The sequence below is a fragment of the Uranotaenia lowii genome, chromosome 3, assembly GCF_029784155.1.
Source record: "Uranotaenia lowii strain MFRU-FL chromosome 3, ASM2978415v1, whole genome shotgun sequence".
Taxonomy (NCBI): domain Eukaryota; kingdom Metazoa; phylum Arthropoda; class Insecta; order Diptera; family Culicidae; genus Uranotaenia; species Uranotaenia lowii.
In genome coordinates, this window is record NC_073693.1 from 152,142,338 (window position 1) to 152,286,516 (window position 144,179).

At 36.1% G+C, this 144,179-nt stretch overlaps 11 protein-coding genes and 2 long non-coding RNA genes across 13 annotated transcripts; 8 read left to right on the forward strand and 5 right to left on the reverse strand.

Moving 5' to 3' along the window:
• The first annotated feature begins 11,383 nt into the window (after nucleotides 1-11,383).
• LOC129754087 (uncharacterized) lies at nucleotides 11,384-19,249 on the forward strand. The gene is made up of 3 exons (XM_055749955.1): nucleotides 11,384-11,518; nucleotides 18,145-18,601; nucleotides 18,667-19,249. Exons 1-3 carry the CDS (start codon nucleotides 11,510-11,512, stop codon nucleotides 18,915-18,917), a joined length of 717 nt encoding a protein of 238 aa, XP_055605930.1. The 5' UTR covers nucleotides 11,384-11,509; the 3' UTR covers nucleotides 18,918-19,249.
• Nucleotides 19,250-28,588: 9,339 nt separating this feature from the next.
• On the forward strand, nucleotides 28,589-29,549 carry LOC129754108 (uncharacterized). Its single transcript, XR_008738968.1, has 3 exons — nucleotides 28,589-28,697; nucleotides 28,772-29,033; nucleotides 29,458-29,549. It is a non-coding gene; the product is annotated as an uncharacterized LOC129754108 (long non-coding RNA).
• An 18,367-nt stretch (nucleotides 29,550-47,916) lies between these two features.
• On the forward strand, nucleotides 47,917-48,623 carry LOC129754097 (cuticle protein 19-like). The gene is made up of 2 exons (XM_055749965.1): nucleotides 47,917-48,054; nucleotides 48,162-48,623. The coding sequence occupies exons 1-2, from the start codon at nucleotides 48,046-48,048 to the stop codon at nucleotides 48,504-48,506; spliced, it is 354 nt and encodes a 117-aa protein (XP_055605940.1). The 5' UTR covers nucleotides 47,917-48,045; the 3' UTR covers nucleotides 48,507-48,623.
• A 14,134-nt stretch (nucleotides 48,624-62,757) lies between these two features.
• LOC129752735 (uncharacterized) lies at nucleotides 62,758-65,297 on the reverse strand. Its single transcript, XM_055748504.1, has 3 exons — nucleotides 65,245-65,297; nucleotides 63,293-64,969; nucleotides 62,758-63,244 (listed from the first exon to the last, which is right to left on the reverse strand). The coding sequence occupies exons 1-3, from the start codon at nucleotides 65,295-65,297 to the stop codon at nucleotides 62,758-62,760; spliced, it is 2,217 nt and encodes a 738-aa protein (XP_055604479.1).
• A 1,893-nt stretch (nucleotides 65,298-67,190) lies between these two features.
• Nucleotides 67,191-67,798, reverse strand: LOC129754102 (cuticle protein 19-like). Its single transcript, XM_055749969.1, has 2 exons — nucleotides 67,656-67,798; nucleotides 67,191-67,562 (listed from the first exon to the last, which is right to left on the reverse strand). The coding sequence occupies exons 1-2, from the start codon at nucleotides 67,662-67,664 to the stop codon at nucleotides 67,260-67,262; spliced, it is 312 nt and encodes a 103-aa protein (XP_055605944.1). The 5' UTR covers nucleotides 67,665-67,798; the 3' UTR covers nucleotides 67,191-67,259.
• Nucleotides 67,799-68,253: 455 nt separating this feature from the next.
• On the forward strand, nucleotides 68,254-68,782 carry LOC129754103 (cuticle protein 19-like). Its single transcript, XM_055749971.1, has 2 exons — nucleotides 68,254-68,301; nucleotides 68,367-68,782. The coding sequence occupies exons 1-2, from the start codon at nucleotides 68,293-68,295 to the stop codon at nucleotides 68,667-68,669; spliced, it is 312 nt and encodes a 103-aa protein (XP_055605946.1). The 5' UTR covers nucleotides 68,254-68,292; the 3' UTR covers nucleotides 68,670-68,782.
• A 2,669-nt stretch (nucleotides 68,783-71,451) lies between these two features.
• LOC129754107 (uncharacterized) lies at nucleotides 71,452-72,053 on the reverse strand. Its single transcript, XR_008738967.1, has 3 exons — nucleotides 71,921-72,053; nucleotides 71,661-71,877; nucleotides 71,452-71,579 (listed from the first exon to the last, which is right to left on the reverse strand). It is a non-coding gene; the product is annotated as an uncharacterized LOC129754107 (long non-coding RNA).
• A 14,391-nt stretch (nucleotides 72,054-86,444) lies between these two features.
• Nucleotides 86,445-87,260, forward strand: LOC129754095 (cuticle protein 8-like). Its single transcript, XM_055749963.1, has 2 exons — nucleotides 86,445-86,523; nucleotides 86,617-87,260. The coding sequence occupies exons 1-2, from the start codon at nucleotides 86,515-86,517 to the stop codon at nucleotides 87,001-87,003; spliced, it is 396 nt and encodes a 131-aa protein (XP_055605938.1). The 5' UTR covers nucleotides 86,445-86,514; the 3' UTR covers nucleotides 87,004-87,260.
• An 18,799-nt stretch (nucleotides 87,261-106,059) lies between these two features.
• On the reverse strand, nucleotides 106,060-107,015 carry LOC129754098 (cuticle protein 19-like). Its single transcript, XM_055749966.1, has 2 exons — nucleotides 106,870-107,015; nucleotides 106,060-106,609 (listed from the first exon to the last, which is right to left on the reverse strand). The coding sequence occupies exons 1-2, from the start codon at nucleotides 106,876-106,878 to the stop codon at nucleotides 106,268-106,270; spliced, it is 351 nt and encodes a 116-aa protein (XP_055605941.1). The 5' UTR covers nucleotides 106,879-107,015; the 3' UTR covers nucleotides 106,060-106,267.
• Nucleotides 107,016-118,068: 11,053 nt separating this feature from the next.
• On the forward strand, nucleotides 118,069-118,934 carry LOC129754100 (adult-specific cuticular protein ACP-20-like). The gene is made up of 2 exons (XM_055749967.1): nucleotides 118,069-118,183; nucleotides 118,307-118,934. The coding sequence occupies exons 1-2, from the start codon at nucleotides 118,175-118,177 to the stop codon at nucleotides 118,646-118,648; spliced, it is 351 nt and encodes a 116-aa protein (XP_055605942.1). The 5' UTR covers nucleotides 118,069-118,174; the 3' UTR covers nucleotides 118,649-118,934.
• Nucleotides 118,935-130,362: 11,428 nt separating this feature from the next.
• LOC129752736 (larval/pupal rigid cuticle protein 66-like) lies at nucleotides 130,363-130,956 on the forward strand. Its single transcript, XM_055748505.1, has 2 exons — nucleotides 130,363-130,407; nucleotides 130,465-130,956. Exons 1-2 carry the CDS (start codon nucleotides 130,399-130,401, stop codon nucleotides 130,954-130,956), a joined length of 501 nt encoding a protein of 166 aa, XP_055604480.1. The 5' UTR covers nucleotides 130,363-130,398.
• Nucleotides 130,957-142,174: 11,218 nt separating this feature from the next.
• On the reverse strand, nucleotides 142,175-142,522 carry LOC129752737 (cuticle protein 19-like). The gene is made up of 2 exons (XM_055748506.1): nucleotides 142,514-142,522; nucleotides 142,175-142,456 (listed from the first exon to the last, which is right to left on the reverse strand). The coding sequence occupies exons 1-2, from the start codon at nucleotides 142,520-142,522 to the stop codon at nucleotides 142,175-142,177; spliced, it is 291 nt and encodes a 96-aa protein (XP_055604481.1).
• A 635-nt stretch (nucleotides 142,523-143,157) lies between these two features.
• On the forward strand, nucleotides 143,158-143,753 carry LOC129754096 (cuticle protein 19-like). The gene is made up of 2 exons (XM_055749964.1): nucleotides 143,158-143,223; nucleotides 143,289-143,753. The coding sequence occupies exons 1-2, from the start codon at nucleotides 143,215-143,217 to the stop codon at nucleotides 143,649-143,651; spliced, it is 372 nt and encodes a 123-aa protein (XP_055605939.1). The 5' UTR covers nucleotides 143,158-143,214; the 3' UTR covers nucleotides 143,652-143,753.
• Nucleotides 143,754-144,179: the final 426 nt, after the last annotated feature.

Sequence of the window (144,179 nt, forward strand, 5' to 3'; positions counted from 1 at the left end):
AGGAAACTGGTGGACCATGGCAAGAGTTTCACCATTCATCTGTGTTCTATGCTACAAAGTCTCCTCGGGCCAACAATCTCTGCTGCTGCTAATGAAACCCAATCAAAGCCGGCAAGCCAATAAACCCGCCAATTAGAAATTGCCACAGTTCTGGCTCATTTGAGCGATGTAACTAAGCAGCTGACTTATTGCGGCTATGCATCGGTGTGCAGTGCATCTATCAACTCAATCGAGAATCGATGTATGAGTCCGGCTTAGTAACGGATAGCTAGTTCCGTTCTGATGTATGAGTATTGGGTCTAATTTCCTCCTAGGTATTTCTGGAGGCGCTTAGCTGCGTGGATCTATTTTCCGGCTTTAAACGGATGACTTTATGCATTAGGCTCGGAAAATATGAAAAAATTGAGACTGTATTCAGCAACATTAATCAAATAGTTATAGGTTCATAGTTCATAGTATCCAATACGTCACCTTATCCTTGTCATAGGCGTGTAATAATTTATGTAAAAGTGACAATATTTTTTATACTTACCACAGAGAACAGACGTACAAGCTCGAACAAAAAATCGTCAAAAAAGTGTGTAAAATTTCAAATGCTATCACCCAAAAAATACGTTGGAAATTGACTACAAACAGTGCCATCTATTGCGCCGTTCAAAAGTTACAAATCAACTTTAAAGTGCCCAGTTTTCAAAAAGGTGTAATCGTATATGAACTCACAAAAAATGAATCCAATGTTTCAGTAAAATGGACGGCTTTAATGTATTGCCAAATAAATTAAAACAGAGTTACTTTTAACTGGGCGAAATTTCACTTTCTTTATTTTTGCACTACTATGACAGTTAAGATAACTAACAGCTTCGGTTAAGTTTACGCACTTCTTGAACAGTAATTTATGTAAGAAAATGCATCACCTATGTCCAGTCAAATACAAGAACATTCTTGGCGATCAGTCTTGTCCAGCAGTGTTGATTCTAGGCATTTCAAAGTGGGTTACTTCCACATATCACTTTAGCATCCAGCTGTTTAAAACTATGTATTTCTAACAAATTTGAAGGAAAAAGATAATATCTAACTCTTATGATTTTTTTTTCATGCAACATGGTGAACGTTTGTTCATCAAGTTTCGAACGAAACTTCAACAGCGATTTTCTTGAAGCATGCTAAGCAGCACATACGACCTATAAAAAACTGACTGAAACTTAGTCAGCTTTGTATTGACAGTTCTCTTTGGTGTGTTTGGAGACATCTGGTGGCCCAGCCAAAAGACAAAAATTGGTTCAAAAAGGGTGTTGGGATTTTTACACAACTTTCGTGGGCTAGCTTGTATGTCTGTTCTCTGTGTACTTACTTCAATCAAACAATGAACTGCGTAATCTTAACAAAGACTCGTATTTAACGACTCGAAACAGTTTTGAAGAGTGACGTTCAGACTACCCCATTCCCTTCTGGCTGGATATTGAAAAAGTCAATAATAATGCTTTAAAATTCATTTTAAATTCGGCATGAACAGCATCCTAATAATCATAAGTTCATAGGTTAAAAAAATAAATAAAAATGCTTTGTTCGGTGGATCATTTAACTCGCCAGATCAACTTTCGAGGCACTTTTTGGTCATTTTTGTATGACCATTTATTGTTGGCACTATCACTTTAAACCAACTACACTGACAAAATTAACTAGCAAAATTGCAAGCGCTCCGATTTATATTTGATGATAGACAATGTAGTAGTGAGTGCCCGTCTTGACCCATCTTGGGAGGCTCATTTTGCCCCATATTGGTGAGTTATTTAAAAAACCGGGTTCAACACTAAAGAAAAAATCTTCATTTCAATCAATGAAAACTTTGACGATCATTCATGTTCTCGGTGGCAGATTTAAGATCATAAAAAAGTATTTTCTGGGATTCGAGAATTTTTTTTTTTTTGCTTACATTCGATTCTGAGAACTTAGTTGATTTTTTAAATATATTTCCGCGTTTTTGTAGAAGAGATAGCAGTTTTATGGTAAAACAGATACTGTAAGAACCACAGAAGATTATCATGAAAATAATAATATATGAAAATATGAACTTCTATAGAAAAGAGGGGTGCCCATATAACCCGCATACTCGTTATTCTCTCATTAACTTTTATCAAGGTGAAATTCCTACATCCAGATAGGAGGTTGCTAAAATGCCATGCCGATCGGAGCTATCTATATGCCTGAAATGTCCTGTAAAGTGTACTGTGCCTAAGATGATATGATTGAAAAAAATACTACTGGTATGAAGACACGAGTTCCCGTGCGAACTTTGATTTCGATACATCGAGGGATTCATTTAGAAGAAAAATTTGAATACCGTCAAACGGGGCATCATGCAACAGCAGGGTTGGATACAACATTTGTATATCACATCACTTATTCAATTTTTAATTTAATATAAATGTTGATCGATCTCATCACTATTGGTCACCCTGAATGAATACGAAATAAAATTTCTCTTTTAGTTTCGGACGTCCTACAAGAAACAAGTTTCTATTCTTATCCGTGAAGGTCCTGAACAAAACAAATGTAATAGAATTATCAATAACAATTTGATAACGACATAGCTTATCACATCGTGGGAGAGATTTTTTTAGGTTTATGATTCTTATGAAAAATTTGAAAAATCGAGCAAATGATGTACAAATTTTTACATTTTTCGATGCCTCAAAAAACTTAACCCAGTAAATATGGTGGATTGGCTTAATGATATCAGCTACCAACTATATATTGTTTTTAAATCTCATATTAATACTGTTGGTATTAAAATATTTTTCGGACAAACCCAAAACTTTTAAATAAATAAAAAAAAATTTGATGCGGTAAAATGCATCAGAATGCAGTTAAAATATTCACCGTTTAAATCTCGTTTCCATATGCTTGAAAATGATTGTTTTTCACTACGCGTTCATGGCGCGTTTGTTAATTTCATCCATAGAAACATACTTTTTAAGATTTCAGCTAGTAAGATTTTTTGAAGTATAATTTTACTCCTAAATGTATGCAGCACCTTATGCTTTTTTTAACATTTTTGATAGAAAATATGTAAAATTTAATTCGAACAAAACCGAAAATTACTGAAATTGGCGCATTATGCTATAGGACATCACAAATATACCAAAACTATAAATTTTCAAATGTTTTTATTTGATTATCATTGAAAACAAAGTTTGTTGCAACTTACCCCCTTTTTCTTAGTAGGGTGAAAATCGCTAGTTTTTGTAAATTTAAAAATAACTGATGAAACCAATAATTTTTATGAAAACGTCAATTTGATGTCTCATCAGCCTAAAAACTTTTGATGTACAAGCGGTATGATTATCTAGGGATATTAAATTTTTAGAAACCCCCCGGTACCCATAAAATTTCATACAGTGTCTCAAATTAAGCAATTGTCAAATTCTTCGCTTTTTAAAGAAATTCTATCAATGCGACTATTTTTATATTAACTTTTTATAAACATTTTTAAAGCATCATTTCGTTTACTTGAGGAATTGTGTTTTTAATGACTAATAGGACTTTAAAAGTTATTTGTATCTATATCCATATAAAAAGCAATTTCGGTGGGTTTGTTTGTTTGTTTGACCTCTACAGGCTCAGCCGTCTTAAGAGCTAGAGAGCTGAAATTTGGCATGGATACTCATCTGGACCATTAATGATAAAAATGTTTTCAGATTTTCGGATAAACCCTTCTGAAAGGGATCGTCCACACAAGATAAATATTGTTTATGCGATATTGACGTTATTTTTTGTTGGATTGTGGTGAAATGTTGGAATTGAATTTAAGGTGGGGGGTCGGCAAAAGGGGTCGTCCATACACACTTTTACTTGTGTTTGCAATATTGACGTTGTTAAACATTAGATTATTTGTACAAATGGAATTTGTACATGGAAGTTTTGAGACTCGAGCAATTGATTGCAGGAGTCAAAATTTAGGTCAGGGACTGGCAAAAGGCGTCGTCCGTACAACACAAGTACGGTTTTAGTGATAATGTCGTCATTATACATCGGATTGAGATGAAAATCGACACACTTGAGTTTTCAGCTACGAGCAATCGATTTCACTACGGACAATTGATTTACATAAGTAGTCGAATTTTTGGGCAAGGGTCGGCGAAATGGGTCGTCCATAGTTGTTTTCACGGATTTTTTAGGGACAGACAATCGATTTCAACTGTCATATTTTGGATCGGAGGTTGGTAAAAGGGGTTGTCCATACTGATTGTTCACCCAGATAACCATTTGGTGGGTATTTCGAATATGCAACACAAATACATAAACGTGCAAATATATCTACGTGTAAACATATCGTATATAATGCAGCAAAACCAGTATATACGTATTATTTTGGAGGCCATATAGATACATTGGCACATATATTCTTGATTTGGATTGTATTGATTGTACGATTTGTCATGCGAATCATTGACGACTACCCTGTTTTTTTTTTTGGAATATACTATGACAATTTACATCATCATATATATGATTGAGGTTGTAATCGTGTAGGTCTTCGCTCAATATGCGATTAGGAATATCTTTATAAACGACATTTTTCGTAACAATATGGAAAGTTTGCGACTTATTTGGTCGTCTTCTGCGACTTGAGTGCAGGGCTCTCATTTTCCGTCAGTTGAATTTAAATAAGATTATTTCAAAGCGCTTTTTTGCTGTCAAATTAAAGTTTATATCGTACAATTTTTTTTTTTTTTTACTTTATTCCATTTAAAAAAAACCGAAGAAGTTTAAAAAAAACTGTTGACGGTCCTATACGGTGTTACAATTCCAGTGTTGTGTGTGTTTGCTTAAGCACTATGCTATCATTTTATTTTTAGATTTTCGAAGCTGCCTTTGAGGAGGAAGGGAGGGGTAGGAAGTAAAGGATTGGGTTCGATGGTGGGAGGTGGTATAAGGCTAGGGTTAGGATGCATTAAGGAGGATACTTTAAAAAATCCCACACCAGGTTGCACACGGTGTTGAAGACCATTTCCTGTCCTCTCCTCCCAAGAGCCCATAGTAAAGGCAAGATATACCGCGCTTGCCACGCGTTACTTCGGTAGGAGTACAATTTCTTGGGAGGTCCGTGCAGTATAAAGATTGTGATTTTGGTTTGAGAAGCACAGTAAAATCACACCCCTCCACTAGCCATACTATCTATGTACAGTATGGTTTCGTAAGAGTGGGTGGACCCTACTGTGCTGAGAGTCATTAATGTTTGACTGGTTAGTATTTGAATATAGGAACATTTTTACTTTATTCTTAAATACTGTAAAGCTAGGTGTACTTTTTATTTCGTTGGGTAACGAGTTGAATATGCTTATACCTTTGTTCACTACACTGTTTTGAGCAAATGAAGTTCGAAATCTTCTAGTAAGGAGATTAACATGAGCCGAACTTCTCGTGTAATGTGAACGAATTTCTGATGTAACTGTAATATCTAGTTGGTGTTTGATAATATTATTCAAAACTTTGTAGATATACAAACACAATTCGAGCATAATTAGCATATCTAAAGATAGCACTCTGGAATTGTAAAGCTGAAGGGTAGGATGTAGTATAGGAAGGTTTCTTATAATCTTTATGGCTTTATTTTGCAAGATACGGATAGGTTGCAAATTCATGCTAGCACTGCTACCCCATATGGAGTTCATATACGCAATATGAGGATGGATGAAAGCAAAGTATATATTCCAAGCAGTACTTTCAGTTATAATTGACCGTGTTTTTTTCAGCGCAAATAGGTACGGTGTTATTTTGGAGCAAACCTTTTTTGTTTGAATATTCCATTTCATATTTTCGTCTACATACAGACCTAAATATTTTACTGTATTAACTTGTTGCACTAGAGATCCTCGCACAGAGATCTGTAGGGTTTGGGTACTACCTCGGAGATTAAATAATATGAAGTTGGTTTTGTTCAGGTTCATTTCCATATGATTAGATAGGAAATAGTCGACTAATATTTCAAGATCATGTTCTATGCTTCGTTTTAATGTAACCAAATCTTCAGAATTATATAAGATTGTAGCATCATCAGCATAAAGCTGCAGTTTCCCTACTAGGGGCAATGTGAAAATGCTATTGATGTAAATGATAAACAACAATGGACCCAAAATGGATCCTTGAGGAACTCCGTGTTTGATAGTCTGTAGTGAACTGGTAATATTGTTAATCTTTACTGCTTGTTTTCGATTGTGTAGATAGGATTGCATAAAGAGCTGAGCATCTTCAGAAAAACCAATATCAGAGAGCTTTTTGACCAGTAACTTATGGTGAACAGAGTCAAAAGCTTTTTTAACATCTATAAATACACATGCTACAAATTTAGCTTTGTCTAATCCACTTGAGATTCCATCTACTAGGTTGATGGCAGCAGATAAGGTATTAGACTTCGGTACGAAACCATATTGATTGGGGTGAATAATATTATTTACGATACAGAAATCTTGTATCTGTGCATATAATATTTTCTCAAATGGTTTGGAAAACGCATTTAGTACTGATATCGGACGGTAATTGCCAAGAGCAGTTTTATCGGCCGATTTATAAACTGGTATTACTTTTGCAAGTTTCAAAACATCAGGGAAATTACTATTGATTATACAGTCATTTATAAGAGCCGTATACTTTGAAAGGTAGAGCCTTTTGAATTTTTTCATAAATTTCGTTGAAATTCTGTCTAAGCCAGTGGCTGCATTGTTATCAAGTTCATCAATGAAATTTGAAATACGGCTTTGCAGTACAGTAGAAAAATTAAATATAGGATGTAGAACGTTTCTGTCTAAGACAAATGATTCCGTTGGTTCGGGAATTGCATCACATACATCAAGGTAGTAATTATTAAAAGCATTAGCTACTTTTGTCTCATCTGAATCCAAATCGTTTTTGATAATGATTGTATGTTTTAATGTATCCTTTGTTCCTGATTTGTTGAAAACTAATTCGTTTATTTGTTGCCACAGCAGTTTAGGATTTTTCAAGTTATTCTGTATTTTAGAATCGTAGTAATGTTTTTTAGAGAGTTTAATTTTATTGCTCAACAAGTTTCGGATCTGTTTATATTCGGATTCAATCGTTCTATCGTTTTTTAGAGCATCGTACAATTTTCGCTTTTTTGAAATCAAACACAAGATTTCCTGTGTTATGTATGGTTTTTTAGTTTTATTTTTGTTTCTGATCGGTATTGTTTTTGTATTAAGTGCAACTACATTTCCATAATGATCAATGAAACGTTCAAAGTTTTCAACATAATCCACATTAAGATCCGAGTCAGATATATTTTCATACCTCATTATAGTTTTAACAGGTTGGCTAGGTTTTACGGTAGGTGTTTGTTGATTGACCGACAGAATGATGGTTTTATGGTCGGATAAGTCTGGATCTCTTTCAAGTAACGTAAAATGAAAGTTTAGCGAACACAGATCGGTTAAAACATAATCGATTACAGTAGAAATAGTATTGGAGACTCTTGTAGCATATTTTCGATCAATAGGGTTCAGAATCATAAATCCATTGCCCTGAACTGTGCTACAATAATTGAGTACCGTTGTATCATTATTGTCGAGAAGATTAATATTAAAATCTCCGAAAACTAAGCTTTTTGGGTGACTTTGAAGCAACAAATCAAGGTGGTCTAAATAGAGTTGAACACTTCTCCCAGGGTTATATGTTCCAAAAAGGTTGATTTTGTACTCTGGCAGGTTCACAATCAGAAAGTCTGATTCATATTCATGTTTCATATAAACAGTATGAGCATTCAAACGATCATTAATAAAAATTTTATTATTAGTCTGATTGCTGAATTTTTTCATCGTTCACATAGTTATTGTAGTACCTAGACTTGATCTCCTGACGATACGATCTGCAGCTCATGATGGTTCCTCGACGCTATCTGGAATATGTAAATTCAAAGGAATTTGCTTCAAAGGCATTAAACCAAAAGCAAATCGTATATTTCTACAACTAAAATCGTTTGAATCGTAGAACACGTCATCAATTATCTAAAAGTGGGCCAACATTTTGAAGACTCCTTAAATACGATTCCAATCATCGATGTCTCATTATCATAAACGATTTGTATTTTTCTACGATTGCCAGCAAATACGTTTTACAAACATCAGACATGTGAATTAATTTGCAAAGATATACGATTGCATGCACATTATTACGAATCAATGCAGTTATGCATAGCACGACAAAATCTGTCAATCACGGCTGATCATCGTATATCGGTCGTTTTACGTTTTTTTTGTGAAATTTCGTACACAAAGGTCGAGTTCAAATTACATAAATACGAGTCTCTCTTCTTGTCGTATTAAAATCATGCAATGCATTTAAATACGATAAAGAATATGCATGGGTCGCACATTGTAGGTGCAGATATACGAAAATGAGTTTAAATAACATTCTATATGATATAATCTGCAAAATAAAATACGACTTCTGGTTGTCTGGGCACTGTTTTTGCGATATTTTCGTGATTATACATCGCATTTTAATGAAAATATGCATATGAGAGTTTTACAGCATAGGCAATTGATTTCAGGTGTAAAATGTTGGACAAATAACCGGCAAAAAGGTGATCCATAACATTAATTCAATGTTTTTATAATAATTTCGTTATTATGTATCAGATTAAGACGAAAATTCATACATGAGAGTTGTGCAGGACGAGAAATCCATTAGATGTTAAAAATATAATTGCTTTATTATCCACGGGATGATGACGAAAATTTAAACACGGGGTTTAAAAACGGAATTTCGATTCCTTTTTTCGATTGGCTTTTATATTTTTTTAAAATAATTGTGTTACTTTACATCAGATCGAGATGAGAATTCATGCACGAGAGTTTTACAGCACGGACCAGTTTACCCTCTGAAAGCCACGTTTATTGTTGCGCTGAAAAATTTAGAGCAGCTTACATATAACAACTGTTGTTCCTCGAAAAACTGCAAAGAAGAGGAGAAGTTTTCGACATCATAAAGTGTGTACTTCAGTGCTTCTTCGGTTGTAGTTATTGCACAATTCAACAAATGTTTCGTAAATTTCGAAAAATATTACGACTGACTTATAGCTTTATTATCGAAAGTTTTTGGAAAAATTATTCACACAAATAGCTGAGATATTTCAAGTTAAGCAACATGGAAGAAGAATTCGAATTGTTAGATTATTATATTTTGAAAAAAATTGCGTAAGTTAAAAAAAGGATTTCCAAAAAAAAGCTTTTGTCAGTTTATTTCATGGCATTTGATCCAAATGAGATTTAGAATACGACGTCGATTAAGTGACCATCCCCAGTTGATAAGCAAGAAGCAGCTCCTTCGCGAGCATTCTGCATACCTTTGGCCAGAATTAGACTTGCTTGTAGTTCGTCAACGTTTTTGGTGTCCTGGCGTTAATTTCACTTTTAAAATATGTTCTCAGAAAAAAGTGTGGTACCATTTAATTCTGAGAACGAGGAGGACAGTTAATATCACCATGCTTTGAGACAGTGATTTTAACGGTAAGCACGCATAGTTTTCACAACTAAACGATCGTTTTTTATTTAAAGCACTAACATTTCAGCGCGTTCTTTTGGTCTGTATCGACTCATAGCTTAAATGGTATCGTAACTGGGAGAACATTGATTTTTTTTTTATTCATTTTCGAATATTTTGGAAAGGGTTGCTTTTTTAAACACTTTATAGTTTTAAATAACTAAAGCGAGGAGTAATGAAAAGCACTATATTCAAACGATAGCAGAATATTCAAACGACGTAAGTGGCTATAACTAAATTTTTGTTTCATCATTTAGTTTAGAAAACATTTTTCAGATATTTTAACTTAAGACTTAGTTAACGATGATTATCTGCACAAATTTCGTGTTAATCAAAGTTACCCTGATGATCAAAGTTTCCCCAGTTTAGGGTTCTTAATAACGTTTCGAAATTACTTTTATACGTCGAAATCGACTAAAACTGGTGGAGTTATTCGACTTTCAAATCAGTTTGGCATAAAAAAATTTGAACTCATCAAATTGAAACATAATTCACGAAATTGCTAATTTATTTCTATACCATTAAGAAAATTCCAACTAAATAAACACACATAGTTTTTTGAGTGCAGGAAGATGTTTTTAGATTATTAATTGTGAGATTAAAAATAGGTAGAAACTATAGCGATTATCAAAAAATAAAATATCTAAAAACAAGGGTTTGTTTTGTTTTTCAAACTTTTCTGTATATCTACTCTGATATCTATGATTTCTTACAGATCAAAGCCCAACTCATATGGGCTGTTCCTCATGAATTTTCAAGTATTTTTGGCAAATATGAGATCAACTGAACTAATCTCTGTTCTGCACAATGAGTTTTTGTGAGAAAAGTCCATTTTTCTTGAATATTTTACTACGAGAGTGCTAGCAAGCCAATATAAAACGATAATTTTAATGAAATATGCAAATAAAAATTATTGTATAGCTTATAGTTTAATTTCTGTAATTTTTAATTAAATATTTAGATTATTTCCATTTTTCCCATAGCAGGAAATACTCTTCGATGTTACATTTCTGAAATGAAACATCGATTATTTTCCTCCCCTAAACATTCTTCGATCGTTGGGCGGCTACCCTTCAAGCCGTTTCTAACGTGGACGCCATCACCCAAAGGGTGGATAATTGAGCTTTGCACTTCCGAAGGAAACATGGCTAATTTTAAATCGTTCAAGCCAATCGAATCGGACAAACGTCCACACCGATTGAATTCTTTGGCGATGTTTGTGAGTGATGAGGTTTTAAGCTGACCAGCTTAACTTGCGTGTATCTTTCTTGCAACCGGTAGTTTGGTGTCGTCCAACTCGATCTTCGCCATTGCACACCTGTATGTAAACTACCCCAAACCGAACCGGATGATTTAGCAGCTACAGTACAATATGTATGCGATTTGGTTTTGGTTCGGAAAATTCGCTCAGAAGGGGCGTTGGCTGCGTGTGGGTATTTGTTTTGAGAACCTCTCTTGGCTTCTAGTTTCTAGTAGTTAGGGTTTGGAGTGAAGTAGTTTATGAATAGTTGATCCGCCCGGCTAAATGTCCTCGGGGTCGCCAATGACGCGTTAAACAGAACAACATTATAACCACTTATATGTTCCTAGTTTACAAACAGCAGGTAAATATGAGAACAACCAGCAATAGTAAGTAGTTCTTCACGCACGATCTAAGCCAAAAACCTACTTTTGATGTGTATGGGTAAGATTTAAACTATCGATCGTCCTTTGTCTATATACCGACTATTTTAATTAACTAGAATTGCTTCGGATGGAAAACAAAATTTTGTAGCTTCTAGAATGGCTCGGTATAAAATCAAAGTCTTTAGTCCAGAACGGCATCAGAAGTCCATTTGCAATAACGCGACCAACAGCCATTCGGACGGAAACGTTCTTTTCAGTAAAGTGATTTGACCAATAGTTTCGTCACCAAAGAGTCAACAAAAGTGTACGAATAACGCACAACATGTTGAGAGTGAGTGAAAATTGTTTGTTTGTCACCTTAGAGGATAACCATTCATGATTTAGATCATCTTTGATAAGGACTGATACTATCAAGTGAATATGAAAGATTCAAAATCATTTTAGTGAAAGTTTCCATGAGTGCTGATGAAATGAACTTATCTGGAACCAACCGTTCCAAATGATGTGTGTGGAAAAATGTGTGAGACTGCCGGGAATAAGAGCTGAATTATTGGTTCGGTTCCAGAAACTCAAATTTATTTGAAGGATTCGTGGGGATCTTGGCCACATCGATATAAATATATACAAAGCTGTTTGTAAAATTCACACGAAAATGTAACGTGTTTAAGGAACAGTGCGATCTGAGACAGGAATTTAAGGACCGTCCGAGATTACATGATATTAACCATGTGATAAAAATAAATCAAGAATGAATGAAAACATCATATTTTAAATTATCTGATTCAAAAGGATATTTGCCGGTTAACGCCCAATTTTTGCATCGTATTTGAATGTGTAAATGTTATTTTTTTTTTGTATAATAGATTCAAACTATACTTTACTTAAATGTAGACGGAAAAATGGGGAGATTTGATCCAATTTTATTGTTTTTCTCATATGTAAAAATTTATAAAATTCCTGTTTTTGCACTTTCGGATAGCATGTTATTTCAATTTAATTTGCTCCATAAATTAAAACGATACTAATGTCCAAAGATAAATTTTTGTTATAATTTTTTCATGATTGGCAACATTTGAATGTCTGTATGTAAATAATCTACCATGGGTTTAATCCGTGCGCAGTTTCGCAAACGTATGCGCTGAATTGCATTTTTTAGATTATTATTTCAGCAAATCTGCAATGCAAACCACCACATACCCGACACCATGGCTTCGTGTGCTTTTTTTAAATGAATGTTTTTCGTGTTTGTGTATGTGTTATATGGAAGAATGAGTCAATCGTTTAGGCAGCCGTTTAAAAAATTAGTAACATTTACCACCACAGTCGCTGTTAATACATTTATATAAAAAAAAGAGATTATAATCAATGAATCGATCTTACCTTTGTAAAAGTCTTATCCTATTATCCATCTTACCTTCTTACAAATTTTACCTTCTTACCAATGCTTTCCAATCATCCAATCATTATATTCACTTATTGTTCGTTGGTTATCAAAATCTTAAACTTTTTTCACTAAATTTCAGAGATTCTCGAGTTTCGCCTTTTTTTGTTTTCGATTTCAGTTACACCTGCTGCAAGTTTCGCTCAATTGATCGGCCGTTTTTGTTTTGGACAGGGGGAAGGAAAATTAAAAGGGGAGGGAGACTGATATTTGCTGTATCGTTTTCTGTATCGTTTTTTTACTATTTGTCAAAAAGCCAGTAACTGTTGAAAAGATTTGTAATCCTTCAAATTTTAATTTTAGATGATCAGTTTCGTGTAGCGAGTCATGCAACTCAGTTGTTTAGGTGCTAAATTTAGATTAAGCTATATTTTAGAACAACCATTAATCAAACCATTTTTATTTATCAGTTTCCAAACTTTGACGAAATCTGAGCGACTCAATACGCCTGATAATGCAACAATTTGCCAGAGCAAAACAAAACCTAATTAAAACGTTGTTTTATGCAAAACAAGTGCTTTTCAGCATCAGTTTTATAAAAATCACTAAATAAGAAAGTAAAATTTTGAACCTTCGCACTGGTCGGTGGATGGATGAGAGAAATTTGACATTTGAAAGATTTTTTTCTTTTTTTATTCAGTCTTCCTCCCCCAGGTTTTGGTTTTGAAGTTTCGCCCATTGGTTCTACACGCAAAAACTAATTAGGCCGTTTTGTCACACACGGTAAACTCAGTTACGCCTTTTGGCCCTACACGAATAGAAAAATTAACCTCATTTTGAATAGGGATGACTTCACGTTTCAACGAAAATGCATCAACAGGAAGTTTCGATCAATTGAATTTCATAGATTTTTGAAAGTTTTGAGTAATTTTAAGATGAAACCGCGTTGATCAGGTAAAGTGCAACCGCGTCCATCCGGAATGACCGTTAACTCGATTTGTTTACATTTGGCAGTTTCGCCCTTTTGAAATTTTACGCTAGATTTAACAAAAGCTACACGAAGGTTTATTTATTACAATGAACAAATAAATACATGAAGCTTTTACCGCAGGTTAAAGATTATCTGTGTGGTTTAATATATTTAGTTTCCACCTTTACTGGTTGAACAAGCTACTTTCAATTTAGGCAACACACTCAATAATTTTTTTCTTGGTATTAAGGAAATTTGTCAATCGTTGTACAGCTTAGTACATGAATAAGGTTTTTATGCAGTATTTTAGATATTTCAACCGAGTTTCTTGTTGACTGTACTCTTGCAGGAATATTCATCAAGATCCAAAATAACAAGAATTAGAAAAATGTGACATCAACATTTAAAAATTCGTTTTGAATACGTTGTCTGTGCCCAATAGTTGCACAGGAAAATTTTATATCGTGCCCAATATTCATTTTTCCCGATAGTTGCACATCTTTAAAGCCTTCCAAAGGCTCAGCCACCAATGAAGAATGGAAAAATTTGGATACAAAATCACATATAACTTTAAGTTACCAATTTTAGACACTAGAATAGTACTTATCCTAGGTGGAATTTTTTTTACAAATTCACGAATTCCTGCCGTTGGGTTGGAACGAAAAAATGAGCTAGAAACATGAAATTTAGAGTTATTGAAATTCCATAAAACGTACTAAAAATAAATCTGATAAAAAAGTAGTCCCTTCATAGCTGAATCAGATTAAGTGTGCCTAGGGGTATTTTACCCTCTTAAAAGTGCAATCTGCCCTCTTTTCCACATTTTTCAACAAGTATAAAATTTATTTTATTTATTATTATTTAATATTAATCACAAAACTTCAATTTGAAGATACATGGTAAAAAAATATATTTAAAAAAAAATTTTAAAAAAAATTCAATGGGAGCTCAAAGTTAATGGATAAAATTTGCATAAAAAAGAAGGCTAAGAGGTATGTAAGAGATTGTTAGACGGTTTTACCCTGACTTGACTGAATATTTTGCAAAACAAATAAAATCAAATTGAGTTAATATTATTTGGTTTTTTGGCTCCAAAACGAAATTGTTAGAGGGAATTTAAGTCAAATAAACAAAGGTTATTTTTTGGAAGCTTGAAAACGGTTCAAAATCTGCTGATATGATTCGGTTAGAAAATATTGATTCAAATGTTTTTCTTCTTGTTTTTTGTTCAATAGTTCCAGGTTTTGGTTAAATTTTTGAGGATATTGCCGGATTTTGGATAGTAAATTTTGAAATCAAACGACCGGATTTCGTCAGGTTTGTCCAAACCGGATAGGTGCGGGATAAAATTTGACAATCTTACTATCACAATATCAAACATAAAAAAAATCAAATTTTTGAAAAATTTCTTCTAAGTGTCTTTGAACTAAAGTTAAATGATAGAAAATCAACGTTGTGTGCAAAAATTATAATAATGTTGAGTGGAAAAGCTCAGAAATGACTAAAACTATTAGGTGAACGTAAGTATCAACTTATTAGACGCGTTAAAAACATGACATATCAAAAGACAATTCGAGTTTTTATCAGTTTTATGATACCAATGAAAAATCACATCTTTTAAAGGGTATAAATAAGGCGGCCAGGTTGAAAACATATATGAGTGAATAACAGTGGAACAAGAGATGAACAAGCAGACCAATTACGGCACAATCCGAGATTTGCTTTAGTTCAGTATGGATCGTATTCTTTTTTTTTTTCAAAATCATAATTGTCCAACAAACGTTCCATAAAGAAAACGGCTACAAAAAATGTTTTGTTCTGACGTTAAACATTATTTGCCGTTGAAGAAATCTTAAGGAAATGGTCAACAAATAGCACAGAAAACACGCAAAAAATGCAAGAAGAGATTCAGGATTAATTTTGGATTGAAAGATGGCTGAATAATTGACAGTTTAAGTCATCTTGAGCAGCGATGGGGCAGGGGACAACGATTGGCAAGTCACCTTATTTTTTCCGATACCCAGACCAAAAAAGGAATGAAAATCAAGACGATTTTCATCCGTTCATCATGAGAATCGGTCCGAAATCGGATACTGTTTTGATCCAAAATCTCGTGAAAATGAAACACTTTTCGTACGACGCAAGACCTGCCAAGAAAAACTGACCGATTTCGAATTAAAAACAAACCGAATCGTAATGAAAACCTTTGTTTTTTGACAGTTAACGGTCCGATGGAATAATCGCTACCGATCTGGGTATAGATGGATTTGAATTTAATGATTTTTTTTATAATTTTTATCTTGACACTCTTGCTGACATCGAACCGTGTAAATTCATAAGTAAAATTGTAAGATATATGATTTGTGTCCAAAATTGATAAGACAATAGTAAAAACATTGCTTTCTCTGATTCGAAATTAGCATATGTATAGCATGAGCCGACTTCTCTGTAAAAGATTTATCAACCCCTACACTAGAGGCCATCGGACCTTTAAGCCAATCGATCGACTGATGATTTCTCTAAAAAATCTTAAAACCATGATAGTAATTCAACAGGAAAGTAAAAAAGTAGAAATTTAAATGAATCAATGCGTCATTTGTGCATGTAGCTATCACGTCCGTAAATTGTATGGATGATGATCCCTTTGGCAAAATTTTCTGAATTAGTTTATTTGATGATTTCCCTTTGGATTTTCATTCAATGTCTGTTAGACCAAATGTACTTTGTTTTAGGTTCTTCTGCCTTTCTTGTGTTCAACTAGCTGATCCGATGTGCTTTGCTACAGCTGGTAAAATTAATAAAATTTTTAAATCTCTTTGATAATAAATGTCAAAAGCAGGATAAAGAAGAAGCAATCCCTTAAAATGAGAGCTGCAACTTAAGTTTTGAACTGCAATACAAAGTAGATAAATTCTAAGTTTCTTAGAGTTTTTATTCTTTTTCATAAAAATTGATTTAAAATTTGTTTTTCTATCATTATTTTGTATGTAAAATTTAAACTTTGCCTTAATTAAAAGTATTTAATTCTACCAAAATATAATTTTTTCTTGTTTACTTTGTTCCTAAGCCGCCCGCCCTCCTGTCCCCCTCTCCCTCGGCCAATGTGTAGAGGGATCTTTGACTATCTGAGCAACAAATCTTTGCTCCAAAAGTTTTTTTTAAACCAATTTTTTTTTTGTTTTTCTTTTGAAAACTACTTGAAAAAAAAGCAAAGCCTCTCATTCCCTTCTCGCCCAACCCTCTAAAAAAGGATGAGTTTTCAAAAATAATATAAAAAATTCTCGCATCTGAATAACCTCTCATGCCAAATTTCGTTTCATATACTTGATAAGTTCGTGAGTATTCAAAAAATATACATATGTGAGACTCCCTCCTCCTTGCTTATCTTTCCACTAAAGGAAATGAGGGTACTAATAAAAACGAGGGACTCCAAAAAATTTCGTACACAAATATCCAACAAATATAATTTGCTCGATTAGTTCTGGAGTTAAGCTAAAATAAATTATAAGAGGCCCCTTTGCCTGTTACCTATATCCCTACTAGAAGAAGGAAGGATCTCCAAAATATTAAAAAAAACCATTCCTCGTTCCATTCCAAATTTGTTTTCATGTGTAATGGGCTCCATTGCTAAGTATATCCCTTATTTTCACCCTCCTTTGGAGGGAGAGAGGTGTACCAAATAATCAATAGAGATATTTCTTGTTCTCAGATACCCTTCCATGTCAAATTAAATTCCTTTTGGTTGATCAGTTTTCGAGATATACATAAATAAAACCTCTCTCTTCCAATCCTACCAATGGCAATGGAAGAGATTATAACCATAAAAACGTTTTTCGTACTCAAATACTCTACCATGCTAATTTTGTTTCCTTTCTATTGATCAGCGCTCGGGACCTGCAAAAAACTTTATTGGGGCCCTCTTCCCTCTTGCTATTCCTCCAAAAGAAAAAAAGGGGGGGGGGGCTGAAACAATTCCAAAACATTGCCTTTTTCAAAAATCCTCTAATATCAAATCTGGTTCCCTTTACTCGATTTGTTCTCGAGTTGCGCCAGAAGTTTAACCACTGGAAGGAGAGAGGGGTTTCAAACCATCCTGGATATATTTATCCAGACTTAAAGTCTGTCATATGCCAAATTAAATTTTATTTGGATAATTAGTTCTCTAGTTATTCAATCATGTTTTTTTTTGTTTATGAGACCTCTTCCCCCTTACAAAGAGAGGAACCTCTTTCTGGCTCAAATACACCCACCTGCCAAGTTTCATGCAAATCGGATTAGTAGTTTCCGAGTCAATAAAGACAGATGACAGAAATTCATTTTTATTGAATTAATTACTTTCGACTTTTTAACGGCCTGCGATTTTAATCAAACAACTATTTGAAATACTCGACGTTTCGACCGTTTTTTGTAATTTTTTTCAAAGAACTATTCTTTTAAAAGCCGAAAATAAGTTATTCAAAACATATTACCGGTCGGAAAAATTAATCAAACCATTCATTTGTAGTATATATTTAAATTTATGGAATTTTTGATTACTAACGAATATTAAACATATATTCTATTAGTAAACACTTAGATAATACTCGTTCTCCTTCCATTTTTCTAGTTTGTATCAGCTCTGGCCATTTTGGCATCGACCGTCAAAGCCAGCCCCATCGAACCTGCTCATTATTCGTATGTGGCCACTCATCAGCCATATTACCAGCCGCAGCAGCACGCATACCCGGAATACTACCCGGTCCAGGCCGTAGAGTCCTATCATCATCAACCGGAACCTCATCACTACGTCGCTCAGCTGCCTCAGAAGCAATACATCGAAGTCGACGCCCATGAACTAGCCGGGTTGGGTCACTACACTGGTCACAGCCAAGGCTACAGTGCCCTGTACGGTGGAGACAACCATGGCCATCTTTATCACGGAGGATCGTACAACGGAGGCTATGCCAACAAGTACAACGACTACTACGCCTATCCTAAGTACAAGTTCGAATACGGCGTCGATGACCCACACACCGGAGATCACAAGAAGCAGTGGGAATTCCGCGACGGTGATGTTGTCAAGGGTGAGAATAATCACTGATGCCCTCCAACTGAGTGCATAACTATCCAATGCTAATTTATTCCTCAGGTGGATACATGCTAAAGGAAGCCGACGGAACGACCCGTGTTGTTGAGTACACTGCCGATGACCATAACGGTTTCAACGCAGTGGTTAAGAAGATCGGTCATGCTTATCATCCGGAACCTCACCATGCCCCACAACACTACTCGCAGAACAACGGATACGGATACCTTGGTAATTACGCTGGAGCTTATGCCAGCGGTGATTACTATGGCAAGGGTGCCACCAGCTATACCAAGGTCTGGAAGCAGCATTAAGGAAGACCACCGAATAGGAAGACCCACCCCCTACTGGATCATCGGATACTCGAGATAAACGTTTCTGTGTAGCTTACTATTTATTTATTCATCCCTCCCCCCTTACCGCAAACAGTCATTAAGCAGATTTCGAAGGTGGCGAAAAGTTTTAGTCAAATCTTCTCTTCACTGAGATCGACGAAGTTGAATATATACGAGCCAGATGTCGCTGATTCTCGATACAATAGCTTCGGAACCACTCAATCAACAGGTTACGATGGATTGTAGAGTTAAATCAGGCCTAAGCTCCCAATAAAAAGCAAAGTAAATAAATGGATCTGTGATAAGCAAAACTGGATTTTATCTTCTTATTTAAACCTATTCTTATTGTTTCCAATTATCTCTGAGTGCGTAGGTAGCGAAGTTACGCCTTTTTCAGCCTGAATAGAACTACGTGTGTAAATTATTTCAGTCATCAATTTCATCTGGATAGCTCAGAACAAATTGATCTTATCCCTAAATTCTCCCCGATATGATCGTTAGGGAAAGACGATACCGCTTTTATTTGGTACTTCCTCTCTTTACATATGTGCCATTGTGATTGGCCAATCGTTGCACAGCTAAGCACATTATGTTGGTTTTTATGCTGCATTTTAGTCGTGTCAACAGAATTCACTCAAGTTTTTTATCGATTGTTATCACACAGGATTGATCAACAAGATCTAAAAGTTCAGGTGATAGAAAAAAGTGACCTAAGTCATTAAAAACAGCTTGTCTTTGCCCAATAGTGTCACAGGCAAAATTGATGTCATGTCTGATGTTGTACGATTTTTTCCAATAGTTGTAGGGGAGAGTGAGGTATCGTAAGCCACTTTTTTTTCTTGCCTCATAACTTCAACAGATATCATCAAACATACCAGTTTCAAATTTATTGCGTTCTTGGTAATAAAATTTTTCTTTTTAAGTATTCCATTTATTTTTTGAATTTTTTTTTTGTTCTCGTTATAATTGTTTTAAAAAAAGGTAATTTTTTGTGTGTTTTCAAAAATGTAGGGAATCGTGGGACACCCCATGAACGAAGTATTAAAACAACCAATAATGCTAGAAATTTTAATTTATTATCTTGATAATGTTATTTTTAAAGCTAATTCACTATTAGCTTAGCTTAGCTTAGTTGACTACTCATATCCACCTTAAATCATTGAACTTGAAGTGTTTAGATATGATCATCTCTTTTAAACTTCAAATAACATATTTGATTAGACTTTGTTAAACTTACGCACTTCAAGTTCTATAATCGCTGGCGTGGCTAAGCAGAACAAGTTCTACCTCGCCAATGGTTGCTACTCCGTGATTGATCGAGGTCATCAGCTTTGTGCAAGGGCCGAAAGAATGGTGCTTGGGACTAGCAGTTCATTCACAATGCACACAACGCATGCTCTCATTTTGAAAATGATCAATAACGGCGCCGGCCACGTCCTAGTAGTCAATGAGGAATGAAGGAAGGATTGTTAGTAGGATACTTTCTAGGATCAATCAACAACATTTTGCCTCTAAATATTCCAAAGACTTATTTTGAAACATTCAGAAAAAAAGGTAAGTCAATATCACCAACTATAGAAACCGTCTATACGTCAGCGAATCTATATTTAAATATCCAAGGAAAGGGTTGTGTTAGTAGAGGAAAGGTTATAGATCAGGATCCATTTTGGTGAATGGTGCGATCGAAATCTCGATCCTACACCTACCGATACACCTACTATGCTCCTAGATTTTTCCTAAGGAAACTCCTATTTCTATCTTTGAGGCAGTGATAAAAAGTTTAACAGTAAAGTAAAAAATATGTTTGAATTTTCTTTAAACTAACTTATTTCCCTATTTCTTGTTCCTAATACACTAATGTGTTTTCAAAAACGACCCTTTAGAGTAAAGATACATCTATCAAACTTCGAAGAATATCCATAAGGAGATATTTAAAGTATAAAAATGTTGTTGATGGAGGTCGGGAATCTACTTTCTGTTGTTTTTTTTTTTAAATTTTTTACTTATTATGTAGGTTGTGATAACTGAATAAGATCGATTTTGGAAACTCATCAGTGCAATTCTTCTCTTTGCCTCATATTGATTTTACGATTGCACGAAGAAAACAAACCAACCAAGAAAGTTGGTTATTAATAGCCAAGTGAGATATTCACTCAAGTAGCGAATTAAGGTTTACTTTTAACATCAGTAACAATATCAAAGGGGTATTGGGTGCTATTTTTTTAAGTTGGTCTTTTCGAAAATGTCAAGTTATGTAAGTCAAGATCTAGGAACAAAGTAATCAAGTTATTCTATGTCTTATTTCGACTTATGATTTACAATTTAGCTTTTGTTATTATTTTGAACATTTCAGCCCTCTTAGTGTTTTTATTTTATTTTTACACTTTACTATTTACACTTATGTCAAACTCATGTCTGTGAACGAAAATTCCAATTCCTTTACTTAAATTTATACTGTTGTTTCTGTTTAATGGTTCCTTGTTAAGGAATTTATTATATTTTATTTTTTTTATGAGAAAAATGCCTGTCCAGAATTTGATAGCAAAAATTCCTATTCAACAAACATGTTAGGTCAGAATTTTTTGGGGGAAATAAGTAGTCGATAACTATTCTTCATTTCTGTCACAATTTATAATCTTATACCTATGTGTAAATTTAAAATACTTTTCTTTAAGAGAAAATAGCTCTGGGACCGATGTATTATAATTATAAATAACTGTCATATAAAAAATCTAATACTTCTATTGAATTTTACTTCAAAACTCGCCCTTGAAAATATTAATTCTAATTTTGAAGCAACAATTTGTTATTGAAATTCTTGATCTAAATTTAACGATCGATTTTATAAATATTATTCCCCATTTCAATTAAATTTTTATATAAAATCTAGGTTGAAAACATAAAAATCTTGGTAAAGTTTGATAGAATAAATTGGTCTGCAAATTTTTCATATTTTTTCCCAACCAGTTACAAAACCAAACATAAAATCTGAATATGGATGTTTGTGTTGGTAATTATCGAAATATCCCTATTTAATTAATGTTTTTAATAAATATCGAAGAATGTTAAAATAATTAGTTTCGACCAACCCAGCAAACATAAAATCTCATTAGAAATGATAGCCGAAGTCGTAAACAACGTTACTGCGAATCGCAATTCCTAGCAAATGGGTGAACAATCGTAAAAATAGTTACTTGATTTATTTTATTTCCATAGTACACCGTCTCACGACATAACTTGACGAGCACAATTCCTCCAAAATCACTCGGTCCATGGCAATCGTTCTCCAATTTCTCTTGGTCTAACCACTCGTTGCGCCACTGCTTGTCTCGATTCTATCGGATTGGTAAAGAACACCTGTTTTGCAGGACAGTCGTCCGGCATCTCGCAACATGTACTGCCCAGCATATCCGGCAGCCTCTGGGTTCGCCAATGGTTACTTGAAATCGGATTAAATCGGATATGTTAAGAAGTCCGCCGTGTTTACAGATTCTGAAGACGATTCCGCTCAAATTGTTCTTCCGTGCGGGCTTCAACTGAAAAAACAGCCTTATTGTTCTTTCTGCAAACAGCAGTGCTACCTGATTGCTAAAAATCAGATATTTACTTACTTAATGGTCACGTGTCGATTTTTCGGTTCACAGGACTGTGCTAAGAAACCTCCACTGTTGACGATTCGGACCCAACGTCTTCACTTGGTCAAGTCAAGATTCTCGTCGACTGTTCGAATTTCGGTGGCTAGGCTTTGCCAGGCAGTTTTTGCGTCGTTACCGGATATGTGTACAACGTTTCACACCCGTATAACAATATGGATTTGATGTTTGGGTTTAAGTTTCGGATTTTTGTTCGTAGAGAGATCTGGCATGACCGCCAGATGTTTCGGAGACCCGTCTCATCTTCAGAGAATCAATAAATGAGTAATATGATCCACAGACCATTGCTTGAACATACTTCCATTTCAAGAGTAAAAGGGTTCAAATCTGGAGTGCTCGGAGGCCAAAGATCCTACGACCAAAACTTCACCAACTCCAGCCAGGTTTCGGACCGTTTCAACTTCATCTTGTTGGAAAACAACATTCTTGGGTTAACCGAAGTTTGTCCGAGTCCACGGAAGCACCTGGTTCTTCGAAATGTCCTTGTAGACTTCAGTATTAACTTTTTCTCTAGCTTTCATGAAACCAAGAAGCCTCTTCAAAACAATCGAATCTCCGAGATGCCGTGGTAATGGACGACGAAACCTACGTCAAAGCCGACTTCAAGCAGGATCCAGGATAGGAGTTTTATACGGCAAAAGGAAGGGGAAGGTAGCAGATATTTTCAAGCACATGAAACGGTCAAAAATCGCGAAGATATATCTGGTTTGGCAAGCCATCTGTACCTGTGGCTTGAAAAGCAGCATTTTCATAGCTTCCGGGACTGTCAACCAAGAAATTTACGTGAAAGAGTGTTTGAATAAACGTCTGCTGCCTTTCCTGAAGAAACAGGGTTGTTCCGTACTGTTTTGGCCAGATTTGGCATCTTGCCATTACGGTAAAAAGGCCATGGAGTAGTACACCGCCAACAACGTGCAGGTGGTTCCCAAGGACAAGAACCCTCCCAACACGCCAGAGCTCCGTCCAATTGAGAAATACTGGGCTATTGTCAAGTGGAACCTAAAGAAGACCAAAAAACTGCTAAGGACTAGCAGCAGTTCAAGGCAAACTGGCTTTCTGTGGTCAAGGACAAGGTGGCTGTACAAAATCTGATGGCAGGGGTTAATCGTAAGGCCCGGCAATTCGGATTTGGAAAAGCGGAAGCCTAACTGAATATTTTCCTGAATTTTATAGGAAAGAGTGGGGTATCGTGGGCCATGGGGAAACGTGGGCTACTTTTAATATCTCAGATGTCTGTTGAGATAACAATCTCAAACCAACTGTTATCGTCGTCGCTTTGAGTGAGCATGTATTCCTATATGTTGTTGACTGAAATACGCATCATAGGCTTCTTTTATTTATCAAGCTAAAAAAAAGTTAGAAAAATTTACTTACATAATTAAAAAAAACAGCCGCTAATTTCATCAATGGGGAACTTAAAGTGCATAACAAAATTATGCTCATACGCTTATGATCTTAGTTTTGTCATGATCTTTCACGTGGAAAAGGAATTTTTGATGAAACATCAATAAGTCACACAAACGCAACCAATTTGAAAATCATAGCTTGTGGGAATTCGTGGGCCACACATCGTGAATCACCTATATTTTTATGTTTTTATACACATTCAGAACTTAAAATATGTTTTACCTATCTGCAAAGTTTTCTTATGCCAAATGAACACTTATGAAAAATATTTTGTCCATCCTATATAAGAAATTTTGCCAAAACGTTCGCGAGCCAGGTTTTGGAATCTATGCGATCATACACAGCTCTCTTTTTTATTTCATCATCTGAAATTGCTTTAAAATAACGAAATGAATTAGGAAATCACAGTTTTGGGTCAACTAATAAACTTTGCAATAAATATAATAATGAATATAATATAATAAAGAATTGTAATAAAGAAGTTATGGAACAACGAAAAAAAGTGGCCCATGATTCCCCACTCTCCCATACTAATTAAACTTGAAAAAGAAATTTTATTTGATTTTTTAAATAAACGATTTCACCGATTTACACGCGTTTTTCCCTTGACCAAATTTTGACCGTATCACCCTGTATTACGATTGAATTTATTTTGTGGAATATTGTTGTCAAACAGAAAGATTAGAAGGTACTAAAGACTGTCCATTGAAGTCACACGTTTCTTAAGCGCCTACTGGAAAACTGATCACTCCAATGGAGAATGTGACCACAATTTTAATATCTTACTTATGAGACTATTTAACACTTAATGTTCAAAGGTATTTTTTCACTTATTAGAATGACCAAGATCTGTAAATCCTTTAATATTTATTAGTGATTTTAGTGACAATTCCCTACATTTCATTACCTAGCTCAAATGTTAAGTAGATAAATGGTTAGCAAATTTAAAGTCAACACTCTTAGTAATTCATCAGAAGTTGATTGGTCTAAATCGGTTCAGGAAATTGCAAGTTACAGCTGCTTGAGTTTGGTAGACCGATTTTTCTTCAATCTTGAGCGCTTAAATGATAAACAAACTTTCTCGTTGATTAAACACCCCCAATTCAAAAGCACATCTACAAGGAGAAGTTCGAAGTTTTTATAGAAATTCGAGCATTTACGGGTATTTTGTAACGGGTTTTTGCGGCTTGGCCGGGGGGGGGGGGGGGGGGGTGATCGGGGTGAGAAGTGAGGATACGCCTGAATAGAACTATTATACGTGTTGTTTATTTTAGCCATCGATTTCGTCTGGATGGTTCAGAAAAAATCGATCTTATTCCTAATACTTTCCTCAGTATGATTGTTAGTGAAAAACGATACAGTTTTAATTCGGTTTTTCACTCTTTACATAGTATATACAGTTTTTTTTAATATTTCGAAGTGAACCAGAAATGCAAAAGGAAAGGCTGAACACTTTCGAAAAGTTGATGAAAGTTCAGATGCTACGTTGACACAAAAAGTGAAATTTTTGACTTCTTCTACTCTCTCTATACACAAGCGTGGACTTAAACAAATTTTGGATATGAACATGACAATATTGGAAGTAGTGCATTTCCTAATTCATCGGAACATTTTAGAATTCATCAGTCTAAAAAACTTTGATTTAAACTCATCCATGATTTTTGCAGAATTTTTAAAAACGTTTACATCAGAAAATTTGAAGTTTTAGGAATGTATGCGAAAAATCTTCAACTCAAACGTCAAATCCGTATTGTTGTACGGGTGTGAAACGTGGTGCACATATGCGGTGACGACGCGAAAACTGCAAGTATTTGTAAACCGCTGCCTGCGGAATATCATCCGCGCTTGGTGGCCTGGCAACTGGATCTCGAATGAGGAACTACATCCCCGGTGTCATCAAAGGGCGCTAGAAATCGAGATTCGGGAACGTAAGTGGAGATGGATTGGGAACACGCTGGGAAGAGATGAAAACGAGATTTGCAGAGAGGCGCTTGACTGGAATCCAGATGGGCATCGAGAGAGGCAGGCCCAAAAGTTCGTGGCGGCGTAGTCTAGCCGCTGAAATCCGCACAGTTGACGAGAACTTTGGCTGGCAGCAAGTGAATACGCTGGCTCCGGATCGCCAACAGTGGAGATCTTTTATCTCAGCCCTATGCGTTGGTCAATCGGCGCAGGACCCTTAGGTCGGTAGGTAAGATACTGGAAGCTATCCATTTTTTACACTTGTTCAAACTTTACTTGTCAAATTTTAGGTTTCCATCGCAAAATTTGGCGATATTAGGTAAAAAAAAAAACCTTCCAGTTTGCTCGGAGGCCAAAGATCCTGCGGCCAAAACCTCATGTTCCAGCCAGGTATCGGTCCGTTTCAATGTATGGCAAGAGCTTCATCTTGTTGGAAAACAACATTCTCGGGTTAACCGAAATTTGCCCGAATCCACGGAAGCACCTGGTTCTTCAAAATGTCCTAGAAGACTTCAGTATTAACTTTTTCTCCAGCTTCTATGGAACCAAGAAGCATCTTCAAAACGTCCAAAACCACGACTTCAACGGGATTCTGGGTAATAAACTTGAATTTCACATTCTCTGGAACATTCTTAGCTTTTATGTCGAAATCGAAAAAGTTTCATGAACAAGATGATGAGCAGCCTCTCCTTAAGCATAGACAGCAATTGCTTTGAGAGCTCAAGTCTCAATGCTTTAATTCGTTCTGTTACCAAATGGCGCTTTGCTCTTGCCTGTGATAATGCTTTTAAGTGATCTTTGATCAATATGGAAGAATAAGAGCGCCGATCATGGCTTTCCACTATCCGGTTCCCATGGACATGGTCCAACAAGTAGATAATGTTTCAAGCGGTAAACAGTCGCTAGAGGGCATGCTGCAACCACCGAAATTTGCTTGGGAGATTTCTGGTAGAGAAGCTCACATCACACTATTTCATTCGTGTACACTGAACCAAATCGGGCGATTAAATATACAGTGTGTTCCTTTTAACTTATATTATTTGAGGTTAAATTCTTTTTACAGTAAAAAATGATACAATATATCAAAAAGCATATTACATTTCATTGAATGATAAATGATTTTTATGCAAAATTCAAATTGATTAAAATCAATAAATTATCTTTTGTTTGTTAAAAAAAATACTTATAGATTTTATATGCAGGCTTTGAATATAAAATGCATTGAACCGAAATGCGTTTGTTTATTTTACCAAATTCCATCAATGATAAATTTTAACAGAATTTCCAATAGAATAAATCTATCGACTTGTTTGGTACCTAATTAAGATATTTTCGTCTTTCAAAATGTCGGAAATGGCCGCGGTTGTAATAAAATTTAATTTAGACGGAAATCAAACTAGTATGTACAAGATTGGCATTGGAAAGTGATGACACTGGTTCTAATGGTGAGTTTCGTATTTGGTTTTGAATTTTAATATAAACTATGCTTAATCAAAACAAAAATAATATTTTTCAGGAGGTGGAAAAAACGCTCCAGGCTGCAGCTCAAGAATTACGGCAGTAAAAGTTAACCCGTGCCTCCGGTACCTCTATTTAGGATGAAGGACAACAGCGCGATCCTATACGGTAATCTGGAGTCTAGACGAGGCACATTTGCCGGATGAGCAACTTTCCATCGCATCCTTGCTCTGTTCTGTATCAGACCAATTCTGATCCCAACTTCAAGGATCGCCCATTGAATGGGTTCATGGCCGGAATAGCAAATACATCGAGGACGACACATGCTTAAATGGTAACAATGTTTTTTTTTCCTATCAGTTTTTTAAAACAAAATTCATTTCTTCCAGAATCAATTTTGGACGAAGGGCAAATGTTATATACCAGGCGGTGCTATTCCCGAGCAATCCTCAGCCAAAGAGCTCCCCAGGTGAACTTAGTTAAGGGAACCCTCGAAAAAATCGCCGGCCACGAAGAGCTCCTTCCGGATGGGGTTCAAAAATTCAAACATCAACAAGCTGGATCCAAAAGAAGAAACTCCGACTGGGCAGAATCGATCGCATCTTTAAAAACCCAGAAATGGTGCCGTTGTTTAGAAATATGTAAATTATCCCGTTCCTAGCAAGTGGCTGCTGCTCAGCTCCCAAGCAATCGTTCCACATATCTGATGGTGCATTTGCCCACCATTCGGGAGGACCACGCAAATTACATCAACGAGTTGTCAACTTCTGGACATTCCGATTGTTATACGGCTGCAAAATCTGCATGCTACTGACGGCAGCCAGGTTTGCGTGAAAATGGCATTTTAAAGAGCGGATAGTAAGGGTTTGAGCTCCAGCTATGCAAATCCGTGACAATTCAAACTTGGTTTCCTTTGCTCTTTTTTCTCCGTTTCCGCTGTTCAACAAATGTCAGCAATCGTTGAAGGAAACTCGCATCTGACACAGATAAGTCAAACAAACTTATTTTTGTTGAACCGCGTGGAAAAGAAAATTTTTTGAATACCATGACCGAGACCAACGGAAAGAATACTCTGAGGGAAAGAAGTCATATTTTTGGCCGTCTGTCTAGGGAAAATTTTCGAAGGGCTCGACTAGTCGACTGTGCGGACCTGAATGGCAGAGCTGTGATAGTAAGGGAGTACTATTGCCACCGCTCAAAGACGCTCGGGTCATATTGAGGAAAAGCACTTCGAAGAAGTTCGGACGCAAGAGAATGGAAATAGTTCAGGCGATGAGTGGTGGGTCACAGAAATATAATTAATTCATCAAAATCAAAATTATGTACAAAACATTCTTTCCAATTTTCGTTTAGGTATTCGTTGGATATGTCCCGTGATATAAATCAAGTCATCGGTCGAGTCATTCGACACAACAATGATGGTTAACATCATTAAGGACTAAAGATGCATATTACCCTTCACTAAGGACAAGTAGTTTATGCAGTTCCGCCGCAGTTCATCCCTCCAGTATTTTGTTGCTCGAACTGATTTTCTTGATGTGTCCCAAAAAAATGAAAGTAACAGTATTTGACATAGGCTGGATCAGCCTCCAGCAGGCGTTAATGATAAGTGCAGGTGAGCTATCCTTTATAATAATCCTTTGAAAACATTTAAAAGTGTTACCTTTAAAGAATCATCAACATTTCTGTCTCGAAGTAGATATTTTTAATGATGCCAGGAATTTGAGTTTATTAAAATCTTTGAGATTTTCAAACTAATGCTATCAGAAAAAAATTGTAACATTTTTACTTCTTTGTCAAGCTCAATTGCTCTCGGATTGTTTGATTCAATTTGTTTCCAGAATTACACATAGAAGTATTGAAGATATACTTGATGATTTTTTATTTGAATAATATGAAATATTCTATAATCATTATCATCATTTCCCATTTGTTTTTATTCCACACTAAATTTTCGTACACAAGTTTGTTATATTGATTGAATTATGACTTGTGTGTTAATAAAAAATAATTAGTTTTTTTTCTCAATTTATTTTCAGATAACAATCGTAAGGGTACTGTAGTCAGGTAGCATAAGAATATAATTTGTGAAATTTTATGTTTTTAGATAGAATTAAGAATAAAACTCGTGATGTAAAAATGTTCGACCTTGTATAGTATTGTATATTAATAAATCTCATTCAAATGTATTGAGATTAATCTCAATGCAAAAAACACTTATTTATGAGAAATAAACATTTTAAATTCATTGAAATACTCGATTCATTTTATTCCGTTCACTAGACATTATTTATCACCATATTTCATAATGGAATATATTAAAACGATTCTTTTTAACTTTCATTAGAACTTCCGATAAAATCAATCGGAAATAATGATCACATCATTGCATGCCAATCTTTAAAAAGTATTGGATTTTCCTTTAGTGCAAAAACACTAAAATTTCCGATAATGCTTATAGCCCGATTTTGTTCAGTGTAGGGGGAATCTGTATAAACGCACAGCGGGATAAGATGGCCGTTATTTCTCAAAAAAATGCAAATATGCAAATGAAATATGTCTGAGTGGAATTAATTTGTGTTGAACTGGTAGGTATCATTCTCACCGTCATCCGTGATAAACATTTCAACTTCTGCTTTTGTACTGCCCCCAAAATCACCAAAGTCTCCAATCTGAGCCTGAGCAATAACTTACAAAATAAGGTCAGTGGGTAGAGTTCCTGATAGTTACACATATTAATTTTCATCTTAAATAACTACCCATACGTTCCTTACGACCATACTGTTGAAGCAATCTAAATATATGTTTCCAACGAAAGACAGATATCGTTAACAGATTAATCCTCCCAATCGCAATCCGATGCTGGTTGTGCAAACCACATTCGTTGAACATACTCCTCTGTGCTAATTGCCACTTGTAATTATCATGTAAACTTAATCATTCTGCCTAGATTGTAACGAACGACAAAGTCCGCACCTGATGTAGGCAGATAATCACCTTCAGAGCGATGTCACTCCACGAAAGTAAGACATAAAACGCAGGAGGGAGCAAAAAAACCCATTCCAATGATAACGAAAATGTTGTTCGCAATTCTCACCAGGTAGCACGCATATAAATATCTCGCGTTAACATAACAAACAGGTCTTGTTTTTAGCAGCGCCGACATTGTGTTGGGTTTGGGGTCTGGGAAAAACGGAAAATCTGCTCGATGTCTGCAAGCAGGGGCTATTATCTCTCCCTTCAAATTTGGTCCGAAGAGCGCAATCGGCCAAGCAGGGGGACGACGGAGAGGTTTCACATGATTGTATATCAATAAACAGCATCGCCCAACTTGGCACACGTAAAATTACCGCCCTTCCTTTTTTTTTGCCTTACTCCTTCTGCGTGTGAATGTGGATTTAGTCAATCACCCACCACTTATCTCGACGAGCAACTGACTGCCGCGTGCTGTGTGATGTGATTACAGGTGTTCATTGAATAACAAGCGTTCAGAAGCTGCCGCGCTGCCTTCGGGGTGGCCTATGGGCTGTTCGTTTGAGAGTGTCGAACGAAATTGGATACCGAAAATTGGAGGACTTACTGATGCCTGGATCGATTTGATGAATATAAATCATGGATCATCTTAAATCTAGACACACTGTTTATTATACCTTGCGCTCCTAGTTGTCGGATCTGGAATGTTTCGACGGAACTTTGTTTTGGAATGTTTTTTTCTATCAGTGCTGAAAATTTCATTACGATTCGTTTTGTTTCAAAAGAGTTACACGTGATTAAAGCCGCGAGACGAAATTTATTTTTAGTCACCTACGTCAAAAACCCGACTTAGTCGTGTTCAAAAGTCGCGAAATCGTTGAAAATTGTCAAATCGACCGTGTGCAGCGTTCTCAAACGATTCCGTGAGATACATACTATCGATCGGCAGGTTCCTACCAAGCGTCATAGTGGACCTCAGGATCGGAAACTGCATTTGAAAGTGTTGAGAACGATCAAGGCAAACCCAAGGCAGTCGGACTATGACATCGCCAAGGACTTCAATGCCGACCGGTGCACCGTCAGAAGAATTCATCTGGGCGAAGAAATACGATCTTACCGGGCCAGTTAGCAACCAAACCGAACATTGAAGCAGAATATAGAAGCCAAAGGACGTTCTCGAAAGTTATACAACAAGGTTCTAATGAAGTACGACGGATGCATCCTCAAGACTACACAACGTATTCTTCCTTTCATTAAATCTCACAAAGGACCAGTAAATTTTTGGCCAGATTTTTCAATCTGCCACTACAACAAAGTGTCCTCAGCCTTCATTGGAATCGGACGTACTTTCACGCGCTCCAATACCTTAAAGGCTATTGTTTTGATGTGTAAGAAGATTACAAGTGTTTTGTGCGCGGGATGAGTCCTTCTCCCGGAGCTCATCCGGATAGGACTGCGGTACGCTAGTTATGGAACCTGTACTGCATCCAAAGATGACATCTTGCGACAACGGAGAGAACTAAATTCTCACGACTGGGCTTGGAGATTTAGTGGCGCACATTGCGTTGTTTACTTTTGCCTTCCGTAATAAATATAAGTTTATACAATTATATGCTGGCGTTTCGATTGGTACTCCTTATTGGTGACCCCGACGATAGGAATTCAACGGAGGAATCGATACACCACACAGTGGGCAACATAACCTGAATTCTACACATAAAATCCACTGCCGAGGCGCCCAAAGCTCAACGATGACGGATAATCAGCGCCTGAAAGACGAAATCATCCGGCTGCAAGCAGAGCTCCAGGCAGCACAAGCATCTACTTCACAAACGCCGCCAGTCAGCGCGATTAATCGAGTTGGAATCAAAATCGGCCTTTTCTGGAAACGCGATCCAGCTCTTTGGTTCGCCCAAGCGGAAGCTCAGTTTACTTTAGCTGGCATCATCCAGGAAGACACCAGGTATTTCCATGTTCTATCAGCAATTGATTCGGAGATACTTGCGTGCTGCTCGGATATAATCCGGGACCCGCCGGCAGTTGATAAATACACCACCGTCAAGGAAAGGATCCTTAAGGAGTACAACGTCAGCGAGCAAAATAGATACAAAGAAAAAGAATACAGCAGCTCCTAAGAGGATGTGAATTAGGCGACCGCAAGCCATCTCAGCTACTCCGGGAAATGCGAGATCTAGCCAGAAACTTCATTACGGGCAAAAAAATTCTGAAGTCCCTATGGCTACAACAGCTTCCGGAAACAACACAAGCCGTGCTCAAAATTTCCGAGGAAACTCTGCAGCTGTCACAACTATCTGAACAGGCGGATTAGCTTGCAGACATCGCGAAAACTCGTTATACATTTTCTGCAGCCATCGACGAAAGTAGGAGCAGCCAATCTGAGTTGTCAGAGCTGCGTGAACAAATTTCGGCATTATCAATGGAAATTTCGGCTTTACGTCACGACCGCAGCAGATCTCGTACCACAAATTTCAGCAACCAGCGAAACTCCCGAAGTAACTCCGGTGATCATAGCTATTGTTTTTATCATCGAAGGTTCGGTCCAAATGCTAGAAGCTGTCGCCAGCCCTGTCAGTTTCAATCAAAAAACTAGTACAGCTGCAACCGACGCACAGTGGTCCAATTCTCAAAAAAGCTGGCAAAAAGTCTGTTTTCAACAATTTTTGCTCTGAAACCTTTCAAAATTGTTCAATAATCATAATTTCACAAAAATTATTTTCATATTTTCTCGTAAATTTCATTTTTATTGAAAGGATTAGAATAATTTAATTTATTTTAATATCTCAGTAAGTAAATTCTTATATTAAAATTTTCCAACAGATTGCTGCAAAATCTATCACATCCTAGAAAGGTTAATTGAATCTAAAATTATATCAAATTACAATACATATTAAATTAAATCAATACAGATTGACCTGACAACGCTCTAGTACCGATCACTTTTTTTTTATTTTTCTTTAATTAACGAGTCCAAATAGAAATTTGATGGTAGATGAGAATTGTTCAACACTTTCGCCACTACTGATCCAAATTTTGAAATTGAGGTTTGTAGGCTTTTTTTCTAAAATGATGATTTATTATATCAATGGTTGTTTTAACACAAAACACGTAATTTACATTTTAAACGAGAAATGCAAACTTTTTGCTTCATATTTTTTAAATTTTTTAATTTAACATTTAATATTTATTTTTAAATTTATTTCATATTTCATATTTTTAAAATAATACCATAAAAGTTTCTAACAATTTTTAAAGTTACAATTGGTTCTCATGAATATTGAACAGCAAAAAAGGTTTTATGATTTGAACCATAATCAGAAGAATATTTGAGAAACAGTAATTAGATTATGTTTTGGGAGTTTTCTTAATAGTAAAAATGTCACAGAAATTCATACTGATAGTGCTTCAAAATATGAAAAGGATGTTTTATGAATGGATTTTTGAGAAAAATCAACCTAGAGATCCAATTAAATATCAATTTAGTTCGTGATCCGGGAGGTTATTGGCTTAGAAGTCAAATTTGATGAAAAAAAGTGGTTCAACTCTTTGACGTCGTTCTCCAAAAAAGGCAAAAAAGGCAGCCCAATTTGCCATATTTTGTAGCCCAGAAATGTGGGAATCTATTCAACGTAAAATTAGAGTGGAGTTATGTGGAGTTTTTTTTAAATCTCTAGTTGAAGTTAAAAAATTCAAAATATTTATCGTATTTTGTAACTAAATTCCATATACAAAATTTCAACTTTATTCCAAATCACAAATTTTAATTAGATTAAGTGTAAAATATGCCTAACAAAAAAATAAAAATAATTGCAAAGCAATGTATATTCGCGATTTGAATATCTATTCGTTTTTCAATGTAAACAAATCTTTGCGAATTTTTCAAAAAATATTCAATCTTTTCTAAGCGATTCTTCGAGAACTCCGAAACGGGAAAATTTAAGACTATCATTTTCATGGTTTCATTTAGCTTGAAATTGCCGGAACACGGTGAAATATTTGAATAGATAATTACGAGCGCTTCAAAAATCGACTTTCTGCCAGCTTTTCTGGGGTTTGGACCACTGTGCGACGGTGGGCGAATGCAGCAGTTTTAATCAATCCCGCTTTATCATCCACGATCCAGCAACAAACTACAGATTTCTGGTCGACACTGGCGCAGATCTGTCCGTTCTGCCGTGCTTGCTAAGTCAAAAGGCAAAACCATCTACAGGCCTGAATTTGTACGCTGCCAACGGCTCCCGCATCTCAACGTACGGCACCGAAATCTACAAGCCAACTTTCGGGTTGCGTAGAGATTTTCCCTGGCGATTTACCATAGCTGACGTCACGTCACCTATTCTAGGCGCAGATTTTTTAAAGTTCTACGACCTGATGATGGATTTACGAGGTGAGTGCTTAGTCGATAAAAAAACAAATTTAAAAGCACACGGACAAGTTAATTTAATTCTAGACGGAGTGTTCGGCCTGAAAACCTTTAACTGTAGCGATAATTTTGGCGGTTTATTAAGCGAGTTTTCCGACGTCACAAGACCACGTCTGCCTAATCAAGAAGTCCGACACAGCGTCAAACACACCATCCATGTCAAAGGCCCTCCATGTCATGCCAAATTTCGGAGACTTCCTTTGCATAAGCTGGAGGCGCTGCGTAAAGATCTAAAGCTCTTCATGGAACTAGGATACATTCGACCATCAAAAAGCCCGTATTCTAGTCCAGTACATCTAGCACAAAAGACCTTGCAGAATGGTAATGTGAAATTTAGATTAGTAGGTGATTATAAAAATCTAAATGACTCTACGTTAAGCGATCGGTACCCTCTGCCACATATTTATGACATTTGTCAAACTCTTCGCAGTAAAAACATATTCTCTGTTATCGACTTAGAGCGAGCATATTACCAGATCCCGATGCACGAAAACGATGTCGAGAAAACAGCAATAATCACGCCGCTAGGTCTATATGAGTTTCTCCTGATGCCACCTGGGCTTAAGAATTCAGGTCAAACCTTTCAACGATTCATCAACAACATTTTCTTCGATTTGCCATTTGTAGTTGGATATCTGGATGACTTACTCATCGCGTCTTCATCCATGGACGGGCACAAAGATCATCTGAGGCAAGTCTTTCAAAAGTTGAGGGAAAATGGACTTCAAATTAATGCTAACAAATGTCAACTTGGCAAGCAAGAGGTGCGATTTGTGGGACAGTTTATTACGAAAGAGGGATGCAAAACCGTTCCAGAAAAAGTTTCTGCTGTCGCAGACTTCCCTAGACCGAACAAAGTGCAAGAGCTGAGACGTTTTCTCGCTTTAACTAATTACTACCGTCGCTTTCTCCCACATGCAACCGAAACTCAATTACCCTTGCGAAAGCTGATACCGTCAAACAAGAAGAATGACAAGACACCGATTGCATGGACGGAAGAAGCTGAAAAAGCATTCCGCGAGTGTAAAAATTCCCTCATAGAAGCTACTGCCTTAGATTATTACGACTCTGAAGCCCAGCTTTCATTGATGATAGATGCATCCGATTTGGCAGAAGGCGCAGTTTTGCAACAACTTTCTCATGATACATGGAAACCGCTTGGATATTTTTCTGTCAAATTCAGCGAACGAGAATATTCGACTTACGATAGGGAATAACTGGCAACATACCTTGGTGTGAAGCATTTCAAGGATGAGATAGAAGGGCGCAATCTGATAATTTTCACCGATCATAAGCCACTTACGTTTGCTTTTAAACAGGATCCGAACAAGCCAACACCGCGCCAGCAGAGGCTTCTTAACTACGTCAGCGAATACACTACTGAAATCCTACATGTTGCCGGGGCTGACAATATTCCTGCAGACGTCTTTTCTAGAATCGAAGCAGTTTGTATACCACCGAACATCGATTATTGCGACTTCGCGATACAGCAAGAACAGGACCAACAATTACAAGCTTGGCAGAAGTCTAATCCTGATATTCGAAAATTACGAAATCCTCGATTAGGGATAGAGCTTCTTTGCCAATTTCAAGGCGGTAAGTCAAGAGTTTGTGTTCCTCAATCCTACCAAAAAATTATTTTCGATCTAATTCACGGAGTAGCCCATTCTGGAATCAAGGAAACACAAGTGCAGATTCTAAAAAATTACGTTTGGCCTGGAGTTAACAAAGATATCTCGAAATGGGTACGCGCTTGCGAAGAGTCAAGGAATATCTAAATAAGGTAGTGTCGAGAGCCATATTGTATTTTTTTTGTGACGTCACAAAAACGATTGTATCGAAAATTTATGTGAGGATGGTAGGAATTTCAAAGAAGAACACGTTTTAAAACGAAATCGGATTCCAATTTCATTTCTATTTTGTTGTAGGGCCTCTCTTTGATTATGTCATGGAGTTTTTTGGTCCTTTGAAGATTGCATCATGGTTTTTTTCTTAATTTATTATTGAATGCAATGTCGCCTTGAAGCTAAAACGTACAAAAATGAAGAAAATATCAACTTCAAAAAGGTCTAGCTGGTAGATATTGAGTGTTCAACTGATTGTCATGATTTTAATCCAACCTGTTTACCATATACAATTCTTATGTAGAACAATTAACATTAATTCATGATTGTTAACTCAGTTTACTAAAATGCCAATAAAAGATTCTGTTATTGTATAAAAAATTGTGTTTTGATCACTTTATTGTAATGAGGAGCTTAAAATGCACTGACTTGAACATTTTCATGGAAGACTTGAAACTAATTTTAAAGTTTTGCAAATTTCAGTGGTGAAAATCCACCATTTTTTTAGAACTTCGATGATCTATTTTATAGAAAAATTATTTGAAAATGAAACTTTTTTTGTACCCATCTTGAAGAACAAGAATCCTTCTACAATAGCATGTTTTCAGTGGAAAATTTCCTGCAGATTCTTCGAATTATCATCGAAAAAGAAAATTTTCCAAGTAAATTAACAGATTTTTCGTGATTGTGACGTCTCAGTCTGTACCAATACTAGAGCAGGGCTGCCTTTTCACTACCTTCTTTAAATATTCCTTGGCGAAGAGTGTCAAAAGAACAAGGTTACTAGATACATACCAAATCGCAACCAGCCAAAATACAACTTCCCGACGAAAGGTTCGAGCACGTCCACATAGACATCGTAGGTCCTTTGCCAATTTCGAACGGAATGCGCTACATCCTTACCATGATCGATCGCTTCAGTAGATGGCCAGAAGCTGTAGCTATGCCCGATATAACAGCCGAAACCGTAGCTAGAGTATTTGTAGAAACCTGGGTGGCCAGATTTGGAACTCCTGAGATATTGACTTCGGATCAAGAAAGACAATTCGAATCACAGCTCATGAAAGAATTGTTCCTTCTATTAGGATTAGAACGAATACATACAACGCCGTACCATCCCCAAGCCAATGGCTTAATCGAATGTCGTTTCCACGTCCTGTTTCTAATAACGATACAAAGCGACACGTGTTTGTTCCTAAAGACTTGGACAGCTGCTCACACGTGTACTTAAGGACCGACCGAGTAAAAGCAGCTCTGGAACCTCCCTTCACAGGACCCTACGAAGTTGTCTCACGAAACGACAAGACAATCACCATCAACATCAAGGGCAAACCCTCTACGGTATCAGTCAACCGTGTCAAACCAGCATACTGTATGCGTGATTTGGAGCGCCTGGCTGATCGAATAACTAGAAGCGGACGTCACGTTCGGTTTCAGGTCAAGGATCTTTCTAGGAAGGGGGGGTGATGCGGTACGCTAGTTATGGAACCTGTACTGCGGTGGTTTTCAAACTTTTTTCATTCACCGCCCCCATTTGCTAAATTTTCGAGCTCAACGCCCCCCCTGAGTGTTTTTTTGAAAAAATTAATTAAAGAATGCTAATTGGCATCGTTGCAAAACCATAAGCTTTTGATTTTTTTTAGAAGTATAATTTGAAACGTTCAATAAAGTACATTGAAAAAAATTTATAATTGACATGAGAAGACCGAAAATCCAACGCATAACCATCAAATGTAGCAAGACCAAACTCAATATTCATTCAAAATCTATTCTCTTCTATTCTATTTTGGTTTATTAATAGAGGATTTTAACCAGCTTGGTCATTCTTCCTCTCATTCAAAATCATATTGCTTTAAACCCCAAGACTAAAATTTGAAAATGATAAATTTTCCAAGACCAATACTTAGCATAATTGTGATAATTTTACTATGCTTACCATTAAAAACAAATAAAAACAAATCTCATAACAAACCGCCAATCTTAATTTTGGTAAACAGATTCTTTACTAGTTAAATTTGCCTTTTGTTATGCACAAAATATTTACTATCAATTCGATAAAAGCATAAAAAATGCATTGTTTTTTTTATATATAATAAATTTGAAATTTTTATTTATGACAATTGTAGACTAAACTTGAATACTGTTTCTTTCTCGAGTATACATAGGTTCCAACAACTTAATTCCGACAATTTAGTGAAAATTGAATAACTTTTGATGTTTAATCATGAAAAATTATCGAATTTTATTTTATTATCAATTGAATTAAAACCAACGAATCAGAACTATAATTAAAAGTTCATTCGGCTTGTTTACAATCTTCTTTATCATTTCAAAAATTTATGATCAAATCTGGAACGCCTTTAACACAGATTCTATTCGGAAGATTTGTCAATTATTAAAGACAATACATTTTGAATATTTTTAGGCTTTGACATCCAAATTTTTTTTATTTTATTACAATCTACAAAATAATCTTACAAAACCTGATCAATAAATCTGTCACAATTAAAAAAAATCTGTCCGTGATTGCTAGTTACAGAGAGAAAAACTTCTCAGTACTGCAAGTTTACAGATGTTTTCCTAATCTGGTTATAATTAGGTTTTCAGAGTTATTCAAAATCGTTTAATTGCTGGGCCTTGAACGTACTCGTTGTCATTTCAATTCTAAGTTGTTACGTTATTTGTAAAAATGTGAATTTGAAAATGAACTCACCGCCCCTCTGAGCCCTTCCAACGCACCCCAAATTTAAAAGTTGAGCTCACCGCCCTCCTAGAAGCTCTCAACGCCCCCAAGGGGGCGGTAGGGACCACTTTGAAAACCACTGCTGTACTGCATCCAAAGATGACATCTTGCGACAACGGAGAGAACTAAATTCTCACGACTGGGCTTGGAGATTTAGTGGCGCACATTGCGTTGTTTACTTTTGCCTTCCGTAATAAATATAAGTTTATACAATTATATGCTGGCGTTTCGATTGGTACTCCTTAGGACCATTCCGGAGTGGATGGATCCTCAAGGGATACATGGAAGGTTATACTACATGTTCCTTAAAGCCAAAAAAGGTTTTGAGCTACCAAAAAATCCGTTCGTCATTGCAAGGTCGATCGAGCAGTACGCGGGACAAATAGAAAGTACATTGTGAAGAGTAAAGAATGATACGTCTTAAAAATTCGCAGCAAGGATCACGCCCGGAAAATTTTCACCATGACTACACCAATCGATGGCACGCAAATCGAATTAGGTCGCCATCCGGAATTAAGCAGCCGAAAATTTGTGGTACGATGCCACGAGGTCGCAGGTATGTCTGAGGAAGAACTTCTGAAAGAGCTGTCGCCGCAAAAAAATATACATGTGAAAAGGATAATGAAAAAAACATCTTCTGGACTGTCACGTCTTTACTATCCCCAACCATTAATATGTCGTCATTGTTCGAAGTATGGAAATCCGAAAACAAATGTTTGACAGAAAAGGTGTGCATAGTTTGCTCTAGTATCCACAGTAGCGAAACATGTACGACCAAATCCAAGTTTTGCGCTAACTGCAAAGGAAACCATTCTCCGCTCGACAGAAACTGCCCAGTATACACGTATGAGACTGCTGTTCTGAAAGTCAAAACCGAAAAGAACATAACACTGGAAGCCGCTCGTAGATTAGTAGAAACGCACCACCAAAGTATCACCAGCTATGCAGAAATTGTAAAGAACCACAACGAAGTATTCATGCAGCAGAAGAAGAAACAGCAACCGAAAAAGTACATCGCACCGACCGAACCAAAGCAACAGAAGGACCAACAACAGCAACAACAAATCCAAAAACGAAATCATCACTCGACCGAAAGCATCACACCAACTACAACAGTACACTTGATTGTTTCACCGCCCCGCAAGAGATCAACCCCTCAAACTTCGCCAATCGCCTCTGACCAATATCAAAACGATACACTTATCAATTCCGAGACTCGGAAATTGATCAAAGCAACAAATCGTGTTCCTTCCCCAAGCCCTTCCTCCTCATCCCAAAACCTACTCCAACCTCCCCTTAATTCTAAAATGAAATTTGACCCTCGGCACAAGAATACTTGTAAAAAGTGAATTGCCTTAATAAATTTTAGTATAAAAAAAAACTACAACAAAAAGATACTGCAGTGGTATCGGGACAACGGGGTGGATTTTGTCGAAAAGGACATAAACCCACCTAACTGCCCTCAATTTCGCCCTATCGAAAATTGTTGGCAATTGTCAAGCAGAAGATGAAGGAGAATGGTAGGACGACTCGGGATGCAATATAAAGGGTGATACGGTAAAAATTTGGTCAAGAGAAAACGCGTGTAAATCGGTGAAATCGTTTGTTTAAAAAATCAAATTAAATTTATTTTTCAAGTTTAATTAGTACTAGCTGACCCGTTGTGCTTTGCTACACCTTCCGAAAATAAATGTAATTTGTAAAAAAATATTCAAGTTTAGATTTTAGAGAGCATTTGGTTCATACTTCAGAACCAACAACTTTGAAATGAGAGCTGCAGCTGCAGTTCTGAATTGCAATTCAAATATGGTATATATTATTTACTGAAACTTGATCTATAAACTCGTGTATCAAGATCTGAAATTTGTACTCTGTACCCAAAAAAAACGTTTTGAAATATGCTTCCTTCTTTGAAAAGCTCTTTATTTTAAATTTACATAGGAGCTCCCCCTTCTTTTCCAATTTTGTCCCCCACCGCTTGAAGAAAGTACGCTGATTTATTTGACTGGAGTTTACATAAATTTCCAATTGAAAGAAAAAGATTCGCATATTGGAATTTATTGCAAATTTTACTTTATGGAATAGAATTTTTAAAACCGATGAATAGCGTGAATCGAGACAGTTTTTTGAGTATATTCCTAATATTCTGTATTATGAGCACTTCCAGCTCCTGATAAGCTTTAGATGGGGTATTTTTTGGAGATGAAAAAATAAGCTAAAGAAATTTAAAAAAAAAACAATGAAAAAGATTTTTAATAATCATTTTCAAACAGCTTTTTTCACCATCCTCGCCTAAGAAGCAGTTTGAATATCTATCCTTTTTGCGCCAAAATTATGTTAAAAAATGTTTCGCCATATTCCAAACTCGTGAACATGAGACATTATAGCTTGAAGTTTTCCCAAACAGCACTTATCATGGTTATGAAAACTATATTAAATTAGTTATGTTTTTAATACAGTGCAAATTCTCTTTTTTCTAAAATAAATTTACTACGGCAAAAAATATAAATATTTAAAAAAATATCAGTTGCATCACTAAATAAGTTCTCAGCGTTTTTATTATTTTCTATTTGAAAGTCAAATATTCAAAAATGTTGGCAAAAACTAATTTCTAAGTTTACATTTGTCCCGTATATTGGGGCAAGTGTCAATGCTAAGCTTATTTTCAGATGCGTCAGAGTAATGGCTTTAAAATGGATTTAATACGTTTTCCTGTTTTTTGTGCTATCAAATTTCACTGATATATCTGCAGTATTCCTGTAGTATAAATTTATGTTTATTACTCCACTTTTAACGAATGCTGTTCAAAAAGAATGACCTTCATTAACAAAGACATTTAAGAATTTTCAATATCCGCTTCGGTTTTAACATTCGGAATACCCCTTCTGGTCTTTCCAACTTATTGAATCATTTTGAAGATGAATTTCTTAAAAGTTCGACGTCTGCCCTTGCCCCACCGTGTAAGTTGACAGGAGGGAATATTGTTTTTAACACTTTAAGGGTATACAAAAATTTCTTGAATATCAGTTCTAAAGTCTCGCTTTTCAAAAACGTAGCGGATCAAAAGTCTCTTTTATGCAGCCATGTAACACAAAAACACTTTTCATGTTAAGTACGTACTTGAATTTGTATGTAAGCAAAAAGTGCGATAGGTTTTCAGAGTTATTTAAAATAAAAAGCTCCCATTTTCATGTCTAAATTCGTTTCAGTTGTTAATTTGGGCCGAAGTAACAATTTCTAGAAGAAATTATAACTTTTTATTTTTAAACAGAAAAAGTTGAACGTTTGAACATGTTCTAATGTTCCTAGAATGAAAAGTCGAATGCTACCTACATTAACACGAACTAAATATGGAAGTATTTTTGCAAATCTTTCAATTGGTTTTGATTCGATTGATAAAATACCAATTCGTGTCACATCTAGGCGTCATTTATTACCACGTGCAATTAAGCAAGAAAAAAAACACATCTAGGTTGCATATCGCCCCCACTTGCATAAGAAACATAGGTACTTGGTTGAGAAACAGGCGCCTTATTGTTAAATTTTTCCAGCGATCAATGAACAGTAGGTATGCTTTAGTTACTATCAACTTGCGACGACGACGTGTGCTTGACCATAGAGACGAAAAACAAACCCCTCACACAAAAGAAAATCTCTTAAAATGGATGCCATGGCTTTTCAATTTCAGATTTTGACAAAAAAAAATGTAGGCATATGTTGTATTCGATCGGCAAAATGTCAATCTGGGTCTCATCTAGGCGTCATCCATAACCATGTGCTGTAGAATTGAGCTAGGAATCAAGTAGAAAAAAAATCACATCAAGGCTTCATATCGCCACCCCTTGCATTGAAAATATTCTTGGTTGAGAAATACGCGCCAAAATATTCCCACTGATCAGTATGCTATGCCATGGTTACTATCCTTTTGCGACGCTGGCTCGACGCCTTGACCTTGGAGACGAAAAACAAACCGCCCAAAGGAAGAAAAAATTTCGAGAAAATGGATGTCATGACTTTAATTTGTTTCGAAAAACTACAAATTTTGTATGGAAGCCCCCCCTCTCTTAAGTCGGATGGAGTTTTGACTTTTACAGAAACCATCCCCGGCCTCAAAAACCCTCAGATGCCAATTTTGACGATGATCTGTTCAGTAGTTTCCGAGTCTATAGGGAACAGACAGACAGACAAACATTCATTTTTATATATATAGAATAAAATTCAGGAAAAGTATTCAGTTAGGCTTCCGCTTTTCCAAATCCGAATTGCCGGGCCTTACGCTTAACCCCTGTCATCAGATTTTGTACAGCCACCTTGTCCACCTTCTTCGCCGCAGAAAGCCAGTTTGCCCTGAACTGCTGTTCGTCCTTAGCAGTTTTTTTTTGGTCTTCTTTAGGTTCCACTTGACAATAGCCCAGTATTTCTCAATTGAGCAGAGCTCTGGCGTGTTGGGAGGGTTCTTGTCCTTGAGAATCACCTGCACGTTGTTGGCGGCGTACCACTTCATGGCCTTTTTACCGCAATGGCAAGATGCCAAATCCGGCCAAAACAGTACGGAACAACCGTGTTTCTTCAGGAAAGGCAGCAGACGTTTATTCAAACACTCTTTCACGTAAATTTCTTTGTTGACAGTCCCGGAAGCTATGAAAATTCTGCTTTGTAAGCCACAGCGTCTCAGCGGCTTCCGGTTTTCGATTTCCCCCCGATCCAGACTTCCTGGCTGTCGACAAACGTTCCCCAACACTTTAATTACATTTGTAACGGTTGATTTGGCAACTTTTTGCGATTTTGCCAGCTTTGCGTGCTAGCTTGGATTTTAGCGATGCGCGAGCAAAATTTTGATACGCTGCTCTTCTTCCTTGGACGGCATTTTGACAACTGAAGAGTGAATTCCAAAATCAAAATAGGAGCAACATTCTACACACACACACACACCTTCAAAATGAGGGGTGTTCAGGTTTTTTAAATGTAAAATTGAAAGAAATACGTCAAGTTGGTATTGACCAAATTTTGACCGTGTCGCCCTTTAAAGGACAAACAAACAAACAAATGGAAATTTCTTTAAGCTTAGATGCAATAAATAAACGTCTTCTGTTTTGAGAAATTATCTTTAATAGGTACGAGAATTTTATAGACTTCAAGAGTTTTACGAGTGATGTTGTACGAACAAGACGTTTTAACGTAAAAAAGCGTTTGAAGGAAAAATGACTTTCAAATTAACTTGTCAAATCGAGATATTGAAAAACTTAGAAAGAGTTGGATTGAGTTGAGGTTGAGGTCCATACTTTGAAAAATCAATATTACTTATTGATATAACTAGAGTTCGATGGAAAAAAAATACTTATTTAAATGTCAAAAGCTTTTGAACGCTACTTCAGTTTTCGCATTAACCTTCGTCGGGTGCGGTCGCATTTCCCTCGCTGGGCCGATTTCGTAAATGTTACGTGGAGAATGTGATGGATTTTAACCAGAATCGTGCGGAAAGGATTCGATATTGTTGAATTGTGAAAGCGACGTTAAATAAAAGTGATGAATTTGGTGTTTTGTCCACAATGAGATTTGCTAAAAGTTAATCTGTTGCAGCAAAGGAACCCTCGAAAAACTGGTTTTGATACTTGTGGAGGGGCTTTTAAATCTCAAAAAGTGATGTTATCTTGTTGAAAATGATTTTTCAGTGTGATGCGCTGATATATTTGTCTGCAAGGCGATGGTTTCAATGTTTATATCTGTTTTGAGTGTCTGCCAGTTGGCTTTTAATAAAATTTGGTGTTAAGATTTGTGCCTAGTGAAAATTGCCAAAGAATTATGGGGTGCATCATTTAGTTTTTCCTCCTCGACGTGTTAATGCATGAGCAAAATCCACCGGCTTGCTGCGATTGATCGCAATGAATTTTGGTGACAACTACTAAGAAGAAGTGTCCAATGTGGCGAAGAAGAAAGAGTATGTTATAAGCAGGGCTATGATTGATAAATGCGTGGGAGAGCGGGCTTTGAGCAAGTCTGGCCTAGCGCGCCTTAGCGGGGCCATTAAAAACTCTAATTAATCAAATAAAGTGATGATGTGCTACCTTGGTTTAAATATCAACTGAGCATAAAGGTCAGGTGGAAGATTGGTGCAAAAAAATTTATTTAGGGCGGGTGGAGTTAAAATACGGTTGCGTCGATAGAAGAATCAATCATAATTTTCAGTTCATTTTACCCTGGGTGAAGCTGAGTCTAGCTAGCTGATAGAAAACCGGTAAGGAAATTCCATATAGATATATACCATCCTTCTCTTACCCGTCGCTATTCCACGACTCATGTATGTATACATTTCCACAGGTGCTAGTGAGATGCTGATACCATAGGATTTTATACATAATTCAAATTTATTTCTCCTCTTCCTTTCCTCTAACCACTCTCTCGTAGTTTTCACTAATAGGTTAATTCATTCATATCAAGTAGGCGACGATTGTGCTTTCCAGATTGCTGCAACGCTGAGGGTCTACGTGCATGTTGTTCGGGTGACCCAAGACATGACTCAAATTTATCCAACAAAATGGGGGAACAGCTATACGTTGCCAAGGTTACGTGGCTAACTTACTATTACGGCAAAAGCATTTTAATTCATTCGCTCCTCGTCTTCCCCGTTTCTTTCGTCTGAGGGATGAATGAATCTCTGATTTGAAATATTTCTCCATTGAAATAATTCAAAACCGTAAAGTATTGCAACTGAGAACCAATTCTTAATTTTAGTCATTTCGTCTTATCATTTGAAAAAAAATACAAGAATTTAACCTTTATTTTTTCAAAAGGGATGGAACCAACAAAAAGTTTATAAATAGCTATCTCTAAGAGCCATTCCAATAATATTTTTCTTAAATATGGAGCATAACAATCATGTTTTTTATAAAACTTAAATTTATATGCTTTTCGCCCAATTGCAAAATAAAAAAAAACTATCCTGGAATGTAAAATTTGAACACTTGACGATTAATTCTAGACCATAATGGGCTTTTCAGGATACGGTGGCGAGTTTCGTGTCGTGGCCAGAAGGGCAACATGCGATGCGACTTAGATGACAATATGGTGCAACCATTACCTAATATGGAATAGGTTGTAAGTGTCAAAGGGAATAGTTTTTAAATTAATGTGTTGATGGAAATAAATATGGTTAAGGTGATTAAGGTCGGCTACAGCTAAAGGTAAGCTTAGTGTGTCTTGAGGTAAGTTGGGTATAAAGGTGAGATTATTCTGTTGTATAATTATTTCATTTATTGATAATATCATATATGAACGTTCAATCAGTTGCCAGCTGGGCAGGTATCTACACGCATGCGGAATACCTGTCGTAGATTCATAACACTGAGAATGTTACGAATTTTATACGGTTGCGAAACTGTTTGCTCGTTCTACAAATAAGACATACACATACACATACACGAAATACATTCATTACATGACAGTTCACACGAAGCCATGGTGTCGGGTATGTGGTAATTTGCATTGAAGATTGGCCGAACTTATAATCTAAAGAATGCAATTTAGCGCATACGTTGGCGAAACTGCGGTGAATCCGTGCACCCATGGTGGATTATCTACATACATACATACATACATACGAGAATTTTATAGACTTCAAAGTTCTCTGCTTTCAGAACATGTGTTCGCAATTATACTTATATCTGATTCGAGATCATGATTAGCAATAATAAGAACTTTCAAACGTTTTAGCTGCTCCAAATCTTTGAAATGTTTATTGGCACAAGTTTCACAAAGATAGTTTTTCCATATAGAATTGCAAAACATTGATTGCCGTTAAAGAGCTTTAGCAGCCAACACAGTGAGGGCATACGTATTGCTCAAAAAAGGCCATTAATTTTTTGACCACCCCTCATTGATTGGGTATCGATTACTTGGAGCAAAAAAGCAGCATTAAATTAATCAAGAATAAAAGCAATTAGCCGTTTTTCCCACCATTTGACGCGGCCCGGTATTGCACTGAACCATTTTTTCCACCAGTCAGTGAAACATTAATGCGTAGCGCCTCTCCGATCAATGGGAGGTACATTTACTGAATAGGAGCTTAGTGATCCAGCTAAGTTGAACTGTAACTGCAACAACGACACTGATCGCGTGCCATCAATCGAACGGAATGGCGGCAAAACGGTGGATTCCTCAAGGCCAGCACCAGGCAAAAAGTGTTGGAATCCCCGGTAGTCTCTTGTGACAAAGTATGTTAGATAGTATTTAGGTAGGTACCTACTAACTCCACGATACGAACAATAACTAAACGACGACGCGTCGGGGGGAGTAAGAGATCACATGGATGGAAAACCGAATCGATCTTGGCGCGTTTTGATTGTTCGGTTGATGGTTTGGTGGGATGAATGAAGGGAGGGTGGCTGGCTGGCTGGCTGGCTGAGGTCTTTCGTTGGGCCACCAATGTTGGGTGATCTCGGAATCGCTGGGTCTGGGAGTCTTCTTTCAGGAAAGTGAAGGCGCCAAATGTTGGTAGCTTAGCCATTCGAGATCGTTGTTGTCGCCGTATAAATATTCTACGGTAGTTTGTATACAGCGTCAGTTGGTTTGTAGCGCTCATTATAGCGGTTTGTGAAGTTCCAAGAATTTTAGTCTCAGGAGATCCAAAATGTTCAAGGTGCGTGCGTGGGTGCGATTGCGTGAATCAAACTTGAAGAAAACCCGTTCCATTTCGGAAAAGTGCAAAAGTTTAATGTGGTCTCTTGTTATTCCTTCCCCGTGTAGATAATTGCTTTGGTTGCCTGTTTGGCGGTTTTCGTTTCGGCCGAATACTATCTGGCTGATCACCACCACCACGATGATCACCACGTAGATTACCACGCTCATCCCAAGTACAAGTTCGAATACGGCGTCAAGGATGCCCACACGGGAGATCACAAGAGCCAGTGGGAACACCGGGATGGGGATATTGTGGTGGGAACTTACACCTTAGACGAGGCCGACGGAACTCATCGGATTGTGACCTACAACTCGGACGATCATCATGGATTCCAGGCTCACGTGCAGCGGGTGGGACATGCCCATCATCCGCACGGCGAGAGCTGGAGTAACATCGAACAGCATCACTAGGAAATGTTTTAAGTGTTATCATACTTATTCGAATCATTTGTTGTTAAGTGCGCCCAAGTGTGCGAAAATGCCAAAAAATTTTGCGAATAAAAGGTTCCTCGCGAGATGAAATTGAAATCCAACGGGTGTTTTTAATTTTTGATCCGTAGCAGCTTAAACATGCAGTCAAAGACAAAGTGTTTCAAGTTAAATACCAAATGGGTACAATGAACTGTTTTTTTAACGATAATATGGAATGTGCCATCCTTTCAAGTTTTGTGAGAGTTCGAATTACATCTTGTGCTAATCTGTATTATATTTTACAGTATGAGACAACGTCACCTAAGTCAAAACTCGACTAGTATTCTATGTAGTCTTAGATTAAATTAAATAGGCGCTAGAGAAGCATAAGATGTGGGTTTGAATAAAATTGGGCAAAAGTTCCAAGTATCAATTTAAGTTTTATGCCAACCATTACAGCTCATTGAAGAATATTTCCTAAAGCTACTTATAAAATTAGCTAAAGCGTATTCTATGCTTAAGCACAACTACTTTAAAGCAAACATATGGACTAGAGTGTCCATTTCCTAGCCATTTTCCCCTTCCCGGGAATCGGGAAATCTGATGGCCTGTTTCCTGGGAATTCCAGGGATCCCAGGAAATATTCAAAAACATGAAAAAATATGCACTTTGATTGATATAGCTTATCGAACCTTTCGTGTATACAAGCCCATAATTGGTTCAAAATGTAGATACTCTTTTTAATGTTTTTTAATAGAGTGTCCATTTCCCGGCCATTTTCTCGAACCCAGAAATCGGAAAATCTGGTGACTTGTTTCCCGGGAATTCCCGGGATCCCGGGAAATATTTAAAAACATGTAAAATGTATGCACTTCGATTGAAATATAGCTTCTCTTCGTACATACCAGCCCACAACTTGTTCAAAATGTCCTCTTCATAATGTTTTTTAAAATCATTTTTAATCAAATAAATCAAACTGTTCTCGGCAATGATAAATTAAAAACTGTCAAACAATCTATAAAATAGCCTGAATAAGTCAAACAAAGAATTTATTTTTGCAAATAGGGGTTAATATAAAAAATATCTTATCTACATATTTTCTCTTCATATGAAAAAAAAAACGATGTGTTCTCCGTTTTTAAGTTTTGAAATACATCTGGCTGTCAAAGCCAGAGGGAAACAAGTGCATAAATGTTACTTTCTAGAAAACACAATCAGCCTACCTGCAGCACAATTTTTCATATATTTATTGAAGGTTTGTGGGTTTTCGTTCAATGAAAACGGTGTGGAAATACATATGGATAATCTTTTGAAACTTATCTATTTGAATAAAAAAAGTTGCACCAAATGGCTGCAAAATGTCTACGACCACAGGAATTAGCATATTCTCAATGAGTTTGGTATGACTACATTTTCAAAAAGAACAATAAAAATGGTTCCAGAGAAATAATTACACACTTGTCGGGAATTCCCGGGAATAAAACTATGATTCCTGGGAATCGGGAATTCCCGAATTTTTGAAATTCCCCGGGGTTCCCGACCGGGAAATCCCTGGACGGACACTCTATTTTTTAAACTTATTTTTATTCAAAAAAATCAAAAAGTTTTCAACATTGATAAATTAAAAACAGTCAAACGAACTATCTTGAACAGGTCAAATGAAGAATTTATTCATGCAACTTGAGGTTTAAAAAAATTATCATTTTATATGTTTAATAAATCCAACTTTTTATCGTTTTGCAGAATACTTAACATAATTGTTCTTGATATGAAAAAAATAAATAAAATTAATTCTTCATTTTTAAAATTTAAAATTCATCTGACTTTCAAAACCAGACAATCTTCCTACCTGCTGCGCGATGTTTTGTAAATTTTTCGAAGTTTTATGGGTTTTGTTCAATGAAAACGGTGTGCAAATAAATTTAATTTTTTGAAACTTATCTATTTGAATAAAAGAATTGCATCATATGGCTCCAAAATGCCTATTGCCACAGGAATCGGCAAAATTCTCTCAATGGCGTTTGTATGGCTACATGTTTAAAAAGAACAATAAGAATGGTTCCAAAGGCAGTCAGGTTTTCTAGAAAAAAAATTTCATACATGTTGGGAATTCCCGGGAACGAAACTATGATTCCCGGGATTCGGGAATCTCCGAATTTTTAAAATTCCTGGGAATTTCCGACCGGGAAATCGCGGGACGACCACTCTAATATGGACTAGTTGGCCCTGTTCTGTTAAGGGGGCATCCATATATTACGTAACGCTCCTAGGGAGGGGGGGAGGGAGTAAGCCCTTTCGTTACGAATTGTGACATAGGGGAGGGGGGAAGGTATGCTCATCGTTACGTAACGATTTCTTCCTTAAAAATAACAGTTTCATCGCAGCTATTTTGATGTAATGCAATTTTAGCAGAATGATAAGCAAACCAGAATCAGCTGGAAACTGGATTGAAACCTTTCCTTTTTAAAGATTCTGAGACAGATTCCTTAAAATGTGTATTGAATATCTGTGAAGTAACCGTTGGAAAACCCAATATTGGGTATAATTATCCCCAAGAATTCAGTTAAACCTAAAGACGGAAATTTTACTATTCATTCTCAATTGATTTAAAAAATGCAATTTTGATTATTCCGACGAATATTACTAAGTGGAGTATATTTTGCGTACCTAGTTATGCTCTTTGAACAAAATAAAGTAAAAAAGGTGGATCATCAGTTAACAAGTACAGAGCAACTCGTAATAAGACATTCAATTTATTTAATCAGAGAATTATCATCAATGAGTACTAAGAAACGATTCTGATCGATATTAATTCCGTTTCATAGAACGTTAAAAAATTGAGGTTAAAATCATTTTTTGACCTTCTAAAATCAGAATTTAAAAACATGAGGAAATCGGTGGAGGAGGGGGAGGGGGGGGGGGTAGTTATCAGCGTTACGTAATTTTCATAGGGGGGTACGTCGAAGCGTTATAATTTGTGACATACGGGGGGGGAGGGGATCAAAAAAGTGCATTTTTTGCGTTACGTAATTTATGGATGCAGCCTAACGTCTTTGAAGCTTATTCTATAAGTTATAATAAGACTTCCCACAGAATAGAACCCTTCATAGCTCTCTTAAGACTACACACAGCTCTTTTAAAACTACTTCATGGAATCTGATAGGAATTTTACCGTGGGAGTTTTCTGTTCCGTGTTTTTTTTCTTGTGTTATCACTTACTCTCCCAAGCATTTGGTGATTGGTGATGATTGCATTGAAATTATTTTAAAAATATTTTCATTTTCGATTTCTATATATCTTAGCATGAACTTTTCTGCAACCTCAGATTTCTGGTGAAATATATACGAAACTAGCTGACCCGGTAAACTCCGTTTTACCTTTTACCTTTGACCTTTTACCTCAATCGTGAGTCAGTTTTTAAGAAAATAGTTTTAAAGTTGATCGAGTTGTGTCCCATTTCATGTTGATTTCATAAAAAGTGAGATTCTTGAAACTATTACACAAATCATCTCTGACCCAAAAAACCCTCGGATACTAAATTTTACTTCATTTCGATCGACCGTTTATACGTGATGGTGTTACAAAGAAAATGCCTCCTTTTTGCCTTTCTAACAGAAAGGTTTGGTTATCGGTCGATTTGAGAGATCATTAATTATGGGTCTTAGACATACCTTTATAGGTACCTATCGACTCAGCTCGACGAGTTCTGTTGATGTCCGTGGATTTGTATGTGCCATTTTAAAAATGTCTAGAACGTTTTTGCGAAACTGGGCTGCACAATTAAAATGATTTTAGTCTCAAAAGAATGCATTTTTTTTTCTACACAACCCTTTCAAAAACGGGAAAAAAACAAAATAGTTGAAACCGTTTTCTTTACCAAATACATATCATACTTATTATGGCATAAAAAAAAGTTGCTAGTGGCGCCTCGAAGCAGCAGCACCAGCAATCATTTATAAATTGAAGATAATCAAAATAAAAAAATAATATTTTTATTAACTCGAGAATTGAACCAAAACCCTTCAGATCCCAAGTTGCAAGCGCTATCCAATAAACCATCGGCACGCTTGATTGAAAGCGGCTCAAACTCAAATAGCTAAAAGGCATTACTAAGACGCACCGTGGTCTGGGCAGTTTCTCAGTCTGCTGGGGCAAATACGGCAACAGTGTTTATATCTTACACTTCTTGCTTTTCAATGCAGCAAATGGCGGATGGGCGTTTCCTTCAGAGTCCGCCATGCCTATAGACATTATAATTTCATTTATGAAATTATAGTGTCTAAAGCCATGCCGGGTGTCAACAAAATGCAGAGCCGTACAGGAAACTGCGTTGGGGGGGAATTTATATGAAGATCTTATGACCCTCGTTTTTTTTACTCGTGTTGAAGAATGAATTTATGTTTTTTTTTTCATTTCTACATACTCATACATAATTTAGATTCAATTTCAGATGCAGAATTCAGATTCAGTTTTCAAATTCAGGATACAGGTTTAGGAATCAGAATTCAGGATTCAAAATTCAGAATTCAAAATTCAGATTCAGAACTCATATTCAGATTCAGAATTTAGATTCAGAATTCAGATTCAGAATTCAGATTAAGAATTCAGATTCAGAATTCAGATTCAGAATTCAGATTCAGAATTCAGATTCAGAATTCAGATTCAGAATTCAGATTCAGAATTCAGATTCAGAATTCAGATTCAGAATTCAGATTCAGAATTCAGATTCAGAATTCAGATTCAGAATTCAGATTCAGAATTCAGATTCAGAATTCAGATTCAGAATTCAGATTCAGAATTCAGATTCAGAATTCAGATTCAGAATTCAGATTCAGAATTCAGATTCAGAATTCAGATTCAGAATTCAGATTCAGAATTCAGATTCAGAATTCAGATTCAGAATTCAGATTCAGAATTCAGATTCAGAATTCAGATTCAGAATTCAGATTCAGAATTCAGATTCAGAATTCAGATTCAGAATTCAGATTCGGAATTCAGATTCAGAATTCAGATTCAGAATTCAGATTCAGAATTCAGATTCAGAATTCAGATTCAGAATTCAGATTCAGATTCAGAATTCAGATTCAGAATTCAGATTCAGAATTCAGATTCAGAATTCAGATTCAGAATTCAGATTCAGAATTCAGATTCAGAATTCAGATTCAGAATTCAGATTCAGAATTCAGATTCAGAATTCAGAATCAGAATTCAGATTCAGAATTCAGATTCAGAATTCAGATTCAGAATTCAGAATCAGAATTCAGATTCAGAATTCAGATTCAGAATTTTTGTAAATTTATTTTCGGCATATCGGTGAAAAATTTAGATTCATGGAGAAAGAATATCAGAATTAAAAATTGATGAAGCTGGATGTTGCGAGGTAAAGTATGGTGTACGTTAATAAATTTTCCTTGCAAAAATGTTCTTTCGCTCTTTTCATCATCCGTAAAATTTCTCCTCACTTTATCAATTTTCAATTCTGGAATTGTTTCTCCAAGAATACCAATTTGCACAGTTTTTGATAAATTTGCGATGACTTAAAGATCATTACGCATGAAAACACGATTTTGTTTTGTGAAAACTTTTTTTCACAATTTTTCTGAAATTAAGTTTGCTGCATACTTTTAGGGGTAAAACCATACTATTAAAAGTTGTAAAATCCGAAATCATAAAAAAAAATTTGGATGAAAGAAATTTCAATGTTGAAAACCGTGTGATGCAAAACAATCAAAATGAGATTTACAAGATTAAGAATTCAGATTCAGAATTCAGATTCAGAATTCAGATTCAGAATTCAGATTCAGAATTCAGATTCAGAATTCAGATTCAGAATTCAGATTCAGAATTCAGATTCAGAATTCAGATTCAGAATTCAGATTCAGAATTCAGATTCAGAATTCAGATTCAGAATTCAGATTCAGAATTCAGATTCAGAATTCAGATTCAGAATTCAGATTCAGAATTCAGATCCAGAATTCAGATTCAGAATTCATATTCAGAATTCAGATTCAGAATTCAGATTCAGAATTCCGATTCAGAATTCAGATTCAGAATTCAGATTCAGAATTCAGATTCAGAATTCAGATTCAGAATTCAGATTCAGAATTCAGATTCAGAATTCAGATATGATGCTACAATGAAATGGGCAGAGAAAAATGGATTTTCAATTAATGCCAGGAAAAGTACGCTATTACACACATGTTCCGGTACCAAAGGTCGCCATCACTTTTTCAGAATGAAAATGCTCAAAGCAAACGGTGTGGAAATACCAAGGAAAAGAAGTACTCGAATATTAGGAATAAACATAAACCAAAATGGAAATGCCAATTCACACATCAAAACAGTTAAAGTTGATTGCGAAGCAAGGATTCGATTTCTTAAAGTTATTAGCAGATTTGGTAGTCGCGAAACTCTCTTAAAAATTGGATTTGCAACTGTAATAGCAAAATTATTTTATGGATGGGAATTTTTCGAGCCTCAAGAAATCCTCCAACTGAAAGCAACCTACAATAATATGCTAAGAACAGTATCAGGAGCTTTCTACACAACGCCAATAAAAGCTTTGTATGTAGAAAACGGAGTATTGCCATTCGAATTTCTCGCCGTGGAAAACTGGGCGAGAAAGGCCATCTGGATATCTGAAAGAGTCAACTACAATGAAAATTATATACTAAACAGAGCAAACTCCCTTCTTGAAAACCTCACCAACCACAAAATTCCCCCTATTCTAAAGCTCCACACAGAAAATGGTAAAGAATGGAAAAACGGCGCATTAAACATCGATTGGACCATTAAACGAGAATTTAAAACTGGAGGGAACAAAAAATTAGCTACATCACTTTTTGCAAATCTCAAAAACAATAAATACAATTCCATAACAGAATTGTTTACTGATGGTTCACTAGCCAATGGAAAAGTTGGTATTGGTATATTCAGTTCTATGGAGAGGAATATTTCAAAACAGTTACCAAACACGTTTTCTATATTCTCGGCGGAAGCAACAGCGATCAAATTGGCAATCCAGCAAGCAACCACACCTACAGTAATTTACACCGACTCGGCAAGTGTTTTAACAGCTCTTGAAAGCGGTGTGAAGCATCCAATAATTCAAAGCATTCAGAAACACAAATATTTGAAAAATGTTACGCTAGTATGGATTCCAAGTCACGTCGGCATCATTGGAAACGAGAAAGCGGATCAACTTGCCAATTTAGGACGAGATGAAGATATGCTATTGATGAACACGCCTAAAGCGGACGCGCTTAAATGGGTACGACATCAATTATGGAAAACACATGGAGTTAACTGGAGGAACGAACAGGATATCGCGTTAAGGGAAGTCAAATCGATAACGGGAAAATGGACTGACGTTGGAACAAGGAAGGAGCAGAAAATATTGACCAGGCTAAGAACTGGTCACACTATGATAACTCACCAACATATACTGGAAGGAAAAGAGACACCCATATGCTTAACTTGTGGAGTGATAATAACTGTGAAACATCTTCTTTTGGAATGCCGAAAATATTCAACAATAAGACAGAGTATATTACCGGAAGGAGGGCTAGAAGTGATACTGCAAAACAACAAAGAAAGTAAAGAAAAGCTGATAAGATTCCTAAAGATAAGTGAATTGTACAGTGAAATTTGATGAAAAATTGTAAAAATGTATTTTTGAAATCCGAGGGTGAAAACTTTAGGTTAATCCCTCTTTAAATAAACGATACAAAAAAAAAAAAAAAGAATTCAGATTCAGAATTCAGATTCAGAATTCAGATTCAGAATTCAGATTCAGAATTCAGATTCAGAATTTAGATTCAGAATTCAGATTCAGAATTCAGATTCAGAATTCAGATTCAGAATTCAGATTCAGAATTCAGATTCAGAATTCAGATTCAGAATTAAGATTCAGAATTCAGATTCAGAATTCAGAATTCAGATTCAGAATTCAGATTCAGAATTCAGATTCAGAACTCAGATTCAGAATTCAGATTCAGAATTCAGATTCAGAATTCAGATTCAGAATTCAGATTCAGAATTCAGATTCAGAATACAGATTTAGAATTCAAATTCAGAGTTCAGATTCAGAATTCAGATTGAGAATTCAGATTTAGAATTCTGATTAAGAATTTGGATTAAAGATCAACCTGGAATTTGAAATTGGAACTTATATTCAAATATTAGACTAAGTGTTGTAACTCAAAATTCAAACTTTAGAATCAGAATAAGATTTCAGATTTAGTTTACAGAATGAGATTAATCATTTAATAGTCATATTACTTTCCCCTCCTTTTGTGGGAATTTTTCCTCTATGCATGGTTGAGCTCTAAAAAAGGTATCATGCTAGGGCACGCGTCACGGCTATCCATCAATATTGTAGTTGGTTTTACTTATTCAGTAAAAAAAAAGCATAAAAAAACAGTAAGATTCGAACCGTGACCAGCAACGTGAAAGTTCTGGTTGCTACCACGGCACCATTTCAGCGTGTTATAAATCTTGGAAATTCTACTGTTTAAATACCATTCTTTCCATACATAAAATGAGCTCCTTACATACCAGTTCGCTTTTCCCCAAAAAAACGTATCAGGCATCATTTTTTTATATTGAGATTGGAATTTTTCGTGTTTGAATATCTGAAATCATACTTATATGATTCAGAGGGAAGGAATCTATCATGTATATTCTATATTATTTTATATATTTCCAAATATAATTTAAACTCTGTTAGAAAGGCTCCAATCCACTGTTAAGTGTATTAAATCGGGTTTTTATATCTAAAATAAAATAAGCGCGCCTCAAAGAGAATCAAGGTTGACCACATTTTAAGAATTTTTTCAATTATAAAATAATAATTTAAGTAACATATTAATTCGCTAAAATGATGCAATTTTTTTTGCCTTTAAATTCATTACCAATACAACAAAAAGTACCGCCAACATTGTTAAATTTGTCAAGTTTTTTGTATTGTAGTATTATTTCCAGCAATATGGTGTCAGTAACTTCGATTGAATCTCACAAACAACATGACGTTCAGTAAGGTAATATTGAAAATCTTAAGAAAGTTGTAAAACATTTTCAAAATGGTTTAAGTCAGTTAGAAAAATATTGAAATAAAACAATTTCTATAAACAGTTTTAAAATAGTTTTGAGAGACCTTAAATTACAGCTTCGTTTGACGTTTCTCTGAATGAAATACACGCTCATGATGGATTTATCCATTTTTGAGAAAGAGAAGTTTGTCGCAGTTAATGAGAACATTTCGATTAATTGCTTGACAAAAGGCATTCATGCAACTTTTTTTTTGGATTCCTTTTTACTTTGAGGATGGTCAATTATATTCAAATGAAAAGTAGGTTTTTTTTTTATCAAATAACCTCAGACTGGCAAAAGACTGTCAAAAACCTGGCCTCAAAGCTTAATAATAACCCACATATATGAGTATTTTAACCGAACGATGTTTTACATCGTCAAAAGGCGATTTGATGAAGCATAAAAAACGTGTAACAAACAATTATAGAAATTGTAAAACACATTGCCTGAATCGTGAATTCCTAAATTATTGTATTTTGAATATATTGTTAGATAAGTTACTGTTAAAAACTGTAAAAACAGCTGTATGCGAAATTTTTTATGCAAACAGTATGCTAACGGTTTAGGAAACGCTATTATTAATAGAATGCAGCTTGTCGAACTATAATCTATAATGGTTATTGTTGCAATTGGAAGCGGTAAAACAATTCTATAAAACGTGCTTCGTATGTCTTGCTTACGATAATCAGAACAGCTTCACGCTTAAAATAAATCGTAATTGTCAATGATCGGCCAATGACAGTGGTCTTCATTCTGACTATATCATCCGAAACTTAAGTTGAGGCAGATGAAAGCTTACTGCCTGATAATTTTATCCTTATCGAATCACAAAAAACGTTTATTCACAGTGTGCTTTTATTCGAACCCTAAGAATTGAGCAATTAATGATGTGGACTGATTTGCGGTTCTTTAAAAAACTGTATGCAGATGCAACAAAGTTGGATTTATTTATTTTTCAGATGAATTTAGCTGTGGAAATTTATATCATTTTAAGAGCCTTTTTTTATCAAAGCCATTATTGAAAATCATTTTAGAAAAGGTTATGCTATCTCAAAAAGAGAAAAAAGTTTAAGCGTGCATATGTTTTTCTCTTTTGTCGAATCATCTGTCACTTAGTTTTATCACGCCTACATCCAATGTTCCAATAAAACAGTTCTTCAAATTGGCTCAAACGCTAGTTTTTCAAGTGCATTGATTGCACTATTAAAACAGGTACCAAAGCCCTGATAAAAACAGGAAAGTATGTATTTTATTGAATCTTTAGGAATATTTTTGCAACTTTTTTACAACACTCTTAAGATTCAAATTTTAGAAAAAACTTTCAGGGGTCTTTTTTAAACACACGATAAATGAAGCATTTTCTATGTTACAAGAAAACCGTTTTGAAAATTGGATGCCATGGAATAGTCTTCATAAAACAATATTAAAACTCAAAAAAGCCAATTGGCTTAATCTGGGTTACTTGGGAAGTGGTCAGGGAAGCAAATCGAGCATATTTGATAATGATAACTGGTTTATCACTTGTTTAACACTTAGCTTTAAATATGAGAACGCGATGACTTCTCCTCCCTTTCCAATGCTGATCAAGATAACTCGTCCGAAATTATTTTCTCTCAGTCAGTTCTAGTTCTGAAAATATTCTCCGACAAAACTGGAAGCGATCGAAAAAACAAACGCACAGAGAGTGCTTTTTCAAGTTATTTACGTTCATTCTGACTCTCCGCGCTCTCAACTCCATGCTCCGTTACAAGAGACGATAAATTTAAATCGGAATGCACAACTTATCGAGAGCAAAATTGAAGTGGATAAGCGCTAGTATAGTGTTCTTGCAGATGAAAATCTCTCTCGTCGAGTTTGCTCTGCATGCCTTGTTGTGTTTGGGCGAGCAAAATAATATCGTCTGCCAGGTCAAGGTCGTTCAGTTGCTCCATGGTTGAAGGATTCCACGGCAATCCTCGGTTTGGTCTACAGTCAATCGATCCAGTCAAGATCTCATCCAGTACGATGAGAAAAAGCAGCGGTGACAAAATACATCCTTGTCTCACTCCAGCAGTTACCGGGATTGGTTCGGACAAGACACCGTCGTGCAAGACCTTGCACGAAAATGCCTCGTACTGTGCTTCGATGAGATGGACTAGTTTCTCTGGGACCCCTCGTCGTCTAAGAGCAGCCCAGATGTGTTCGTGGTTCAGTCGGTCAAATGCTTTTTCGAAATCAACGAACACCAGCAGAAGAGGGTCCTGGAATTCGTTGATTTGTTCCAGTATTATTCGTAGCGTTGTGATGTGGTCCACACATGATCATCCGGATCGGAATCCAGCTTGTTGCCGTTGGAGTTTAGCGTCGATTTTCTCCTGGATCCTGTTCAGGATCACTTTGCAGAGTACTTTGAGGGTTGTACAGATCAAAGTTATGCCGAGCTTGTTACCGCACTCTGTTAGGTCTCCTTTGTTTGGGACCTTTACGAGGATACCCTGCATCCAGTCGGCCGGGAATGTTGCAGTATCCCAAATGTCAGCGAAAAGACGGTGCAACATTTGTGCTGACAAGGCAGGGTCGGCTTTGAGCATTTCAGCAGGAATGCAATCGATTCCAGGCGCTTTGTTGGATTTCATTTCCTTGATTGCCGCTTCTATTTCAGCCAGCGTGGGCGCTTCCGAGTTGACGCCATTAATGCGACTTACTGTGGGCGCCTCGAGCTGCGGGTTCTGTTGGCCATTGCTATTTGTAACTCGGAAAAGTTGATCAAAATGCTCAGTCCAACGCTTGAGCTGATCTGTTCGATCTGTCAGCAGCTGACCTGCTCGGTTTTCCAGCGGCATTCTTGCATTAGTCCTTGCACCACTAAGGCGGCGAGAAATATCATATAATAATCGGATATCTCCAATGGCGGCGGCTCTTTCTCCCTCTTCGGCTAGGGAGTTTGTCCAGGCTCTCTTGTCTCGTCTACAAGCTCGTTTAACTGCCTTTTCCAGCTCCGCATATCGTAAGCGGGCGGCTGCTTTGGCTGACCCGGTACATGCCTGCTCAATTCCGACTTTCGCATTTCTCCGATCATCGATCATCCTCCAGGTTTCATCCGACATCCATTCACTTCGTCTTCCACAACTTTACCGAGAGTACCATGGCTCGTCGTGATAAAGGCATTCTTGATTCCACACCACTGTTCTTCGACTGTTCCGTCTGTCGGCAGTTCCGAGGCTCGGGATTCTAGCTGTTCAACGTATGCCCTTTTCACCTCTGGATTCTCCAACCGGCAGACGTCGTATCGACACCCGACTTTCTCCTCGCGCCGTTGGACACGCGCAACTCTCAGTCGTATCTCGCCAAGGACGAGGTGATGGTCGGATGCAATGTCGATAAACAATTTTTTCAATTTATTTCTTGAATTGTCATAATATCACCTTCAGTTTCTTCTCAGAAAATATTTCGATCTTAAAAATGATTTTTGAGATACACACATTTGTAACTGCCTCATTTTTAAATGAACTACGCTAGGGTGTTTGACCCATTTTGAATCTAGAGCCGACTTTGGACCAAAAATGCCAATATTTGAATAGGTTATTTAAACCGCTGGCATATATTAAAGATATGATCGCGCCAGCACTAAATTTTACCTCGGAAGTTCGGACTTTCTTCTTACGACAGATTTCCGACAAAGAACAATGAAGTACCATCAGCTACTTTTCTTTAAATTTGATTTAAATGCACAATACTCCTTAACAAAAAATAAATCTCCTTATCATATTTACAGAAATATTTAAAAAAGAAACAACTAGGTTCTCAAGTCACGGAAATATTATAGTTTTTAAGCACCGGAAAATGAGCTTTAATGATTGTTAAATCATCTTGATCTACAATGTACGCACTGCAACATGATGTTATTCCTCAAAGTTCACCCTCCTTAAATTTTTGCTTTTTCACTATAATGAATTTTAAAACGCGTTTTTACTTGACATTGATGACTCGGGGCGAACAGAGCACCATTGATCGGGGTACGACGAGCATTTTTTGCCGTAGAATTTAGCAACAAATTCAACTCGATGGAGCCAATAAAATAATACTGATAAAAATAAAAACAAGTAGTTTCAAGTTATGTTGTCAATATTGAATGCACATTTCAAAAACTGATTTCTCGTTAGCATTGCGCATCAAAATTAGGCTTTAACCCAGCCTCATTTTAGGGTTTTTTTTTTTCGAAAAAAATCTCAATAGTGTGCAATGACGAGAAAATGAAAGGAAAACAATGGAAAAATAATATTTCCAAATTTCGGGTATTTAGCAAAAATATTAATTGTTGCAAATGTGCAACAACATGAAACGGTCTTTTTGTTCTTTAAAATAAGAAATAAATGCTTACTCTTGTTTCTATTGCACTAGTCATAGTTTTATCATAAAAACTTCACAAATCTAGTGCCTGGACACAGTGAGAGTTGAGAATTTTAAGAACTTTTCCTTGGTATCAAATTTTAACTATGGACGTTCTTCTTAATAGGTCACAACACAGTTGTTCCCGATACGATTAGACAGCGTTCCGTTATTTTGAACAATTATTTTTTATTTTGAATTGTTAAAATTTTCCTGTAATATTTACATATTTACATATAAGCATGAACTTTTTAAATTAATAAGTGTGTGTGTTTTATATTTTAATTTGTTGTTATTTCTGTATTTTTGTGTACTTACGTTTAGTGTCTATGTATCGATTTATTCTTCTCCTTCCGGAAATTGAGCCCGTACGGTACAGTACAGAAATATGTTTGTGATTGCCTGTTGCTGCTATGGACTTTGTGTACTTTTCACTTTTTTCCACCGACTTGATAGCTTTTGTGCAAGTATACTGCCGAATTCAGTTTTAATCACTATACTCTCTACGTAAAATATCAAGTGTTGACCGATAACTGTACTGTAAATAATAATATATAAACTGCTCAAAAGAATTCTAGCTGTTTTGTTTACTTTTATGTTTCGTCTCGTATGTGTATGGAAATGAGTGCGTTCAATGAGTGTAATGTGTTAGATGTGTTCAATGAGATTTATTCAATAGGTGTGTTCAGTTTCTGGTTCGGATCACATTTTCAATGATGTTTGGTAACGGCGGTGCGTTCGCAGCTAGCGTAACACTCCCCCCCAGTACACGGGAACCTAGTTTCGTCGTACTTCACGTAGCACCGACGTCTAATACTGCTAGCCTAGCCACTGGTCGATCATATATGCTGAAGGCCGTCTTAACCGTTGCACTGCGTACTTGTCCATCTCTGTTGTGGACCTTGATAACACGTCCCTTGGGCCACACGTTTCGAGGAAGTTCTGGATCGGTAATCACGACTATGTCGCCCACTTTAATAGGTTTGACGGGATAGAACCACTTTGTGCGACGGGTTATCGTTGGTAGGTACTCGCGTAACCACCGCTTCCAGAAATAGTTTGCAATAAGCTGTGATGTTTTCCAGGTGTTCTTTAATAAAGCGGAACTGTCATCGTATGGTACAATAGGCTTGGAGCCGCTGGATGAACCCACCAAAAAGTGGTTAGGTGTTAATGCCTCGGTATCGGCGTTTTCAATAGGTAGATAGGTGAGGGGGCGTGAGTTGATTATGTGTTCAATTTCTAATAGTGCATTCCTTAAGACTTCGTCTGTCGGCAATCTGGGAAGATTCAAATTGTTTAGAATTTTTTTTACAGACTGCACTAGCCTTTCCCAGCTTCCTCCCATATGTGGGCTACAGGGTGGTAGAAATGACCATTTGATCTTAGATGACACAATCTCTTGGATAATTTTATCCTGGTCTAGTTTTCCCAGAGCTTCATTCAGTTCACGATTTGCACCTACAAAATTTGTTCCTCGGTCGCTGAAAATTTCTAGTGGAGCTCCCCGCCTGGCTATAAAATTCTGTAGTGCCATAATACAAGAGCTTGAAGTGAGCGTGTGAGCGATTTCAACATGGACTGCTCGTACGACTAGGCAGGTGATAAGTACTCCCCATCGCTTTTCAACTCGTCTGCCAACTACTACTTGAAGAGGTCCAAAATAGTCGATTCCACTGTAAGAGAATGGTCGACAATAAGCCGCCAGTCTAGCTGGTGGTAGATCAGCCATGAACGGTGGATTTGGTTTGGCCATAGCATTTTTACAGGTTTGACAGTTACGACGTACTTTGTCACAAACTCTTCGGAGCTTAGGGATATGATATAACTGACGAAGTTCATTCACGACAGTTTCGTGGTTGAGGTGATGATAGCGATTGTGGACGGAATTAACGATGAGTTCGGTTACTATGTGTTCTCTAGGTAACAGGATAGGATAAGCTGTGAAAGGATCGATGAATTCGCACGCTGTAATTCTACCACGCATACGGAGAAGTCCATTCTCATCGAGAAACGGCGAAAGTTTGTATAGTAGGCTCTTTTTTGGAAGAAGAGAGTTTTTATTCTGTGAGAGCAATTGGATTTCATGTGGGAACACTTCGAGCTGAACATGACGGTAGATGAAGTTCTCTGCTTTCAGCATTTCTGATTGTGTAACGATGCCAACTGAAAGCGGTAATTCTTTCAAGGTTTCCTTGATGTTTGCTATATAGCGAAGAACAAATGCTGCAAGTCGTACTAGCTTCCTCCTGTCTGATATGCCATAGTAGAACGGTGTGAGGAAAGGTTCATCTATGGAATGCACGTTCACCGATTGCACTTGTTCGTTGGTAGTAGGTTCAATACAAGAAGACTGCTCAGGCCATTCCTCTCGAAGTTTCCAGATAAATTCTGGACCTTTAAACCACCGGCTGCACGGAGAAAAATCTGGAATCTTCTGCCATTTGGTGGCTTCATCAGCTACATTCAACTTTGTCGGCACCCAATTCCACTCGTTGATGACAGAGCTTTCGAGTATCTCTCCCACTCTAGCGCCTACGTATTTGGTGTATTTCCTGTGGTCTGACCGGATCCAACAGAGGACGTCTCGAGAATCCGACCAAAAAAAGCGTTTCTTTATTTGCACTCGATGACTTGCTTCGATATCCTTGGCCAATCTCGTCCCAATAACTGCGGCTTGAAGCTCTAATCGTGGAATAGATAAGTATCGGAGCGGCGCAACTCGAGTTTTTGCAGCAACAAAGGCACATTCTATGACACCCTTTTCTGCGTATCTTATGTAAGAAACTGCTACGTATCCGTTCTCACTTGCATCGATGAAGGTGTGAAGTTGTACTTCGTTAGATTCGATTGATGATGAGGTTAAACTGCGGTAACATCTAGGAATAGCTATATCGCCTACGGAGTTCAAAACACTCAACCAGGTTTTCCACTTGTTATGATGATGATCGGAAACTGTGTCGTCCCAACCGATACCAGAACGCCAGATTTCCTGGAAGTAGAACCTTCAAGAACATCAGGAAGTTTGCCAGAAACCCTAGAGGATCGTAGATCATCATCAAAACTCGAAGCACTTCTCGTTTGGTAGGTACCTGCTCACCCGATAATAGTTCCAGGCTACAACGATGAGGTATTTTGAATGTAAAATTGTCTTTATCAGTATCCCACCACATGCCTAGGACCTTTTCCGTTGCGAGTTCGCTTGCTATGTTGAGGTTTTTCATGGAAAGATTTGATTCTCCTAAAGCGTTGACTACCGTTTTGGAGTTAGAAAGCCAACCTCGTATCTCGAACCCGCTGGTGTTCTCGCTCGTTAATCGGACGCTTTTTCATCGGACACGCTCAGAAATCGGTCGTTTCTGGTGGCTGAGTCCAGTTTTGTTCTTTAATTGGACGTTTGTTGAAATAATTCCAAAAAAATCATCGTTTTATTTTGAATATTTCTTGGACGCTTTCCTACGTAAATCGTTGAACTTTTCATGAATCGATCGATTTTTGTGATGCAGCTGTGTTATCGGACAGCACTGTGAATATCACATATTGTAGCTGTACATGTAGCTCTCAAAACTCATAATTATACTGTTCACGTTATTATTAACTAACAACATTTTTTTTTGTGAAAAAATAGTGATTCGGCCGAAATAATGCTACAATCTTTGGCAATCGGACATTTACGGTAGTCAGACGCACGGCTGAATGCAACGTTTCAATTATATCATCTTTCAACTAAAAAGGGAAACAATAACAACCGTTAGGCAAAAACCCTTGAGGAAGGCCACCAAAAATGGTCGAAACGTCAGGCATTTTAAAAAGAAAGTTGTTTGTTTGAAATCTAGGACCGAAAAATAGCCAAACAATAAAAAGCGATATTTGTGCCAAGTATAGTTGCGAAGGATTGAGTTACTTGACAATTCAAGGAAAACAGTTTAACGCCTGAGCTAATGTTAAGCTTCTTAGAAAAATGAATACACACAAAAAGGATCTCATTGAAACTTAATGTTTCTTTGAAGAGATCGAATTTACTTAACACTATGGCGTACATCGTGCAAGGATATGATGGCTAGCATCTTACAAACGCTAAAACCACCAGCCCACAGAAAGAGTACTCCGTTTGCCGTGACCGAGATTCGATCTCATAATCGCCGGCTTAGAAGATTTGAACGCTATTCTCTGAGCCAAGGTCGGTGGTGGTCTTCTTCTTCAATTTTGACAGAAATCGCTTTGATCGCTCAAGTCACAGTGCTTTAATTCTATCTTTTATCAAATGACACTTTGTTCTTGCCTTTGATGATGCATTCAAATCATCTTTGACCAATCGTTGCATGAACGTGAATTTCACTAAAAAAATGCATTTTTTTTCATTTTTGCTATCAGAAATTCACTTTATTAACAACATTGTTGATCATACGCAAAAATAATGTTCTGATGATCAATTGCAAATTTAATAACCTTTATTTTGCAAATCAAAATTTCGAATTAATGTTATGCTGTTCGAGATATTCAAATCATAACCCAAGAAGTTTTTTTTTAAATTATTCCAAAAAATAATATTTGGAGCATAACTCAAAAACTGTTCAAAAAGTGATATTCAGCTGTTCATGCTGTAAACAAGTGTTATAAGTTTGGCAACTTTTCGCAAACTAAAATTTAAGTATTAGAAAGCAATCAGCACATAGAAAAATGGTTTTCCTATAAATGCGAAAATTCATTTTGGATCACTATTTCAAAGAAAAAAAAATCAATCATCAACTTACATTTGTCAAACCTGTCATGACTGATATATCTACTCCTGAACATGTCAAGAATTTTACACCTAATGCATATAAAATTCACGTATGAGAATATTGATATTTGGACAAAACTTCAAGTTTTGGAAAAATTTGTCAAGTTAAACTGTTTGGAGAAGCAAATTATCAACAAGGTTGGAAAACTAAAGGCCCATAAACTTGCGAAAAACTGCAAGGCTTCATATGACTTTTCAAAAAGATCATGTCAGGGCCGAATTTTTTCAAGATCTGATTGACAAATGATAAAATGGAAAAAAATTTTCGCTGGCAATCAGTTCATAACAAATCATAGGAAAAATAATTTCGATACGCAACCCTTTCTCTATGAGAAGGACACTTTGTGAAATGAAAAACCCACTAAATCACCTAGAAACGCACTTCGGAAACACACCAGAGCTAACACGGATTACTCAACACTTGTTTCAACAAAAGATTCGTATTTCGAAATAAATTGTCCTATATTTTCAAAATTTGAGCTAGTTCTTTGGTTTGAGATCCGATCGGGTCCTTAGTAGTGTTGATGGATGTTGGCGTAACTTTCCCCGTGGGGGTGATGCGCATGGCCCTTGCGCTGAACGTGCGGCTGGAATCCGGTCTTGTGGTCCGAGCTGTAGTCCACAATTCGGTGCGTTCCATCGGCCTCGTCCAGCGTGTACTGGCCCTTGACGTGGTCCCCATCCCGGTGCTCCCACTGGCTCTTGTGATCGTGGGTGTGGTGATCCTTCACTCCATACTCGAACTTGTACTTGGGATGGCTGTGGTAATCATCAGCAATAGCAACCGCCAGCAAGCAGGCAACCAGGGCTAGCACCTGAAGGAAAATTCACGGAAAATTTAGTCCACTTTTGAAGTCCACTGAGTACTTATTATGTAACACTGATTTTGAACTATGCACTTCACATACCTTAAACATTTTGGATCTTTAGTTGATTAGAGAACGTAGTTCTAGTGAAAAGCTAAGACTTAACTGATGTCCACTCGGAGTGGCCGTAGAATATTTATACGAACCAACCTCGGAGCACTCTAACTGGCAACTAGTTTTCCCATTCTAGTAACCGGTATGACCACACGTTCGTTAGAAAATTTCACTCGGCCGACTATTTGTCAAGCCTAATAAAACGCAAGAAATCTATGTTGTATGCACATGTGTCGGCGTTAATACATGATTGATCATTGTCCGGTTGATCGTGGGGGAGATTTTCATTCGCCTTTTTCTTTTCGGTTCAGTTTTTGTTGAACCGGCCTGGCGCTAGAACAACGGAATGGTCAACGATCCGTGCATTTTTAACAAGTTTCCGCGGCGTCCGGCAAGGTTAGAATGGATAATCGATCAATGCTATGGAAATGGAAGTGCATGTAAACCTTCAATAAATCGATGTGGCACTTTTCATGTGAGAAATCGATCGCGTTGTTTACATAATTCCGCTAATTAAACTTTGTACGACAAGTTGATTGGTATAAATACCAAAACATGGTGCTGATGAAGATATCAGTTTCAGAACATTAATCGTTCTATCAACATAACCAAATACTCAATCAACATGTTTAAGGTAAGAGACTAATGAGAGATCCGTTATCAGCTCATGATTATCAATTATCAATTCTATCACAACAGGTTCTTGCCTTGTTCGCCTGTCTGGCTGTTGCTGTCTCGGCCTTTGACTACTACAGCCATCCTAGCTACAAGTATGAATATGGCGTAAAGGATCACCACACCCACGATCACAAGAGCCAGTGGGAACACCGCGAGGGAGACCACGTCAAGGGCCAGTACACTCTGGATGAAGCCGATGGAACTCACCGTGTCGTGGACTATCATTCGGACCATAAGGGAGGATTCCAGCCCCATGTTCAGCGCAAGGGACACGCCCACCATCCCCATGGAGAGAGCTGGGCCAACATCCATCAACACTACTGAAACCCGAACCGAAACCAGCTACCTACTAACTTATTGATAACCACCACAAAACGCGCCAGGTGTTCACAACTGACCAACCTCCTCAAATCCAAACCAAAGAGCCTAAGCTGAATTTATGTATGGAGAAATGAAATAAACTTGATTCTCGGTAATAAGCATAACGTAGCGCGTTTTCTTTCCCGCAGCCAGAGTTGATTCGTAATCAAAGCTCCTCTTGTTGTTTTGTTGACCCCCTCCCATCTTTTGCAAAAGATTTGCGACCCATGTGGTTTTGCAAACGGTATTTGATTTATTTTAGTGGTGCAGTTCGTTTCTTTATGTGTGCAGAATGAGTGCTCTTGTCTCCATACGTAATAATTAAACACTTAGTCGTTTAGCTCGGGACATGTTAAATGGGATCATTTAGGCCGTGTCATTTGTTACAGTTGTGAAATGCAAGAAACAAAATCGATGGAGAAGTATTTATAAGAAAATGAACGGTTAGAAAACGTCTGCTTAAGGAGGTAAAATACATTCAAATGTTTAGGTCATTCTTGGGCAGCCTCCAGATCTTGTTTTGCTTTCGAAACGGGAAAAACTTCGTACAATCGATAAAAACTGGAAACATTGATTCTTCATGGGATGAAATTGGTGAATGAAATCTTTGTTTGGAACGAGAGATTTTAATTGGTTCATATGAGTTCAAAGGTGGCAAACAGTGTTGCGAATGTCATTCAAAAGAAAGTCGGGATCGGGATAACATTTCTCAATGAAATTCGAAGAGATCTCATTAACATTGACAGTCATCCAAAAAAATGCTACACGACTGGAGAAAATGTTTTTCAGTTTTGCAATGACAGTCACTCAGAAAAATGTCATCGATTCTCGATATCATTTTTGACTTGTAACAGTAGACTGAGCCGATTAGAGGTCATTTTTTAATTTCTCAAACCCTGGGATCTAAAATGCTTCATTTTGGTCCAAAACTCATCCATAATTTTTTACAGATTTTTTAAGTAACGTTTACATGAGTAAATTTGAACTTTTAGGTTTGTATGGGAAAATTGAATATTTTGTACTGAAAAATCAACATACTTTTTGTTTCTTCTGTGGAACCGAGCCTGCTAATGGTTTATGTGTCAATTTATAAATTCCTTCAAGGAAATTTTCCGCTGAACAACTTTGTCGAATATCATAACTTCGTATCTCTTTGGACAAAAAGTTATTAGCTGATTAACAGGTGTATGTCTTTTTGGATTGATAAACCATGAATTCAATTGACCTCACTGCTTGTGCCCCACGAAATATGGCATGAAAAGTGGTCTTGCAATATTTTGCTGGGCACCCAGCAGTGGTGTCAATCGAATTTCTTGTTTATCAATGCCAAAAGACATACACCTGTTAAAGAGCTAATAACTTTTTTGTCCAAAAAGATACGAAGTTATGATATTCGACAAAGTTGTTCAGCGGAAAATTTCCTTGAAGGAATTTATAAATTGGCACATAAACCGTTACCAGGCTCGGTTCCACAAAAGATTAAAAAAAATGATGTTGATTTTTCAGTACAAAATATTAAATTTTCCCATACAAGCCTAAAGGCTAAAATTTACTCAAGTAAACGTTACTTAAAAAATCTGCAAAAAATCATGGATGAGTCTTGGACCAAAACGAAGCATTTAAGACCCCAGGGTTTGAGAAATTCAAAAATGGCCCCAAATCGACTCAGTCTATTGTAACAGTCGAAGATTCTGTTATTCCTTTGACTGCCAAAATAACATTTTTGAATTTTCAACTACGTGAATGTCATGAAACAATTTTAAAAAAAGGTTAAAATTTTGACGGTCAGGAAGTGTTGAGTATCAGATTGACTAAATATTTACTAGTATTTGCGTAACAGCATAGCAGCTCAAACTGAAATTGTATATTTTTCATTTCAAATAAGTTCACAATTGTTTTCATTTTTCTCATCACACTTACAATGTGCTAGTAATAATTTTTGCCTGCGATTTTGAACTTGACACTTCATAACGCCGTTTGTTCAATAAGTTTTCTTTGTTTTGATCTGTTTTGAAATTTAATCCTTATTATAGCAATTAATATTGGTTTTCTACTTTGATTCAAATCCATACTCATAATTAGATAGAGTAATTGGTTGAGAACCACTGTTTTTACAAGCTTTTCCCAGTATTCGATTGCGAGCTACACACGCTAGAAATCATTAAACCATTTGTGTTTCAAAAATAACCATTTTTGACCTTTTCCCGGGAAATGTCATTTTATGAGTTCTCCTTGAGAAGTCATAAAATGACTTTTCGGGGAGAAGTTCGAATATGGTTATTTTTTAAACATATGGGCGTTTAGCGGATAAGTAAGGAAATGGTTATTTTAAAACCGTAATTCAAAGAGCAATATTGCGGGATGGAACGTATTAAAAAACTATCGGCAAAATTAAGGAAACACGGTTTTCAAATATGTAGTTCATTTTATTTCTTGTATTGCTGTGCTAATGTATAGTATTTGCCATATAAATTTTATTCATAGGTAGATGATATTTGAGCACAAGAATTGAGCGGAAGCAGGAAAATTTAAAGGACTGCAACCTAGCATTAGGCTAAAACCAAGGCCGAAACATCAACAAAAGTGATTTCTCCCCACGATCCCTACCGAATTCAAATGAAAAACTAATCTAACCTCGGTGCCGGACATCGGCGGAAGTGGTAATTTCATATCCATATGCTTTGGAGACATTTTGTAGATCCGAAGACGGCCAAAATACCACTGTCTCCAGGCTGCTCGTTCACGAGGGGTTGAGTGGATAATTTATGACCGGCGGGTGATGTTTTCAATGCAGTCCGGCCCGGTCTAGCTCCATCAGGATGGTGAAAAAAACGGTCGAATATCTCGCAATTCCTCATCGCAATAATAGAAATTCTAAAACGAAAATTCTTCATCAGCCTTTTCTCCTTGGAAGTCTATACATTTAAAATTATTTAAAGAAATATTAGAACTTACCGGAAGTGTAGTCCGGATTATCTTTTTCGTGATATTTCACTTATCCAAATTGTGCGAAGGACCGCTTCCAGATGGTGCGAGGACGATGCTTTTACAACTTTCGTTCGCTGTGGGCTGTGGCTGAAGAAGATGATCCGGTAGCAAGCGGCTCCTTCAACTTGATGATGATTCTGGAGTTCCATTTTGGAATTTCAAAAGTGATCGTCTAATTGGTGTCCTGAAATTATTATTTATTGTTTAATGAATATTAAATTGATTACCTTTTGTCATTACCAACACAATCGATGTCTTCCGTAAATACAACGACCGATTTAATGGAGAACTCGATTAACTTCGACGGAATAAAAGATTTTCTTCAAAACGTGTTTGTCAGTCACATCAATTATTTCAAAATGGCTACGATAGAAACACAATATTTTTCAAACATTTTGTGGTTAATGTTCGAGAACTAATAAAATGGTTGAAATTTAAAAATGAAAAATTCTTGAAAAATAACCATGTTGGTAGTTTTTGGTTTAAAGCCATAAAATGGTTATTTTCTAATTCTAAATGGTTTAATCAAAACGAGCGTGCAAGTAAAATGAATATTTTCCCAGTACCTACGACTATATGTCCTGTTGCTCTTTTTGCTCTGCGATCCAACGGTTGCAGTGAATCAAATTGTCCCTGATTTTATCTCAAAAAAAGCGACAAAGTAGACGTGTGGTTTTGTCTTTATTCTCTCTCTGTGCGACAACCTTTTGTCTCTCCCGTATGTGTATCATGACAAAATGAAATAGGCAATCAAGAATTGTCGCGCCGTTCAGAAGAACATGACAAATTCTAATGTGAAATTGTCCTGAAATTTACAACTTGGGACAATCCGCTTCGCTTGTGTGGGTAATTTATCTGATTTCGTAATAATGGAAAACTATGTGACCAGATCATAAGCTATCTGAGAAGAGCTCTTGGCCTAAGTTTAAGGGAAACCATACTAGAAGTAGTACAGGGACACTAGGTCGAGGTCGTGGCCAATCTGTCCGGTTCCGGAACGAAATATATCAAAGATATCAGATTGAAACTTGCAACATATTGATAGAAAGCTCTTGACCTCTTCATAAGCGGAATCGATAGGAGAAGTGATTTGGGGACACTGGGTTGTGCCCATGGCCAAGCTGTCCGGTTCCGGAACGAAATATGTCAAAGTTATCGGATTGAAACTTGCGACATATTGATGGAAAGCCTTGGCCTCTTCATGAAATGAATCGATAGGAGAAGTGATTCGGGGACACTTGGTCGTGGCCAAGGCCAATCTGTCTGGTTCCGGAACGAAATATATCAAAGTTGTCGGATCGAGACTTGCGACATATCGATAGAAAGCTCTTGGCCTCTCCTATCGATTCTTTTCATAAAGAGGCCAAGAGCTTTCTATCAATATGTCGCAAGTCCCGATCCGATAACTTTGACATATTTCGTTCCGGAACCGGCCAGATTGGCCATGGCCCCGATCCAGTGTCCTCAAATCGCTTCTCCTAGCGACTTCCTTCATGTTGAGGCCAAGAGCTTTCTATCAATATACAGTAGTTTTTCGATTTTATCACGGTCAAAAAAAATTTCACCGTGAATATGGCGAAACCGTGAATTTGGCGAAACTAAAAATTAAAGTGGAAAAAAGTATTTTTACTGTCTTTTATCAATAATTTATAATGTTTTCAGTATTGGAAACGTTTTGTATCAATAAATGTGGATCATACGATGTAATAATCAAAAATAAATAAACTCAAAAAACTAATTTCAGATAAAATTATTCTTCTCTTTAGCAATTATAAGATTTTTTCTTGAAATAAAACCCTATGCAATACTCATTTAATAAAATCAAGTAAGTTATTTAATTTTTGAAGAAATTTAACAGTCGTTATCTTTTATTTCGGTTTTAAAAAAGAGTTCAAAGAGAAATTCATCAAAAAATTTTCTTCTTCAAATTTCAATATTTTAATCTTTACACCTTTGATTAACTAAAAAGTTTACCTTTGTGAAAAATATTTTCAAATTTGCTCAATTTAGACTTTTATAGTGTTTTTCTCGAAATAAGCTTTATGCGGGTAGATAATCCTTTGTTTTTCATATGCAGAAAAAGCAGAAATTTCAGTCCTTTTTACATATTTAAGTCAATGTTAGCAGAATTTCATTTTGATCTTCCAATATTATCTATTCAGACAATACTAAAGGCTGTCCAATCAGGATTTCGCATGTCGTCTTTTCAAATAAACAAATTCAACAAAGAAATCAGAGAAAATAATCTCTTTTAAAAAACGCTTCAATTTATCCACACCTTTAAATAATTCGCAAAACCAAAAAAGTTTACTTTTTAGAGCGGCTAACCAAGCACAAGTGACAACACTAGCATTAGCGTGACGTTAAAATACTTATGTCGATTATTACAAATGTTTTTAAATCCAAATGACGATTTTAAACACTATATAGCTAAAATAAACAGTTCAGTGGCATTTTCATATAATTGAATACCTTTATACCATAACATGAACCATAAAAATATCATGAACAAAGATGCTCTCCGCTTTTGAACGAAAACTAAGGTCCTAGAAACGCTTTCTGAATGATTTCTTACAAAGCGTGATAAAATCGGAACAATAACCGTGATAAAATCGAGCGTGAATTTGGAGAGTATTGATAAAATCGAACAGTGATAAAATCGAGAAACTACTGTATAGCAAGTTTCAATCCGATAACTTTGACATATTTTGTTCCGGAACCGGACAGGCCATGGCCACGACCCAGTGTCCCCGAATCGATTCTCCTATCGATTCCCTTAACGAAGAGGCCAAGAGTTTTCTTCCAATATCTCCCCAGCTATGATCCGATGCGTTTTAGTTGCTATTTTCGGAACCGCTTATCCTTATATTTTTCAATAGCAACAAACGAATGTTCTGAAAAAATATTATCGGAATCAATCAGCAAAGAAATTTGTCTTTATCGTTCCGAGCGTACGACAACGACAAAGATTTTATTTTTTTTGTCATGAAAAGTTCAAGTTGGGACAATGTCATTATCATTCGATAGTAGGCGATTTTTGATTCACTGAACGGTTGAGTAAACTGAGGCCATGGCCTTAGGAACGGAGGGGGGGGGGGTTTGGGGGTTAAACCCCCCCCCCCCCCCCCCCATGAAGGTCCAAAGATGCCAAGTGAAATTTTTTTACTAAACATTAAATTTGAATTTTCTAATCAAATTTTGAAGAATTACTTAAATGATTCAAGAGTAACAATAGTGTGACAATTTTAACTCCAAAACCTCGGAATTTCATTTCAGGACCACAATTCTACAACAGTTTTTCAAAAAATTTCTCACTTGTTGATAGTAATTGAGTCCCAAATATTGAATCCCAATAAAGTTAGACTAAGCTTACCAGATTTTCCGGTTTTGACCAGATTTTCTCACTCCATTTGCAAAATCAAACGAAAATTTCAATTGAGTCCTTAGAATTATGTATCTTGTGTGAGAATAATTTTTTTTAATCAATTTTATCAAAAAAACATAAACGATTTTTTGGAAGCCTGATTCTTTTAATGATTTTGAATCCCCTGATGTGTTTCGAAAAAATTAAAAACAGTATTCCATGTGTTTTTCTTCTTTATTTTAATAGAATAATTCCGAAATTTGCCCGGATACTTGATTCCAACATTGATGTTGAATTTCAATCTAAAATGTGCTAAATTTCCCAAATTCAAAACTTTGAACTTCGGAATATGGAAAACAAATTTTTTGAAATTCAAACCACTTTTAAAACATGGATCTGAAATTTTTATCCTAAATTTATGTGCAGAGTTGAAACATAAAAAAGTTTCATGAGTCCAGAATTTAAAAATGTGTAAACATTTCGTCACACACAATTTTTTAAAAAAATTCAAGTTCAATTATGAATAACTTATTAAAAAATAAATCATATTGAAAACCATAAATTCAAATTCAAATAAATATAAAAGATTCCCGGTCAAGGGTTCTGATACAAATTTCGCTTTTTGGTTTCAAATTCATTGGATTTCTTATCCGGAATTTAGGCTCACGCTTAGAATTTGAGTCCAAAATGCAAAATTCAGAATTGGAACTAAACTACAAGGTTTATTTTCAGATTAAGCCCAAATTTAAGTTTCATGATCAATATTAAAATATCGATGTAAAAATTTCATCAGGAATTCGCAGTTTTATAGCTTTGACTCTTGATTCAAAATTAAAATTTTAAATTCATCAAAAACAGATTAAAAACCTGAACCTGAACCTGGTGAAAATCACATATGAAAAATTAGATCTGAATTCATTTCAAAGAATTTGTTTTTTGAAAAATCTAGATTCTAATTTTGAAAACTTTTACTTTAGGATTTAAATCATTTTATATTTTAAATGATAATTTTTTAACTTGTATTTTAACCTTATGTAAAAGTTCAGCTGAAAATTTTATTTAAAAATTTGCAAATGTTGCAGATTCTTCAAAATCAAAGGTTCTAACTAAGTCTTAAATTTTAATCTAGTTTACAAGAGCTGTTAATAAATCCTTTTTGAACTGTAAACCTTATTTTTTACTTTTATTTCTGAATATTTGATACATTTTCACCCAATAATGCTTAAAATGGTTATGCTTATGGTTCAGAAGAATTAGCTTGCTTAAGCAAGTGAGTTAATGAAAATTTTCTGAATGAAGGTTCAAAATCCTTTTTTTTTGTTTCGATTCTCGATGCAGTTGGCGCACCAGTTATTGAAAAACCTATCTGGAACAACTGTGACCGATGTTTACTCTTGGGCTCGAACTCACGGATATCAGCTCAGCAGGCAACTGATTCACAAACTGAGCTAAATATATCACAAGTACTCATATTTTTGAAAGCTTCATGAACAAAGTTGGGTACTTCTAGGACTTATTTTAAAAACTAAATAACATTTACTGCTTAATATCTTTAACCTGAATAATGTGTACTTAGTCCATATACATTTTTTCACTTGTGAAGGCATTGTTTAAGCAAACATGTTATTGGGAATAAAATATTATCAAACCCCCCCCCCCCCCCCCCCCCCCCCCAGGATACTTCATTCCTGGGGATACTTGATTCCTTAGCTATATCTCGAAACTGGAAAGTCTTACAAAGACCAAATGTTCTAGAAAAATGTGCCAAAAGGAGCAAAATAATAATGCTTGTAGTTTTAAAATTTTTAACAAAATAATTGTTTGAGTAATTGAACTTTGTTTGAAAAATTTCACAAAATTTAACTTGAATATCTTTTTTCATCACTTTAAAATGTTCCATACAGGGGAAAATTATGAAAAAAAAAATATTTGTTCCAATGTATCAATCGTTCGAGCGTAAAATGAACTTCATAATGCCATATTTTCAAAGTAATGGAAAACTCTCAACTTTTTCAGAAAAAGTTTTCTAAAATGTTGATTATGGGTACAATTGATCCCCTTGAGTTGGATACAATTGATCTCCCTTCCAAACGGCATATTCTTCTTCTGAATTGATCGTTATGATTGCTGATTACGAAATTACTAATATTTATCCAAAAACTAATATTTACCAAACAATTGTCTGAAGAAAAGAGCAAAAATAATTAATTTTCTCTTAATTATAAAAAATAGCGCCTTTAAGTATGCAATGTTTTTAGCGTTGAGACAAAGTTATAGAATGTTCTTCTTATGTCTGCTATAAATTGTGAAATGAGAACAAACATGACCAAAATAGTCAATTAACATTCTATCTTGGGGTTTTGTTTGATTTTTATACAAGGATTTGGGCTTCCTGAATAAAAGATCAAGTCTCCTTCAATACGGGATCAAGTCTCCCCTAACTTCAGAAAAAATCGCAATTTTTTACTCCCACGAAAGTGCTTCTAGTTCATCAACGGGTTCAAGTATCGTTCTAATTTTTGGAGCATAGAAACTTGAAGTTACAAGCTGTCAGAAAATGTCAAAGACGGCGAGTTGCTAAATTTTTCCAAAAAGATATGGTTAAAATAAGAAAAGGGGATCAAGTATCCCCACTCTCCCCTACCTAATTACAAGCAATCGAAACTACTTACTGCAGGGAACAAATCGTTTGCTCAGACGGACATTTAGTATCTTGGCAGTTTGAATTAGTGGGCTGGCCTGGTGCCTATGACCAGACTGGTTCCAAAATACGAAAAATCAAAATGAACTGATTTTAACTTGCGACACATGAATAGGAAGTTCTTGATCTGTACATGATGGGAATTGATAGGAGATGTGAATCCGGGACTCAGGTTAAAAGTCAAATGGAAGTGTTGGCATCTATTTCTAGTAAGGAGCCATCAACATATCACGTGGAAAATTAGAGGGGTAGCTTGCAAATTTTCCCACTTTTCCACGGAGAGGGGTGTAGAGGTTTGGGTCATTTCCTCGTGGACATACTCGTATGATTAATAATGTACGTCTCGGTAGTCGAGTGGTTAGCGTGGTAAGACGGTAAGCGCTGGTTCACTGATGGCATGGGTTCGATTCCCATCTCGGTACTGGGTGTTAAATGTTAATCTTAAGTTGTCCACGTCATTTATTCAGTCTGAAAAGCCTAAATCGCTAAGACGGTGTATGTCTTTTTTTTTTAAATAAATAAACATGATAATGTTGAAATCCCTAAAATCATTGTATTTTTATGAAAAATGTAATAAATTTAAAAAAAATAATTGAAAGATAAAAAATTGAAAGTTTATGTTGCTTTCAATTTTTTATTTTTCAATTATTCTTTTAAATTTATAACTTTTTTTTCTCCAAATATAGAGTTAAGATTTATGCTGTGCTGTTTTCTCGCACGATTTTTGTGCTAATTGTTAAACAAAACCTTAAGATTCCTTCTACGGCAAATAAGGTTTTACCGAAGAACAAAACATTTTTCGTATCGGCTTTCTCTACGAAATGTTTGTTGGACAATTTTAACACCATGATTTTGGAAAAAAAAAATTACGATCCAAACATAACCAGAGAAAATATCAGATCGTGCAACAGTTGGTCCGTTGAATCTCCTTTTGTCCCATTGTTGTACATAAGTCAACTACAAGATCTGTATAAAAATTTCAAATTTATTATTTTTTATACCTTCAAAAACTTTGTTTGCTTGATTTTACTGACAAAAAAATCAATTAAATTTTTGGAAAATTCAGGACTCAATAAATTAGTCCTGAATTAGCGCAACGTGTTTTGATTTGTACGGGAAAAGAAAATTTTAACTCAAAAATCACCAGAGATGTACTAAAACTTCAAAAACTTCATTTTTTGATTTTTGAAATATTTTTTGGTTCTTGCAATACATTTCATGTGAACTAAAACAAATCCTAACTTGTACTTCAGAAATGATATTCGCTGTCATATTAAAAATTCAAAATAAAAATTTAAATTTTAATGTTTTTGTATGCTAATTTTAAAGCTGTTCAACCGTAGGATGGAATAAAAAATCGCAATTAACTGCCTTTCATAGCCAATGAGTTTGTTGATTTATAAAACGTTCGCAAAACCATGTCAAAAACCAAGCAAAACCTGCAACTTTACAATACTTTTCGATGGATTTGGATTTTTTGTATTGAAATGTTTATAACTTTTTTCGTGAAATACTTTGCATCTCCTCATGTTGGCGAAAAATGAAGCATAAGAATAGCTAAAATCATTTTTTATCAAAGACAAACTATTTTTCAAGCTTATTTGAATTTTCTAAATGGTTTTCTGCAAAAATTTCTTCTTGCATACAGATTTCCATACAAAATTGAACAGGTTTATTGATTACACGCAAGTGAAAAAAACTCGATTTGTCTTTTAATATGACTTTTTTTTGCAAAATAAGTGGATATTTACGTTTAACTATTATTTTAGTAATTTCTGTGCTCAGATTAACTGTTTTCCACTCAGAACTTTCATATTTTGTGTTCTCAATATTGATTTTCAATGATTCAACATTTTTTCAAAACACTTCATATTTCCATGAAAATATTTTTTCTATCTTCAAATATTAAAATTGAAATTTTGAAACTATTAATTTCATTGAAAAATATACCTATGTATTGAAAAGTTGAACAACTTGCAATATCCGAAATTGAATGAACTGCTTTGGCTTTGAGGGACTACTTTTTATCAGAATTATTTTGAAATCTTTAATTCCGACCATTCACTCAACATTTGATACAAATTAGCTAAAATTTGTTCTAAAAATCCTGTTTCTCAAGTTTCGAGACGAGAAATCTTAAAAAACTGTATTTCATGTCAACAGAAAAATAAACAGTCATAACTTCTTGAAACTTAATTTGATCAAAACCATTTTTCAGCCAGAAAATTGTTTGGAATGATTGCAATGTGAAATGAATGTTTCTTGAAGATTTATGTCATGCTTCAGAGGTTACATTTATTACAAATCATCCTACTTTCATGAAAAAGATAATCAAAATAAATTATCATTTTGAAAAGATATATGTACTCATTAAATAAGAAGAACGATCTGAAATTTTGGGAGTGGATGAGTTCATTTTAAGCTTTAAATTTATATTCATTATGAAGAAATCGATCAACTTCCAAGTGAGTCCTAAAGTAATTATTTTATAAAATCCCATTTTCTTCATAGAGGTAAAGGTGGGTAAAACAGAATTGGTCATTTTATCCTTTCACCTATGAAAGGGCACTTTGAAAAAAGTTTTAAATACCTTTCAGTTCCTTCAATGGGATTTCAATGAAACAAAATTTAATGTTGGTAGGACATAAACGAAAAAGCTTAATACTGGGCAAATAAGGTCAAAAACACTTCACTGAGATGGCTCCGGTTAAATTCAGCGGCAGATTTGAGATTCTGAGGAAATTTCACGTGTGATAAATGATATTCCAGACTTTCAAACCGGCGGCTTCATATTTTTTTCCATTTTGTGACCGAATTTTCCCATTGTGCATTGAACGGTTTATTTGGAAGACACCCCCCCCCCCCTCCTCAAAAGGGACCGTCTCCAAATTGAATTTCATTAGAACTATAAGTTCTCATAATAAGCTTTCTTAACAAACATCCGCCTCTTTGAATATATAATGGCTGAGCCTTCAGAAGGTTTTAAAAATGTTCAACCATTGGAAAAAATCGGACAACATGAGGCACGATGTAAATTTTGCTTGTGCAACTATTAGGCACAAACATGCTGTTTTAAATGATGTTTTCAAATTTTTATGTCACTGTTTTCGATCACTTGAACTTTTGGATCTTGTTGACCAATCCTGTGTGAGTGCAATCCACAAAAAAAAATCGAGTGAATTCCATTGAAATGACAAATTCAGCAGAAAAACCAAAATCATGTGCTTAGCTTTTCAACGATTGGCAAATCACCCTATCTTCCATTTCCAAAACAGTGTTTTTTAAGAACCATCCCGTTTAAATTGGACATATTTTGAAAAAATAAACAACGATTTTTACTAATAATATTGGGAGTTTGATAACTAGATTGTCTGTATGATTAAAGTTGAGATGATCCGTTACATAATCAATTTTTTTTTAATTGTGATAAGTCGAAAATAACATCACAAACAGTCAAAATCATACGATATTTTAACATAAGTTACACATGCCAAATCAGGAGCACTCACCTTTCTTATTTTTAAATATCTCGGACTGCATAACATCATTTTAAAATCTCTTGTTTGTTTATTAAAGGTGAATAAATTAATATGCTATCGATCATCTGAATTTCATATTTCCGTATGATCAACAATATTGTTGATATTAATGAAGTTTTGGAAAAAAAATTAAAAAAATTACAGAGAAAAAATTTTATTAATCGACAGTTTTATACTCAATTGTAACATTAAAAAATCTGATTTTCAATGGACCAAAAATGTCGATATACAATGGTTTCAAGTGGTTATTTATCGATATACAATGATTTCAAGTTGTTATTTATCGAATTCGGTTGAAAATTGAAGCTGTTCATTTTAGTAAAACAGTAATATTTGCATTTCTGAATAATTTATCGAACCACAGTGTACTAATCTTAATATAGGAAGAATTAATAAAAATAAATTTCACTCTCTCTCAAAACTAAAATTGATCATTAGCTTACCAAAAGTTAGCATGCCAAATTCGAGCAAGATCTGACCATTGGGAGAGGTTGCTTGAGTCTCAAACGTGAATGGGATTTTAAGCTATTTTGCTCAAGAGAAGCAAAACATACTGGTTTTCCATTGATAACTTTCTTCTTCATTGATTGACTGCTTTTTATGAATATTTTCCTTAAAGTCTAAATAAAAATGCAACACGATTGGACTTAAACCAAAAATATAATTGCAGTTTGAAGATTGTATTTTGACCGCAAATTGTCGTCTAAAAATCAATGCGTAAAATGTACTCACTAGAAGTTAGACGACAATTTTCGGCCAAAATACATGCTATGAAACGCAAAAGCATTTTTTTGTTTAAAGTTCAATCGTGTTGCAATCTTGGGATCAATTAATTGTCTTAATATAGACTTTTAGAAAAATATTTATAAAAAGCAGTCAGTCAATGAAAAAAGTAATCAATCAAAAACCAGTATTTTTTGCATCTTTCGAGCGAAACACCTAAAAATCACATTCACACCTGAGACTCAAGCAGCCCCTTCCCACGAACGAAACTAACTTAAATTTTGCATGTGACCTTCTGGTAAGTTAATGATCAATTTTAACTTGCGAGTGACATCTATCATGTTTAATTCTTCCTGTAATAAAGTAAGTACACTGCAATTCGTTTAAATTATCCAAAAAATGCTAATAATACTGTTTAAGTAAAAATGCATAACTTCTTCAGTTTTCAACCGATTTTGATTAACAACCACTTGAAATCAATGTTTCATATTGATATTCACGGTCCATTTAAAATCAGATTTTTAAAATGTTACCATAAAGACTAACACTATCGATAGCACAAAATTTTCTGAACTGAAGAATTATTCACCGTAAATTTATTTTATAAAACTATTTTATCGGCTACATCGGTGCAGTTTTAATTTCTTTGAGAGAGAATATTTAAGAATTGAAAGATTATAGACGGATAGAAGATTACAATAAGGTGAAAGATGTTAAAAATGAGCGAAAGATGAAATGTGATGAAAAGTTTTTAAAATTTTAATTTCTCTTTGTTCATTTTCAACATCTTTCACCTTATTCTTATCTCCTATCCGGCTTAAATTTTCCAATTTTTAAATATTCTCCCTCAAAAAATATACAATTTCACCGATATAGCCGAAAAAATAATTTCATAAAACAAATTTTTCTCTAAAAAAATTCATTGTTAATTTCTTTATCCTTCACAACTTCGCTAATATCAACAAAACTGTTGATGATTCGCAAGAATCATCTTCAGATGTTCGATAGCAAATTTTTCACCTTCAATAAACAAAAAAGAGATTTCAAACTATTGTAATGTAGTCGGAGATATTTGAATATAAGTGCAAGTTTTGTCATTTTTGCCATTTTTGTCATTTTTGTCATTTTTGTCATTTTTGTCATTTTTGTCATTTTTGTCATTTTTGTCATTTTTGTCATTTTTGTCATTTTTGTCATTTTTGTCATTTTTGTCATTTTTGTCATTTTTGTCATTTTTGTCATTTTTGTCATTTTTGTTATTTTTGTCATTTTTGTCATTTTTGTCATTTTTGTCATTTTTGTCATTTTTGTCATTTTTGTCATTTTTGTCATTTTTGTCATTTTTGTCATTTTTGTCATTTTTGTCATTTTTGTCATTTTTGTCATTTTTGTCATTTTTGTCATTTTTGTCATTTTTGTCATTGTGTAGGGGAGAGTGGGGATACTTGATCCCCTTTTCTTATTTTCACTATATCTTTTTGAAAAAAAATTAACAACTCGCACCCTTTTACATTTTCTGACAGCGTGTAGCTTCAAGTTTCTATGCTCCAAAAAATAAAACCATACTTGAAACCGTAGATGAACTAGAAGCATTTTCGTGGGATTAAAAAATTTGCGATATTTTTGAAGTTGAGGGACACTTGATCATCTATTGAAGGAGACTTGATCCTTTATTCAGGAACCCCTTACCCTTGGAAAAAACAAACCATACCCCAAGATAGAATGTCATTTGACTATTTTGGTCATTTTTGTTCTCATTTCACAATTTATAACTGACAGAAGAAGAAAATTGTATAACTTTGTCTCAACTCTAAAAACATTGCAGACTTAAAGGCGCTATGTTCTATAATTAAGTAAAAATTAATTATATAAGCCCTGATAAGACAATTGTTGGTTTTTATTTATTTCGTCTTTGGTTTAAATTACCGTACAGACTGATAACTTAAAAACTACTAAATTCTGCTTAAACCTAATTTAAAACGACGTTTGCACATATTAAAATTAAACAAATGATACACTAAATTAAAAAGTTCACAACACTTGTCAATAGGATGGTTTTGACCATAAGCAGTACGGTGGTGAGGTATTGAAAGAAACTGACGTTGTCAAAGTGTTCTCGTAATCAGCAATGATCACGATCAATTCAGAAGAAAAATACACAGTTTTCAACTCTAGGGATCAATTGAACCTACATACAATCAACATTTAAAAAAACCTTTTTCTGAAAAAAAGTTGAGAGTTTTCCATTTCTTTGAAAATATAGTATTATGAAATTCATATTACGCTCGAACGATTGGTATATTGGAACAAATATTTCGGTTATAATTTTTCGATGTAAGGAACATTTTAAAGGGATGAAAAAAGATCTTCAAGTCACATTTCGTTAAATTTTTAAAACAAAGTTCAATTACTCAAACAATTATTTTGTTAAAATTTCTTGCGCTTTAAGCAATATTGTTTTACTTCATTTGGCACATTTTTTTTGAACATTTGATCTTTGTAAGACATTTCAGTTTCGAGATATAGCCAAGGAATGAAGTATCCCCGGGGATCAAGTATCCTCACTTTCTCCTGTGTATTTTATTGCAGTTTCAACAGAGCATTCATAATTCTTTCAATACAACTAAAAAAGTATGTTTAGTAAAATATTTGTTAGCGTTTCAAAACAACCTTGAAACAAATAGTCGAAATGAGAATATAAGCATTTTTCATGACTTTAAAAAACCGTCATGCACTAAAAAATGCAATAATAAAACTTCCTAATGCTGGTTGGCCTAATCTGTGTTACTTGCAATTGCTGATATTTATCTATCTTGATGGCATTTAAATTTATTTTCAATAACGTTTATGAATAAGCGGCAGGGCCGGATTAAGCCATCGGGGGGCCCAGGGCAATTTTTCTCGGGGGCCCCTATAATTTGATTTTTATTTTCAAATGCTATCCCAGGGAATACAAAACCTTTTAAGCGGGTAAAAGAACTGGAGATTAGTTTAGTACACTATCTTCAAATGTTGCTGCGTAGAAAATAGTTTCTGGTATCTTCAAATAATTGTTGATTAATCACGTGCAAACATTGCGGAAAACTTTAGAAATTTCTTAAAAATGAAAGCTCTGATTTAAATGCAATAAATGCAAAATTTAATTCTCTTTATTTTTTTTAATATCCTTATCACCAACTAAAACTCTCTAATTTTGAAAAAAATGACCGGATGTAAAATATCTATCCGGTCCGGTTCGGTGATTTTAGTTCATCATTGATCATTTGATTTGTGTTTCTTTGGGAAATATTAACCTAGTGACAATCATCATAAAGATTTTAAACATAGAAAAAAAATCAAATAAAATAAACAAAATAACTTAATCCACATTCCATAGAGATACAGATATAAGAGATTAAGAATTCAAAACCTTGAATCACGTGATATTCAGAACCAAAATTCAGTGTCTCATATTGTGTTATACTTTTGTAAGTAATGAAAACGAGGAGATGTTTTTTCTTTATTTTACCTGTTCTATACAGAATATCGTTACTGATATATTTCGATAAACAAAAATGAAAATTTGAGGTGTTTTACCTCATATTCTTTTTTTTCTAATTCGGTTTTTTCCAGATTTTGGTTCGAAAATTTTGAAATTCAATAGAAAGATTTTTATATTATCAGCTCTCAAAATGTGGGAGAGCTCCTGCGCTGCTTACTCTAAAGGGACACCTTACTTTTTTAAGATTATTCTAGATATTATTTCACGAGGGCCCCTTTATTTGTTATATTTCAAGTTTTCATTCCAATTTTCTAGTTTTGATTTCTTCTCATGGATTTGTAGCAGACTGCTACTAGCAGTATGATTGAGGTAATGTTAAAAAAAATTTCCCACGGGGGGCCCCTGAGACGGGGGGCCCGGGGCAATTGCCCCTTTTGCCCCCCCTTTAATCCGGCCTTGATAAGCGGCTTAAGTAAGCGATCGCTTACACTTATTAATATTTAAGTAGTTTTGAAGCGATCACTAACTTTTACTGAGTTAAAGATTAAACATACGGTTTTAATTTTTCAGTGAGTGATGCCGAACAACGTCGGTGTATGATTTGCGGGTTGATAAATTATGATAATGAAAATAATACCTCTATTTATTAAAAAAAAACTGTTGATGAAAAAAATCCATTTTTAAACGAACCGTTAACTCTTCAAGCTCCAATCAATTTATGAATTGGACCCCAAAAATAAACACAAAATTTGAATAAGAAGATGAGAAAAATGAAAATTGCTGAAATCCACTTGAACGGTTAACAATGAATGTTTCTCCAATTCAAAAATGCAATCTCTACAATTTTGCCAGTTTGCCAAACTTTTCGATTTCGCTGCGTTTGTTTCCATTCCATTTGGCTATAAATATTGATTGTTATGCTCAAATCTGCATCAGTTGTTCAAAAGAGTTCGGCAGATCTCATCCATCTTTGAGAAGTAACCAAACCATCAATCACACCCACAAAAAGCAGTATGCTCAAGGTAAATAGCCAGCAAATGTACTCAATTATTCAATCATGATTTTCCAATCACTCACGCGCTTACCATATCATGGATCTGATTGGATAATTTCAGCACGTTACCATACTCGTTTGTTTTGGCGCCATCGCCCTCGCTCTGCCATACAAATCAGATCCCGAACCTCATCATGTGGAGCATCACGAAACGCACAGCCACCCACTATATCAGTTCGAGTACGGAGTCAAAGATGGACACACGGGAGATTACAAATCCCAGTGGGAACATCGCGATGGCGATCAGGTTAAGGGTCTGTACACTTTGGTCGAGCCGGATGGCGGACATCGAATTGTTGAGTATCAATCGGACAATCACGGAGGAATCGATATCCAAGTGAAGAAGGTTTCCGGATCGTCTAAGGGTGAAGAAAGCTATTACAAACCCAAACAGTCAGCCGGTGGTCTGTATGTGGGAGAAAGCTACGCTAGTGTTAAAAAACTGTGATTCATACGTTATTAGTGAGGTGATAAATATGTTCCTGTAAAATTTATACACGTATCTAGAAGATGAAACAAATTTAATATATAATCATTCTTAACATTTTAATAGAATTCCTACATAGCTATATCAATTCTATCTGTAACTGTTGGTCCTTCTTGCACCAAAAAAATTTTCTATTCTATGAATTTCAATAACTTTTCGAGTAGTTTAATCGCTTTAATATGTCACTTGTTATAAAACATTTTACTGAGAAAAACAAGATCTCATAAAACACTTCGTCAACGACACATGCACTCGAACAGCTTTTATACACCACAAATACTGCATCTTATCTACAAGTTATCTACAAATTAAATAACACTTATTTATCAAACCAAAACAATTAGAAACATTTATTTTTCAATTTAAAAAAATATGAAAGAAATATCATAAAGTGGGGTGAATCAGAACAGTTTTTGGATAACTTTCGTAACATTTTTTTTTTAAATGCGGTTCCTTCAGCGCTCGAATTGGTTCCGATGGTGTTAAGCAAACCTGAACCGAACTACAGAGGAAAAACTTGTGATTGTTTTATACAATGAAGTTTTAAACAGCAAATTTTATTCATCCCTTGACTGGGGTGAATGGTGACAGCGATTTAATAATTGAAAAAATCGTAATCCTTAAGATTGTACAGCAGTAAAGAATGCGTTCATTTAAGCTTCCATAATTTTAGAAGCAAATCAGTATGAAGTTTTTTGCTTTGCAGATATTATTTTGATTTAACTGATCCTCAGTAGTACCCTATTTTATTCACCAAGTTTTATATTCGAAGACATTTTAATGGTGGCGCCTAACTTCAGGGCAAAAATACCCAAAAAATGGAGAATGGGCAATTTTGAAAGATTTTGACGAGAAAAAATATGTTTACGCTTAGTTCATTTAGAAATTGAACAATTTATATTACCAATAGCTATTAGATTCTAATTAGCGGACATGCATTGGCAGAAATTGAAGAAAAGGGATGCAGTCACCTAAAATTCAGATTAGACTAAGTAGGTATTAGGGATAAAATCTGATCATAACTGAAAAAAGTGTGCGACGATCGATGGGAGGGACCAAAAATATAAATATTTCTAACAAAAGACAAACAATATTTTGTTCATATTTTTATAACTTTTTTGTTCTACACAGCAAATTTTTAATTGCTGGAAACCAGCAAAATTTTGCTGGTTTCTGTCCCGCTGGTTTTCCAGCAATTAAAACGATCAGCAGACTCAGTAGCTGGAAAATCAGCAAAATTAAAGTGCTGGAAATCAGAAATTGTATTCTAAAAGAACCGAAAATAATTGGATTCTAATTAAATTTCAAATTTCAATGATTTTCATGTTACGTACATATAAATCGAATTTGTGTGTGTTCATTATTCGTAGGTGTAATTTATTGGCATATTTAACCCTTTCCTTCCCATTGTAGCACAGGTGATCCACAACATTGCACAGCTCGCATTTGAACTGGACGCTTTGGATCAACACCATTTTTTTACCGAATGTGTTGATATGAGTGAAGAAACATCGCACGAAATTTGAAGCAAATCGGTTCGCTAGATTTGGCTTGGCAGATCAAGAACTACATAAAGTCGATTTTTTTTCGAATTTAAATCAAGTCGTCATTTTTTGTTCAATAACTTGACAAGTTTTTATAATTTCCTTCAAATAAAATTACTGACGTGCAGAAAGTTGCTTATGCAAGCAGAATCAAATGATGCTTTACTTAGATTTCAACTAAAACATATACATTTTTGAGTAAGTAGAGTGGATCACTGGTGATACACTGGAAACAAAACGTACTTTTCTTCTTGTGAAGCTTCTTATCAAAACTCAAGAAAATCTTTTCGTCAATAAAAAAGTTTGCTTCAGGATAGTTATTTCATCTGCTTAAATGACCACATGTCTCGAAATATTTGTAAAAGTTCGTGATTTTCTAGAAAAACGGCATGTTTTGTTTTCCTTGCGCAAAGTGTCGTGGCGGCCAAGGCTGTTCAAGGCAAAAATGAAAATTTCAAATATTCCAATAAATAGACTTTCGAGGGATGCGTATACCAAAGAAGTTTTTCATCAAATAGGATCGTTTTCGTTTGTGATGAATGAAGTGATGAAATTCCATGTTTTTTTGCAATTATTTCCTGTTTTTCATTTGCACCCTATGTGTTGTTATCTTCCCAATGGAGCATATATGATCCACCTCAGAACCCAAATTTATCAAATAGATCATTAAAGTAGGCTTAAATTATGCATCTTTTGTTCTAGAACTTAAGCTGTAAATCAGTATTTCTATTTTTAAAACGTGAAAAACCTCGTGGGAAGGAAAGGGTTAAATTAAAATAATCAATATCCGTTCGGCAGCGGGATGCCGCTGTGCGCTAATCCTTGAATATTCCTCCACCTGACCCTTGGTTTAATCGTTCCATCGCTGGAATGTGGAGGAAAACAATGTTAATCGTATTTATTAAAAAATCATTTGTCAAATAGAATTTCACCTTGCAACTCCGTCACCGTCATTGTTGAAAAGACAAACTGCCTTCACACGCAGTGAAAAAAAAACTGACAAAACAACAAAGTTTGACAGAACGATTGCTGGTTTTTCCAGCAATACAGATCAAGTGCTGGAAAAATCAGTAATATGGAGAATGTTTACTGGTTCCCAGCAGAAATTTGGATTGCTGGACGTTTCCAGCAATGTTTTTTGCCAGAAATCGGGGCAAAAATTTATTGTGTACATTTTATCTTCTAGGTGTCTTCGAAAAAGTTTAATAGTAAAACGGGTTCTATGAAATTATGTTGCGGCTTTATCGATGAGGGTTAAAGAGTTGAAATGAAAGACGGATAGAAGATCAGAAGAAATGAAATAAAAATCTAAATTCTAAACCGTAGGTCCAATCTCTTTGCTGTCTCTGACAAACTTATTGAAAATGATATTCTCAACTTTTTGAAGACATTTAAAAGAAACAAACACATACAGGATATCGATGAAACTTGTTGTTTCCTCGAAGAGATTTCGTTTTCTTAGCTCTAAGCGTACATCTTTCGAAGATATGATGGCTAGCATCTTACAAATGCTGAAACCACCAAACCCAGAAAGTGTACTATGTATGCCGTATCGGGATTCGATATCATGCCCGCTGGCTTACAAGACTTGAAGGCTATCCTCTACGCCACGGGCTGCAGCAGACATATTTACGAGTTGACTTAACTGCTATCCAATTCACCTTTTTTTGGGCAAAGCTTGTCGTAAATGAATGATAGAAGTTCACTCAATACCAACGTGTTTACGATAATCATTGAAAATATCTTAATAGTCGATTTGGATAAGCATTTCTATTACGATTTCATGTAAGCTGGGGCATCCGTCGAACTCCGTTAGGACCTTGTTGTGAAACTTCCGGGCACGTCCTTTAGCTAGTAGATCGTAATCTTTCGCGCAGACGAATCCATCAGAAAAGGTTGTGAAAAGTAAATATGCTCTAAGAAAATTGGACATTTCTTCGAATGCGTCGAATTAGTGTTTAGTGCTTAGAAAACAACGCAAAGATCAGGAGTAGGCGTTAGGGTGGTCGGATTTACCGGTTTTTTTCAAATCCGGTATTTCGGTATTTGGAATTTTCAAAACCGATAAAACCGGTAAAACCGGTATTTTTCAAAATATATCGAATTCATGAAAAGGTTTCGTCTAATTGCAGTTGTAATGGCATAAAATGCGCAGAATTTATAACGCAATAGATTTTGCAACATTTTCAATTAAAAAATATTGCATTCAGCCTTTAAACTATCACTTTGTACTAAAGCTATCATCACCCTCATGATAATCATGATATTTATCATCGTCATTTTATTATTTTAATTTCACATTGAGGATGCAGAAATAATAGAAGTTTCATATAGTTTGCGACGAATTTTCGTCCTAAACTGTGTAGAACAGTATTGAAGAATAGATTTTACAGATTTAGTAAAAGTTTTTATAGTCTTTCATGAAAATGATACGAAATTTGACTTAATCAATTACCAAACAAAACTCAAACACTGTCACAAAGTTTTTGGTTGACTCACAAAATTACAGATTATTGTTGTCTTAAATACGGATGTTTTCCTCGCAACCTAGGTCGTGATAGCATTATGTTTGCCTTTCCAAAATTAAAACAAACAAATAGAATAGAAAATCTTTTTAAAAATCAGTCAAAATTCAGCAATAAATATAGTTGTTTGGATCTGATCCATACGCTCTTTGTTGCTATAAACTGTTGCAAATTTATAAAAACTTTTTTACTGCTTTGTCGGAAAAAGAAAATGCTTCAACAGCATTAAAAATAAAAACAACAGAGTTTCATCAATTAACTTGAAATATAGATAGAGAAATTTCATACAAATATTCCAACATGTGTTTAAATGCTGGCTCTATTGAAACATTTTAATTTTTAAAACAAAGTAGGAAGTTTCTAATCAACATTTTTGGTTTTAAATTTTTGAAAGCCCTTCACCGTTTAGAACGATTTTGAAAAACTTGGCCTGTAAAATAAGTTCGCATCTTTTGACCAAATTCCAGTTTTTCAAAGAAAACTACTGTGATATAATTATCAAGCAATCTTAAATTTCTTGTAGCTGTTTCTTTTTTCAGTCATTGTTCACTTGTACGTACAGTCTTGAAATGTTGTGAAGTGTTAGTTCGATAGCTGAACTGAAATGTGTAAAGTTTCATGAAAATATTTCATCTGAGTGAGAGATGGCAGCTTGTCAATGCTTTTTTAAACGCCACTCTAGCTTTAATTTAAGTATATCGGCAAGTTTGAGCAACAATCATATCTCACGTCTCACATATTTAAACCTTGTAGCAAGGTTTATTGAGCTTAGAGTTTGAAACTGATTGAACAAAACATAAGTATTTGTACTCATACATATTTGGTAAAAAAACATTTAGCTGTGTCAATTTTATTACAGTGCCGTTGATGAAAAGATGATGAAAAGTTGATGAAAAATTTACCGGAAATCCCGGTTTTTTACCGTCCCAAAAGTCGGTATTTCCGATATTGGAAAATGGGCGGTTTTACCGGTTTTACCGGTTTCGGTAAAACCGGTTAGACCACCCTAGTAGGCGTTGACTTGATCTAAACGCACGCATTTTTTTTGTCCGTAGAAAATTTTCGCGATTGTCTTATTCTTTCAATTGAAATTCAAGTGAAACTCTGATTAAAGGCCACCATATTCGATGAAACTAGAATAGTGCTGAAAAACGTTTTAGCTGAAATTTTCAGTGGTGTTAAAAATATTCATCCTTATTCTCGTTTTCGATCGAATGATATTTGTTCGAAAGTTTCGCAATATCGCATTCTTGATTTCGTTCGAACGAATGAGAACAGTTCGATCTTTCGAACATCGTTAGAACGAACAAAACGTTGCACTCCCTTTTTCGTTCGAACGTATTTTGTCTATATGCTGACAAACACTAGTCTGATACTGCGAATCATGACCGTTTGAAGCAATTATTGAAATTAAAACCAATTGGTTCAAAATAACGAAATAAATGTGAGCCAATATTACGAAACCGATTGCTTCAAAGTAACAATATGTTGGGAACGGGAAAAAAATTTAGTTTAAAAAGTTAATCGTTTTCCTACCTTTCCCTCTTCCTCTCGGCGTAATTTTTTTCATTTATCGATTGAAAACGCAAATCTCACGCATTTAAAGAAAAAGTTTGTAAAGTCGGGCTATAAAGTTTTTGTTTTGCGGTTGAAAATAATAATAATGCAGCCAAAATCCCCTGCTGGAAACAGGGAACTGATTTTCTGCTTCCGACTATTGCCAAATTTCTCAAAAATTTCTCGCCGCTGTTTGAAAAAATAACCGCATTGGAAATGCTCTGTTTACGTTCAATTGACTGGCGAGAAACGTCATCCGGACTTCGAAATTTCAAATTTGATCGGGTAACACCAACTTCGAACGTATCGCGTTCGAATGAAAACAAGAATGACTTTTTTGCATTTGTTCAAAAGTATTCGTTCGATCGAAACTCAGATACGCCTTAAACAAGAATAGGGGTGATTATGGTTTTGGAAAATTTGACGAATTCCCGAATAGGTGTGTATTTGTGTTTTACCTGTGAAAAAAGTGAAAGTTTAAAAGTGTTGGGGAAGTTGGGAAATGTTTAAAATATAAAACTTTTATCCGTGTTTCTTGTGTCCCTATTACTGTCTCATCCGTTTTACCAATCTGCTCGCTGATTGGAACGGAACAAAAATCAAACTTTAGCCCCAGCGCTCGCACCCATACAGGACATAGAGCTAAAGCATGGATCATCTAGAATCTGAACGCACTTTTTATTATACCATAGCGCTCCTAGTTGCCGGATCTGGACTGTTTTGACAGTACTTTGTTCGGAAATGTTTCCTCTATCAGTGCTGAAAATTTCATTACGTTTCGTTTTGCTCCAAAAAAGTACACGTGATAGAAGCCGCGAAACGAAAAATTGTTTTGGGCACCCACGTCAGAACCCGACGTGGTCGGGTTCAAAAATCGCGAAATCTGTAAAGATGGTTAAATCGACCGTGTGCAGCGCTTTCAAACGTTTCCATAAGATGCATACTATCGATCGGCAGGTTCATACCAAACGTTATAGTGGACCTAAGGATCGGAAGCTAAACTGCATTTGAAGGTGTTGAGAACGGTCTAGGTAAACCCAGGGCAGTCGGACTATGACATCGCCAAGAAATTCAATGCCGACCGGTGCACCGTCAGAAGGATTCGTCTGCGCGGAGGTATACGATCTTAGGGACCATTCAAATATAACTTAGCGCTTTTAAGGGGAGGAGGTAAAGCTGTTTGTTACGCTTTGTGGATTTAGCTTAGAAATTTTGAGACGATTGTGTTACGTAGGGGAGAGGGGGGGGGGGGGGTTGAAAATACTCGAAAATTGCGTTACGTAATATTAGAACGGCCCCTTATCGGGCCAGTAAGCAATCAAACCAGACATTGAAGAAGAATGTAGAAGCCAAAGAACGGGCCCAGAAGTTATACAACAAGGTTCTAACGAAGTACGACGGATGTATCCTCACTCATGGATGACGAAACGTACGTGAAGATGGATTTTGTGCGGCTTCCTGGCCAAAAATCCACCAGTTAAGTTTTCGCCAGATTTGGGAAGCTGCCACTACAGCAAAGAGGTACTACAGTGGTATCGGGACAACGGATGGATTTTGTCGAAAAGGACATCAACCCACTCAACTGCCCTCAATCCCGTCCTATCGAAAAATTTTGGGCAACTGTCAAGCAGAAGATGAAGAAGAATGGTAGGACGACTCGAAATGCAACAGAGATGATGAGATTGTGGAACAGAATGGTTGCTGTGGTCAGCGAATAGGGTGTCCAAACTATGATGAGTGGTACTCGACCAATTGTTCGAAATTTCATCAAAACATAATCGGAATATTTTTTCTTATTATTTTTCCTTTAAAGTGCAATAAAACCCCTAAATTTTGAGTACAAAGTATTTTTATTTAGTTTACATAGCTCCGAGATAGACCCTTTTCAATGTGTCCAGATTTAAAGTGATCCATGCTTTTGGCTTGGAACTCCAAAAATTACAAAGAACATGCAGAAGTTGATGCAATTCAATCCGTCCTAAAACGTCGAATAGACATGTGTCTCTGAATGTTATGTGCAAAAATTGTGACCAATCCCAGTTTTCCCCCCTCCCAATGTGATAGTCGCATTTGAAGAATGACTGACGCATATGGAAAGTACTGGATAAGTCGCCTCTTACGACGCACAGTGGGGCAGGACCTTTGAAAGCTTGGCCAAAACACCTTTTTGTAAATTTCAAAAACTCATCATAAATTTATGCTTTTCAGAAACTGGACATTACACCGATCACAAATCTGTCAAACAAAACTTAAAATTCGTTGCTTCATACAATTATCTGCGTAGGTGAAGTTGGGGTTTGATGCTGTTGCATTTTATCGCAAAAACAAAAAAATATTTTCAATACTCCACTAAAATTTTATTTCTTGAAGAAATAAAAAAAAATATCATGGATGTGTTCAGAATAATATGAAATTTATTTGGTTGGAGGTTGAAGAATTGAAAAAAAATCGTAATTTTTTTACGCGCACAAACGTATAACGTTAAAAAATTACGAATTTTCATCATATTGGGACATCTGGAAAACATATTACCCCACGTTACCCCACTCTCATTTCTACTCGAACATTGAAATGGAAGTCTCAGCTATCCAACAAAACAAAAACTAGTTGCCACTTTTTGCCTATTCAAAAGTTATTTACGTTTTGGTGAAACATGTTTTTGGACAATTTTCGTACTTGTGGAATTGCTTTTGATAATGGTTTTTGCTAGAAAAACTTGAACTCAATCGAATTTAAAATTTTCAAATTTATTTTTTTTCAAATTTTTTTTTCTCTTAGTTTGATAATACTATTTTGATTTTTAAAAGTCATATTCATCTACAGGCAAACAGATAAGATTTTTTGGGATATGAAATTTCTATAACCTTCTAAAATCCTTTTCGGTCCGATGTTTAGTACCTGTCTGTTGACTAACTTAATTTTTTATTCAACATTTTTTTCTATAAAATGTAGAGATCTTATTTACACACTGAATGTTTGGATATTTAAAAAAAACGATGCAACCATGTTTTTTGCTGTCATATTGAGTAACAACCTACTTGATCAATTAGCTACTTATATAAGGTACCAATATGAGTTTATGGCTTTATTATCTAAACTTATTTGTGCTGTTACCACTGATCAAACTGACATGACACTTAGAACAAAATTCCGTTCATATTTTTCATATTTAATTTGTATGGAAGCATTCGTTTCATAGATGGAATGAGTTTTAAGCTATCATAATAAACGATTTGTCGTACCCCGAAATCCTCAGATGTCAAATTCGGTTTAATTTGGTTCAATTTGCTTGATTTGTTCCTTGTCAGGTTCCTACCAGTTGTAAGATCTTTTGTGGTTGCTTCGTTAGTTTTTTGAAATGTAGAAATTTTTACCATCTCTATGAAATCTCCTTCTTCCAGAATAGATTGGTTTCAAACGAGCGTTAGAACATGCATTTCTTTCTTGACAAATTTGGGTCCATTTGCATTATTTATTCAAGAGTTTTGTAGATATTCAGGTAAAATTTGTATGGGGACCCCCGATTCTTGTGAGAGGAGGGATCTTAAAACATCATTTTACTTATTAACGGTCCTAAAAACCCTTACATGATCATTTTCACGCCGATCGACTTGAAGTAGCCTCCAACTTGATAAGGAAAATCTGCTAAACAAAGTTATCTAGATCAAATTACACAACATCTAGATGAAAAAAAAGTTACATCAAATTAAGGATTTTGATCAGATGAACAACTTTTCAGAAGAATTCAAACCAGTAGGATTTGATTTAAAAAAATTGTGAGGTTTTGACCATCGATTGGTCAGGTCTGCCCCACTGTGCGACGAGGACCAGTATCCCAGTCTTAGTATTCTCTAAGCCGCTACCACACAGCAGATCTGTTATTCCAGTTTTCTTCAAAAACTTGTTTTGAAAAACTCTGAAACAACGATAAGTTAGTATCACCAGCTTTGGAAACTGTCAATAGGTCTGCGAATTTATATTCAAGTATCTGAGTAAGGGTTGTTTAAGAATGGGAGAGGTTTGAATCAGGAACCAATTTTGGAAAATGGTGCGATTTTGGTTGACCTACACTTCCTATGCTTCTCGACATTTACTAAGGTAACTCCTAATAATATCTACGAGGTGTTGTAATTAGAAAATCTAAATAGAATTATGAACTCTCAAATAATTAGAAAAGCAATCATTCGAATTTCCTACAAGCTAGCAGTTTCCCTCACTAAAATCTTTAACACATCACTAATTCTCGAAACCACTATTGAAGAGAAATAACAAATAACCACTAAAAACGTGGAATAAAGAATCAAATGGAGCAATTTGAAAGCATGTTGAATTTTGGTAAAGTTTTGCAGAAAGTTTTTTTTGAAAAAATTTGCGGCTCGTTGCCAATCTTTGCCTCACATTTTTGTAGTTTAATACTTTTTAGTGTATAAAGAAAATAATTTTAATTTTTTTTAATAAACTTCAAACGTGCCACCCACGCTGGGCCACATTGAACCATAAATGTTTGAAAAATAACCATAATGGCAGTTTTGTGGATCAAGTCGTTTTATGAGTTTTCACAGAAAACTGATAAAATGAGATTTCACTGAGAACTTGGATAATGGTTATTTTTCAAGCATGATCGAAAAAGTAAAAATGGGACGAAATTAGCAGAAAATATTCATTTTTAGATATAAATCGACTTCAACACAGGAAACAGAATTAAAGAAATCAATCAATCAGATTTTCAACAGATTTTTTTTATATTTAACATCAACTTTAAGTTTGCTTTCACCGGTATCTGCTTGATGCTGGTATAAAAGTGCCAGGTCTACTGGCACTACTAAATTGCATTGTCGGAAAAAAGTTTAGCCGGCCGGGGGAATGATTGCGTCGGCCACTGCTACCACAGTTACGGATGATGTGCTGCTGCCTTTCCTGGAATGTTCAGCTTCCCGCTCTGCTGTGATTCTAGTGTCGGTGATTCCTAGCTTTATTTCGGAACCTTCTGATGCAGCAAACGTAGGGAGTTCCGGAACATTCTGTAATTAATTTAACATAGTTATTAATCTCGGAACAGTTCAAAGAGATTTCCAAAATGTCATGTACTTACCCTAAGACGTGACGGCGGCTGGGGGCATATAAAGTTATGATTTCGTTGAATCAACCGTCGAATTTCTGTTTTCGGCTGGACTGCTGCTGCTTCCGACTCCAGATAACCCATAGTTGGTTCACAACTCTCGCCTGAAAATTGAATTTTGAAGAGGAGTGATGTTGGTGATCAATCTGAACACAATTACTAAAAATTGAACTTAAGGGTATTGTCAAGCAAATACTTACAGTTACAGTAAATATTATCATGTATTTCAGGAGATTTATATGAAATTAAGTCCAACGCGGAGCCAAAAACAACTCAAACACAAACGATTGCAAATATGGCGACTGTTTTTTCACACATTTTTTTGTTGAATTTCAACCATAATCAAAAATTTCTTCATGAACTCGGAAAATGGTTAAAATTCAACAATTCAACACGGTTAAAAAACAACAATTTTAGCAGTTCTACTTAAAATCCCAAAAAATGTATGAAAAACAATCATTTCTGGTTAAAAAAATATGAGCGTGCCCTTCAAAATAATCTTTCAAAGCAAAAAAAATCAAAAATAAGGAAAAGTAGCTTAGCTTTCAATTTCTGTAGCAGTCTAGATTCGTTTTTCATAATCGTTATCCATTCACACCCAGTGAAATTGTTGAAGTAGGCGATACGGTACGTTCACACCAAAACACTTCGACACGACTGCACGAAACGAATGAAAATGCACGGGGTACGTTTTAACTTCCCCGTAGCTGAATCAATAGTTACGGAGACGTAAATATATGTGCGTTTTTGCAATATTGCACAGCCAAAATTATTTCCTGTAAAATTACGCAAATGTCCTGTAACAAAAAGGAGCAGGACATTTACCGTAATTTTACAGGTCGAAAACATGATTACGTGACACTTGATTTTTCGTGTACAACTTTTTTACAGTACATTTGCTGTAATAATAAATGATTCTTCGTTAACTTTCAAGGAAACAAATTTAAAATTACAGGTTTTGTTAATAACAGGGGATTTATTTTAAAGGTTGCAGTTTTCAGTGACACGTGGTAGTCAAAAAAATTTTCTGTGTGCAGGAACGAAATTTTGGAAAATTTCGCATCGATTGATTATTATGAAAACATGTTGCGCGGGTGGTTCACAATTTCAAAAAAATACTGTAGTCCTTCAAAATTAAACGCTACACAGGAACTTGCACTGTTGTTGCAATGCAAATTAGGATGCCGCACTTTAATCAGACTTCGACTTTTCACCCTAGTTACTTTACTTCCCACTCCACGCACTTTGATAAAATTAACGCCTGCGAAACGAATCGGAAACAGCAATGAAGTAGTTTGTACGTCCCGGTAGTCAAGTGGTTAGCGTGGTAAGCGGTAATCGCTAGCCCACTGATGGCATGGGTTCGATTCCCATCTCGGTACTGGGTGTTAAATGTTAATCTTAAGTTGTCAACGTTATTTATTCAGTATGTTATGCCTAAATCGGCTAAGACGGTGTAGGGGAAAAGTTCATATAACGCCCCATGTGGCTAATACGCGCCACCCTTGTTTTGAAGAATCTGTAACATTTTTAGCTTGCAAAATATTACGAATTTGTTTTAAATGCTGTGATTGGTCATGGCAAGTATGAATTTTTCCTTAAAATGCCCCTGTGTCGTAACAATTTCACAATTTAGATTTTTCTTAATTTCAATCTAAATTTTAAAACACTTTCAATAAGGTGTCACCAAGCAGAGAAAAACGAATAAGACAATATTTTCTTACACATCGATATAGGAGAATCTTAACTATGATTTTATGCTTAAAAATCATATTGAACTCGCTAAGGTATGCTATTTATAGGCAGTGTTCGGCATCGCTAATTGAAAAATTAGCGGCGCTAATTAAATCGCTAACTCATTCACTTTTAGCGATCGCTAATTAAAACCGCTAAATGAGCTGAAAAAGTTATCGCTTCAAGCTTAAAGCGCTAATCGCTAATCGCTAATCGCTAATCGCTAACTGTTGTTTAACAATAGCATAGACAGCATGGCACCAGCATGGATTATGCATCTCAATCCGGTTGCTCAAATACAAACATAGTGCAAATTGTTTTAAAATCTGATAAAAATCTTTAACCAGGATTCACTTTTTTCAAACTTTTAAAATAGAAATACAAAATTCTTATGAAAGGAGCATTGCCAAGAGTGGAACTTTTAAAACTAAATGAAATAAAAATGCAAATTCATGCTATGGTGATTTTATCTTATTTTTATTTAACCTGATTTGTTTTATGTTTTGTTTTATTGATTAGATCCTAGGCTTCAGCCCTTTATCTTATTCTATAATAAAAATGACACTTAATAACTACAGTAATTGTTAATTTGTAAAAGAGCACTGCACAATTCTACTTTTGATTTGTTCTCTGGACATGCTTAGTTGAATAATATCGACGTTTGTGTTGTAAAATGCCATCATTCGGTACATTGGTTCGTTTCTGACCTAATTCTGGATGCGATTAGCTAGTTGAAACGGCCTTACGCTTCGTAAACTGCTGCGGCCTTCTTACGGAGATATACATGATAATAAATACGGCGAGTAATATCTTCCACAGATTAAGTCCTTTAGAAACAGTGCGTCGATCGATTTTCTTCGGGTTTCCAGTGTTTCCAAACCTACCAGCATGCACAAGACTCGATACTCCGGCATTTCTGCTTGCCACCCAAGGTTTCTCAAAGCGTATTTCAAGAACTTCTTCTGAACTCTCTCTAGTCTGTTGTTGTGTATGTTGTGGTACGGTCGCCACACAATGCCAGCATATTCAATGACGGTCCTAACTAATCCAGTATAGATAGAAACAATCGTGTAGGGATTATCCAGCTCGTGACAGATTCTACTAACCATTCCGAACATAGAATTGGCCTTTGCTACAACTTTTTCGATGTGTTTTGAAAAAGTTAACTCCGCGTCCAACTCCACTCCTAAGTCTTTTACTGAGCTTTGCCGAGCAATGATGAAATCGTTTTCTAAGTGGTATTCATAAGTGATATTGCTTATTTTCCGGGAAAATGTTATCACGTTGCATTTCGAGGAATTGATCTTTAGGCCGAATCTACTGCAACACTCTGTGAATCTGTGCAAGGCGTTTTGCAGAGTCACGCAATCCTTCGGGTGACGAAAAGGTAAAAACATTTTCAAATCATCGGCATAAACCAGCGCGAACACATCAGTCAGCACTTAAGGAAATTCGTTCATAACAGCGATGAAAAGAAGGGGTCCCAAGTGACTCCCTTGTGGAACACCACTGTTGACCGAGAAAGTACTAGATCTCACGTTCTCCAGTTTGACGTATTGCGTTCTTTCGATCAGGTACGAACGAATCCATTGGAGACAGGATCCGGTTATTCCATTCTTGCATAATACCGACAGTAGAGCGTTTATATTAATTACATCAAAGGCTTTGGACATGTCAGTGAATATTGCGTCAACTTGAAAACCTTGCATCATCCACTGCGAGGTTCTCGATACAAACTCTGTTAGGTTCGTTACGGTTGAGCGTTTCTTGAGAAAACCATGTTGAACATCCGAAGTCTTGATTTGAAATATCAGTAAAAAACTGTATAATGAAAAGTAAATATCTCATACACTTAAAACAAGTTGTAAAAAGTGGATTTTTTCAGCACGATTCGTACATTTATGAAACTTGCCGATTGCCTTGATTGAATTATTTTTTTAAGAATGTTGAGAAAAGAAGAATTTAAAGCGAAAAAAAAAGTTAATCTGTAAGAGGCACTCCTGCCCTGAGACCATTCGAAGTGACCATTTTCACTTAGAACACATATTGGTGAAAGAATGATACCCGATGTCTCTTCAAATTGTCAAATGACAAAAAGTTTATTTCTATCAGTAATAATTCGTGAATTTGAAACAAATAAATGGAAGCTAGCGGTCTTCATTTAGCGGAACCAAAATATAGCGGAACTTTTTAATTCGCTAGCTCCATCAAAATTTAGCGGCAAAACTAAACCGCTAACAAAAAGTTATCGGACTAACTAGCGATAAGCGGATTAGCGTTTTTGTGCCGAACACTGTCTATAGGTATATTCTATCACGCCCCACGCGCTCGTTATAACGCGCCAATCGTAGTAGGCTGAAAATAGCATTAATTTTTCAAAAAGGCCAATTTTCTTCGAAAATGAACAAAAAGTCTTAAACCATATTTTGAGCGTGCCTAAAAAATCTTCTTTTAATTTTTTTTTAAATTTTGATTAGTCCATGTTGATTATCTTTTCATTCAAAGTGTCTTTAAGTATTGGTGTGTTATCGGTCTTCGGCTGCTTTCGGGTGTGTTTGGCTGCTAGGCGCGTATTGAATACACAGCGGCGCGTATTTGCATCACAGTTTTGTGCATTTATAAAAAACACTTTTCTTCAACGATTTCACCCATTTTTAACACAATTTGAACGTGGAATGCGTAGAAAATCAGCGATTCGCTTAGGTGGTGCATAATAGGGCATGTTCCCCTATGTCTTTTTTGAAACAGGAGAACCATAACGTACGACACCGATTCGGAATTCAACTCGGGGAGAGAAAACATTTTCTCCATTACTGCAATCAGACGAAAAACTTTTCGGGTAAACCGGACTTCACTACAATAAGTAAGAAATAATTATTAATAATTTTATTTTCTCCGAAAATTCAAGGGCAATAAATTTCACGAGCGCTCTCGACCAAAGCTTGCTTGGATCTCCCCTGCCGGTATATTCTGTTAAATTATAAAAACAAATTATCATTGTTTCCCAAAACCAAATACAATAGAACCCCGAGTAGTACGAAGCACTTGGTTCATATTATCAAGATCTTATTTATTTATTTATTTACCGAGCTATGATCCAGGGTTATATTCAAAACTGAAGGAAAAAGATAGATTTTTGCGTTACCCTTGATATCGCTTATCCGAGGTGCCCGGTTTCGCACCTACCTCGGATACGCGGGGCTCTTCTGAATACAAATTTGCGTTTCATCGAAAAATATTGAACACATATTAAAAGAGGTGCAGGAAACCGGGCAAATCAGCTTAACAGCTCAATTGTTTGAATAATCATTGGTGGTATAAAAAATTTGAAAATTTATCCTAGAAGTTCTGTGTGTTTTTTTTTAATTAAAATGATTTTTTGTTGAATAGATTGCTAGCATATTTTTATATCACTTACTCAACACGAACATAAATTAAGAGCCGTTATACAACAGCAATAAAATTATTGGATTATAGTAGACAACTTTTAAAGCTATACAGTATTGTTCCGATTTTGTCAGCCCCATCTTGAATTTAGGGCTGACAAAACAGGGTATCTGACAAAATCGGGAAAAAAAATTTCCTTGAAAATAATTTCAATTTTGATTTGATAATTGTCCGTTTAGGGGAGAGGCGGGCTATATGCGCATATTAAGGAAAACCCTCATTTTCTCCCATATTCCGATAGATAGGAGTCTGAAAACTATATGCACATGAGCGGACATCTGTTTTCTATACGTTAGAGCATTTTTTCTGTTAAAATCTCTTACAGTTTTTGTGGAAATAATTTTATAATATAAGAAGTCAAAATAGCCGATTTCCGAAACCGGCAGGCTAAATGCGCATATTTATGTTTTAAGCTATATTTCATTTACACTTGCAATATTTTGAAATTATTTAATTGAAAATGGTAGAAACGGATGTTAAGCATACGTCAAGGCTGAAATTTTGGTGAAATTTTTTACATCACTAGTTCTTTTGCATGAAACATAGTTAAGTATGCCATATGGCCATATTTCATGGTAATATTTTGTTCATATTGTATTTCTATCAAATCAGTATGAAGTTCTTCTTTTTTCGCTTTAAAATTGTGATTTGAGCGTACATTTAATGTTTAAATGGAAGAAAGTAAAAAATTTATAAGAATAATCTATTTTTCTTGATATAGGCATTTAACCTGCCTTGATATGGGCATTCAGAACCTGTCTGTTATTCCAATATCTTATCATTTACAACTTTGCCAAAAGCTTCAATTTGTTGAAATTCCGATTTCCAGATGAATGAGAAAGAAAAACAATTAAAATTTTTGTTCACAGAATCTGTACGCACAATAATTAAAGTTCAATATATTATATCAAAACTGACAAAAATGTTGTTTGAATTTTTAAATTTTTTCGACTTTATATAACAATTTAATTTTTTCATGCCATGTGTTAAAAGCGTATTACCCTCAAATTGCACTGATTAGATATGATGAATCTTTAGCCATATCGTCAATCGGCTGTATGCGCATATTACCCAACATGCGCATTTAAGAACACTTCCCCCTACTTGTTATTTGGATATTTTATTCAATACCATGATAAGGGGTGACATTGACCCATTTTCTTTATTTTTTACCCTTCTTACAAAGAAGGGAATACATGTCTTTTGAAAAACCAACTTTCGATCCGAGGCCCGGAGGGCCAAGTGTCATATACCATTCGACTCAGTTCGTCCAGATCGGAACATGTCTGTATGTGTTTATGTATGTGTGTATGTGTGTGTATGTATGTGCGTATGTGTGTGTATGTTACAAAATAATGTCACACATGTTTCTCGATGACCGCTTGACCGATTTGAGTTCTTGAGGCGTCAAATGAAAGGTCTTGCAAATAGCAAAACGGAGGACCTGTTCATGAACTCAACCCTAAGTGATTGTTTACAAACACCTTTCATACAATGGATTTGACATGCCAATGGATGGACATGCCATTTGAAAAACCGTTGGTGCGTAGCTGCAGGATTGATATGCAATTGCAAAACAGCTCAATTTGTTGATCACGTTTTAATTTGAAGTATGTAATGTTACTTTTTTATTGATTTACAAAAATAAATGTATTATTTTGAACCGTCCTTTATTTTTCTGGATAAAAAAATTAAAAATGTTTCATGAAAAACGATAAATCCACGTGGTTTGTGGATAGTTCTCTAAGGGACTATCCATAAACCACGCAGACTCATTTTTGGTCATTTCAGATCCCCCCTTCCCCCTCGTATACTTTTGTCCATATAAAATTTCGAAAATTTGTATGGAGCGTAGACTTTGGCCAACCCCTCCCCCCCTTCCCCCCTGAAGTCTACGTGGTTTATGGATGATCCCTAAGGGCTATCCATAAACCATGTGATCAAAATGTGGTCAAGTTTCAACCTCCTTCCATTCGTCATCAAGGAAAACTCTTATGAACCTTCAATCGCCCCCAACCCTTAAAATACCAACCCCTAAGGGGCCGTTCAAATATTACGTAACGCAATTTTCAAGCATTTTCGAACCCCCTTTCCCCCTACGTAACACAATCGTCTCAAAATTTCTAAGCAAAATCCACAAAGCGTAACAAACTTTTATACCCCCTCCCACCCTCTGAAAGCGTTACGTAATATTTGAATGGTCCCTAAAATACCAAGTGGTTAATGGGTGGTCCTCTACGTGGGTCAGGACAACCCCAAAAAAACATACAGTGTTAAATGACTGGTAATTTTAGTTCAAAAGCAGAAAATTTCAACTAAATTTAAAGGCTGACAAAATCGGGATAAAATGCTGACAAAATCGGGGATAGACAAAATCGGGGGTAGACAAAATCGAGAGCTGACAAAATCGGAACGATACTGTAGTTGATCAGTTCTGGTTCATAATCTTATATTCCAAGTTGGTATATCATTTTCATATGCGACCGACTTAAGCGTCATATAATCTAATAATCAACTAATATGTTGACTAATCTATGCTCCATCAAAACTGCTTCGCATCGATAACTCTTGTCTGTATACATATAGGAAAATCAAATCAGCAAGATACGTATCGATGAACACAAATGAGCAGCTAATTCGCTTGCTTACATCTTTCCAATAACACATACATCCCGATCGAATCTGATGGAAACTAATTAAGCTATCCAATATGGTGCCGTTTATTAACGGACGTCTAGCTATGCATTTATGCTATCAAGCAGCTAGCTTAGCTCATTTCCACGTCGTTGTCGTCGTCGTTTTAATGGTTCAGATATCTTACCGATCATCTACCTACCCTGAAGAGTTGGTTTCGACCCATATTTCTGCTAGTGGACCAACATAAGCGCCCCCAAGATATATGTCAGCAATACGGCTCCAGTCATCGAGAGCGAGAGTGAGATCCAGTCTTGCGATTATCCAATTGCATAAAATTGCAACCAGTCCACATAAACTGATGCATGGGGGGTGATGCAATGCGTACCTACCTGTGTTGTAAACGATCTTTCTTTCAATTAGTAGTAAGAAGGAAGCTAAGTAAGACACGTTTTTTTCGTGATTTGTTGTTGTTGTTTATTGTTGATATTAGTCTCTAAAAAGTCTTTTTATTGCACAGTCAACTGAAAGTGGGGGTGGCTCGTTACTCTTAGAGAACTTACACCCCCGCACCGCTCTTATTTTTTATCCATTGTAACAAACATTCATCCTGATCATTCTCTAACAAGTAAGTTTAAAAATCTTGTGATGAGCTATGCTTTAGGCTAGTGATGTTGTTCGATGTTCGAGTAACTTTCGCCACCTTTTCCGTGTTCCCCGTGATGATCTCCGTAGATGGCTGGATGCTGTGCGTGACCCGATCGTTGCACATGGGCCTGGAATCCGACGACTTTGTCAGATTTGTACTTGACAACTCGGTGAGTTCCATCAGCGTCGTACAGCGAGTAGGATCCTTCGACGGCATCCCCATCCCGATGTTCCCAGGCTTCCTTGTTGTCTCCGGTGTGAGCATCCTTTACACCATACTCGTATTTGTACTTCGGATGTGCGTGGTAATCTTCATAGGCCACAACGGCCAACACCAAACAGGCAACCAGTGCGATGACCTAGAGATGATGGAAAGAGACAAAGATCAAGGCATTTGTCAATCAGAGATGCTCATCGAAAGATCGCCGAGATGCCGAAACAAAAGGTGCCTCTCAAAAGGCCTTGATCCGAATGGATTTTTCACAACCACCCTCAGCCCCAGATGCTCAATGACAATCTCGAATCGTCTTTGGACCCATCGCGAAAGAAAGCAACAACAACCACCCCCACTTTTACGCGTCATCTTCGCCGTCGTCGCGTTGCTTTTCCCTTTCCGTACCTTGAACATGTTGGATTTCCTGCTTTGCTGAACTGGACCTGGACCTGGACCACTTACTTTATGACCTATTGGTTGACTGTCGTTTGTGAGACTGATACCCAATTCAGCCGGTCTCGGAATATTTATACCGAAGTGTAAAAGCTTTGTTGGATCAGACTATTACAACTCTTGCTGCTGTCAGTTTGCTACTGCTGCTGTTTGCTACCGATATGCTGCCAAATGCAACGAGACTCTCATACTTACCATGTGCCAAACTCGCGTACCGGCATTATGGCTTTTCTATATTTTGTTCGGTGAGTAATAATAATTTACATGCAAGAGCTCTTTTTTGTCATGTAATCGTTTACCATATTAGAAGTCGAGTAGCAAGCAGAGTGTGCAGTCTGGGAGAGAGCGCATTATTTATGCTTTCTGGCTCTTTCTAGCCAGTCGCCTTCTTTTTTTGTTCTTCGAAGCCGGTGCCCCATCAAGGATCGTGATCTGCGTTTGACATCATCACGCGCCCCCAGCCAGAGTTTCCTTTCGCCAGTCAATCACTTACTTTGGATACCTAGTACATACTTACCAATGATGGCAGGCGGCTAGCAGAATGTTCTGGTGTACACATATTTCGTGAATGAAGCTCGAAAGGAAAAAGATCTAGATCTGTTTATTTTGCTGAGTGTTGTTTGGTAGGCCTAAGAGTCATAAACCGAAAGCTTACTGTCGCGTTGTTGTAAGTAAAAAGAACAATCTTACAGCTGAATTGAAAAAAGAGCAGCATGTTTTAGAATCTATAGGCTCAAAGGAAACTTTTTCACTTCTTGAATCTGCTTATTTTGTTTCAACCGTATTTTTTGGATCATTCATAATTATGGTAAAATTGAAAATATTTCATATTTAAGAGTAACCATTACACAAGTTTCCGGATGGTTCTGATGAACAAAGAAAACCAACAAGCAAATTTGATTATTAAAAGTTTACTGAAATTTAGCCTTCAAACAGTATAATTAAGGGTTAAAATAAATCAAAGGAGAAAAAAAAACATCGTGGAACTTAAAACCCCAACATTTATATTTTGTTTCAAGGCTCAACAAATATAAGAAGGGTTCCTCGAAGAGCTCAAAATAAAAAGCTTGTTATCTTCTCGCTGTCACTTGCTGTCTCGTCTTCGTTTTCTTCCTGAAAAATGTAAAAAATTACAAAAAATTCTTATATGAAAAAAAATAATGCTATCAATAACTGAAATAACGAAAATATATAAAACACACTGAAGTAACAAAAATGTCGAGAATGACCAAAACAGCGAATATTTATTAATGAATATACGTTTAATTATGATAAAAAAAACGACTTAAATGCCTGATATGATAAAGAATTACATTTATGCCAAAAATAAACAACATAGTTGAATCACAAAAATTACAATTGACAAAAATGACAAAAATGACAAAAATGACAAAAATGACAAAAATGACAAAAATGACAAAAATGACAAAAATGACAAAAATGACAAAAATGACAAAAATGACAAAAATGACAAAAATGACAAAAATGACAAAAATGACAAAAATGACAAAAATGACAAAAATGACAAAAATGACAAAAATGACACAAATGACAAAAATGACAAAAATTACAAAAATGACATAAATGACAAAAAAGACAAAAATGACAAAAATGACAAAAATGACAAAAATGACAAAAATGACAAAAATGACAAAAATGACAAAAATGACACAAATGACAAAAATGACAAAAATGACAAAAATGACAAAAATGACAAAAATGACAAAAATGACAAAAATGACACAAATGACAAAAATGACAAAAATTACAAAAATGACATAAATGACAAAAAAGACAAAAATGACAAAAATGACAAAAATGACAAAAATGACAAAAATGACAAAAATGACAAAAATGACAAAAATGACAAAAATGACAAAAATGACAAAAATGACAAAAATGACAAAAATGACAAAAATGACAAAAATGACAAAAATGACAAAAATGTCAAAATTGACAAAATTGACAAAAATGACAACATTGACAAAAATGATAAAAATGACAAAAATGACAAAAATGACAAAAATGACAAAAATGACAAAAATGACAAAAATGACAAAAATGACAAAAATGACAAAAATGACAAAAATGACAAAAATGACAAAAATGACAAAAATGACAAAAATGACAAAAATGACAAAAATGACAAAAATGACAAAAATGACAAAAATGACAAAAATGACAAAAATGACAAAAATGACAAAAATGACAAAAATGACAAAAATGACAAAAATGACAAAAATGACAAAAATGACAAAAATGACAAAAATGACAAAAATGACAAAAATGACAAAAATGACAAAAATGACAAAAATGACAAAAAATGACAAAAATGACAAAAATGACAAAAGTGACAAAAATGACAAAAATGACAAAAATGACAAAAATGACAAAAATGACAAAAATGACAAAAATGACAAAAATGACAAAAATGACAAAAATGACAAAAATGACAAAATTGGCAAAAGTGACAAAAATGACAAAAATGACCAAATTGACAAAAATGGCATTAATAACTTAAATGGCAAAAATGAAATAAATTACAAAAATGACGAAAATCTTAAAAATTACAAAAATGGCATACATTTCATAAATGACATACATTACATAAATTACATGAATGACAAAAATGACAAAAATGACATAAATGACATACATAACATAAATGACATAAATTACATGAATGACATAAATGACATAAATGACATTAATTACACAAATGACATAAATGATATTAATGACATAAATGACATAAATGACATAAATGACATAAATGACATAAATGACATAAATGACAAAAATGTCAAAATGACAATAATGACATAAATAACAAAAATGTCATAAATTTCATACATGACATTAATGACTGAAATGACATTAATGACATTTAAGACATGGATGACATTAATGACTTATATGACATCAATGACATAAATGACATAAATGACATAAATGTTATAAATGAGATCAGTGACATAAATTACTTAAATGAAAAAAAATTGCATATATGCCCTAAACGACATTAGAGACATCAATGACATCAATGGCATTAATGACGTGACGTTAATGACATAAAAGACATAAATGAAATATATGACATTATAAATTAAACGCAAAGGTCATCAATAAAGCTCGGAATAGTCCTGGGGTCTTCCTCCGTAATGTGACGGAAAGGGCAATACAGTCCGTCAATTCTATATGTGTGAAGGAGAACGGTCGTGCCATGCCAGTAAACAACCCAACAAAATAGAACCTTGTTAACAAAACCCGATTAAGAATGCTATACGACCAAGTCCTGACAGAGTACAACGACTGTATTTTGATGGAAAATAAAACAAACGTTAAAATAGACTTTGGCAAAACCCGGGGTTAAGTCAGCTAGACGAACCAGTCAGAAAAATTTATGATTTTAAATGCTTTTAATAACTTCCCTTATTTGTACTTTATGATTGCCCTTGATAAAAGCTCTAAAATTTCTCAACTTCGTGAAATCAATCATCCTCTCTTTTATTCAAATTTAAACTCACTGTTAGATTCTCTAGATCTTCTCAAACTATTTATCATATGAATTTTGGTGGAATAGTTGATTTCCAGCTGTTTTTGGGTCTCTCGCTTGGATTTTCCCGGATTTTTCTCGATCCTGCAAAAAAATTGTCAATGAGCTTGTGTATTGGACGCTATCGCAAAAAAACACTAGACAGATCGTTATTTCTTATCGTTATAACTGTTTTTACGCGTAAGGGGAATACTCTAGGTAGGTTTAAATTTGTTTTTGCGGATCAATTTATGCGCAAATTGGAGCTGTTGGAATAAAAAACAAATTCATCTCTGGAGCAAACATAAATAGACATTTTTAAAAGGCTAAGTGTCTTCATTACATTTCTTTTGGGGTTTGCCACTTATCCAGTCACGTGAATGCCTCAGTTAGATATCAATGTATGAATAAAGACGTCGTTTTAAAGCTTAGATTTTCTGCCCAGCATTTAATTTATGCTATAATAGTCTCAAGCGCGCAAAATACAAGAACTTATTTTCCATGCTGAACTCATTTGCAACATGCACGAAAACCGCGAAGTGCGCTCAAAAGAGATGTAACACGGCCAAGGACAAGTCGGATGCACGCGATTGCAGCTTTTCCCAAAGTCAAAGATCAATCAAAAACTGTAACCTCAGCTAATTGGTTTCTTCAGCACGATCGTTTGCGTACCGGAGGTTAACAATAATTTGCATCCAATGGTTTGGTTTGTAGATTCTTCGCTACTGGTTTTGGTTTTCGTTGGTTCTTGCACTCAATAAACATTATCATCACAGCTCTGTGTTCGGAGGAAAGTAAAATAAACATTCAAGATACAGTCTTATCATGAATTCCACCTTCGTCATTTTCCAAACCACGGAGAAATTTTATGCATGGCATTTTTCTTCAATCATCTACTGCATGGCCAATCCTCCAAAAATGCCATGAACACCAAGTCCCTACGCACCGTCTTTTCATCGACTTCAAGGCCTCATACGACAAAATCAGACAGCGATGGACAATCATGGACGAGAAAGGTTTTCCAGCTAAGCTAACTAGACTGATCAAGGCGACGGAGGATGGAACGCAGTGCTGTGTGCGGATTTCGGGTGAATTGACGCGTTCATTCAAATCACGCAGGTGACTTCGAAAAGGCAATGATCTATTCTGCATGATGTTCAAAATGACGCTAGAAGGTGTTTTTCGAAGAGCTGCCGAGACCAACCGAGCCCACTTGTCCAGCAATAACAAGGTCACGATCGATGGCGATGAGCTGGAGATTAGACTGGCCCATAACCAAAAAAATCCTTATATTCCACGCGGCACCCCCTAGGTTGGTGCATTAAGGTGAAAAAATGACTTTCTGAAAGTTTCAGATCATTTGGAAGAAGCACGAGCTGGCGCAAAGGACTTGAAATTCGTATGGAGATTTTCGACAATATGTATGAAAAATCGACATACTTTCACTCTTTGTGTTCTAAAATATGTTTCCAGTATGCTAGAAAGCTCAGAATTTCAGAAATTGTAGTTCAAATAATGACAAACAAGTTTGTAGAAGATTGTGACGCAATACGAGTTGACTGTGATGAGTTATAAGCAATTGAATGTGATTTTTTTTTCTCATTTTATCAATATATCGTGAACGGTGCATAGGTGGATTAATATTAATAACTTGATCGCATTGTCACACAATGAGAATTACAGACAGAAAGTTTGTGTCTTCGGCAAAGTTGTAGCTTATTTTATAACAAACTAGCTGTTTTTACCTGGCCTTGCTCGGGTTCGCATAAAATGAAAATAAAAATGATTCGTTGGATTTCTCAAGATTTTGGAAGCTTTGAAAAATTTTTTTGAAATTATCGAAAACAAACTATCTCTGAACCGAAGTTACCATTATAATTTTAAGAAATAGATTTAATTTGACTTATATTTCAATGTGTCCATTGTTGGACACAATCATCCCATTAATTATTTCGAAAAGTGTTCAATGCTGTCAAGTCACATTGATGACCAAAATTGACTCAAAAGTTAGAAATTGGCCAATGAAATTGAATTGTATAAAACTCAAAACCTTGGATTTAATTTCCTAACCAATTTTCTAAACCCCCGTTTGAATTTCTCGAAGGCTATCGAAGCGTTAAAATTGCAGCCTTGGACTTATAACTCTGTATCTAATTAATTTACCTTTCTCTATGAAAAATCCCAAAAATATGAAAATGATTGGCTCTTAAAAGCTGGAGTTTATGAAAATCGGTTCATAAGTTTTTCAACACTCATTAAAAATAGTTGTTAGGCTGAAAAAGTCAATTTATTGTTCACTGTTCAGTTCACTGTATGTTTTTGTAGACCTTCAAAGCCCCCCAGAGGCGGTAAAAAGCACTTCGAAAGCCGCTACAATTCTAGTCAATATATTCCTAACAGGCTAGTTATATTTTTCATTTCAAAATGTACGCATATTTTGCATCCCAATATCTCGTACCGGTACCACGTGCTTTGAATAGTAGGAGGACAAAAAACACCCGCCAAAATTTTCTCTTTTAAATTTTTAATGCTCAGCAAGCTTTGATTTGCTATTCAGTACACGTGAACTCTGGATGGTCGTTTCTAATGCCCAGCCCATGGTGATGGTGAAAATAACCCCGCCAAAGGAAACGAAAATCGGTCAACAAAATGGGTGCCATGACTTTTGGTTCGTGGTAGAAAAAAAAGAAAGGTTTGAAAAACTATAAACTGCTGCATTGTGCGACGACGCGATCAAGTTAGTGCGATTATTAGCCCATACACCGTTCACGATATATCAATGAAATGCAAAAAAAAAATCACACATTCAATTGCGGATAACTCATCACAGTCAACTCGTATCGCGTCACAATCTTCTACAAACTTGTTTGTCATTGTTTGAATTACAATTCCTGAAATTATGAGTTTTCTAGCATACTTGAAAAATACTTTAGAACACAACGAGTGAAAGTATGTCGATTTTTCATACATTTTGCCGAAAATCTCCATACAAATTTCAAGTCCTTTGCGCCAGCTCGTGCTTCTTCCAAATGACCTGAAACTTTCAGAAAGTCATTTTTTCACCTTAATGCACCAACCTAGGGGGTGCCACGTTGAAAAAAATGTTGAAAAAATCATTCCATACAAATTTGGGCCAGTCTAATAGACATCCGTAACCATTTTACACTTCCGGGATTTGTTTCGTGTTGGAATTCTATTTTCAAACCTCGCCCTGGGGTGATCTTCTAAAGAAATTCAGGCTAATTTTACTTTCATGTTTCAATAATCCAGCGCTGATTGATAGCATGAGAGGTAGGGGAACTGGGGGTATAATGCCTAGTGTGGGCAAAACGCCCCACTGCGATATCTAGCTAGATAAACACTTATTTTAAGAATTCTTTACGTTATTCCCTTATTATCAACAGTAGAAACCTTTTGTTCAAAAAATAGCATCAAATATGCGACAAATCACTGAAAAAATCCAAAAATATTTGTCAAGCCATATTCTTTGCAATTTGTGTCTTGACTTTCGTAAGAAATTACGGCATCTATCAGCAAAAAAATTAACTGACATCTGTTACAATGATGAGCATTGGTCTTGAAAATCCTCAGAAAACGAAAAACTTCTTTATTAAATTATTTTTTCTGTTATTTTGAATGATTTTTAATAAACATGTCTAGGTAGGGCAAAACGCCCCATGTCCGTTTATCTTTAAGCATGTTTCATATTTGTTTAAATTTATATGCCGTTTCATCACAACAATTTTAAAGATATTAATAAGTTGTATTGAAAAACATTGCTTGAATATAAACGTATATATTTAAAATTCCTAAATTTAATATAGATTTAATTAACTATCCACAAGAGTTTTAGTATATCTGGCAGCACTGCGCGTAGCAATACATTTTTCCATCTGTGAAGTAGAATAGAAGTGTTTTTACCTGGCAAACACTTTCAGAGGCACAAGAATCATTAAACACTTATTAAACGTTAAACGGCGCGATTGGGTACACACATATGCGCATTATGCCCCTACTGAATCTGAAATCCTATTTTTAAACTACTCTTCAAACTTCATTAAATTTGTGGCCTTTTTTGACCTTCCAGTTATTCTAACTATCAGATTTAGTCATAAAAATAAACCAAACTTTCAAACACAATCGAAAATTAAAGTTAATCTTTTCAAATGTACTTTAAAACAACGCTTTCTTCTTAACGTGGGCTGAATTAACAACACTGCACACTTACAATGTAGAATAAGTAGTGAGAAAACCTTGACGAAAAAGTGATACGTGAAGTGAAACGCTATAATTTAAGTGACATGTCAAATATTTATTTGCAACAATAAAATCACTTTTCAAAACCTATTCGCGCGAACGGACGTTCTTTTTGCTCCCGAAATATCGATTCATTTCTCGGTCTTTGTTCGCTCCGCCATCGCTGGTCAAGTTGATGACCAAAGTTGTTCCTGCTATTCCGAATCCTTCGACGCCGTTTGGGATCCAATTCGTGGGACACTAAGAACGGAAACCTGCGTTCGTACAACAGTGTTAGCGGTGAACTTTCTAGCAACGACCCTGAGTTCAACCATAATCTCTCCTCCCATGTTACCACCCACTGAGTGTAGCTGCTCCCGAGGTTCAGAATATCGTTCATCAGTGAAACGGGACACCACGTAAATAAAATAAAAATAATCTCTGGAAAAAAATGTTGGTCAATAATCGACTTCATAGGCCTTTTTTAAAGCTGAATTTTGTTTTCGAGATAACATCAGATCTTTCATGTATTTTTTCAGTCATTTGGCATCAAAATGAAAATTTCTGTTTTCCGAATTTCCTTTGGTCCTCGCTTTAGTGTTTTTTTTTAAATTCAAAGAAGATTGTTGGCGAAAACTGGTTTTTCGAGACAACAAATTTTCTTTGGTTTCAGTATCACTGGTTTTTGAGAGCCAAAAAACCAAAACTTTGAGCGCATTGGACACCCCTAAATCATGTCTGATTGAGCTGAAATTTTTCACCGGGCTGTTTTTTGGGGCAATCTACAAAATGTTTATGGTTGGTTTTCGAAACTCGATATAACCAACCGACAATGACTGCCATCCTATTGTAATGCTTGCTTCATTTAGAATTAGAACAATCTTTTACTCATATTGTGGCGCTCCTGATGGACGGATTTGGAAACCCTTGCTTGGGACTAATGTGTTGAAATTTTGTCATCTTCACAAATGTATTTTTGACATTCTGCCAATCGACTGTACTTTGTAAACACTGAACATGGAAGCCGAAAGAAGGGTATAAATTATGCACAGGTTTTCGAAAAATCTATTGCGATCTGCATCTAGGCAAGCTGAACAGCTGAAATTGCCCACAAATACCGCATGGCGCGTTATCAAACCGTCGGTATAAGGAATCATTGACGACGATTTGGAAGCCTCAAGCCAATCATCGAAGTGGCGAACTGTCGACCAAGGTTGCCGAAAAAAAAATCTGTGTTTTCGAGAAAAAAAATTCTGATTTTCTGTGATTTTACCCAAAAATTCTGTGATGGTTTTCTGTGATGCTATTTCCTTTAATTTCATTGAAAATTCATGATAAATTTGGTCTTTTTAACATTTAAGTTGAGTTAAATCAATGAAAATTGCCAATCCTTCAAACTTTACTGAATTACAAAGTAAAAATCCAAATCTTATATTGGCCAAAAAAATTAAAATTTTAGAAATCCTTTAAAATTAAAAAAATCTGTGAAATCTGTCTATTTTCCAAAATTCTGTGTTCTGTGACACAGATTCTGTGATGAAATTTTGCTCAAAATTCTGTGAAATTACAGATTTTTCTGTGATTTCGGCAACCTTGCTGTCGACCGGAAACTGCATGATCAGATTTTGAAGGCGATTAAAAGGAATGACAATCTGTCGGACCGTGACTTGGCCAGACAATTCGGTGCTGCCAATAGTACCGTGAGGAGAATTCGACTCCGGGAAGAAGTTGTATGCAGTCAGGAAAATTTCTTAGAGCAAACGCACCAGTGAATGAGCATACGAGTGAGCATTTTGTTTTTCCTACGGACCGATTTTGGTATACACACATTGTATCGAGCTAGCAATAGGTTAAATTAGATCATAGAACAGAAAAAAAATCCGCCAAAATCCGTGGCCAAGATCCGTTTTTGGAAACAATATGACCAGATGCTGACAAAGTTCCACAGGTTTCTTCTAGTTGACGATGAAACCTATGTCAAGGTTGACTTCGGGCAAATCACAGGTCAATAATTTCACTTGGCAACGGTTCGGCGGGATTTTCCAGCTAAATTGAAATTTTTTGTAGCCGACGAATTTGCACGAAAATTTAAAATTTGGTAGGGCATTTGCAGCTGTGGCTAAAAAACAAAAGTTTTCTTTACAAATAAGACAATGACGTCGGAAGTATACCAAAAAGAGTGTCACTAAAAACGAATTTTGTACCATCCCGTAATGTTTTAGCCAGATTTGGCAAGCTGTCATTACAGCAAAATCCTTAAAGAAATGGTATGCAGAGAAAGAGATCTAGTTTTTGCCGAAAAACCTTAACCCACCTAACTGCCCCCAGTTCCGCCCTATTGAGAAATACTGGAAAATCATGAAGAGGAGACTCAAGGCAAAGAGAAAGGTTGTCAAAAACATCAATCAGATGAAGATATGGAGGAATAAGATAACTAAAACGATGGGCGAGGACAGTGTGCGACGCCTAATGAGCTGTGTTGCAGTGCAAGTAGATCTGAAACATAGCTATACACATAAATATGCGCATTTAGACTATTCGGTTTTTTAAATCGATTATTTGGACTACTTTTATTATAAAATTATTTTCTCAAACACTTTAAGAAATTTTAACAGGAAAATTGCTCTTAAATGTATATAAAACAGATGTCCGCTCATGTGTATGTAGTTTTCAGACTTTTTTTTTGTCTTTATTAAAGAGACTTTCAGCCTTTGGCTGGTTCGTCTCTAGTTTTCAGACTTCTTTCTATTGGAATATGGAAGAAAATGAGCCTGCCTCTTTTCTACTGTATAAGATTTCAAAAATTCTTCAAAAATTCGATTAGCAAACAGTAAAATTAAAAAATTAACTCATTTCCTAAATTTTTGGAACTATCAAAACTTAAAAAAAAGGCATTTCTTTGCTTTAATTGTTTTGTTTGTGGTCAATTATGTTATTTCCATTGACATATATTTTTGTCTCTACAAATCCACAGTTCATGCAGTAGATGGTTTATCATTTCTCAATTTTCTTCAGTCTTTTCCCCAAAACCTATCCGACCTGGTCTAACAGCTCTAGATTGGTGACAAAAAATTTGGGCCATCGAGCGTCTCAAGTGAATCAAAAACAAAAAAAAAATGATACGATTTTCATGGGCAATGACAGCACATCATTTTTGGCCTTAACCATCTTTCGTCTTGTGCCCTCATGAGCTGCCTGCCATAAAACTGCAGCAGCAGCTCCGGACACGCTCCACCCTTTCCACAGCCCATTTTGGGGGCTCAAGCTCCATCCAATCGTCGTTAGCAGCCCACAGAAAAGAAAGAAAACAGAGTAAAAAAGGCACAGGGGTACCTATAACAACAACACATCTTCTCAACACATCACAAGTGTATAAATACACCAAACCGCATCGAATGGCGGTATCAGTTGCATCGTAGCGTTTTCTCAGTTCACAATCTTCCTCAGCTCGGGCTAGTAATTAATCGTCTCAACTCAACCGAAGAAATGTTCAAAGTAAGTTAGATTTAGTGCTTAGGGGAGTTGGAAGACGCCTGGCAATTTCCTGCATCCGGATCGCTCTTACGGTGGTGCCATAATCTAATGATCGCTCACGCAATATCCGCTCTGTGATTTCAGCTCCTGCTCGCAATTGGCTGTTTGGCTGCGGTTTGCTCGGCTCAATTCTACGGAGGCGGAAGTGATGGCATTGGGGGAGGATCCGATTTGGGCGGATCTTCCAAGCACGAAGTCGAGCACCATCATCACCCGAAGTACAAGTTTGAGTATGGCGTCAAGGATGATCACACTGGGGATCACAAGGCTCACTGGGAAATTCGGGATGGCGATGTCGTTAAGGGCCAATACTCGCTCCATGAACCCGATGGCAGCGAACGCATCGTCGAGTACAAAGCCGATGACCATAACGGGTTCGAGGCTGTCGTGAAGAAAGTTGAACATGGCCATCATCATGGCTACTAAAAAGGGGGCTTGTCCATTTGAAGTTGATTGTGGAAAAACTGGAATGAGAAAATGACGCGAATGACGTGACCGTATGCGGAAATGGAAACGTGCATGTGAGTGAAAGTTGATGGACCCTTGAGTGATTGATTGATAGCCGATAAGAGTTGAAGATGAAAAAAATAAGCGTGCCAAAGTGATATTATGAACTGAGTTTTGAACGGAAAAGTGACAATCGAGCTTAGCGAATGTGATATTGTTGACAAATGCTGTTGAATGAAAATTCTTATTTATATCCTTGCTTTAAGCTCTGTTGTATCACTTGAATATCACAAATACCTTATAGCCAAAAGTGAAGTGAGATCTAGATATGACGAATCTCTTAGAGGAATACAAGTTTGTTCTATACTTCCCAAAATTTATACATTTGTGATGTTTATGGCTAGATTTGTGAGAAAATTAAAATAATCAACTTCTCAAACCTTCATAGGGGAGAATGGGGATACTTGATCCCCTTTTCGTATTTTCATTATGTCTTTTTGTGAAAAGTATGGCAACTCACCGTCTTTTGCATTTTCTGACAGCATGTAATTTTAGGTTTATATGCTCCAAAAGTTAGAACGATACATGAACTCGTAGATAAACTAGAAGCATTTTCGTGAGACTAAAAAAATTGTGATATTTGAGACTTGATGTTTTTTTTAAATATGTTTTTATTCGTACCAATTTACTATGACAATTATATTACATTTTTACATTAAATTGAGTGTTCAGATCAATAATGAACTGTCCAGAATCCTATAGTTTATTAATCACTTAAAATCTATTTATTCGACCTAAATTTGCTGAGCGCAATCAAGTATTTAATGTAGGAGACCATCCTGTAATGTCAATATTTTAAACTTAAAACTAAAAACTATCTTAAATCAAAATAATTATAAAGAGAACGAATCTCTGCGATGGAAGACTGCATCGATTTGCCTCTGAAGTTGGAGATCATTTTGTTGGGCATCTCCTCGATCGATTCAATGCCCGCAATCCGATGAAGATCTTCGGTGCTGTGCCAAGGTGGAAGCCGCAAAATCATTTTCAGAACCGTGATCTGAATCCTCTGGATGGTTTTTTTCGTCGTCGCGCAACAGCTAGACTAAGGTTGCCAGGATTTTTTCAGCACGTATCCGGACAATCCGGGTAATTTTGTACAAAAAAAAAACTGGCAAAATCCGGGCATCACCTTTCTAAATTGACGACCAAAGATCTGGGCAATATCCGGGCAAATTTAGTCAAAACTCAAAAATTTTTCTAAAAAATTCAAAATAAAAGGATTGAAAAAAATATTTTTTTCATCAAAATTCAAAAACAAATTTTAAATCGTGTTTTAGGCGTCTAGAAATCCGTCTAGAAATCCTTTCATTTGGCAAAATCAGCTCAAAAAACAACAAATAAAAAAATTTTTTTTTTTGTTTGATTTGCTACATAAAGTGAAAAAATCCGTGCAAAAGCCGGGCATTTTTCAATGAAATCCGGAAAACCGGGCTGGGCCAGACTGTTCCCAAATGTTCTATTAAATATCCAAACCCGGATAAAACCGGCCAATCTGGCAACCTTAAGCTAGACCAAATCGGAACTGCACACATTATCGCTGGTCGGAACACCTGTTTGTTTATGAGCAGCTTATTCCTCACGCAAGGTCTGGATTTCCTGTTGATGAGAGAATAAAGAGATTTTGTGTATTTATTACATTTAGATTGAATATCTTCAATGTGATTTTTAAAAGTAAGATTCCGATCAAGTGTAAGTCCCAAGTACTTCACGTGATCAGACCATTATAATGAAACCCCATTGAAAGTTATGGAATGATTTTCATTAGGTTTTAAAAATTTGATCTTGGCTTATGGGGAAATAAAATAAATAGAGTTTTGAAAGCGTTAGGAGAAATTTTCCACACGTTCAAGTAATTCCAAAAGGAATTTAAATTTTGTTGCAATCTACTGTCTGACTGACTGGCTGACTGAATCATCATTCTATGCAAAATAACTCTCTCAAATAGTTTACTTAAAGAAGGAAGCAAACTTATTGGTCGATAACTTGAAGGCTCTGAAGCACTTTTACCAAGTTTCAAAATTGGAGTTCCTTTGGAATTTTTTCATTTATTGGGAAAATAAGCCAAGTGCAAACATTTATTGAAGATTTTAACTAAAAAAAATTAATGTGCTTTCAGGCAATTTTTTAATAAGAATATAGGAAATCCCATCTTCCCCTGGGGCTTTCATATTTTTAAATTTTTTGCAAATCAATTTAAGTTCACCAATATTTGTCTCGCAAGAACTTTCAATCACATTTTGTTTAGAAACAATATCATCAAATTCAAGGAAAATTTGAGCATCAATTGGACAAACAACGTTTAAATTGAAACTATGAGCAGACTCAAACTGCTGGGCTAATTTTTGAGCTTTTTCTGCGTTTGTTAAAAGAAGTTTATCGCCATCTTTCAAAGAATGAATTGGCTTCTGGGGTTTTTTTTTTTAGAATTCTAGTTAATTTCCAAAATGGCTTTGAGTAGGGCTTTATGTTCTCTATTGCTTTAGCAAAAATTTTCATTACGAATAAAATTTTAGCGACGTTTGATCTTTTTTTTTAAGGTCGCAATAATTAAAATTCAAATAAGGATCCCTAGTTCGTTGATATTGGCGTCGAATGTGCTTCAGTCGTATCAAAAACTGAAGATCATCATCGATCAAAGGCTGGATACCGGCCGAATACCGAATATTGACCTTTTCAACTATTCGACCAAACGAATTTTCGGTCGAATATTCTATTGAGTTTTTAATAGAAATTAAAAAGCAACAATTTGATTTTTGTTCTGCTTCTTCCATCTTATCACTCCTTATGTTTTTGAATCGATTATTTTCATTGGGTTCCAGTGAAATCTGGGACAAAACAAGCCAAAACATGTTCAGCAAATGATCTTAATAAACCCGAGTAAAATACAGAAAATTTCATATAATATCCGGCCATCCCGGTCAGATTTGACTATTCTCGAATTCTATATTGGATTTATGGACAAGCCTGTAAAAATGAAAAAAATCTGGAGTAAACGGTAATCAAAGTACAAAGCTATCTACAGTGAAATATATGTATAAGGAAACACCTAATATCTTTTACTTAAACCATAAGATTTTGATGTTTTTGAAGCTTTTTCAACATTACCGTCAACTGGGGCAACGTGCAATACTTTTCAACTTCAATGGCTTCTAAAATCTTATTGCTTACAGATAATCTTGATACCTCTTGTACATCAAAAGTTTTAAGGTTGATGGGACATTAAACTGACGAAGTCAGAAAAACTATTGATTTTACCAGCTATTTTTAAATTTACAAAAACATGAGTTTTTCACCCTACTAAGAAAAATGGGTAAGTTGCAACAACCTCTGTTATTAAAGAAAAATCAAATGAAAACGTTTGAAAATTTATAGTTTTTGATACATTTGTGATGTCATAACGCAAACAGCACCAATTGCAGTAATTTTTGGTTTTCTTCGAATTAAATTTTAAATTGTTTTTCTGTCAAAAATGTTTTTAAAATAAAAGTGTTAATCTACTGCATACATTTAGGGGTAAAAAATATTCAAGTAGCTTAAATCATGAAAATAAATCTTAGGATGGATGAAGTTTCAATGTTAACAAACGCATAATGCAGAACAATTATATCCCAGCATTTGGAAACACGATTTATGAGATTTAGTTCTGATTTGCATGTTGTGGCATTTTACCCCAGACAGCTAACGGAATTACAAAAATATTTATTTAAAAAAATTTGGTGACTGTCCGAAAAATATTTAAACACAAACAGTGTTGGTATAGGATAATGAAAGCAATATTAAGTTTGTAGGTGATATTATTTAGCCAATCCGTCATACTAGGTAAAGTTTTTTATGGCATCGAAAAATGTTAAAAATTGTACATCTATTGCTCGATTTTAAAAATTTTTTATGACAATCAAAAACTTTAAAAAATATGTTGCATGGTACATATCTAGCGGCAACAACTATAATTTTCCCCATAGAAGTTTCTCATCCAATTCCAATTGTTTCAAAGACTTTTGTATTGAAAAAAAGCGGTCTAAATTTGAGACGATTATTGATGACAATAGCTACACCCCCACCTTGTCGATCAAGTCAATCATTTCGTAAAATTTTAAAGAAAGCATTGGCTGATATATGTATGTTATGTTTTGGCAGCAATATGTATGTTTTGAGTTTTCAAAAATAAAAAGAACTCATCTTGGTAAATCAGCAAAGATCTAGCGTTCCACCAATTAAACATCTATTTGGATCCATGAGGGAAAGGTAGTCATAATAATTTTGTTAGCATAATTAAAAGAACATTGGAAAGCTGCAAACATTGAATTTGCTTTCAACATAAGTTGCATCATTTCCAATAAATTTTGATGTAAAAATTTTGATTTTCCCTCAGTAATCTCACCCAAATCAAATAAATTGTTAGGATCAGAAAATGAAGGAGAAGAAAAGGTATGAGTTTCTGGGAGTTTCCCAAGCCTTCGCATGCTCGTTGAGACTTGGTTTTTCCACATTAACCGAATTAGATATACCAGAAGGCAGCCCATTTTCAACCACCTCTGAGAACGTTTAACAACGAGTCTGTGGAGCTGAATCAGTACAGGTAACAATCACTTCGAGCATTACCAAGACGTGATTCTAAAGTAGGCCGAGACTGACCGCGAACAGGCAGATTGTTTGCCGGTCTGACGTGTGAAGACGAAAAAGAGGAAGGAGGAAAAGAAACTTTCCTGACAACTTTGGGATTTTTCCTTGAAGCAATAATTTTTGTCCTAACGGGACAGTCTATGGAATTGGAGAAATGATTACCTGCGCAATTCGCACCCTTGAAGATTTCTCTTTGTGGTTTATCACCACCAAAAAGGCATTTAAATTTTTCATGATCGAATGAGCCGCAAAGCATGCACCTGGCATTCATTCTACAATTTTTAGTGCCGTGACAAAAAGGTTGACAACGACGACATTGAATTATATGTTGATGAATATTAGTTGAAGATTTTCGAAAAGGTTCAAATTTGACTCGACAATGAAACATAAGACGAGCCATTTCAAGAATTTGCAAATTATTCACCTGATCATTTTTAAAATGGATCAAATAAAGCTAAGGAGCAAAACCAACATTTCTGGCATTATTCGTGTTGAATCTTCACCTCATTTGAATTACTTGAATCGGAGGAAATCTTACAAAGAATTCAATTCGGTTGTGATTTTATCCGGTGTCTGATCGCCGGTGAGAACACGAAGTACAACTTTGAAAGGACGATCACTTTTGGTGTCGTACGTAAAAAATTGGTGTTTTTTATTATTCAAATAATTTAAGATTTTTTGAAAATCATTAAAAGATTCCGCTTATATACGAGCAGTTCCCCTTCGACCGATCTGAAAAGAAATCTTCACATCCTTGACGGAAGTGACGATTTCTTTCCGAAAGGCATTGAAGTCAGGAATCGTGACCGTAATTGGTGGAACCTTTTCGTTTTCAAGAGTATAAGAAGAAGAAGGTTTCTTAGTATTCTTATCAGAATTGAATATGAATATTTCCTTATCACCGATGTTATGAAGGACATCGAATGAATAAGAAATTTCAACTTTTTTAGGCGATGGACCTGCATGACTTCACCATGCTGGAAAGAAAAGAGATAAATATGAATAAAAGAAAATGAAAATATTGAAAAGGTTTCTCGGTGATTTCAGTCTCAAAAAATCATAAAACGATGTTTATTTACTACATCCGACGTTTCGGCATGTTTATTTTGCCTTTATCAAGGAATCTGGCGAGTTGGAAAGTTTACAAAAAAAATTTAAATTAATTATTGTATCAGCTAATCTTATTCTTAACTTCTAACTGTTTTGATGTTATGAGGACAATACAAATTAAATATTATATAACTAAATGTTGAGGACAATACAGATAAAAGGAGTAAAAAAAAGTTATATAATATAAAGCTATGTGAATGTTAAAAACTTTTAATTCTACTTACAGTAATTTTTCGTTTTAATTGTCCAGAATGTTTTTCGAATCTATGAAACTGTCCTGAAGAAAAAGTCGTCTCGTTGTCTGTGGTGTGAAAACATAGAATATTGAATGGGCTTTTAAGTTGCGTGCAAGCTTCTATGGAATATTTCTACTTACTGGCTGAGCGGATGGAAATCTATTGCAAACTAATGATGTTTTCGTTTGGTGATACTTTTTTAAAAAACTTTTCGAAATGTAATTAGAAAATGAGAACTTTTTGGTTTTCCTGTTCGTTCTTTCGTTAACCACTATCGATTGTTGTTGATTGTTGTGTATGAGATGTGTTTTTTTGTGTATGAGTGTGTTGGTGTTTGTTTTGCATGGAGTTGAAAATACCGGCGTAAATGATACTTAGCCCTTCCGTATCAGTCTTTTTGTTGACAGTGTTACCGTTCCTTGCGATGTGACACATTTCAAGAGTTTAAAGTCCAGAGGTGTATCTATGTCGATCGATGATTTTGGTCCTTTCCAAGTTGAATGAGTGATCTTGTTTGATGCTGTGGTGCAGAAGTGCTGTTTGTCCTTTTAATGTTGTCATTCTTGGGTCGTGTTTGTCCGCTCCTTCGCTCCGTAATTTATCTAACGCCTTCTTGTTCGACCTGTGTCCTCCAATCCGTTCTTTTAGTGTATTCGTTGTCATACCAATATACTGTGAATCGCAATCATTACACGGTATACTATAAACAACGTTCGACGAATCATCCTTTGACACAACATCTTTAACTTTCGTCATGATTTGTTTTATTTTTGAAATCGATTTGGTCGCTAGTTTAGTTGTAGAGTAATCAGATTTCAAAAATTTTCCTATCTTATCTGTTAAACCGGGAATATACGAGATCGATTTATATGTGTATTGTTGTTCGCCGGAAACATTTGTTGTTGGACGAGAATTTCTGTTGTTTATTAGGCTGTGACGTAGAGTTGTGGGATAGTTGTTCATTTTTAAATGAGAGTCCATGATTTGGAATTTCCATTTCTCATTCATGTTAGGGGAAAGTTTGTCCACTCGATTGATGAAATTCTTGGCGACATTTATTTTTTGATGAAGCGGATGGACTGATAAATAGTCCAAAAATCTTCCACTTGCGATCGGTTTTTGATACCAGCTGGTACTTATTGTTTGGTTATCTGAACGTGTAAGTAGCATGTCGAGAAACGGAATTTTGCGGTCTTCTTCCACTTCGCTTGTTAACTGGATATTGGGATTGTAGCCGTTGAATTTTTCCTCTACATATTGTAGTTTACATGGGGGAATAGCGGTGATAAGATCATCGACATATTTTTTGATGAACGGAAGAGTGAAATCTAAACTTGGTATGACAGCGTTCAATAATCCTTCCATAACTAGATCAGCAAGAGTTGGAGAAAGTGGATTTCCCATCGCAGTTCCAAAAGATTGTCTGTAAAACTTGTTGTTGAACCTGAAGAAACTGGAATCAATGCAAAATTCAACAACTTCCAGGAATAGATCTAGACTGATGTTATGTGCATTCTCACGGATGTTATCCCAATTGTAGATTATGTCATGGAGAACTAGATCCTTCGGTATACATGTAAATAAGGATACTACATCTAGCGATATAAGTATGTAGCCCTCAGGTAATGTTACAGAACTGATGAAGTCACAGAAATCGTAGGAATTTACTATGTTGTAAGAACTTTTTATTGATTTCTGGATTATTTTGCCGACGAATTTTGATAAATTGTATGAAAGAGCAGTCATATTTGGAACAACTGGTCGAAGAGGCAATCCAGATTTGTGAGCCTTGGGAAGTCCGTAAATCCTTGGGCAAATTGAATTGTTTGCAGTCAGTTTAAATTTTGTTGGTTTATCAATGAGACCTAAGTCAGCGAGCCTTTTTACTATATTGTTATTAGCTTTTTCAAAACTTGTAGTTGGATCTTTTTTCAATAGGCTGTAAGTTTTTTGGTCGGAGACTAAGGTGGTCATTTTATTTCTATAATCATCCGTGAGCATGATGACAGTTTTATTTCCTTTATCAGATTGGATAACTGTTATGTTGGGATTATTTTTAAGAAACAGTTGTGTCAATTTTCGTGCTTTGTCGAGAAAAACTGTTGTTGGATTTCGATATGAGTACAGATTTTTCGATCTATAGATGTGGTTTTGTATAATGTTGGCAATGCCACACCTGTTTCTGTTACGAACGTTGGAATTGGAATTCGATTCTAGAATCAATTCTAGAATCAATCATCTTATTGCAGACGTAGAATTGATTCTAGAATCGAATTCCAATTCCAACGTTCGTAACAGAAACAGGTGTGGCATTGCCAACATTATACAAAACCACATCTATAGATCGAAAAATCTGTACTCATATCGAAATCCAACAACAGTTTTTCTCGACAAAGCACGAAAATTGACACAACTGTTTCTTAAAAATAATCCCAACATAACAGTTATCCAATCTGATAAAGGAAATAAAACTGTCATCATGCTCACGGATGATTATAGAAATAAAATGACCACCTTAGTCTCCGACCAAAAAACTTACAGCCTATTGAAAAAAGATCCAACTACAAGTTTTGAAAAAGCTAATAACAATATAGTAAAAAGGCTCGCTGACTTAGGTCTCATTGATAAACCAACAAAATTTAAACTGACTGCAAACAATTCAATTTGCCCAAGGATTTACGGACTTCCCAAGGCTCACAAATCTGGATTGCCTCTTCGACCAGTTGTTCCAAATATGACTGCTCTTTCATACAATTTATCAAAATTCGTCGGCAAAATAATCCAGAAATCAATAAAAAGTTCTTACAACATAGTAAATTCCTACGATTTCTGTGACTTCATCAGTTCTGTAACATTACCTGAGGGCTACATACTTATATCGCTAGATGTAGTATCCTTATTTACATGTATACCGAAGGATCTAGTTCTCCATGACATAATCTACAATTGGGATAACATCCGTGAGAATGCACATAACATCAGTCTAGATCTATTCCTGGAAGTTGTTGAATTTTGCATTGATTCCAGTTTCTTCAGGTTCAACAACAAGTTTTACAGACAATCTTTTGGAACTGCGATGGGAAATCCACTTTCTCCAACTCTTGCTGATCTAGTTATGGAAGGATTATTGAACGCTGTCATACCAAGTTTAGATTTCACTCTTCCGTTCATCAAAAAATATGTCGATGATCTTATCACCGCTATTCCCCCATGTAAACTACAATATGTAGAGGAAAAATTCAACGGCTACAATCCCAATATCCAGTTAACAAGCGAAGTGGAAGAAGACCGCAAAATTCCGTTTCTCGACATGCTACTTACACGTTCAGATAACCAAACAATAAGTACCAGCTGGTATCAAAAACCGATCGCAAGTGGAAGATTTTTGGACTATTTATCAGTCCATCCGCTTCATCAAAAAATAAATGTCGCCAAGAATTTCATCAATCGAGTGGACAAACTTTCCCCTAACATGAATGAGAAATGGAAATTCCAAATCATGGACTCTCATTTTTTTTTTTTTTTTCCTGTTGGGGAGAGAGTCCACTGCGACCATTAAGTTGATCTATTGTGGTATTACCCCGCGTTACTATTTTTACTTTGCTATGCTACTTGACACCCCTGCACTATTGGTTGAAGCTGCAGTTGTTTACCGGTAGCACTACGAGCACACACATATCAAGGTAGGATCTCCAAGTGCAATCTAAGTTCCCTTGAAAAGATCCATCCACATGCATGTGCTGCATTATTGAGGCGTACAATTCCAAGGTATACACGGCTAGCATTTCACTAATGCTATAACCGCCAACCTTCATCATACTATGTGTGCCAGGTTATGTCACGACCGGGATTCGATCTCATGAACGTTGGCTTAGAAGACAAGTATGCTATCCACTAGGCCACGATCTGCTGGCTTGACTCTCATTTAAAAATGAACAACTATCCCACAACTCTACGTCACAGCCTAATAAACAACAGAAATTCTCGTCCAACAACAAATGTTTCCGGCGAACAACAATACACATATAAATCGATCTCGTATATTCCCGGTTTAACAGATAAGATAGGAAAATTTTTGAAATCTGATTACTCTACAACTAAACTAGCGACCAAATCGATTTCAAAAATAAAACAAATCATGACGAAAGTTAAAGATGTTGTGTCAAAGGATGATTCGTCGAACGTTGTTTATAGTATACCGTGTAATGATTGCGATTCACAGTATATTGGTATGACAACGAATACACTAAAAGAACGGATTGGAGGACACAGGTCGAACAAGAAGGCGTTAGATAAATTACGGAGCGAAGGAGCGGACAAACACGACCCAAGAATGACAACATTAAAAGGACAAACAGCACTTCTGCACCACAGCATCAAACAAGATCACTCATTCAACTTGGAAAGGACCAAAATCATCGATCGACATAGATACACCTCTGGACTTCAAACTCTTGAAATGTGTCACACCGCAAGGAACGGTAACACTGTCAACAAAAAGACTGATACGGAAGGGCTAAGTATCATTTACGCCGGTATTTTCAACTCCATGCAAAACAAACACCAACACACTCATACACAAAAAAACACATCTCATACACAACAATCAACAACAATCGATAGTGGTTAACGAAAGAACGAACAGGAAAACCAAAAAGTTCTCATTTTCTAATTACATTTCGAAAAGTTTTTTAAAAAAGTATCACCAAACGAAAACATCATTAGTTTGCAATAGATTTCCATCCGCTCAGCCAGTAAGTAGAAATATTCCATAGAAGCTTGCACGCAACTTAAAAGCCCATTCAATATTCTATGTTTTCACACCACAGACAACGAGACGACTTTTTCTTCAGGACAGTTTCATAGATTCGAAAAACATTCTGGACAATTAAAACGAAAAATTACTGTAAGTAGAATTAAAAGTTTTTAACATTCACATAGCTTTATATTATATAACTTTTTTTTACTCCTTTTATCTGTATTGTCCTCAACATTTAGTTATATAATATTTAATTTGTATTGTCCTCATAACATCAAAACAGTTAGAAGTTAAGAATAAGATTAGCTGATACAATAATTAATTTAAATTTTTTTTGTAAACTTTCCAACTCGCCAGATTCCTTGATAAAGGAAAAATAAACATGCCGAAACGTCGGATGTAGTTTTGAGATGAAAACGTACAATTTGACAAAGTTACAGCTAATTTTGTGAGAAAATCTCAATTTTCCCTACTTTTACTTAAATAGCTGTAGCGCTTTTGCATAATTTTTTAACCCAGCTGTTACATATAAGAGTGACGTTTTATGTCTTGAAAATAAACTATATTAATCAATTATTTTAATCACCGTTTAATGAGTTAAAGAATTGAACTATTTTAATCAATAATATACCTACTAACAATCTTTGAAACATAAATCAGTTGATCTTAATCGTTTGTTGTGTCCAGCTTTGACAGTTTAATTCTAAACAACCACGTTGAAAACTCAGCATGTTTGAGATTGACCAATTCTAATCCGTTATGATCAGTGAATGGCTAAGTTGAATGCTTAAACCAAAACTACTATCTCATCCCAGTTAATGTTCTATCGCTACTTTAAGCTTCAGACAGATCGTATAAAAGTGCTTGACTGATAAGGAATTGTCATCAGTTGATAAACAGCTTCTAACTGCTTCTGTCAAATAAGTTTCCCAGAAAAAATGTACAAGGTAAATCTATTATTTTCAATAATAACAAACACAATAAAAACTGATTTTCCATTTCAGCAAATTGTTTTACTGTCCTGTTTGGTGACTATTTGCTTGGCAAGTTGTCCCCAGCCGGAGTCCAAGGGAAAATATCAGTTCGACTATGGAGTGAAGGATCCTCACACCGGAGACCACAAGGCCCAATGGGAGATGAGCAACGGAGATGCCCTCAAGGGAGGTTACACTTTGGATGAACCAGATGGTACCAAACGGGTGGTCCAGTACAAGGCTGACAAGTGGAATGGTTTCCAGGCCGTGGTCAAAAGAATCGGCCATGCGGTTCACCCAAAGCACTATGCTGCCCCATTCATCGTGCGGGTTGAGGAGGATAACTATTCCGATTCCAATGGGCCCTGGAAACAACCTGCGCAAAAAAATGGAGGCTGGAATGGTCAGCAGTCCAGTTTTAATGGTGGTAAATTTCACAATGGCAATCAAGGCAACGACGAATGGACCAGCAACAGCAATGGTGGCGCAACTAGCTACTCGAACCAGAAAATGTATCATTGAAAAGCAATAAATAAGTAGCATGTTCTGCATCTTGTTAAAAAAATATGTTCCAGTGGCAATAAAGCAATCTGTTATGATTTGAAAACTGTTTACTTTATTTCTCCCCACGATCGATTGTGAGAGGTGATTATCCCACTCATTTGCATTATCCTACCATATGATCGACGACGGTGTAGCGAGAGCTGGAAACTGTCCCACAACATGATAAATCAGACGATGAAATGGTTCTTGAAATGTTTGACAGTTTGTCGAGTGCATTGCACAATTTATATATTCTTTATCTATTTGATCATTAAAAGACAAACGACAACTGGTTTTTTCTATAAATTTCCAGCACATTTTTTCAGATATTTGTACAGAATCTGTTAATGCGAGTATAGCTGTCGAAACGGGGCTAGCAAACAGAGTTCTTGTTTTTCTTATTTACTAGTTTATGCTTCTAAAACTCTTCGAGTTATTTAAAAATGTGGAGATGCCGGAAGTTGAACATATTTTTTGATGCCGTATTCTAATACTGAAACAGAATTTTGATCAAGAACCTGCACCCCAATCCTGATCCCGATGCTGATTGTTAACCTTGACTAAATCTCAAAGCTGGGTTGTCATTCGCTCAAACAATGCGCGCAATAAGTATTTTTCCATAACATATTGAGAGAACAAAGCCGGAACATCTGTTCATCACTGTGCCATCACAAATGAACAGATGTACAAGATAAGCCTTAAAACGCGTGTTAAGTTCCAACGACCGTTTTGAATCAATTCTATGTTTTTTGGTTGAGCCACCAGATGTCCCCAAGGACACCAGAGAGAACTGTCAAGAAGAAAGTGCAATGTAATCAAAACAAAATAACAAACTATCAATCAGTTAAGGATAGGTAAAATTACTATTTGACGAGTTTCGAACAAATTGATGTTAAAGGTTTGCAACACATTTATGATTTGCGTAATTAGAATTGTTAGCTTTATGATGTTTTTCTAATTGCTTCAAACTAGCATATAGCACTAATAGAAACAGATATGATACGAAAAAATGCCTGCTCAGAGAATCCTTGAATTGTTTCGTGGGATTGTTAATTTTAAACTCAACTGGATAAAATAACTGGTTCGTCTAGCTTGTCCAAAGTTCTTAGTTAGTGTTTTTACGTTAAAAGAATGAAGGTAAAATGAACCAGGGAAATTTACCTTGTGAATATATATTGAAACCGTCCATTCTACTACGATGTTAGTTTATTCATTTTTGAGTTGTCGTCAATTTGGGCAAAGTATGTCTTGAAAAATGTCTGGACAAACGATAGAAAATCTTATTTTACAGACAAATCCATGTACATGGCACCCCAGTACTTCGGAAAGTGTTTTACATGTTTTATCATGTAAATGAACGTTGCAACAACATAAGGCTATGATCATTTAGAATCCGGACAGTTAAAAACGTGTGTATTTTATAAACTATTAATTTGATCGAAAAACTTTCTATGGTGGAAATGAAGGTGTTAAAATGATATTTAATTTAAAAATATAAAAAAATGTATCAATGATTTCAAGAAATACTCTTACGCTCTTACTTTTCATAAAATCTCTTTTTTTTTCTTTGCACACTTTTTCAGTCATGTATTGATCTAAGCAAAACCTTTGCAAAGTCTTGATATTTTACACAAACTCACCTGGAAATAGCAATTGAAATCTGGTTGGAACCTTTTCATGAGTCCATCCATCAGAACACATCTGTCACATTGCGTGAAAATCGGTTGCACAGATTGCGATCTTTTAGTTATTTACATGGTGTCTACTAGTCAGGCATCACATTTTGCCTTCGTAAAATGGAATAATTTGCATTATTTAAGGGGTCTGCATTCAGTTTGCCCCAATAACCATAGGCTTTTTACCATTTTTAAGGTCAAGGGTTCCACTCTGGTGCTTGGTTTGAACTTCGTGTGGATCTTATAGTGGCTCCTTATAGTTCTTCACCATTTGGTCCAAAAGAATAATCAGAATTTTCGAGGCGCAAAATGCGCAAAAGGTGCAAATTTGTGCAAAATTATTTTTACCATGTTTTTTGCATCTTAAATATCTCACGTTAACTTAAAAATAGACAAGAAAGTCCTTTTCATAACCAACACAACGCTGCTAAAGTTTTGCTTATCCGATCTCTAGTAATGTAGCTATCACCGAAATGAAGTTTCCGGATACTAAATGGTCGGGATGCGACCAGATCGAACTGAACGCCATCAGCAGTTTTTCGAGACACTTTAGGGGCCGTCCACATACCACGTGGACAACATAGGGGGAGCGGGGAGCGTGGAAATGTCCACGGAGGGGGGGGGGGGGGGGGGGGTAGGGGTTTGGGTCATGTCCACGTGGACAAACTTATTTTCAAAATATTTTCTAAAGGTGAATAAATATTAAGATTATAAATAAGAAATTTTAATTTTTATAATTATTTTATATCAGGAAATTGTTATTCAGTTTTTTTTTTTCATAATCAGCCATATCAATAACTAAAAGGCAAAAAGTGGTGTTTTCTGACTGTCAAAATATAGGTATTTTTAAAAACTATTTCAAATCTGTCCACGTGGACATCCGGGGAGGGGGGTAGGGGTTTGCCAAATGTCCACGCTTGTCCACGGAGGGGGACGAGGGGGTCAAAAATCTCATTTTTCTGTCCACGTGGTATCTGAACGGCCCCTTAGTTTAATATACTAATATTTTCAACTTTGGACAAAATCTGTAAAACTTATTAACCAGAATTGATAGTTTTTAACCCAAAGAACACATCCCAGTGGATAAATTCACTTGTTTTGGTCTCTCAAACGAATGACATGAGTTTCAAAATCTGCAATTTTAAATTTTTCTCATGGCGTTCAGTTCGGTCTGGTCGAAGCCAGGCCAAATGATCATAGCTTTAATTTGTGAGGAATATTGTGATACCTGCAAAGCATTAACCATGCAATGGTACTTTCAGAAAAGGGGTAGGCTTTATAGCGGCACTTTATCCAAACAAACGGAAAAATTTTACTCATGTTTTAAAAATTTTCTTAGGCAATATAGCAAACAAAGCTGTGCCACCAACAAGCTGACAGCTACCAGTAGTGTCAGCAAAAGAACGAAGAAGAAGATTTTCTTAGCCGGAGCTTTTGACAACTGTTTATCAAACGGCTTCCATTAGTACGGATGTTACATTTAATTATTTATTTATTTACATAGTATTCCGTCTCACGACATAACTTGACGAACATAATTCCTAAAATTAACTCGGTCCATGGCAACCGTTCTAAAATTCCTCGGAAACCTACGTTCGCCAGATCACGCTCCACTTGGTCTAACCACTTCGCTCGTTGCGCCCCCGCTCGTCTTGTTCCTACCGGATTCGTAGCGAACACCTGTTTTGCAGGACAGTCGTCCGGCATTCTCGCAACATGTCCCGCCCAGCGTATCCGGCCAGCCTTCACCACCTTCTGGATACTGGGTTCGCCGTAGAACCGCGCGAGCTCGTGGTTTATCCTTCGCCTCCACACATGTTACATTTAAATTTATTTTATTTCATAAGTCTCAAAATTTATACGTTTAAAGCGATTGGGCACATAACTCATCCAAAAACCCAACTCCATGTTAAGCAGCGTAAGCGTGTATAATGAATAAACGCAAAAATGAAGAAAGGATACAGAGCGTGCAGAAAAGGAGTAAACGAAACTGAGCGTGCAGGAAAAAATGTGTAAACTAAAGAAACTAAAGTAAACAAAGAAGCGCAATCTGATCCATTTCGAAATAATAAGCTTGCAACCCTGCTGTAGGGCTGCCTTTAAGACTGCTTGGTTTTGCTCGATTGGAATGACACTGACAAAAAATCAAAAATTCCAATCGTGACATTTCGTCTCTTTGTTTACTATAGGCTCGTTAGTGTAAACCATACTGAGCGTGTAAAACTGCCAAAACGTCAAGTTAATTTCCGGTGAAAATACGCGACGGACGGTCGCCACAACAACATCGTGGCAGTGCGCGTGATACTGGATTGTGGTGCCAAGAAAATCTGTGCCAGAGCCGTTTCCAGCACATTAGGAGGTATGTAGGACCAGTAACCCACCGACCAGAATGACCTAAGCTGTTAAACGGTCGTTAAATAAAATAAACAAACAAACAAACCAGTAACCATCCCGTTGCGGTTCGGCATTAAAAAAATTCAATTTGATTGCAGCACATACGCGGAGAGAGTGGGGCCACGCCACGTGCAAATTTTACCTACGTGCACCGAGTTAGGCGAAACAAAAAGGAGAGCCAAGGTAAAATCCGTTGCCAGTAATCCATTTATACCCCTCTATATCATTAATAAATTGCCTCTAGGGTACCCAGCGCCGAGAAAGTTGGTTCGCCAGAAATTTGGGCCTGGAGGGAAAAAAGCTAAAGGGTCGCTAAATGTACATTGGCAAATTATCGAAAAAGTGGTCTAGCAACTAATACGGGCTCTCGTAAAGGCGGCCCTTTTCCCCTTATTTCTTTTTCTCGCTGGATTCCCCAGGCTGTTTCCGATCGCCGTACCAGTGGCGTAGCATCCGCTGGAACCTCCGCCAAATCAAAGGACCTCAGATCGCCGCACCAATGGCCAAAGAAATCCCGGGGGTCAGTTGCCGAATCGAAGAGCCTCTCATCGCCACATCAGTGGCAGTGATGCTGGCGAACCGGTGCCAAATCCGTTTGCTCTGATCGCAAAAACTCGGGGACTGCCGCCGAAGCCGAGGGCGTACGATCGCCGCACTTGTAGCGAAGAAATTCCGTCCAGCCGGTACCAAATCCGTTCACTTTTCGTTGCCGTTCTTACTTACTTACTTAATAATCCTCCGGTGCATAGGGCCGTGGTAAAAGACCTCCACTGTTGACGATCCGGAGCCAGCGTCTTCACCTGGTCCCAGTCAAGATTCTCGTCGACAGTTCGAATTTCAGCGGCTAGGCTTCGCCGCCACGAGTTTCTGGGCCTGCCTCTTCTTCGATGACCTTCTGGATTCCAATCTAGCGCCTCTCTGCAAATCTCGTTTTCATCTCTTCGCAGCGTGTGCCAATCCATCTCCACTTACGTTCCCGAATCTGGATTTCTAGCGCCCTTTGATGAAACCGGCGATGTAATTCCTCATTCGAGATCCAGTTGCCAGGCCACCAAGCGCGGATGATATTCCGCGGTTTACGAACGCAAATCGGGCTTTTCTGATCCGGGTTTCGATGTCTTTCCTGGTACCACCATCCGGCGTTATCTGGCAACCCAAATACTGGAAGAACTCCACTTTCTCAACTTGTTGCCCAGCTACCATGAAACTGGAGGGATTTCCTGTGTTGATCTCCATTGACTTGGTCTTTCCGACATTGACTTTGAGACCTGCTGCCTTGAAGCTTTCGATGAGGTCGTCGAGTTTGCTCTGCATATCCGGTTGCGTTTAGGCAAGCAAAACAAGATCGTCAGCCAAGTCGAGGTCGTTCAGATGCTCCATTGTTGAAGGATTCAACGGCAATCCTCGGTTCGGTGCACAGTCGATCGATCCAGTCAGAATCTCATCCATTACGATTAGAAAAAGTAGCGATGACAAAATACATCCTTGTCTCACTCCAGCAGTTACCGGGATTGGATCGGACAAGACACCGTCGTGCAAGACCTTGCACGAAAATGCCTCGTATTGTGCTTCGATGAGATGGACTAATTTCTCTGGGACTCCTCGTCGCCTTAGAGCCGCCCAGATGTGTTCATGGTTAAGTCGGTCGAATGCTTTTCCGGAATCAACGAACACTAGCAGAAGAGAGTCCTGAAATTCGTTGATTTGTTCCAGTATGATTCGTAGCGTAGTGATGTGGTCCACACATGATCGTCCGGATCGGAATCCAGCTTGTTGCCGTCGGAATGTAGCGTCGATTTTCTCCTGGATCCTGTTCAGGATCACTTTGCAGAGTACTTTGAGGGTTGTACAGATCAACGTTATGCCTCGCCAGTTACCGCACTCTGTCAGGTCTCCTTTCTTCGGGCTTTTTACGAGGATACCCTGCATCCAGTCGGCCGGGAATGTTGCAGTATCCCAGATGTCAGCGAAAAGACGGTGCAACATTTGTGCTGACAAGGCAGGGCCGGCTTTCAGCATTTCAGTAGGGATGCAATCGAACCCAGGAGCTTTGTTGGATTTCATGTTTTTGATTGCCGCTTCTATTTCAGCCAGCGAGGGCGCTTCCGAGTTGACGCCATTTATGCGACTTACTTTTGGCGCTTCAAGCTGCGGGTTCTGTTGGCCATCGCTATTCGTGACTCGGAAGAGTTGTTCGAAGTGCTCAGTCCATCGTTTGAGCTGATCTGTTCGATCGATCAATAACTGACCTGCTCGGTCTTTCAGCGGCATTCTTGCATTAGTCCTTGCACCACTGAGGCGGCGAGAAATGTCATAAAGTAATCGGATATCTCCATTAGCGGCGGCTCTTTCCCCCTCTTCGGCTAGGGAGTTTGTCCAGGCTCTCTTGTCTCGTCTACAAGCTCGTTTAACTGCCTTTTCCAGCTCCGCATATCGTAAGCGGACGGCTGCTTTGGCTGACCCGGTACATGCCTGCTCAATTCCGACTTTCGCCTTTCTCCAATCATCGACCATCCTCCAAGTTTCATCCGACATCCACTTCTACTTCCACAAACTTTATCGAGAGTACCATGGCTCGTCGTGATAAAGGCATTCTTGATTCCACACCACTGTTCTTCGACTGTTCCGTCTGTCGGCAATTCCGAGGCTCGGGATTCTAGCTGTTCAACGTATGCCATTTTAACCTCTGGATTCTCCAACCGGCGGACGTCGTATCGACACCCGACTTTCTCCTCACGCCGTTGAACACGCGCAACTCTCAGTCGTATCTCGCCAAGGACGAGATGATGGTCAGATGCAATGTCTGCGCTTCGCTTTTTGCGGACATCAAGAAGGCTCCTTCTCCATTTTCGGCTGATGCAGATGTGGTCAATTTGATTTTCTGTTCGGCCATTTCGGGATACCCAAGTGACCTTATGTGCTGGTCGATGGGGGAAGAGCGATCCACCGATCACCATGTTGTTGTTGCCACAAAATTCTACAAACAGCTCTCCGTTTTCTCTCATCTGTCCTAGGCCATGGCGCCCCATGATGCGCTGAAGGTCTTGATTGTCGGAGCCAATCTTTGCGTTGAAATCGCCCAAATGGATTTGAATGTCACCCTTCGGAATTTTCTCTACCACGCTGTTCTGTTGACTGTAAAACTGCTCTTTCTCCTGCAAGTCGGCAACGTCAGTTGGTGCATAACACTGGACCATTGTAAGGTTTCTAACCCGTGTTCTAAATCTGGCTACGATTATAATGAGGGCCGCGTAGGCCTGCGGGCTTAACAGGAATCCAACTCCTCGTTCCCGAGTAGCATGTTCTCCTCGTATGCCAGAGTAAAGCAGGACTTGACCGGACTGTGTCTTGTGTTCTCCAGTGTTAGGCCAAAGGACTTCGCTCAGTCCCAGAATTTCAAGCTTGAGGCGGCTAGCTTCTCTAGCAAGTTGAGACAGCTTGCCTTGTTGAGCAAGGGTTAAAACATTCCAAGTTCCAATTCGTGTCCGCGTTTTCATGCTAAAAGTCGTCGTCAAAGTTCCAGAACAATCATTTCTTTCGGATTCCGTAACAAGTTTATGAATCGGGAGCAGTAGGTTGTTAGCCTAAAGTCCCTTTCTCGCGATGGGGCTGCCATCTTGGACTTAGCTGGCGGGAGCCGCATTTAATAAATTCAGCCGCTTGCTGCAAGACAGACGCTGTTCGAGCCGCACCTGACCTGGAGAACAGACGCTCGGTTGTTGTTGCGCGCCGCCCCTGACCTGGGGAACAGACGCGTGCGGCCACCTTCTCAGTCTGCATGCGACCAAAGCATCCACCGGGGTTGGGTACCCGATCTCCGCTTAGGTTACTCGCACCCCAGCCGGCACCGCGGGGAGTTAGAGATAGGAGTTGTGAATAAGAGGTGATATGACCACTATGGGGTCTCATGTTGCACATTATCCACCGTTTACCAGCCAATAAAATAAAATCTGCATAGCACAAAATCAAACAATCGAGAAAATTAAGATCAAACATTTCGCTCTTTCAACTGTTTGAATTTTCGAATAATGTATCAGAACTTTGTTTAAAATATCTTAAACTTTATTTATTCCCCACTTCGGGATTTTTGAAAAAAAACGGAATGACAAAAAAAAAAGAATTTGATATGTGTTCCGGAATAAGAAAACCCCAAAAATGCTCATAACTTCAGATAATCCTGATCAATAATATGTAAAAGATTGTTTTTTTTTATGTAAATAAATCGTTTGAACATTAATACACTTTACAATCTGTAACAAAGCTCATAATAATAATAATAACTCTGTTTGTGACATTCCAGCTCCTTTCTCTCAATTCGTATCACTTTGATGTCTTTCACAAAATTGTAGCCCGGGAAATTTCCTAATAAATCATGTTATTGACATATGATGTTAGATTTACGCTAAAGGGAAGACGAGCGTTTTCACAGTGATAAGCATGATTTTGTCTTTGAAAAACCCTTTGAAAAGGTTTAAAAATCTTCAAAAAAAATAAAATGTTCTAAACCCCCCGGTGGATTATTTCAAATATGGGCTAAAATGAAAAGGAAAGTCCCTGCTTTCGAATGGTGCAAAAATTAGTGATGCTAATTTTCGATAAACAAAATCGTTCCATCAGAGACACCGTGATTTGTCAAGGGATGTTTGTTTTTTCAAGCTCGCACAGGTATGCAGTCCTTTGGGTATCGTAATCCGGGGTAATATTGATCACTTTTTTCAATATATTTCGATTATTTTTTCTGTTGAGGGAAATGTGGCATGTTTTATATTTTTAAAAGCAGTACTGGACTCCTATGAACGTAAAACATGGATCCAGAAATTTATTGGATCTCTTCAAATTTGATTTAAAAATCGTTTTGGTCTCCGTTCAGAATTTGATGCTTTGGGGTGACATTGATCAGTCTCTATTTTGACGGTTTTAACGAGTTTTCTTGATCATAAATGATAAAAAACACCTTCATAGTATTTACAAATTCTAGTTTATCAACTTACTCTTGATGTTTAACGTTTTATTTTAAAAATATTTATAATCGAAAAAAAACTATGATGTTGCCTACATTTAGGGGCAATATAATTATAATTGCTTGAGCTTATATAGTTTGAGCTAAAAATACAAATGAAATTTTACCTTCACACATTCCCCTAGGCCCTACCATTGTTTTCATCTTCACTTTTTGTTCAAAGTTAACGATTTGATAGGGTTCCTATCCATTTGTCCAAAACGGTCTTACTCTTGGAAAATGTCCTTATTTTTTAAATATCTAAAATTTATCATTAAATGACTATAAAAATAGCACTATAATTCTTCATATGCAAATAAAAAACGTTGCTTTTTCACATTAAACAACCCGTTTGCTTCTTAATGCTTTTTGGAATCATTGGAGAGCTGTTTGTTTGCGAGCCCTTAAAAAATAGATATTTTATGACTTTGAAATTAGATTTTAAATTAAAAGAAAAAAATTTCAAATTCAAACCAAATTTTGCCTATATGATACACAATTAATAGGCTTTCGAACGTAGAAAACAGTTTTCAAGAATTCAAACTATAGACTGAGTTATTGATGATAATGTGGAAAAGTTCCCGATCAGGAGGAAAAAACTAAATTTTATCAAGATGAGATATTTTGATACTAATATTTTTCCTATTTAAATGAGTTTTTATTCAATACTCGTAGGATGTTAAAATATCTCAAATAATATCAAAACATCCATGCGATCATAGCTAAATTATATTAATTTTAGATATGCTCCTTACAAGATTATATCTCGTTCAGATAGCATAGTTTGATATTGGGCAGAACAAAACCTATCAAAATTATAACTTATCAAGATATGAGTGCTTCGAGAAAATTTTCTAGTGGAATGTCAATAAACCACATCATTTGCTAAAACCATGCCCCATTTTTGGTTTCCCGAAACTTGGATTGAATTTTATGAATCTGTTGAGCGAAACTCATAAACGTACGGTTTGGGCCGTCGACTTCGATGTCCGTGTTTCAGAAAAAGTTGTACGTTTATCAAAATAAGATATAATCATTTTATTTTGGGACAATCCGAAAAAAATCTTGATAATTGAAAATGAGCTAAACCCCATTCAAGTCTGTCAATCAGAATAAGATATAATTCAGATTGGAGAAACTTGAAATCGAAATGTTTGAGTACTTAATTATAACTGAATCAGATGTAAATATCTCCGATGATCAAAGTTACCCCCGTTTACGGTACATTGGAAATGAACAATCGGATTTTATATAAGTTAACTTGACTTACCTATAGGAATTTTGATAGATATCGATTGTACAATTGGAATTCAAAAATATAACTTCACGTGGGCACGGATAGACTGTTGAGTGTCATTTAGATGAATAGGAATACATGAAGGTTGAGGATCTCCTGTGGAAAAGAAGGTGCTCACTTCACCCCGCATGCTCGTTATGCCCTCATCCCCCCATGTATTGAAATGAGGGTTTCCACAATCCAATAACAGTAAGACAGGCAAATCAAAGTAATGAAAGTAGAGAAAAACAACTGTACTTAACAGACAGATTGATTCGATTCATTCGGCTGTGAGATAAAGAAATGAGATCGATTCTCAGCCAATCTAGCTAAAATCACTTTGTTTAACGGATGATGGATCGCTGACAAAAAGTTAGTTGACTTATAAGCGATCAGCGGTTTTTTGATGAACACTTTCGCTTCCTTTTCTTAAAACATTCAGTGGACTCGTTTTTAGCAAAAACTCAAGCAAATATTTTAAGAAGAATTTCAAGAAGGATTCGTGCTTCAAGTTTGGACCAAATATATTATAGATGTTCAACGACTGAGTTTCACTCTCTATGATGCCCATCAAAATATTTACAAGTTTCCTAAGATGACTAATTTATTGGATTACTATCATTATTGCTCTATGTTTTAAAAGTACGAATTTATCTTATCATACATGTACACATTGTTATTTTTTTTAAACCGATTTGGTTACAGAAATTTTTGATGACTACTTATGGTTGACATCTACGGTTTACACATTACACCTATGGGGACATTAAATTGTTTATCCAGCAATAAGATACGCGTTCCATTTCAATATTCAGTAATGCTCATTGATTTTTCCGCACAATCGACAGCGCATTACCCATAGATGTGTGGATGATGGGCGTGTCCTATCCGTTTCACGTGGGCCCGGAAACCATGGTACCCATCAGCGGTATAGTCCACCACTCGCTTTGTACCATCCGGTTCGTAGAGGAAATATTGACCATAAACTTTATCGCCATCGCGCTTCTCCCACTGACCCTTGTGATCTCCCGTTTTGAAATCCTTCACTCCATACTTGAAATGGTACTTTGGATGTGCATTGTAATCGTGATAAGCTTCCACGACTAGAGCTACAATTGTCAGCAGAAAAATAACCTGCGTACAAAAAATATTAAAGTTTTGGAATCTGATAATGTAAACACCAAAAATCACCTTAAACATCTTTGTTAATTGTTTTTGACTCAAAGCACTAACTGTTGAATGATGCAGAGAATATCAAACGCATGAGTTTTATACAAAAACAGATCGAAGACCGATAGTGTTTGAAATTCAAACTTTCCTTGAAATGTTTTCTTTAGCCAACAGATTCCAGAAATGATAATAAATATTAGAATTTAGATATTCTTTCCCAACTGCCCTGAAAGAAGCATTTTTCCGGTAATTGCACCGGGCCCAGTCATCGGATCTAAGTGGAAACGGAGATGACTTGGCAAGTCGCCCACCAGACATGCCGTTGTGGCTAAGTCAGTTAATCGTTGTTTCGAACTTGAAAAAAAGGCTCTGGCACCCACAAAACACCCAACACAGAAAGCCACATAAATCGTTCGGTTTTATGGTTGCACTTGTTCTATGAAAACCACCCGAATGGAAACCAAAGGTGTAAAGAGATTTCGCAAATTTATGGTATGTGCCCTAGCCATTTATTTAGTTAGCCGGGGAGGAGGCCCTATCGTGGCGCGGATTGGAACACCCGAGTTCTTACCGATGGATAGACACTTAGATTTTTCAATCTTTCGGTTTCGATTATTATTTGGTGCTAGTATTTAAAGAGCCGGGTTCGTTCACCCAGACATCAGTTGTGCTCAACCCTCGAAAGGAAAAACCCACCCACACGTCCGCTAATTATAATCGCAATGATGAAGGTCTGAGTGGCTTAACCTAATTACCTAGTTCAAAACCGTTTTAAATAATATTTAAACCTTTTCAGATTATCCTGGTTGCAGTTACTTTGGCAGCATTCGTGGCTGCTGTTCCTGAGGAGGATCACTACGCTCATCCCAAGTACAAGTTCCAGTATGGCGTGAAAGATTTCCACACCGGGGACAGCAAGGATCAGTGGGAGATCCGGGATGGTGATGTGGTCAAGGGAGAGTACACTCTGTACGAAGCCGATGGAACTAAAAGGGTCGTTGAGTACAGCTCCGATAAGCACAGTGGATTCCATGCCCACGTGAAGCGCGTAGGACATGCCACGCATCCACAGATCTACGGACATGGCGATGAGGGACACGTGAGCAGCCACGAGCACGGCCATGCCAGCAGCTATGCCAACCTGTATCTGCACCACTGATAAGCAAGAGACTGAAACTGTGATATTATTTAGCTGTACATATTGTTGATGAGAAATTGATATTAAAATGCAATTGCTACTCTAGCTTTAAAGAAATTTCAACGCGTTGTTTTATTTACCAGAGGCATTCTATACGGACTTTTTAAGGGTATATTTGCTCTTTTTGATTGCGTAATTTAAAGTAAGATTTAATAAGATAAATTATCCATTTTTAAATACTTTTCGTTGGATTCAGAATTATTTGTTTGGCCTTATCTCTGAAAAGCTGAAATGTTAAAATCGAACCCTTTTACAAAAACTTATTCAGTATTTCATTTTCGTCAACACAGGTAATACGGGTATTTATGAATTATTCACAAACCGAATAAAAATATTTGTGACAAAACTGTGTTTATTTGCTATTTGGTATCTATTTCTCCATTCAAAAAATACGTTTTCTATACTAAAATTAGTTGCTTAGTAAGTTTCTTTAAAAACAAAAATAACTTCAAATGCGTGAATTTGTATGTTTTATTTTTAACTAAAGCA

Coding starts and splice junctions, on each gene's coding strand:
- LOC129752735 (XM_055748504.1), bottom strand. CDS start 65,297: ATGAAAAAGCGTCCGATTAACGAGCGAGAACACCAGCGGGTTCGAGAT. Junction 64,970..65,244: donor CAGCGGGTTCGAGATACGAG/GTTGGCTTTCTA, acceptor ATGTTCTTGAAG/GTTCTACTTCCAGGAAATCT. Junction 63,245..63,292: donor ATGGGAGGAAGCTGGGAAAG/GCTAGTGCAGTC, acceptor GAATCTTCCCAG/ATTGCCGACAGACGAAGTCT.
- LOC129754087 (XM_055749955.1), top strand. Junction 18,602..18,666: donor CGACGGTGATGTTGTCAAGG/GTGAGAATAATC, acceptor TTTATTCCTCAG/GTGGATACATGCTAAAGGAA.